Genomic DNA, 144,179 nt, shown 5'->3' with positions numbered 1-144,179 from the left:
CAAGCTTATCAAAACCAACTCAAATGAAGCTATAATAAGAAAGTATGAGGTTGTCATTTTGAGGTCAGTGATATAGTCCTGAAAATGAACTACAAGACTTAGCAACATAGAGAAAAACTAGGCAAATTTGAACCAAATTGGGAAGGACTTCATATAGTCACTACAACATTTGGGTCTGGGGTATATTAGCTTGCAACTTTGAAGGGTGAACCACTGCCCTTGTCCATTAACAACATGCATCTTTGCAAGTACTATTCTTGATTCTGTTTAAAAGTCCTAAGGAAAAAAAAAAAAAAGGCAAAAATTCTTGGAAAAGGAAAAGAAAAAAGTGAAAAAAGTGATGAAAAAATAGATGCCTTGATGAAAACTTGGCAAATAAGCATTTTGGCATGAAAATTTGAGTCAAGAGAAAAATTTCGTCCAAAAATGAAAACCTGACAAACAAGTGGTTTGGGCAAGTACCATGGTGAAAACTTGGCAAATAGGTGCCATGTGTAATTAGTTGTTGCTCCTCCATCTATAAGGATTCCATCTAGGTTTTCCCACTTTTTTGTCATTCCATGATCATATCCTTCATATTTCATGACACCCTTGATCCTTGATCATGACCCACAAATTGGCTAATGTCCATTGTTATCTTACCTAGGCATCACCAGTCTGTACATACTCTATCGTTGGCCTTTGTACATAGTCTATGTCTTGTCTAGGGGCATATTACCTACATTTTGTATGAGTTTGAACTTGAACTAGGGGCATAGCCCTAAGCACTTTTTATCCATTGGACTTATCACATATTGGATCAGAGCTAACACTTGTGTATGCTTTTATGATCCTGAAAAAAATCTTAAAAATTTAAATAAGATCCTGAAAAAAATCCTAAAAAATTTAAATATAATCCTGAAAAATCATAAAAATTCAAATATGATCCTAAAAAATCCTAAAAATTCAAATATGATCCTGGAAAAATTCATAAAAATGATAAAATGTCTTGAACAAATTTATAAAAATCATAAAATGTACTAAAAAAATTCATTAAAAAAATCATAAAATGTCGTGAAAAAATTCACTAAAAATTATATAATATCATGAACAAATTCATAAAAATAATAAAACATCTTGAAATAATCATTAAAAATCATAAAATGCCTTGAACAAATCCTAAAAATCATATAACATCTTGAAGTAAATCCTAAAAATTGTAAAATGTCTTGAAGAAATGAGTCACACAAAAACATCAAATATCCTAAAAAAACCCTAAAAATCACGAAAACCACCAAAAATTTGTAATAAACCTTGTATATACTCATTGTGGATTACCACTCCTTTTGCATAAACATTTGCACTTTCACAGACTGAAACTCAAAGCCCTGCACTTTCAAGACAATCACACTATCTAAGCAATGTGAACCAACAATCAATCCAAAGTGTCATTATGAACCTATCAACTGAATGCACAAACATAACTATCACATGATCAAACTATTAAAGACTATCTAAAGACCTAAAACACTAAAAGGAAAGTAATAATGGGAAAGAATAGCTGTTGGCTCACGCTATTTAGTGAGTGATTTATTCTTGCTTTGTTTTTCTTTGATCATGTTCCTAAGCCACTCGATGATATAAACTGATCTATGAGAGTGGTCAGGATGGTTCATGGTCATCTTTTATTTTCTATCTATTAAAATGTACCTTTGAGAGTCTGGGGCATGCATATATGCCTTAGAAAGGACAAGGCCATTTTCTGTCTACATTGTGCTTGTTTACGCAAAAGGTTTGCATTTTTGCTCTGGCCCTTTATGCCATGATGCGTTGCATTCCATTTTCCATATCAAAATAAAGCTCCTCTGACATATAGTGCACTTTCTAAAAGAAAAATTCTTCACACCATACTAACTATTCCTCCTCTCATCTCCTCTATCTTTTGCATGTCCTTCATCCACCACCTTGGTCTCATACTCTGATACATCAAAAGCATTGTTATCCTACATTCCTGCATATGTCAAAAGTCTAGAAAAACCCAAAGAAATATATATATATATATATATATGCATAAAACATGGTATTCATATCATTTTACATTTCATTTGCATTCATTCCATATTATTTTACAACTCATTAGACATTCATTCATGAGAAAAGCATAAGGAAAAAATAAAGATGTTGCTTCCTAAGCATAACATGTGATAAATCAATGCATGATGTCATCATATTGAAGTCCACATAGAAAAGCATAAATGCATCCATATAAAACATATGCATAATCCATCTCATATTGTCATCATAATATAGTTGCATCTCATAAATGTCTCACAAAACTATTAGAGTACATGACCATGGTTTACATCAATACTAATTGCCCGTAGGCATGAACCATGAAAGAGCATAACAAAAAACCAAAAAGCAAAATAGAGAAGCCCATTTGTACATGAGCATATCTGTGTTAACCTATGCTATCCCTAGCCTTGCTGCCTCTATCCAACCTTAAGGATGATCCCTCTACTATTTGTGGTGGCCTCATCGGTCCCATCACCCCTACACTGCTTTGTGTGCTCTATGTCTATTGTGAGTGAGATCTTGGTGCACAAAAGCTATCTACGCTTTGCCCTAGTAGAACTACCATCTCATACTAATCCTTCTAGTTTTGTGTCTCCATATGTTCCCTAGTCATCATCGTAGCCATGTCTTAGAATTTTGAATCTCTGATGTTGCTAATGAACTCCTGTGACTCCTGCACTGCCTCTCTACTCTGCGCATTGTGGCATCCCTCCTTGCCATAGCCTAATCTCTCTCTGCTATCACTACTTCCCTCTCTCCTATCACTACATCCCTCTTTGCTACAACCCAATCTAACTAACTCTAGAGAGCTTTGATCACCTCCATAAGATCCAGCTAGCTAGGTCTTGCCTGTATCAGTACTAGTGTCCCCCCTGTGTAATCCACTGGATCCCCCTCAACATTCATCATAGCTACATGCACACCTATTTCATCCTCATCACCCCCTTATCATCATCATCCCCACCCTCCTCATGATCACCCCCATCCTCTCCCTCACCACCATCCCCATCACCACCTCCCTCCTCATAATCATCCCCACCATCTGCATCATCATCTCCCTCCTCATCCTCCTCGTAATCCTCTACATCTGCACCCTCATCATCATACCCTACATCATCATCCCCTACCTCAACATCATCATCTCCATCCTCCCCCTCCTCCTCATCATCATCCCCATCTCCTCCCTCCTCCTCATCATCCTTATCTCCTCCCTCGTCATCATTTTCCTTATCTCCTCCCTCCTCCTCATCTCCCTCATCCTCCTCCCCATCCCCCTACTCACCTTGCTTTGGCTATGGTCTCACATGTGGTACTAACACTACTAGATTTGGTAGTGGCCTCAGATGGAAAACCATCTATCATATGCCACTATCGTGCCTACATCCACCACATCCGTTGCTGCTCCCCATACCCTTAGCTATAACTCCTTTAGCTATATGTAAGCCACCTGTGTCTTGATAGGTGCTCCCCACTCTCGGACCTCTGCTCTAGACTGTGCAAATAATGCTAGACTCTTTGACACCTCATGTATCTCTCCAAACTATCTACATACCCAGTTTGATAGATACATCTCTATCACTAGGTGACCAATCACTATGTGCCCTATGAGATAACACTCCTATCTATAGTATGGTAGGTGGATCTCATCATTGTTCCACCCAGGAAAATATCTATTAGGTCTCTAGATAAAATGTGTCATGTTATCTAATTGATGCTAGAAGAACTGTGTGTACCTTAGTGGTCCTCGTACTAGTATGCCTCTATAACTATATGAATATGCCATGTCCTCCACTAGCTCCCTCTCTATGAGTGGTCTGAATACTGTAATGTGCTCATATACCAAAATCTATAATAGTGTACCCCTAGTACTAAATGTAAGCCCACCTCTATATGCTACCTAATGTAGATAATAGTACAAAATCCCAAACATGCATGGTCCCTAGGCAAACATAGTCCCATCCATGATCATCCTCTCTAGCACCTGACCCCATCCAATAGGTAACCCATGTCCATGCCTATTAGGTATCAATAGTCCACCCACTACCCAGTAGATCACGACTATTAGTTGCTCATGGCGTGCCACTAGTAGATCCCATCCAATCTCATAATCATGGATGCCTAACTCTGCATCTCCACATCAGAACAATTGGTGTAATGCTGCTCGCCCAGTAGTCAGTTCATACATAGCTAACTCTCCATGAATTAGAATCCCAAGAATGTGCCACACATCCTCCAAGGTCATAGTAGCCTCCCCCATTGGTAGGAACAAACTAGTCTCTGAATGCCATCTCTCTGTCAGTGTTGTCAGTAGGGCTCTGTTCCCTCCCACCTCTGACATAAATGTGATATGATACATACCAAGTCTTACCAAGATCTCTTACTCACTAATATAAATTTGATGACATAACATTAGTATTTAAGGCCTATTTCCTCTTATCCACAATAGGGGTAGATCCTCTTGGATAACCATATAGCCTATGTCAACCTTCTATGGCTTTGTATCCAGTTTAACCTACTTTTGACCCAAGTTTGACCTAGTTTTACTTTAGTTTGACTTTTCTAAGAATTTTTAACTAAGTTGATTAATGTTTTGAACTCTTTCTAGGGTTTTGAACATGTCTACCAAGTTTCAAGTCATTTTGAGCTCATTTGCATCATTTTGATGTGCTGCCTATTCATTTGTCAACTTTTTCCTCCATTTGAGATAGGTTTGACTAATTCTGACTTTTTTTGATCATGTTGGGCTAATTTGACCTATGTTTTCAAATCTTCCTAGGGTTTTGAACATGTGGTCCAAGTTTCAGGTTGTTTCGAGTCTGTTTGCACTCTTTCGGGCCTTTGCATCGCTCTTTGTCAGCATCTAACTAGGGTTTGACCTACATCTACCCTAAGTTTGACCAAATATAACCAATTTTACCACCTTTGACTGAGTCATAACCCTTTTCTAACATCATCCTATGGTCTTGCTAGTGTACCCAAAGTTTTGGGTCGATCTAGGCTCATCTGGACCCTGTTCGGAGCCCCTAAACATCCTAGGGTGCACTTGGTCATGCCAAGTGCACTCAATTTGCACTTGGGCATGCCAAGTGCACTCAATGTGCACTTGGGCATTCCAAGTGCACCCACTACATAGTTGGCTATGTTTTGGGTGTATTTGGGGCATTTTGATGCCCTAAACTTGCCTTAGGACCCCATTTGACCCTTGTTTGACTCCCGACTGATCTCCTAAATGCATCAAATGTATAGAAAAGAATAAAAGCAAAAAGATAGCCTTGATGTACTCCCTAGAGGTCCTACATCTTCTCATCATTGGTAGGTATGCACTCATTCATCACGATATTGCTCCCTGGGTAACCAGTCCATTATGTTTTCTCTAGAGCTCTTTTCTACCAAATGTGAGGGTGAAAATGACTTTCAAACCCTCTCCAAGCCCTTTTGTAGTCCATTTTTGCCTAGATGGATGTGCAAGAAGCCCTTTCTATGTTGGTCATGATGCCTTTTTACACTCCAAAGCCCATAACTTTCACATTTTAGCTCCAATATATGATCCATCAATTGCTATCATTTTGCCTTCTTGTTGTCGATGAAATTGACCTATTATATCCCCATATTGGTCAATTTCTCAAGGGGGAACCAATATATACCACCATTATTGGGGCATTCTTTTATGACTTTTTTGTCAGTGTTCTTTGACACAATGCTCTAAATCACATTGTATCAAAGAGGGGAAAAATGTAGACGCTCAAAAATGGTTCACGTCTGTAGTTTCATCACATTTTCATACTAACTCATCCCATTTTTTCATTCCACTAATTCTAATCTTTTGGCCAACTTGATTATATCTCAACAGTGTCTTTAATCATTTGTATCCTCTTTCACATCAATTGTAGATCATTTCAAAACCATTTCAACATCATCAAAAATCATATCAAATCAACTCGAAATCATATCAAATCAACATAGAATCACCCCAAACCTACCCAGAATCACCCAAAATCAACCATAATCAACCCAAAACACATCAAACATCCCAAATAAATCATCATTTGTCCAATCTTAGGCATTATTGTGGCTTTTAGTGGCTCAAAAACCTATCAATCTACCAAACCTATCAATTTGACCTTAGTACTGCCATGGTTCTCAGTGCTAGGTCAAACTGTCATTCTTGTCATTCAATCATTGACATTGTTGGGTCCCTCATTGTTAGATCATGACATCATCAAACCATTTTTAGAAACATTGACAATGTCTGTTGATGTTGTTATGATCAACCATATCAATCAATCTTGATCATGTAGCATTTATGATATCAGTTAAATGTTACGTGTCCTTAATTCATGTCATGTGTCCTTGGCATGTTATCAATTATAATCACTCATTCAATTTGACCATGGCTTTGGTCTACCCATCATCATCCTAGCCGATCCACTTCTCATCAAAGGATACCGTTGCACTTATTTAATCAAATTGGCCAATCATCTACTAATTTTCTCTATAGGATTAAATAACCCATGATTTAATCCTATGTCATTTCACCATTTATTCTTCCTAACTAACCTTTTCAATTAATTGATATTTTATTAATTAATTGATTCATCTTCTCAAACTATGGGAATTCACAATTTCCTAAGTCCCATTTTCCACTCATAATTTCCAAATTTCTAATTTCTATTTGTGTGGATATATGGATTTTTAATTCAGATATTACATATAATATTGACACAATCTTGACATCATCATGACACGTGGACATCTTACATCATAGATTCTATCCTTACACTTGGCTAAGAATTTTCATAATCCATATATTCTTATTCCCCTACGCATATCTATATTTGGCTTCCATTGTCATAGATTCTTGGCTTTAAGTGGGTTTGAGCTGTTACATGACGTGTCATAGATCCTTTTCCATTTTTAGCCATGTTTGACTTCCAAGCATCATACAATCCTACATTTGGCATCTTGTGTCATATGTGTCATGTATTCTCAAAGGAATTTTTGGTTGTCACATATCCAAGGTGACAAGTCCAATGCTCTCATCTTGCATGTTGATTATAAATTGAGCATTCTTCCTCTCATTTCTAGTCCTTCAAGTCTCGTAGTCCTTCAAGTCCCTTGGTCTTTTGGTCTCTCAAGCTTAAAATAAATTCTTCTAGTGTTCTCATATCATTATCATTATCATAGACTTTTGCTTCCTAATTGTGTGCATTATAGGAAATTGGAGCTACATCAAATGGAGAAGAAAGAAGGACATGGGGCCTACAATTGAAAGAGGGGGTTTTAACTTTATGTTGCTTTCTTTTTTTATTTGTCTTTCATGGTAGACTAGAGGGTATCAATGTATGTTTATTGAGTTTGTGATTTGCTTATAGTATGTTAGATATTAGCCCATTTTCTAGTCCCATAGGGACTATACCATGTATTAGGATTTCCATGGGCCAAAGTAGAGAAAGTTTTGGAAATTACTTGGTCAAGTTCCAATTAGTTGATCATTGGAGAGTTCCTACATATGGACATGAAGATGAATAACATAAATAGGATCATGAAATGGTGAGAAGACAAATAGAACCAATAAATAGAGCTTGATGGGTTCTCTAGGGGAGAAGAGGGAGAGCTAGTGCACTAAGGGGTCATGGTGGAAGATGAGAATCATGGGGATGATCATAAAGTAGTGAAGAAAGGGGTCAAGATATGAGCCAAGAGGTCATGGGTGATGACATCTTCCCATCTACCACATGGGTGTGCTAAATCCTTTATTTTTTTACAACTTTTTCTAGTTCTTAGGTGTCATCTATTGAATCCAAAATATCTTTTTTCTAGTCTATATGAGCATTGGTGCTCCTTGGGGTTGAATATGGTGGTAATGTTTATATTCAAAATAGGTTATATGTCCATACATCATGTTGGTGATTTGAAACATCACAGTTTCAAATTACCTTGATGAGAACAAAATACATCTAGGGGTAGCTACTTTCCATCTACAACATATCCTTTCAAACATTGGGCCAACTATAAGGATAGACACTTCTTCTACTTTAGGCTCTACAAAACCTAGGTGGGAAAACCTATTAGATTCTTCATATGGTACCAGTATTCAAAGCATAGATTGAATCTAAAAAAAGTATATTAAACCCGTATATCTTCCATAAACAAAGTAGATTAAACCTATATATCTTCCATACTTATGAAAATATCATAGACATGAAATAGCTAATGACATGACCTAAGACATTGATAAGCTAAGTGAGGATTCCTTTTTAGTTCCTTCAACATTAAAGGGAAAATATATTTGAATAATGATGTTGGTTTAAGAAAAATCAAGACTTGAACAACATAACACTTTGATCCTATAGTTGATCAATGCCTTACCTATTGCACAATCACACAAACCCCTAACACACATCCCTGAAAGTCATTGACACATCCGATACATCAAGAATTCCTGATCTATCTATTCACCTTATGAAATAGACATCTATATCTTTCTAAATCTCATACTTGAGTGATCCCTTCATGAGATCCACAATCCTATGATGATAAACTAAGCACTTACATGACTCCTTGAGTCATAAGCAAAATAAATCAACATATACAACCTATAACTAATTGCAACTAAGTTTCATCTTTTTTTTTTACGAAACAAAAATGATCATAAACAACATGAATGGGAACCAAGATATCAAAATGAAGATTAACTTGCTGCTACATTTTTATTCATTTCTTTGAAACAAATATAGTAAGATGCATGAAATTGAAACATATAAATGCCTAATACATCATAACTATATGTATTCTTATCACTTGCTATTCATTACAAGAGAAATGCTGAAGAGAAATGGTATCATAACCATGAGAAAATTTCTCTAGAACTGGAACCTTGGTCTCACAATAGTGAGAAAAATCTCAATATTGGAACCTCTATAATGGATGAGAAAGAGAGAGATATAGGAAAGGAATGTAATCCTAGATTTGATCTGAAAGTGACATGTGTCCACTTGAATCTTCATTCCTTGCTATTGTAAAGCATCTCTCATCTTTCTATAACTGAAATATAATATGATTTTCATCATTTTCCTATAACAAACTTGGAAATATCTCTTCTAAATGATGAAAACCCTTGTTTTACCAAAATATTTGAAATGCATCTAAAATGCTGATAATCCATCCACTAAACTGACTTGGAAGTGACAAAATTTTCCCCTAACTACATTCATACTACCTTTGATGCTCATCTAGTTCACCACTTCATTAGAAATCAAATCTGAACTACCTTAACTAAATGAAATTGAAAAATGGGTATTAACACAAAACATTGCATAACTTGAACTAGTGGCTTCTTATGCAAAAAAAAAAATCCCAAAAATGGAAAATTTTCTTTCTCTCAGTTTCAACAATATATAATAGTCATATATTCTCTTATCAGAAATGCCCAGAATATCATTTTGAAATTTAGGTCCCTAGACTGGCCTCAAGTTTTCATATGCCTTTAATCTTTATGCAAAAATTTAAATATATTGTAAGGGTAAAACTTTAGGATATAATCCCCTTGATTAAAAAACTTCTTGCACGTCAAAAACAAAAAATAATAAAAATATCATTATTTTCTTAATTTTGATTTTTTTTCCTCTATTTATGCAATTTGGGTCAACCTACTTTGACCACTTGTGCCATGTGGTAACATACCATTGGTCAAGGTCTACCATGTCACATTCCACTTGGGCACCATGTGACACCCTCTGATTTGTCCATTGGTCAATTGACATGTTGCCACATGTGACTATTCCATTGGCCCTTCCAACTACATGGTCACTGCCACATCATCCTCTGTCTGACACTCGCCACATCACTGCCACATGACATCTTGTGATTGGCCAAGAACCTACACCTGCCATGTCAACACTAATAGGGGCCCACTACCACATGTCAGCTAGGTACTTTCTCACATGCAAAGTAAGAAACTGCCATGTTGCATGTGGGAATGCACCTTTGCAACACATTTCCTACTGTGCCACATTGGCACCTTGATTGTCGTGCCAAATTTAGAACCCTCCATGTCAACATCTAACATCATCATCATTGTTCAAAATATACTCTATCACCATCTAGCCATGGACCCCACCATGTGAGCTACTCTAGGCTTACAAAAGCCAAGTGTCTTGTTAGACATTTAACTAGATTACATTGAAGTATTTAAACATCAATAAAGGCCTCCACCCAAAAAAATTGGGATAATGGAAGTGCCTATTTCCTTTTAAAATCTTGTGACCCCTCCTCAATGTCATGCATAATTTACCACATTCATTCACACAATGTAATCCATATGATGCTTTACTAGAATTCTCATCTTGGCATATTTATTCAAAATCTCATAATAGTTATCCATTATTGGCTTGAGATCTTTCAATTCATTTTGATCAGCATAACACACATCATAGACATTAGGCATTTGGGGATATCAGTTTCTTTTAGACAATCAGCAAAGGCTTGATCTTTCTGTAGCATTCACTAGTTCTTGACTGGATAGGGACTGGTGTAGCATACTCTTTTAATGCCTCCCCTCTTTATCACATGCTCCTTCTTGCCATAGATCTCAATTCTCCCTTCATTGAAAAGACGTTAAATCTGCAAACCTCAGAGAGAATGTTAAATGGTTTTTTTTATTCGCATCCAATTTGTGTAGGCACTTCCTATGTGAGTCAAGGAAAGCTCTCAAACTAAAGCATCAATTAAATCATTTTCTCTTATGCCTGGCTTGTCTCACAAATCTCCCACAACATGTTTTGGAAATTTTAATTATTTAAAATTTTATTTAGTCGATGTTGATCCCCTTTTTCTCTTGGTCAATTTGACCTGGTTTCTATAAGCTACGTGAGCTTGAAACATAGCAACGACTCTATTTTTTTTAATGGCGAGGGAAGGTTGTGGGTAGTAATAGCCACCAAAAGACCTTCAATCACACCTTGCAATTGCTTTCAACATGGTTTTATTTATGTTTCTACCTCCTCATTCAATTTCCAAATCCACCGTTAAAACCAAGCACCATTTATTGGAGGACATTCAATGGTATTGTTGATACTCTCAATGGTACTGAAGGACATTCAAGATAGTCCATTGTTTCTTGGATCAAAATTGCATCTAGTGCCAGGATATGGTGTTGATGTGTATATGGTTTTTTCCTAATGATAGCAAATACTCCTCTGCCCCAACCATTCTCTAGATTACCTTCTTCTAAAGAGCACACAACATTTTATCAAAGGTGTTAGGATAAACCACGAACAGAAATAAAAATTACATGCAAATATAACCAATAATAGAAAATAATAGATCACACAGAAATGAACACAAGGCACCAAGATTTAACGTGGTTCACCCAATCCCTAGGCTACTTCCACCAAACAACAAGTCTGATCTTATTACAATCCAGTGATTACAACCTGATTACAATCTATAATCCCTTACAGCTCAATACCGCCGCAAGAACCAATTTTGCATCACAACATAATGAAAAATACCCAACCCTAAAACCCTTTTATACAAGTATTAAACCGCTTTAGGGTTATAACATGTCGGCCATAATTAGCCATAACTTTAGTGGCGAATCTACGAATGGTGAATAGTACCAAAATGATTGGTGAATAGTACCATTTTTTTTTTTTTTTCAGGGCGATGCCCCGAACGCCACTAATTATGAAGTATGTACGGTACTTTCTTGATCAGTCACCACAATCTAACAATCTCCCACTTGGGGACTGATCAGGCTCCACACTAAACAACAATCTCCCACTTAGAGACTGATCTTATAGCAATACCAATACCACATGGGGCTCCCATTGGATCAAACCACCCTGGACTCTGCTGTTCTTTTATTCATGTTCAGTCTAAAAGACCAAATGAAGTTGAAGAAGAGTTTAGCTTCTCCCTTGTTACAACCTTTGTCAACATATCTACTAGATTTTCATTAGTATGTATCTTCTCTAGCTTTAACTGTCCATCCTCCAAAACTAACTAAATGAAATGGTACCACAACTGTATGTGTTTGGTCTTAGAATGCAGAGCTGAATTCTTAGCAAGATGAATGGCACTCTGACTATCTATGAACAAATAATTATCCTTCTGAGGATGTCCCAATTCTTCCAAGAAGAACTAAAGCCATATCATCTCCTTGGCTACCTTTGTAGCAGAAACATACTCTACCTCTGTAGTGGATAGAACATTAATCTTTTTGTAACCTAGAAACCTAGCTCATAGCTGCCCCACCAACAGTAAAGACATAACCTTTAGTACTCTGCCTGGTATCAATATCCCCTATGAAATTTGAGTCAACATAGCCTTGTAAATCAGTAGTAGAGCCCCCAAAGGGTAAACACTTATTGGATGTTCCCCTCAAATATCAAAGAATCCACTTGACAACATTCCAATGCTCAAATCCTGTATGACTCATATACCTACTAATGACTCCTACTACATGTACAATATCTGGCCTAGTGCATACCATAGCATACATCAAGCTTCTTACAGCTGAAGCATAGGGTACCTTGGACATCTTATACTCCTCTTCCCATGTCTTGGGACACATCTCCTTAGTCAATTTCAAATGACTAGGTAAAGGTGTGTTGACAACTTTAGCATTCTCCATAGAGAAATGTTGCAACACCTTCTCAACATAATCAGCTTGAGATAGTGTCAATGTTCTATTCTTCCTATCTCTGCAAATCTTCATACCAAAAATTTGTTTTGCTGCCCCCAAATCTTTCATAGCAAATGCATGTGCTAACTGGCATTTGAGCCCCTTAATATGATCCATGTTAGACACAGCTACAAGCATATCATCAACATATAGACATAAAATAATGTAGCTATCATCATCCAACCTCTTAAAATAAACACAATAATCTGAATGACACCTATTATAGCCATGCTCATGCATAAACCTGTCAAATTTTAGATACCATTGCCGAGGTGCTTGCTTCAAGCCATATAAACTTTTCTTTAATTTGCACACTAAGTTCTCCTTACCTTTGACCTCAAATCCCTGTTGCTGGGCCATATATATTTCTTCATCCAAATTACCATGAAGAAAGGCTATTTTAACATCCAACTACTCTAAATGCAAATCTTCAGTAGCCACAAGACTTAAAACAATACAGATAGAAGTCATTTTAACAACAGGAGAAAATATCTCATCAAAATCAATTCCCTTTTTCTGTGCAAATCCTTTTACAACTAACTTGGCCTTAAATCTTTTCTTACCTCCTTCCTCTTCATTCAACCTATAAACCCACTTATTCTGTAAAGCCTTTTTACCTGCAGGCAACTTGCATAGATCCCATGTCTTATTATGTAGCAAAGAGTCCATTTCATCTTTCATTGCAAACTCCCACTGAATCTTAGTATCCACCTACATAGCTTCATCATAACTTTCAGGTTCACCAGCATTAGTAAGTAAAATAGAATACAAAGAGGGAGAAAATCTTTGTGGAGGTCTAATTTTGCCTCGTTGACCATTTAACATTCACTGGTGTGTGTGGTATTTGTTGTTGCAGTTATTGCACATCATGAGGAATGGCTGGAACATCAGATTTTGGAGTATCATCCAATACTACATAATCATCTTCTTTCTTCTCATGTTGCTACAACAGATCTTTGTACAACACTTTCTCATTGAATATGACATCCCGACTTCTAACAATTTTAAGATTTTCAAAATCCCAAAACCTATAACCAAATTCATTAATGCCATATCCAACAAAGGCACATTTCTTTGATTTAGCTTCTAGCTTGGTTCTATTTTCAGAGTCTATATGAGCAAAAGCTTCACAATCGAAGGTCTTGAGAAAAGAATAACTCACCTTCTTACCAGTCCATGCTTCCTCTGGAATACCACATCCCAAAGGAGTAGAGGGACCTCTATTAATCAAATATACTGCAGTATTGACAACTTCCGCCCACATGTGTAAGGGCAACCCAACATGCAACCTCATGCTCCTTGCGCGCTCCATTATAGTCCCATTCATGCATTCAGCCACTCCATTTTCCTATGGAGTCCTTGGAACAATTTTCTATCTACGAATACCATTAGTGGAGCAATAATCTTCAAATTCATGACTGCAGTACTCACCACCATTATCAGATCTGAGACATTTTAATTTCTTACCAGTCTCATTTTCAACCAAGCATTTCCATTTCTTAAAAGTTTGAAATACATCATATTTTTGTCTAAGGAAATAAACCCATACTTTTCTAGTTGCGTCATCAATAAATGTAACATAATAATGAGAGCCACCAAGGGAAGATACCTGAGCTGGTCCCAATACATCTGTATGCACAAGCTCTAATTTCTCCTTTTTGTTTTCCTTCCCAGTCTTTACAAAACTCACTCTCTTTTGTTTTCCATACACACAACTTTCACAGAAATCCATATTAACACATTTAAGACCTGGTAAAACTTTCTTTGAATGAAGTACTTTCATACCTTTCTCACTCATGTGCCCAAGTCTGTTATGCCATAGCGCTGTATCAGAATCTACAACAACTATTTGTTCTTCCTCCTCAACAACAACAATTGTTCATGAACATTCATTTTTCTCTGAAACAATCAAAGTAGTAGGAACAATATGACCTATACAAAGATATAAGGTGCCTACTTTCACACCTTTTGCTACTACAAGGAAACCTTTTGAAACCTTCCAATTTTTATCATTAAAAGTAACTATACAACCCTCATCACCGAGTTTCCCAGCTGAAATTAAATTTCTACTCAGCCTTGGAACACGTCTTACCTCATGTAGTAGCCAATGATTCCCATTCTGCAACTTAATCTTAATTTTTCCCTTTCCAACAATCTGACAGGGTTCATTATCCTCCAAATAAACAAGCCCAAAATCTCCTTGAACATAATCAATGAAATAACCTCTATGAGGTGTAGCATGAAATGAAGCACCAGAATCTAAAACCCATGAATCATCAACACTCTCTAAAGACAGAAGCAAAGCATCCTCTTCGGATTTGTTACTTACCACATTTGCCTCCTTGTCTCCATCTGGTTTATCTCCTTCATTTTTCTTTTGATTCCAGCAATCTTTCTTTTTGTGCCCTGGTTTCCCATAGTACCAGCAATCATTTGGTCCTCTCAATTGAGACCTCCTCCCCTTTGACTTTCTTCTTGATTTCCCACGATTTCCAGAGTTACTTCCTCTTTTAGTCGTTCTGCCCCTGCTTTGTGCATTCAAAGCACTTCCTGATGTAGATCCACCTAAGGATTTCCTATGAGTTTCCTCACTCAAAAAAACATCGATCACATCATCATATTTTAGGGTACTAGATCCAGGAACAGAATTACTTACCGCCATTACCAAGCCATTCCAATTTTCAGGCAAAGAACACAAAATCAAGAGAGCCCTAATTTCTTCATCAAAATTGATACCCACAGAAGCTAACTGACTAGTAATAGTATTAAACTCATTTAAATGATCTGCAATAGATCCACCTTCTTCCATTTTCATATTAAATAAATGCTTCATGAGAAATACCTTGTTTGAAGCGAAGGGCTTTTCATACAGTGTCGCTAGTGTTTTCATCAAATCTTCTGTCATCTTTGCTTTTGTAATATTAAATGCCACTGATGGTGCCAAGCATAACCGAATGCTTCCGAGTGCCTTTCTATCCAAAAGATCCCATTCAGCCTCTGACATAGTTCCCTGATTCTTGGCTTTGCCTTCCAACGGCTTCCATAAATCTTTCTGATATAGATAGTCTTCCATTTGCATCTTCCATAACTGGAAATTCTGCCCATTAAACCTGTCAACCCTCGGCTTACCCTCATCTACCATTGCTTCCACTCAATCATGAGACTCCCACTTAACCATGAGACTTTCCTGCAGAGGATAACTGAAAGACAACCTCACATTAATACCACTTGTTAGGATAAACCACAGACATAAATAAAAACTACATGCAAATATAACCAATAACAGAAAATAATAGATCAAACAGAAATGAACACAAGGCACCAAGATTTAACGTGGTTCACCCAATCCCTGGGCTATGTCCACCAAAAAACAAGTTTGATCTTATTACAATCCAGTGATTACAACCTGATTAAAATCCGTAATCCCTTATAGCTCAATACCGTCGCAAGAACCAATTTCGCATCACAACATAATAAAAAATACCCAACCCTAAAACCCTTTTATACAAGTATTAAACCACTTTAGGGTTATAACATGTCAGCCATAATTAGCCATAACTTTAGTGGCAAATCTACGAATGGAAAATAGTACCAAAACAATTGGTGAATAGTACCAATTTTTTTTTCGGGGTGATAACCTGATCCCCACTAATTATGAAGTATGTACAATACTTTCCTGATTAGTCACCACAATCTAACAAAAGGTGTTTCTAATAACAATTTCACATAGCTATGATCTATTTTCTCCACTAAAAATTGATGTGTGATCCCCCTCTTTGAAAAAAAAATAGTGTATTTAAATTTAATTTTCTTTTTCTTGACCAAAAATTGTGCTCACAATCACCTTAGATTTGAAATTTTTCTCACATTTTCCCATGACATGTTGGATTTTTCATAAATGGAAATTAGGCATTAAAATTGTTCATGAAACACTTGTTTCATGAAATCAATGATCCATAACCATGACCTCATAAAAAGTTGAACCTATTGTTTTGGCATGCTAGTGGAAAGTGGGAGCAATCCAATTGTTTTCTTGTATTTTCATCCTAAGCATTCTTTCAAAATATTACCAACACCATCTAACCACGTGGGTTGTCTCATGAATAGTTAAAACAATCTCATTTGTTTCCCATTGGTTCTTCGAGTGTGGATTTTGTAAAGGAGATAAAAACATAGATCTCACTTCCTTGGTCAATGTGTGCTGACATGGATGCATAAAAGTTTCCTCTATGTCTCCACCTTTCTTAGCAACTTGATGCAAATAGTTAAGCCCCATAGTGGGTCTGACTAATTTATTCTTATTTTTTGTTTTGTTTTCAAAAAATTGATCTTTTGAACTATTCCAACAAAACACCTGGTACTAATTGAAATTGATTTGCATCACTAATTCATCCTTTAAAACTCATTTTTAACATTTCCTACAACTTGTCGATTTCATGCCAAGGGGTCCTTTGACTGGCTTTAAAAACTGACCAAAATAGTTGATTGAGCTCTAAAATCAAACAAACTAATTCTTTGTTCCATGTTCTCTTACCCTGTTAGATCTCATCTCATGAAGACATTTGGGTCAAAAGATATTGACCATCAAATTTGCCTTCTCAGAATTTCCTGCAAGTAAACATGTCAAAAACCACAGAACGCGTTCAGATTTGGCTTTGAAAATAGGTCAAATTGACACTTGGGGGGCATGAAAACTAGGGTGCTAGTTCACTATCATGAGAAGAGTATTGGGCTCATGATGAATAACTGGGTGAATATGCTAGCGGTCAAATTGGACTACTTGGATTTGCAGAACATGGAATAGTGGCAAAAAAGCATATTTCACAAATGGAATGGACCTGGGAAAGTGTGCAGACGGATTCGTCAAGACTTGAAAATTGGTACATGTAAATATTTTAGATTAGAACACAAAGGTACAATCCATTTGATCTCACCTATCATGGGTTCAGAGTTATGACATCTCAAATAGGGGTACTGATAGTCTACACTTTATGACACTAGTAAAACTTTACAAATTGCAAATGGAATTGTGTTTGAAAATTGATCAATTGCATTTGTCATAAGATCAAATTAGAAACATAACAAGTATCTAACCTCTAAAATGCAATGCAAAAGGAATTTTCTCATTTTGGTCAACTGGGTCAAATTTATAGTAGGTCAAACAGGGCCTCCAAGAATTCTAAATAATTTACATTAGCACAACAACAATAAACAACCAACTTTGAGAGATTCAAAACCTTGACAAAATATGTCAAAATGACTTGAAATATGAAACATAGTTTCTTTGATATACATAGTAAATATTCCCAAAGTGGCAAGTCATGAAACATTACTGGGTGTGAGATATTCAATTGCAAACTAGGCTTCCTGTTGCTGTTTAACACTTGGCAAAAATGTAGATTTGGGCATTGCTCAAAACGAAACTTCATAGAATGACTCAAAATGGAAATTTATCTTCATGGAACACATGGATATGTTGAATGCAAGGTGTTAGAAACATTAAACACCTCTTAGTCCTCAAAAGGATAACTAGGTTTACATGCATTAAATGCATTTTAAAGGCTCAAAAGCTTGGAATGGTACTCAAATTGGGATGGTGATTTTGAGTCCCAATAGATAGGATAAGATTAGATTTTGTATTACAATTTTATCTCTAGTATAAGATAAGTGAAGAAATCTAAAAGGATGTGAAGCACTAGTATGGAGAGTCATGGGCTTGATAGTTTCTAAAATAACCAATGTTGTAAAATTTATATTTATAAGATTAATAAAATATAAATTTGTCAAGCAAAAGAAATAAAGAACATGGAAGACAAAATGCCTCAAGTCTAGTGATATTATAGATTCCTTAAATTTGATTATGTGAATTTATTAAATTTGTGTCCCTATTTGTTCTTCTAAGCCTAATAGTCTTAATCTTAATATTTTAAATAATTAATATCATTCATTTTTCTAATTTTGACAATTAATTACATTTCCCTTTATTCTTCTAAAAGTTTAATTGAGTTTTAATCAATTAAGTAATTCTAACTATTCTTCCTAAAGTTTAACTATTCTTAATTAATTATATTCAACCCTATCCTAATATCTTGTTCCCTCTAATTTTGATTGGTTAATTAATTTCATTAATTTTAAAGCTCATTAATATTCGTTCCAATTTAAATTCATCATTTCCCACATGTGATTATTTCATCTAATTTTCAATCCCTCTATGTACACATATATAACATGCACATGCCATTTCCTCACTCTCAACTTCAAACATGACTAAATATTTTATTTGGAGCTCATATATGTAGGAGATGGTAATTTTGTTGGAATATTCAAATGGGAAGAGTACTTTTGAGAGGGGGGGTGAATCAGAGGTAATGCATTTTATCCATTAAAACTTTTAACTGAAAGTAAATTGCATGCATGTAAACATATTAAATAAGTGTAAAGTAAACACATGCAAGTAAACACATAACACCAGAATTTGGTAACCCAGAAACCCTTCAGGAATAAGAAGGTAAAACTGGGGTGGGGATGATACCCACAAAATCACTGCAACAATAATTGTTTGACCACTTTTGATGGTCTGCCCTGTGAAAGGCCTACCTTGTTAAAGGCTTTACATTGTGTCAATAGTGACTTGGCTAAAGGATTTACAAACACTTTACATGAAGTGTCACCTTGTTAAAGGATTTAATCATCTCTTCAAAGGATCTACAAAATAGTTGTTAAGCTAACCTATCATCATAGGATTTTCACTATTTAATACAATTGCTAGAGGGTATTAGGAATCTTTGACCTGATTGCTTACAATCTTCAATTGCTAGTTTCAGGCACTTGATCTACTCATTCTGATGTGATCCTTGCTTGATCTGATATCTATTCATATCCCTTTCTTTGTTTTGATTAACTAGATGTGTAATTGTTGCTCAATTCACTAAGTCTTTGATGCCCCCGCTACTTGTCCTGTTCTACAATTTTGCTATCTGCTTAGCAACTTCTTTAACTTCTATTAAGCAACATAAAATCATGGGGTCTAAGCCTTCTTATAAAGACTTTGTAGACTTAGGGTTAGGTATGGGTCTACGATCTATATTGAATCTTTAATTCCCACTCATTCCTTGTACTTTTCTCATTGGTTGCATGCCTTCTTCATTTTTCTAATTGGCTGCATGCTAATTTCACAGGAAATATAAAAGATTCATTCTTATCCTTATTATCCTTTAAAATCCTTCTATGTTAGCTTAAAAAATGGTTTACATCTAATTTTTTTAAGGCACAAACTCATATGCTGATTCTGAGTTACTCGACACATATTGGACTACTGATGCTCAGCACATGTTTGATCCTGGTTTGCTCAGTACCTATTACATTCTATCTTGCTCGACACATGCATAGTTCTAGCTTACTTGGCACATGAAGTATTCTAACTTTCTTGGCATCAACTATGACTCGACCCTTATATATTACTTGGCACCTATATAATTCTTGGCACCTGAAGTCACTTGGCACCTAATGGAATTCTGGCTTAGCATGTATAGTGTACTCAGCTTCAATGTAGAAAGTGGTTAAGTGTGTTGACACTCAAATGTCAAAACTAAACTGAGACCAAAAATCTCCCCCTTTGACATGAGTGTCAAAAACACTTAACTAAACATTATTAATCTGTCCTTATGAGTACCCTATCCAATCTGCTTTGCATATGTACAAAATTCCAAAAACTTGTTCAAAATTTTATAAGAAATAATATACCTTGAAATTCTTATAACTCCCCCTAATTTGATTGTACCATTTCATTCTTGCAACCAATTTTTTTGTGTTGATGTACCTAATATTCTTTGCCTTTGCCCTATTTCTATTTCATGTACCAGCTTACTGAGCTATTTTGTCTATTCTGACTGAACTTACAGGTTTTATTCATATCTCTCAATCTCCCCCAAAACATTATTTCTCCCCCATTCTATTTACACATTAAGTCTTGTCTCCCCCTTAGTCATATCTTCCTTATTATTATTTCTCCCTCTAAACATTATATCTATCTCCCCCTTTTTGATACTTATGTCAAAGGGTTCTAAGGAGTAATACCATATTTAGCCAAAAATGTGTTGTTTACCTCCATTATCATTTTTAGAGCTGCATCCCAATTTTCCAAAGCAATTTCAAGTGACTTATGTTGGATGGCAGTCTCTATAGAAAGATGTACAAGTCCATCTAATGTAGAAAGATTAGGATCTTTCTTTAAAACAATTTCAGCATAGACTTGTTCCTTGTGGAGGACCTCCAAATGTGGGGTAATGGAGGACTGAATTTGCATCAATTTAGCCTTTATATTGGCCTCTTCACTTGTTAGTGTATCTAATTCTCTTTGAGTGTGAAGTGATTGGGCAAAATGCTTCTCACTTTGAACTGGATCTCTTGGTAATTGCATGCTAGAAATCTTTAGATTTCTCTCCAAGCTCATTATCCTTTGGCACATCTCTTGTGTGAAATTGGAAAAATCACACAACTTTTTGTACAATGAGAAAATATTCTCAAGTACAATTTTGACATTTTCAATCTGCTTTGCCAATTCAACTTGTGCAAGTGCTATGGTACTAGATATTTTCTCATTCACCTTTCCTTGAAACTTCCTTTCAGACCACTCCATAAGTTTAACATTTGTATCCTAGTCTTCACTTGTCACTTGGTCAATAATATCTGACAATTGTTCCATTATGGGCTTTGACTCATTTGGTGGCATCCATAAAGATGTCCTTAATCTCATGTAATGCTTGCTTATGTTTATACTCTTTTTTGAGTATTTCTTGTCTTCACCTTCTATTTAATACATCTTGCATCTTTCTAATCTGCTCCATGGTGATAGTATTTGAGTCATAAGCAGGTATGACTATGTCTTCATCTAACTCAGGGTCTCCATAGTGAAGTACCCTGGTCACCTTTGTAGAAGTCGAGCTTGGTGTGGAGATTTGCAAAGGTATGAATTCAGTGCTCAACTTCTAAAGAGTTTTTGTTGGAGTGCCTATTTTTGGTAACTCTACCAATGTCTAAATAGTGGCCTGCTCCTCTTCCTTTGATGTATCCACCTTCTCATAAGACTTCCCTTCCTCTACACTTAGCTTTTGAATGGTATCACCTGCTGCTATGGAAATTATTGGAGATGGTGGTGGAAGCATTCAAATTTGAGTGCTAGTAGCTGTATAGATGAAAGGTAGTTCTTGTGGTTTCACCTTGTCTCTTTTTGGTTCTACTACTACCTTCTATAAAATCATCTACACTCACTAATATAAGATTTGTGCATAATTGTGGCTATAGAGTATATTGGTGAAGGATCTTGGAGAGATCCTCTGTAGTTAGGGGATTGATGGTCTGAGAAAAAGTGTCAAGAACATCCTTGATAGTTATTGTGTCTGCAAGTGTGATGGTTACATGAGGAGGGCTAGGGGGTGGCATTTGTGTGTCTTGCACACTCTGTTCCTCTTTCTGCTATTGCTCAGCTATTGCCATGTCTTCTCCCTTTTGTGTCTCTTCCTCCTCACCTTTTTCTTTATCTTCTTCCTCTTTCTTTTCTTCTTCTCCTTTCTTTTCATCATCTCCTTTAGCTATTGCTTCCCCCTTCTTCTCTTCTTCTTTCTTCTCTTCCACTTTCTTTTCCTCTATCTTCCCCTTGGTGCTGGTCTCTACCTTATTTGCTTCTTCATCCTTGTCATCAGTTATCTTGTAGATTGTCTTCCACAACTGTGTGGACTTATTCACTATATCTTTAATCTTATTTTGTAGGATGCTAAAGGCTTTGTATTTAGGTGCAAATTTTCCCCCATGTTTCTTATTATCCTTTGTTAGTTGACCTCTTGTTAGGTTAGGAATCACTTGTGCTAAGGTAGATTCTCTAATCTCCTTTTCCATTTTTAGACAATGATGCCATTTGTTTTCAATTATCTCATATAATTCCCTAGGCATGGTATTGTCTAGCTCTAGAGGTGTATTCTTAAATTTAACCATCATGGCATATACATATTCTTCTATTTAATTTTGCTCTTCTCTACTTAGCCTATTGAAATCAAGGCTTTTCAAATCATTCAAATTTATATTCTTAATATTTTCACAAATCTTATCTATGACAGATTTGGGAGGATGGCTTACCACTCTGAATTGGCTGATATCCTCTGATTTTGTTCTTTCCTCATCATCAATGTCTAGCTGTGCTACATACTTTCTTCTTTTCTTTGGCAATTCATCTATTTGTTTAGTGGCCTTTTTCTTCTCTTTTTTTCCCTCTTTGGCCTTTTGTGAAGATGCCCTTGTGGTAGTCCTTGTTACTGGTGCCTTTGGTTTGGATTGTGCAGGTTTGGTTACCTTCTTGGGTTTGGGTTGAGCTAGAGGCTGAGTTTTAGCCTTTCTCTTCTTTTTCTCATCTTGTGTAGGTGATTCCTTGGATTCTTCTTCCTTGAAACCTCCCTCCTTATCTTCTGCTAAGCCTTGGGTTAACTCCACAGGATCTTTCCCTTGCTATTATTCTTCTTCTTCATTCTTATCTTCTTCTTCTTCTTCCTCTTCAACACCTACTCCCCCTTCAATATCTGCACCAAATTTTTTCTTTATTTTCTTCACTAATTTATCCTTCTTCTTTAGGGTGGAGGTTGTTTTAAGTTCCATATCAACCTTGGAATGCACAACATCATAAGTTCCAAAGTGAGGAGCCTCATAATCAATCTCTTTTGCAAGAAATGCTATGGTTGCTACTGAGGCTTCATCCACATCAAGTTCATAATCTAATGGCCTTAGCCATCTCACCCTTGGAATTGTTGCCTAGATATAGGTATAGTCAATGTCATTCAAAAAGCATATGTCATTGATATGTTTTTCCACTAAGGAAACTGGTATTCTAACCCTTTGCTTCATGGATTTCTTAAAATCCTTAAAATAGCTTGTTATTTGGGCCTCAAAATTATCATCCATGTGATCTATGTACTCATTTATTTGTGTGATTGCAATTTTGTTTGGGTTCTAATTCACCTTTCCAATTGATGGAAACTCTTCCAAGACATAAAAGAATATGCACACAAGAACTGAACCAAACTTGCATTGAGCACCTTTTGACCTTCTTATTGCTCCTAGGTTTTCATTTATCTGCTATAACATCAGCTCTTCTAGATCATATGTATGATCTTTCTTTACAATCTTATATGCTACATCAATAGCAATGCATGGTACACTATTTAATCTACTAGATTGGTAAAATTTGTGAGATATTACTCTTAGTGCAAAATCTAGAAGGGGATCTATTTCAGTATCAATTTTCATACCCCTCTTATTCCACTTAGCCCTTGTATTCCTTTCAATAACTTCTTTTGAATGAAATCTTAGGGTTTTAGGCCAATCTAGGGTTGGGAAACCCATAACCCTATGTACTATCCTCTTGGTAATCTTCACTGGTCTTGTTTCCAACCACAAGCATCCATTGTGAATTCTGTTGAGAAAAAAATGTATCCATTCTATTTTGAAACCTATGGGATAAACTAGGGCATTGGTCAAACCCTTCTTCTCTACAATCTAGAACTTGTCCTTTAGAATTTTGTTCTCACATAGTTTGTCATAGGCTTGGAATATCTCAAGATCACCTACTACTCCTATCTTGCAATTGTAACACTTTATCACATCTTGTACCATGAAAAATTTTGTGGGAACAATGGACAACGCACTGGCAGGGTCATTTTTATAGGTGACTTTAGGGATTGGCCTAAACTTGGGTTGCTTGACCTCCTTACTGACTAGCTAGACCTCATGACTTTCCTTTCCTTTGGGGTTCCTTGAACTAGAAGCCATTATACCAAACTAGGGTTTAAATATATTAAAACTTTAATACTGTGTAGCTCGACTCTTGATATTAGATCGATGAAAATGATGTTGAATCGCTATTGAAATTGATGCAAATGGCTTCAAGGTTGCTATATGATCACTTTTTCACTCTTCTCATCTTTTCTCTATGTTTGAATGGCGTAAAAATGATCAAAATTTGACCTTACACCTTTCAAAACCTAGCCTTAAATGCTTAGTGCATATAGCTATAAACTTGGCACTTGAAGGTTTCAACATGACTTGGCTTCCATTGGATTTCGTTCACTTAGCTTCCACTAGATTTCCACTTTACTCAGCTTCCATTGACATTTCTCAACTTGGTATCAACCATCATCTCGGTCGCTACTAGCTACCTGGCATCCACTATAGCTTTACTTGACATCTAAGGACAACTCAATAGTATTTGGAAAAACTTCAAATTTTGACTTGGCATCTTTGCTCATGCTGATTTCTTCTTTGTAGTACTTCTTTGTCTTGGGACTGATGCATGATATAACTATATATATTAGTCCCATACACCTATCATGCTTAGTTGGATGAGGATTGATCACTTGGCCTCTTGGGTGAAGTGATCCCTCCATTTGATGTGCTGCACTCATCTTTCTTCTTCCAAGTCTTGTTCATTTGCCCTCTCATTTTTTCAACATCTACCTTCTCTTTTCCTTTGTTGACTTCTGACTTGGGTGCTTTTGACTTTGTTGGGCAATTCCTATTGATGTAAACAGTCTTCAAGCAATTGAAACATGTAGTTTGGCTTAACCACCCACTATAGTTCCCTCTGAAATGTGTCCTTATGCAATTCTCAGGAATGTGTCCATATTCTTGATAGTAGTGACAACTATACCTAGTGTTGTAGTCCCAATTGTAGTGATGTGCATGGTTATTTCTCCTTGCAGGTTGATTGGGTCTCCACATAGGCTTTGATCTACACTCAAAAGCTTTATGTCCATATTTCTTGTAGTTGTAGCAGTGACCCTCAAATCTTGGTGTTTTGATGGTCCTAGTCCTACATTCATGTGCTTGATGTCCTTATTTTTTGTATTTGTGACAAAAGCTTGCATTTTTAGGCTTATCATGCTGATTGCCATCCTTGCTCCTACATGCATTAGAGGTATGTCCCTTTTTACCACAGAAATGACAAGTAGGTTTAGTGTTCTTACCTTTGTTACTCCTTTCTTCTACAGTCTTGGATGATTCTCCTTGTTCAATGCTGGTGTAACCAAGTCCTGAAGTATCATTATTGGCCCTAGGTGATTTTAGTGATTGATCAAAGTACTTGATAGCCTCATTGGGTTTGTTGAAGCTTTCCGCTATCTCCTTCTCTCTCCTTAATTCATTCTACAAATATTCATTTTGTATTCTCAAGGTGGAGATCTCAATTTCCTTCATGTTTAGCTCATGATGAGCATTCATCATCTGGCTTAAGATGTCAAGCTACATGTTTGAGATTCTTTCAAACTCAATTGTCTTCTCCTCTAGTCTATTGGTAAAATTTCTCATGTCATCTTCTATCATAGCCTTGTCTTCAATGAATCTTTTCTTCTATTCAGTCACTTCACAGAGCATTATGGCTTGTGATTCTTGTTCAAGCTTGAGTATTTTGATTTCTTCTACTTGAGTTCTATTCTTCTCCATCAATTCTACTATTGCTGCATCAAATTCCTTGGAATCTCCATTGGAAAACACTTGTGTGGTATCAATCTCCTTCTAGTGTATGTCATTTTTAGCTATGGCTATATCCTTCCTTCTTTTCAAGGACTTTCTTAATTCCTCTATGGCTTCCTCCAATTTGTGTAGAGCAAGATGCACATCAATCACTTGATTGTCTATGATCTTCCCAAGTTTGAAGACTTCCATCTTCAGATCTTTTCTCTAAGTTGTTAGGCTTGTCCTTGTGAGAACCTTTTCTCTAATACCAATTGTTGGAATATTCAAATGGGAAGAGTACTTTTGGGGGGGGGGGGTGTTTGAATCATAAGTAATGCATTTTATTCATTAAATTTTTTAACTAAAAGCAAACTGCATGCATGTAAAGATATTAAATAAATGTAAAGTAAACACATAACACCAGAATTTGGTAACCCTAAAACCCTCCAGGAATAAGAAGGTAAAATTGGGGTGGGGATGATAACCACAAAATCACTGTAGCAATAATTGTTTGACCACTTCTGATGGTTTGCCTTGTGAAAGGCCTGCCCTGTTAAAGGCTTTACACTGTGTCAATAATGACCTGGCTAAATGATTTACAAATACTTTACATGAAGTGTCACCCTATTAAAGGATTTAGTCACCTCTTCAAAGGATCTACAAAATAGCTATTAAGCTAACCTATCATCATAGGATTTTCACTATCTAATACAATTTCTAGAGAGTATTAGGAATATTTGACCTGATTGCTTACAATCTTCAATTGCTAGTTTCAAGAACTTGATCTACTCATTCTAATGTGATCCTTGCTTGATCTAATATTTTTTCATATCCCTTGCTTTTTTCTAATCAACTGGATGTGTAATTTTTGCTCAATTCGCTAAGTCTCTGATGCCCCTGCTGCTTGCCCTATTCTGCAATTTTGCTATTTGCTTAGCAACTTCCTTAACTTCTATTAAGCAACATAAAATCATGGGGTCTAAGCCTTCTTATAAAGACTTCATAGACTTAGGGTTAGGTATGGATCTATGATCCATATTGAATCGTTAATTCCCACTCATACCTTGCACTTTTCTCATTGGTTGCATGCCTTCTTCATTTTTCTAATTGGCTACATGCTAATTTTGTAGGAAATATAAAAGATTCATTCTTATCCTTATTATCCTTCAAAATAATTCTATGTTGGATCAAAAAATGGTTTACATCTAAGTTTGTGAAGGCACAAACTCATATGCTGATTTTGAGTTACTCGACACATACTAGACTACTAATGCTTGGCACATGTTTGATCCTAGTTTGCTCAACACCTATTACATTCTATCTTGCTTGGCACATGCATAGTTCTGGCTTACTTGGCACATGAAGCATTATGACTTGCTCAACATCAACTGTGACTCGACACCTATATATTACTTTGCACCTATATAATGCTCAACACTTGAAGTCATTCGGCACCTAATGGAATTCTAGCTCGGTATGTATAGTGTACTCGACTTCAATGTTGAAAGTGGTTAAGTGTGTTTACACTAAAATGTCAAAACCAAACTGAGATCAAAAAATTTCCCTCCTAGCCACCCTATTCTCCTCTTTTCTCAAATTTTCATATTTCCTCAATTACACCTCTTCCACTTTTTTGTTCTTGTTTCTACTTTTCATTCTCATTGTCAGCCAAGGTTATTGAGACATGTGTGAGAAAACCTCTCCTCAAGTGTTCTTCCTAATTCCTTACCACATGTCATGTATACCATGAATTGAATCCAACTCATCCCCTCACATTTATTTTTAGGCCCTCGTAATTCTTTTAATCTCAACTGTTCATACCACCTCTTTGAATTCTATGAATCAAATCATTCTCCCTTCATAAATCATCCACTTTAATATTGTATTCATTAAGACAAGAGCACTCTAAAACTATCACATTATTATGTTTATTTGAGAGTGTTAGATACTCCCTTAAACATTCCAAATCAAAAAAAAATGGAGAAGGGTATTTCCATCTAGCTCATCAAGTGTGTGGGGTCATATGAGAAATTTTGATTGAATAGTATGTTTCTTTCTTATTTTTGAGGTCATATTCCATCATATACATTTTGATACACTCAATGAGACTCACACCCTTTTGTTAAAATACCAAAAAAGTGTAGATTGTGTTTTAGTCACATATAAATTCTAGACTTGCACATGTGTTTATGATTCACTGCATGCACTAACTGGCATATTGGGTTGCACATTAGTGCTTCCATTTTAGTCAAACTGACACTTGTTTCTTGTATATTTAGTGTTTATTTTGATTAGGTGCTAAATCACAACTTTTTGTACTTTTTATAGTGTTATGGTTCCATGACTTGTAGGTTTTTGTAGGCTGAATAGGTTTATAGGTTGCTAGAACTATTCTTTTTTCACACTTTATGATTTAGTGCTTATGCTTGCAAATAGGCTCCTAGATTGATATGTGCCTGCTCTTGCACTCTAATGCCATTTCCTATAATAGGTTAATATTTCTTTGGGTAAGGATTTTTCTCTTAATTTTTTGACTATTATTAGATTATTTTATTTACTACTTTTCTATTTCCCAATAGCCTATTTTGTAGTTCTAACTATTTTTTTGGCAAAAAAAAAGCCTTTTGTTAATTGTTTTTCATAGCCACTAGTCATCACTGTCTACTAAATAGACACATAGTTTGTTCACTTCTAGAGACTCACAAATGCACATCTAAATCTATTTTCTTTCATTTTCATTACTTTACTTCTACATTTCGTAGTTTGATAATTTAAAAATTCATAAAAAATAGAAAATACTAGGAAGTTAGAAAAATTCTAGACATAGTTTCTTTCATTTTTTGCAATTTTTTCTATATATCGATGCCTACACCTAAAATGGTTATTTTTCATGTAGAAAACTTGTATTGTCTCAAATTATTGTAGGTACTTACAATTTTGTGAGAGGTCAAAACTTGAAACTACCAACTACACGGTTTTGTATATTTGTTTGACAAAGCTTTATTGTTCTACTAGTTTAGTTGTATTAAATTGTAGTATTTAGAAATTAACTTGTATGTTAACATATTTTTCCTTTAAAAGGAATTCTAAAGAAAAACTCCAAATGCTCACACATAAGAACAAATGCTGCAACAATTGGAAAGGTTATCATGGAGTTGACAACTTTCCTCTAAAATGAGTGGTACAATTCCCTCTTAGAAGGGTATTCAATGAATTAATTGCCAATTATGTCTTTAACTAGAAGACACAAAGGAAATTGACATTCATTCATCAATATAAAATGAATGTGATTACAAATTTAAAGGTTTCATAGAAAAAACAAATAATGATCAATAGACCACTTGCTTAGTCTTCCCAATTAAATCAAAGGAAGATGAAGTAGTTCAATTTACAAAAAATTGATGTGCAAGACCAACGGATTTATATTACAATCATATACTGACATAATAATATCCAAAAAAAAAAAAATGAACTAACCAACTGATTAATTTCAATCATAGAAACAAACGTCCAAACCTACATATCTGATATATAAACTTCTATTTATTTTTAAATAGATAATATGAATGATCACAAGATCATTTTTATCCTTGCCCTCAAAAACCAAGTTTTCCAAATAAAAATATATAAATTAAATTCCTTTTCCCTTGTAGCCAAGAGACTTTTGACAAGAAGAAGAATTGAAGAAACCTTTTCAATAGACTTTTTCTTTTCTTTTATAGACACTTTTCTGCCTCCCCTTGCTAGCATGAAATATTTTAAAAAATGAAGCAATAGAATACTCTTTCACAAAGCCTTGAATGTATGATATGGACATTGACACACTATTCAAATTAAGTTAGACTAATTATTGACAGGGCTTGTGATTGATTTATAAATCTTCACCAAATTGTGCTTTCTATGATCCTCTAAAATGCATGTCATATGTTTTGCACCTTCAAATATTATTAGAAATTATAATTATTTTTTTGATAAACCATGTCTCTATGGTACTTCCTAGTTTTTGACATGTGTGCAGCCAATTTGGAGGTCTCAATCATTATTCAGTGATCAGCTAGTTCCATCAAAATATCAAATTTCTCTTCTCTAATAATGGCAATGAACTTCTCCTCATTTGTTTCACAAACATCAAGAGATTAGTGTTCTAATTTGGTGCACAAATTGTCAATTTGGGTAATAACATTTCGGGTTAGAGCCTACTAATCTTTACTTCAAACCTTGTTAAAAGGTGCATTTATACTAATGCATTTTGATGGAGTCTAATTAGTATTATCAACTCCTACATTCTCCAACTCTATAGGTGACACCATCTTCTTACATATTATCAATTTGATATTTTATAGGTTGGTCACACCTTTCATGTTCTCAACCTAAAACAGATGACAACATTTGAATTTTTGGTGTCATCCACTAGATTGTGTCTTAGACCATGATCAGAGAGATCTACCAATTTAATACACTACCAACATTTTGAAACTTAAACCACTTAAATTGTACTTTTGTACTTGAACTTGTAAACACTTAGTAAAATTCTTAATTAGATCCTCATCCATTTTTATCTCTAAATAAGTATAGTGCCTAATAACTTTCTTATCTTGAGGATCACATTTAGCTAATTCATATTGTTTGGATTAATTAGCTTAGAAATTAGATCTCCTAAGTTAACTACTTCCAAATTATATCCCTATCTTATTTTTCTCAGAAACTTGTTTATCCCAAGTAGGAGAAGATATAATCATAAATCAATCCATATCAAAGTATATAATTTTTCCAATATGATTTTGACCTTCTTATCTACAATAAAAAGTAAAAGTTTCAAAATTCAATCCAATCTAATCCAATCCAATGTAGACACCACTAAAAATTTAAAAAATTATACTTTTTCTCCTAGTGCAATGTCTTAGGTTCATGTCTAAGTCTCCAAACAATCATTATCCATAATTTAATGTCTGATTCCTCCAAATCATATTATCCCTAATATTAGTGATTCATATATTCATAATCATCCTAGACACACATTAGCTAAGCATACATCCAATAATAACCTCATTCAACACCAACCTTAAGATCACCCTAATCATACACCATCCTTCATTTATTCAAATTGTATACCCTTGTGGCACATTCAACATAAACCTAATTAACTTTATCCAATCTTAGCCAACCAACATATATAAAGTACCAACCCAAAATTAATATACACCTACATTAATTGTAATATTCCAAACCAACCTTGAAATTAACAAATCAAACAAAACCAATTCATATTTCCTCATCCAACCAAACCTAAACTAAGTGTCAAACTTGCATGGTATACACAAGGTTACAACTAAGATCACACAAACCATCAAACACACAAGTAAGCACCCTTTTGAGATGACCAATAACCAACCACTAACATCTTAAGTGGAAGTAGCTCTGATAGATTATATTGAATTATCAACTAGGTTGTCAATTTTTTGACAAGATCCCTACAATCAAGAAATGACGGAGTCATAAATCTTAATAGAGACACCATCCATTTAGACCTCATCCAAAATAAGGCTATATATTCTTTAAGGGTTTTGATACGTCACAAATTACCCATAATTCCTTCAAGGAAGGAAAATCCACTCTACACCCTAGAACTGCACAAAATATGATCGAGCAACTTCTCAACCCCATCTCTTCCAACATAACACATACAACCACATTATATGAAGACATGGATAACATGAACAACTTTGTACATACTAATCAACAACATAAAAATAATACATCCAACATGAACACAAATACCTTATCCTACCAATACATAGCTCCTCTATATTCTTTACATACATTCACCATTTATATATTCCCTACACAAAAAATAATCTAGTCAACAACAACACCACAATATCACAATGCACCCAATCTAAACACACCCAACAATGACCAAGACTTATAAGTTGTGAAAAATATGTTTTATGCCTTATAACCCAAGGCTCTAAATAAGAGATTTATGTTTGAGGAAATATATCCATACCCCTTTGACAAATATGCCACAATAGTGTCAATTCTTACAAATATTGAAATGCCTAAATTTGACAAATAAAGGAAAAGGTTGCCCCATAGCACAATTAAAGAAATTTATATAGTATTCCAAGATTTTTTATATAATGATGTTTATATAAAGAGACACTTTAGTGAAATATTAAGTATCCTCATATTATCAAGGTTTACAAATCTTTGACATGGGTCAATATCCACATCAAACAAATTACTAGAAAAAAAATACCAAGCATCATTCTTATAATATTCATAGAACATCTCTTCTTAAATTGTGCATTACCAAAAATGAAGTGGAGAAATTATTTCTTAATTCCTCCAACATTAGAGACACCTTTATAGTAGACTCCCTTGGATAATACATAAATCAAATTCACTTACTAAATTTATTTAAATCTTGGTCTAATCATTGTCCTTCCAACTAAAAATGTTGTGTATAGAAGAATTTGACAATTTCATAAATAAGGGGACATCTATAGAACAAGACCTCAAAAAATATTATACAAAAAATACTAAATGCTTTATAATCAAGTGGGAAACCTGCATTTTGGACTAAAAACAAACATGTTGTAAATGATGGTGTAACTGATACAAAACATATCCAAACTATTCCAATATCATCCAACTAACCTAGTTGATCTAATCAAGCACAACACCATCAAAGTTTTAATCAAAAACCTTTTACATCCCATGTGGAAAACTAGGATGAAACAATAAACCAAGACATGAGTACACACCTCTTTCTAAATACATCAACACCATTTTATAAACTCTTCCAACAAAACTTGATGACTTATCTAGTAACCAATTGCTTTATGATGAAGATCAACCTAAGCCCACATGGTACAAATATAATGATTATTGTGTATACCATGGAATTAAAGGGAACATAGTAAGAACATGCATGAAACTAAAAAACTATATTCAAGACCTTATCAATAGAGGTGATATGAGAGTGGAAGAGCATATTCTTTTTTCATCGAATACATGACTTAAGATTTACAATGATCCACTTCCTAAGAATAGAAAACATAAAACCTCATGATATCATGTCATCATATCATATTATTACACCAATATATTATCCATAGTTAAAAAAACTTGTTGTTTGCATTGAAGAATTCAATTCCCAAATTAACACCATTATCATCAAAAGTGCTAATTATAATGTCACCAACCAAAGGGGAAGGCTTATAATCCAAGGATCATAGTATTTTTCTTCCCCCTCCACTAAACTTGCACCATTAAATAACATCTTCGATCACCTACAAAAAACTCTTGTACAAATTTATATATTTGAGCTCCTCAAATGTTCCATTATATAAAGAAACCCTTAAAAAGGTACCCTTTGAGCCTTGCATTATAGTCAACATAAATACTTCACAATCCTAAAACATGATTGTAACCAAGTCCTAACCTTCAAATGAGTTGTACCTAAAAATTAAGCACCTACCATTTTCCCCCAACCTTCTATAAAACTCTTAGCACCTTCTCCAAGGCATATGCCACCAATGGTGTCATGTTCCTAAGTCTTGGGACCTAAATTTGGCTTGAGGCTTGATGTTGAGGCTTTAGCAAGATATTTATTTTGTGGTCAACTTTCCTAGCTTTTTGTTAGAAATGTTCATAATACTTGAGAGTGGGTGGGGGGTGAATCAACTACTCAAGATCCATAAGTACCATTTGAACAATTAAACACCAAAACATTCACTGTTATTCTTATCTTGTTGTTGCTTGGTCTCCAACATACTGATAAAAAAAATTACTATCCTAATAATAATATACTTTGTTGAATGTAAATTTTATCAAATGTAAAACATATAAGACATCCAACAAAAATTTGACATGTAAAAATCCAATTTGGGAGAAACCACCAACAACATGTCACCACTTTTTCACTCTTTTGAAGTGAGCTCTATTAGGAGCCAACCATGTTAAAGGTTACAATACATACTATTAAATTTGATCATGTTAGAGGATTCAATCACCCTGTTAGGAGTGATCTTGTTAGAGGACTTTGGTCATTCCATTTAGAATGTTAGCTTGCTAAAGGATTTATATACTATTATGTCCTTAAAATGACTATTAGGTCAACCTTTTTAAAAAGGATTTTTATACAAACTATTTACAATGATTAGAAGGAAAAAAATAGGGTTTTGATCTATATGATTACAACTCACTTTTGTAGGTTTAGATCACTATTTGGTTCATGTGCTGATCCACTGATAAGCTCCCCATTTTCATCTCTATTCCTTAGCTCTCTTGGTATCTCTTCAAGTGGTCATCCCCCTTCACATTAAAACTTAAGAATTCTATTTAGATTCACTTATTAACATCAACAACATATGAGTAAGAAATTCCTTTTGCTCCGTCCTTACACTCACACTTGTGCTCACCCTGGTTTGTTTCTATTTTCTTTGTGCATACTCTCTTTTCTTCTCCACACTCTCTTATATTTTGGATCAATACATCCTTAAATAGGTAATTATTTCTTTTCCATTTTACATGATCACCTTAGGTCTTATGGTTTAAGATCTGGTTCATCAGATTCATTGTATTTTTTTATCTTCCTTCTTTTCTAGAAACTTCTCATTCATCAATTTGATCATAGATATAATACCTAATCTTTTCCTTGAATTTAATCATCCAACTCATAAATATTATCTTCAATACAATTTATGTATCCCAATAAATCAATTGAGTTGACTGGAAATCACAATTCCTCAAAACATATACAAAATATTGTCACTCGATAATTACTAAGTTCTGACACTCGATCATCACTTAATCATTTAGTCATTGTAGAACTCTTTGGCTCGACATCAACTAACTTTTTTGGTTGATAGTTATTCTTGGTCAATACTAAATTTTCTTGACACTTGTTATGGCTTGGTTGACACTAACATCACTCGACATTCATCAAGCTTTTTTTCTATTGCTTGTCTTAGCTTTACATTCTTAATATAAACAATCACTTTATCTTATCAAGGTCTAACTAATCAAATTTCCATTTTAGCTTCCTTTTCATAAGTCAAAATTTCCTCTAGGTGCTATTGTTATGAGTAATCTCTCAAATCCTCTTCATCCATCAAATAGATATAACATTTAGATTAGGTAGCAATATGTCTTATCAATAGATTTGACATCAATGAAAAAATAACAATTTTTCCAATTGCAAGTTTCCAACCATCTCCCTCTTTGGAATTGATGGAAATACCTCAATATTGTAACATCTGAATGTATCTTGAAATTCATATCTTTACAAAAATCTCCCTCTTTGTTGCCATACAATCCAAAAGGCAATATTCTTAAATATCTCTCCCTCTTTTGTAGGCTTGAATATCTTTTTGATGCAGACAAGAGGAAGGAATATCTAGGGCCAAACGCTCACCTAGTTATCCAAACTACCTTGCAAGAGTTAAGACAACAAAAAAAACACAAGGAACAACACCAAGGAGAGAGAGAACAAGAATATCTTTATTGTTTCTTCAAATATTCAGTATACATGCCCAACTGTCAGGCCTTCTAGGTTACGACCAATTACAAATAGATTCAAATCCAAACAACCAACTTCAAGTTCACATCCTCTACTCCATCCTCTAAGTTCTAACTAACTCCCTAAACACAAACCTATAACTCTTTAAATAATTGCCAAAATGGCTTACAGAAGATTCTAGAACATAGAAGGCCACAAGTTGGCTCAAAATAGATATTAACTACCTATACCAAAATTAAATGCAAGCCAAGTCAACCTAAACTAGAACTAGACATAGACAACTTGACAAATGAAGACTCCCAAAAAATTGGCACTCGACACTCACATGAGCTTGACATCCAAAGGAATTACTCGACAACAACCACAAACTTGGCATCTTCAAATGCTCGGCAACCAAATAAAATCACTCGGTAACCAAAGGTACTTAACATCCAAAGGAATTCACTTGGCAACCAAAGGAACTTTGCAGCAACTAAGAATGACTTAGCATCCAAAGAGTTCACTCAGTAACCATAGGAATTTTATTTGGCATCAATTGAATGCTTGACATCCACTAAGAACTCGGAAACCAATGGTAGAAAGAACAAAAGTGTAGGATTACAAGGAAACCCAAGATGCTCTTGCATCAAAAAACCAGGGTTGGAGAAAATGATTCTCTTGAATCATGTAGGTTTCACAATCTAAGATGAATCCAACTTAGATTGAGAAATCCATGTAGCATCTTCAATTGGTCTATTCTTCCATTTCACCAAATACTCATAGTAATCTTTTCCTCTTGTACTCTTACCAACTCTCTGATCCAAAGTCTATTCAAGTTCTTCAAACTACTTCTTAGGATAATCATCAGTCACAACCATTTCATCACCTAACTCATGATACTTGTATAAATCAGCAATATTGAATATAGGAGATATATCCATGTCATCAAGTAACTCAACTTCATATGCATTACCACTGTCAAACTTCTTCAAGATCTTACAAGGTCTAAATTTCTTCATCTTCAGCTTACTGTATGTACCAAAAAGAAATTTACCTTTCTTCAAATGAACCATTACCTCATCACCAACTTGAAAAATCATGGTGTCTTCTAAACTAATTAGCATTCTCATTATACTTTTGATTACTTTGTTCCAACCTCAACTTCACTTCCTTATGAAAAGGCTCCATAAAATTAGCAAACTCTTCTCCTACAACACTTCTCTTTTCTTCACCAACAACATCTCTCAAGTTTGATACTCCTCTAAGATGAATTCTAGTAACAATCTCAAAAGGTGTCTTCCCTATAATCCTATTCATAGACTTATTATATGCAAATTCAGTTTGTGCTAATACCATCTCCCAATTACTTGGCTTATTCCCAACCAAACATCTCAGCAAGTTACCCAAGCTTCTATTCACAACCTCTATCTATCCATCTGTCTGTGGATGGAATGTAGAACTAAACTTCAGCTCAGTACCCATCTTCTTCCATAAAGTCTTTCAAAAATAGCCAACAAACTTACTATCTCTGTTAGAAATAATGCTTCTTGGTAATCCATGCAATCTCACAATATCTTTAAAGAAAAGTTCAACAACATGCTTAGCATTTGATGTCTTCTTACATGGTATGGAATGAGCCATCTTAGAAAATTTTTCCACTATAACAAATATGGAATCAAAACTTTTCACTATCTTAGGCAATCCAAGAACAAAATCCATACTGATGTTAGTCCAAGTTTTCTCAGGAATAGTAATAGGTGTATATGAACCAATATTTTGACTCACTCCTTTTGCAACTTGAAAAACTTCATAACTCTTTAAAATTTTTTGAACATCCTTATACATTTGTGGCCAATAATACTTCTCTTTCAGCAAAATTAATGTCTTATCAATCCCAAAATGTCCAGCCAATCCACCACTATGCTTTTCCTTAATCAGATTCAATCTCATAGAACTTCTAGGAATACACAACTGAATACCTTTGAACAACATACCTTCTTGAATGAAATATTCATCATACTTACTTATGTGATCTATCAGATTTGGTGCTCTACACTCTCTCCATGCCTCAGAAAATTAGGATCAACATCATACAACTCTTTCATTTTATCAAAACCAAGAACTTCAACCTTCATTTCAATCAACAAAGAATGTCTTCTATTCAATGCATCAACAATTCTATTAGTAACTCTACTCTTATGCTTAATAACAAATGTAAAACTCTGCAAGTACTCAACCAACTTCATATGTCTCTAATTCAATTTATGTTGACTTCCCAAGTATTGTAAAGCTTTATGGTTAGTATACAACACAAACTCCTTAGGAATCAAATAATGTCTCCACTTTTTCAATGCTTGGACAATGGCATAAAATTCTTGATCATACACAAAATACTTCCTTTTAGCATCATTCAACTTTTCACTAAAGAAAGCAACATGCTTACGTTCTTGACTCAATACAGCTCCTATTGCACTACCACTAGCATCACATTCAACTTGAAATACCTTATTGAAATTAGATAAAGCCAATACAGACAACTCAACAACCTTTTATTTCAAAGTCTCAAAATTGTTATCAGCTCCATGTGTCCACTTGAATTCCTTTTTGTCTCCTCTCATTGTCTCAGTCATAGCATTACAAAAAATATTGAAATTCCTTATAAACTTTCTATAAAAACTAGCCAAACCATGAAATGATCTTACCTCACCCACATTCTTAGGTGTAGGCCGTTCCAAAATTTCTTTAACCTTGTCACGATCCATCTTCAAACCCTTAGCTAAAATCACAAATCCAAAATACATAATCTCCTTGTGCATAAAAGAACAATTTTTCAAATTAATCAACAAATTTTCCTCTTTCAACCTCTACAATACTTGTTTAATATGCTCAAGATGTTCTTCCTTAGTCCTCCTAAATATTAGAATATCATTCAAATAAATAATCACAAACTTACCCAAAAATCTTTTCAAAACTTCATTCATCAAATTCATGAAAGTACTAAGTGCATTAGTCAAACTAAAAGGCATACCCAACCATTCATACAAACCATCTTTTGTCTTGAAAGTAGTCTTGCATTCATCACCTTCTCTATTTCTAATTTTATGATAGCCACTCTTCAAATAAATCTTGGTAAAATACTTTTCTCCACTCAAACAATCCATTATGTCATCCATCCTTGGCAAAGGAAACCTATATTTCACTGTGATTTTGTTAATAGCTCTGGAATTAGTACACATTCTCCATTCTCCATTCTTTTTAGGTGCTAATATAGAAGGTACAACCCATGGACTCAAGCTTTCTCTGATCAAACCTTTCTGCAACAAATCATGCACTTGTCTATTAAGCTCTTCATTCTCTGTAGGTGTCAATCTATATGGTGCTTTGTTTGGAAAACTAGCTCTAGGAATTAGATCCATACAATGAATTATGCTTCTTACTAGAGGTAAACCATTAGGAATATCATCAGCAATAATGTCTTTATACTCATTCAACAATTCTGTAATTTCTACTAGTACTTAGCTATCACTATCTATTGTCACTTGGTCATTACTAGCTTTTGCTGCTCGACCATTGCTACCAACACTCAGTCCTATAGGAACTATGGAAAAATATACTTGATTCCTTTTCATTTCCTTTTCAAATTTTTTCCCATTAACCATGCAAATTTTTACAACAATAAAATTAACCTCATCTGGATTTTCAATTAAAGGTAGCAATGTTTGTTTCTTCCCATTTACCCAAAGAGTATATTGATTCAATCTTCTGTCATGTATAGAATATCTATCATATTGCCAAGGTCTACCCAACAAAATATGACATCAATCCATGGGCATAATATCACACAAAACTTCATCAAAGTAATGTCCAATTTTGAAATTCACAAGGCATTGCTCACTTACCAATATCTTATGCTCATCTTTGATCCATGAAACATGATAAGGTTTGGGATGTTTTAACCTCTACAATTGCAACTTTGTAACCAGCTCTTCTGATGCTAGATTTGTAGAACTTCCACTGTCAATGATCACTTTGTAGCATTTTCTAGCCATCTTACATCTTGTCTTGAAAAGACTTCTCCTTAATATAGGTTCCCCATCACTTCCCTTATTACATAAAGTTCTTGTCACCATTAAATTTCCACTAGCCTTAGGTCCACTTTGTTAACCCTCATCATCTCCTTGAATCAAAATTTTTTTGTTACCTTGTCCACTTTCAGAGGATCTGCATTCAAAAGATCTATGTCCCTCTTTACCACATCTGAAACAATTTCCATGAAATCCACCTCTAGAATAGGAATTACCTCTTCCTTGGTAAGAACTAGTGCCTCCTTAGTAAGAATTACCACCTTTCCACTTAGTCTTGCCTTTGTCATCATTTTTCCTTTTAGTTTTTCCTTTATCCTGCATAGAATTGTCAGATCTACCACTTTCTCCATAAGATCTACCTCTGCCTCTCTGGAATCTACCACCTTTTCCTCTTTGTCTTTGTTCATGGCTTTTTGTCAAGATCTCCTCAACTTTCAAGGCATATTGATATGCTTCTTCAATACTTTCCAACTTCGCAAAACTTATTTCATCTTGAATTCCAAATCTCAATCCATTAATGTACCTTGCAATTTTCTCAACATCATCATCTACATGTCCAGATCTAATATCCAATCTATAGGATTCCTTAGTATATTCTTTCACAGTCATGTATCTTTGTCTCAAATTTTGCATCTTTTTAAACAAGCTAACTTGGTAATCAACAGGAAGGAATTTTTTCTTTACCTTGTTCACCATCTTTGGCCAAGTTTTGATCTTCTCTTTTCCTCTCCTTTGTCTATCAATTTGTAAGTGCTCCCACCATAGTGATGCATGAACTTTTAACTTAGTAACTACAATCTTCACCTTCCTATTATCGGGAGTGTTTTCATACTCAAAGAACTTCTCCATATATGAGATCCAATCCAACACAACATTGGTGTCCAATTTTCCATCATAAGGAACAACATACACATTAGACTTTGAATTCACTCTAGACAATACTCTCAACAATCCAGCTTCATCTTGGTCTTCTTTAGGTTCTTGATTAAGGTTTGGTGCTACTTCTTTATCATCACTTACATCATCAAGATGTGCTCCTCTCCTCTAGGCTATCTCTACAACATCTAATCTAGGTGTAATTTTTCTCAATGTATTCAATATTGCATTATTAGCATTATTTCCTCTACGATGAACCATCTTTATAAACCAGGTTCCTACAAGATTGTAACCCTCTGCAAGTTATAGGTCAAATCTGTAGATCTGCCACCCTACAAACAAATCCAAATTAGGGATGTACATGATACAATCTCCACAAGGATGAACCTAAAGGTCTGATACCACCTAATGCAGGCAAGAGGAAGGAATATCTAGGGCCAAAGGCTCATCAAGCTATCCAAACCACCCTGCAAGAGTTAACACAACGAAAGCAACACAAGGAACAACACCAAGGAGAGAGATAACTTTAATATCTTTCTTGTTTCTTCAAATATTCAGCATACATGCCCAATTGTAAGGCCTTCTGGGTTATGGTCAATTACAAATAGATTTAAATCCAGACAACCAACTTCATGTTCGCATCCTCTACTCCATCCTCTAAGTTCTAACTAACTCCCTGGATACAAACCTAGAACTCTTTAAATACTTGCCAAAATGTCTTATAAAAGATTCTAGAACATAGAAGGCCACAAGTTGGCTCAAAATAGATATTAACTACCCATACCAAAATTAAATGCAAGTCAAGTCAACCCAAACTGAAACTAGATACAGATAACTCAACAAATGAAAACTCCTAAAAAAATGGCACTCGACACCCACACAAGTTCAACATCCAAAGAAATCACTCAACAACAACCACAAACTTGGCATCCTCCAACACTCAACAACCAAAGAAAATCACTCAGTAACCAAAGGCACTCGACAACCAAAGGATTCACCCAACATCCAAAGGAATTCACTTGATAACCAAAGGAACTCAGCAGCAACTAAGAATGACTTGGCATCCAAAGAGTTCACTTAGAAACCACAAGAATTTGACTCGACATCAAATGAATGCTTGACATCCACTAAGAACTTGGTAGCCACTAGTAGAAAGAACAAAAATACAAGATTACAAGGAAACCCATGATGCTCCTACATCAATTTTCCTCTTTTTTTATTTTGTATATCTCTCCCTCTTTGAGAACAATGCCAAAGACACTTAGCATTCCTACCTTCAATAAATTCATACATATGAATTATGCAAATATTTGCATGTCTAGATGAATTATCTCTCATCTATCTATGACTGATCTATTATGTTACCTTTGATTTTCTACCTTAGGCATCTCCTAAGGTAGAGTTGTTTGCATCAACATGTAGGATATTCGAATTAACACATTTGATGTAGTACACCTCTTCTCCTTAAGTAGCTTTACTTATGGGAATCACCCCTAGTTTGCCTCTAAGATATTCATGAGGATCTTTAGGTAAGAATTTAGTGAATATGTGAGCAATTTGTTCTTTGGTGTGTACATATTCTAACTTCACTTCTTTTTTTTGAACTAGTTCCCTCAAGTAGTGATACTTGATAGCAATGTGCTTTATTTTTGTGTGCATCACTAGATTCTTTTAAATGTTAATAGCACTTGTGTTATCACAATAGATAACCATTGAATATGTAATCTCTTCTTTCAATCTTTTTAGTAACTACTTGATCCACATAATGTTTGATCAATTCACAATACAATTTTGTTTTTTTATTGTCCATGGAACTAATATATTTCCTATAAAGAATGCACCTCCACTAGTACTTTTCCTATCATCAATATTTCCTGCATAATCAGAGTCAATGAACATCACTTCTTTTGTAATATAATCCATAGTCTTTTGTACCTTTCAGATATCTCAATATCCTTTTCCCCACCATCATGTAATTTTCCTCAGGATTTGTAGAAAATCTAGCAACTATCCCAACTACCAAGGCAATATCAAGTCTACTATGAACAACATATTATAATTTTCCAATCATGGATCTATATAATGTTTAGTTCACATTAGTAGATTCATCATTCTAAGATAACTTATGTCATGTAGATATAGGTATAATCACTGGTCTTGAATCTTCCATTCCAAATTCTTTTAGTATCTCCTTGATGTATTTTGATTGAGTAATGAAAATACCAAACTTCATTTGATATACTTGCAATCCAACAAAAAATTTGATTTCACCAAACATAGACATTTCAAATTCCTTCTTCATTTCATCAAAAAATGATTTTCAAAGTGCCTCTTTTCCTCCAAATATAATATCATCAACAAATATTTTAGATAGCAATAATTCATTGTTCTTTCCAGTCTTCAATATAGATTGATATTGTCATTTGTCCTTTCAAAACCAATTTTCATCAAATAATTATGTAGTCTTTCATACTATGCTCTTGGGGCTTGTTTCAATCCATAAAGACCATTTTTTAGTTTACATATGATATATTGCTTGTTTGGATCTAAAATCCTTCAGGTTGTTCAATGTACACTTCTTCCTCAAGTATATCATTCAAAAATATATATTTGACATCCATTTGATATACCTTGAAATTCTTGTAGGCTGAATACAAAAGCAACATGAGAAAAAGTTTCTCCATATTCAACTCCTTCTTCTTAAGCATATCCCTTGCATACCAGTGTTGCCTTGTTCCTTGTAACTTCACCATTTTCATTGAGTTTTTTTCTTGAAAACCCACTTTATTCCAATAATATTTTTGTCTTTAGGTCTTGGTACTAAGGTCCAAGTATTTTTCTTCTCAATCTATTCAATTTGCTCATTCATTGCCTAAATCCAATCTTCATTGTCTAGAGCATCCTTTACTTATTTAGGTTCAAATTCACAAAGTAAACAAGTATCATCTTTGAGTCTTTTCCTTTTCATAACACTTGATTCAATATCACCAATGATTTGTTTAAGTTTTTGATGTCTTCTTACAAATTTGGCTAGCACATGTGGTTTCCTTCTTTGTTCTTCAACAAGCTCATCTTGAAACATAATTTCGAGCTCATTTTCCCTTACTTGTTCAGGTTCTAGTCCAATTTATGAATGCTTGGTGTTTTCTTTTTGATGATCAACATTTCCTATCTACGACTCAACATCTTTAGTCAGTTGCTCAACACCCACTATCTATTGCTTGATAATTTGTTATTGCATTTCATCATTTCCTGTCTGTTGGGAAACTACAACTTGGTTTGCTTGACCATTTGCAGTTCTGGGAACATTATCATCCACATAGATGAATGCATTGTAATATTTAGGTAATTCTTTGCATGAAATGTCACTTCTTTCTGTAAACTCATCAACTTTCACATTTTCACTTTCCACAACCTTTTCAGTGTTAGAACTTAAACACTTGTAAGCTTTACTCTTGGTGGAATATCTTAGGAATTTACCTTCATCACTCTTTGCATCAAGTTTTACATTCCTATTATCTTTGAGTATATAGCATTTACTTCCAAATATTTTGAAATATTTCACATTAGGAGCATATCCATACCATAGTTAAAAAGGTATAGCATATGTACCTTTCTTGGCTTGTACTCTATTTAGGGTATAAACATTAGTACTAACAACTTCTCTCCAATACTTCTTTGGTACACTCTTCTCCAATATCATCAATGTTCTTGCACAATCCATTATTGATCTATTTCCCCTTTCAACTATCCCATTTTGACAAGGGGTCCTTGGTGCTAACATCTATCTTTTGATTCCTCTATCATTGCATAATGCATTGAATTCATTAGAAATGAATTCACCACCTCTATCAGATCTCAAACACTTTAGACTCTTCCCTGTTTCTTTTTCAACTCTAGCTAAATACCACTTAAATAACTAAACACATTAGATTTATCTTTAAGAAATATTATAGTCATCATCCTAGAATAGTCATCAACAAATAGAATGAAATACATATCTCCATAGTAACTTTTAACATCAATAGGTCCACATAACTCCAAAATATCACTAGAAGTCTATGTTTTGCTTTTGAAACTAGACTTGGTCATTTTTCCCAATTGACATTGTTTACACATAACATTATCAAGCTTTTTCAATTTAATCAACCCTCTTACTTTTTTCATTTTACTAATGTTTATCAGATTTTCAAAATTCACATGACAACTTCTTATGCAAACAAACATGTCTCATTAGATAAATCTAGATAGAACAAGTTACCTTTTGTCTAACCAGAAATTCCAATCATCTTACCAACAACATCGTATATGTTGGCCTTTCTGAGGTAGAATTCAACTCTGTAACCTAATTTGTTCAACTGTGAAACACTCAACAGATTATAGTTAAGTCCTTCAACCCAGTAAACATTGTCACATTTGATTTTCTCAGTCAATTGAACAATCCCTTTTACCTTTTGCAACACATGGAATATCATTTCCAAATTTAACACATCTACCTTTGTATAGACCAATATCTTCAAATTTTTCTCTATCTCTAGTCATATTATTGGAGCATCCACTATCAATTATCCATGTGTCACTTTTGTTCACATATGAGATTAATGCAATTTTATCATCGTCATCAAAATCTTCTTTCATAGCAACATAGATGAAAAATTCATCATCATTACTTTTAGATTCATTGTTATTTTCTTCTTCAATAATATAAGAATAAGTCTTACCTTTTTCATACTTGTTTCTTTTTTAGTCTTGATCATCTCTTCTTCCTTTATACTTGTTTTTCTCTTTTTCATCCTTATCCTCTCCACTAGGACACCTTCCAAGGTCAAAGTGTTACCCAATGTGCATCTCAGTTCTTGAATAGAAGACATTCTAATGGAATATATAGGGAGTAAAGTTCTCAATACCTTGCTTATCATTGTTTCATCTTTAATTTCTCCATTTGTACCACGAATGACATTAACAACTTCTTTGAATCTTGTGTAGTATTGTACTATTTCCTCACCTTCCACTAGTACAAAAACAACAATAAGTAACTAAAAAAACCACTAAAACTTGTATGTGTGTGTGTATGTGTGACTAAACTTAGTCACGTGACTAATAGTAGTTAATATCCAGTCATTTATAACACTACTAAATTTACTACTAAACAATTTTAGTCACTAATTTTGATCATTGATTTAGTGGCATATTTAGTAGTGTATATAGTAGTATATTCAGTAATTCATTTAGTAGTTGATTTAATCATGTGGCTAGTTACATATTTAGTATTTTATTTAATCACATATTTAGTTGTATATTTGATAGTTGATTTATTCACATATTTAGTAGTATATTTAGTAGCATATTTAACCATATATTTGGTCACATATTTAGTATATTTAGTCACATCTTTAGTGGTATATTTAGTAGCATATGTAGTGGTATATTTTGATCAAATATCTAGTAGCATTGGGGCACGATAGAATCAAACCACCATCTATCTGATTGTAAAGCAGGAGCTCTTCGATTGATCTAGCACCCTTTAAAGAATGATCATATAGTGTGTAACTTTCTACATTGTCTTGGTTCTTATCTTTTTAGTTAATCTCAATCATTCATTTAGTGAATTATACCTAGTTTGAAGTTTATCTAGTTCCTTATATGTGTAAAGAAGGGAAACACCCACCTATAGAAATGCTTGAAATAAGTAATTATCACTTTATTCAAAAGATGTTTTGTGTCCTAACTGGCCATGTTTGTATACCTTAATTGGGAAAATGTTCACTTGGAAAAGTACCCTCTTCTATTGCTTCCTTTTTTGCATTTAAAGCATTTAATACTTTTCCTTTATTGTCCCCAACTTCTACCTCATTAGCTCCACCAATATACAAGAAAAAAATTAGCTATGATAAATAACATTAACTTCTTGTTATTCTTGTATTAAAATGTGCTTGACTATAAAATTTTAAAAAAATGAATTGACTGAAAACCTCTTAAGGGATAAAAAAACTTGAAAAGTTAAGGTTAAAACATTAAGAAAAATAAATTATTAAAAAAAAAAGGTTAATTCAAAACCTCAAGAACAACAACTCCTCATGATAATTTTCCCAACCTCTCATGATATATTTCTTTGTCATAATGTGATGTGCTTGCTTTATTATTAGTCTAAATTTACTTGTCATGATGATTAATAGATTAATAAAATAAATGAATAAATTAGCCATGCTGTTAAGCTCATTATGGTTTGAAAAAGTAGTGACAAACAGTTAGTCATTATCTAGCAAAGAAAAGTGCAAGCCGAGTGCATAGTGTATGCCAAGCAATAGCCTCTAGACAATACATGTCGAATACTAGTATGTGTTGACTAGTCAAAGTATACTGAGCCACTTAGGTGTCGAGAAAATAGGAGCTGAAAAAACTATGTTTGCTAAGTGATTCAGGTATCGAGCAAGAGTGAGTGTCAAGCCATTTAGAAACTGAGTATCAATATATAGAGCGCAGTGAAGATTGAGCATCAGAGTCTATTGATGCTGAGTGACTAGTCTTTGACACAGATGTTTGTTATGGCACAAACTTCTATGTAAACAATTTTTGGCTGACATGAACATGAATTTTTGATATTAAGGAATAAGGATCAAGTAATATTATGAATCCCTATACAAATACATGCAGACAATCACATTAAGGGAAGAGTTAGGTTTACCTTCTCCTTGGAGGATTTCTAGGTAACCAAAACCTCATGTGTTGATTTACATTATGCTTTTGATGTGATACATGGTTATTTATTTTAGTTTACATTTTCAAGTTATGAGATGGATGTATGGTGAAATTTTTTTAGAGGTAAACGTTTTAAGTGTTGATTCACCCCCCTCTCAAAATGTACTTTCCCATTTTTATCTCCAACAATTTTTATCAGAGCTATGTTCTTTAGAAATGAAATTTTGATAACTTTGGAGGTAAGATCTTGAAGATGTAAGTCTACAAACTAGGAAAGACTATTGAGAACCAAAAGATTGAAATATAGCTTTCCCTACATCAACTCAAGGAGCCAAGAGATGAAATAAAACAATCATTGAAGAAAAGAAAGGAACTATCCATTCAACAAAATGATACTCAATATAAAAAAGAAGACACTACTAGATTATTTGAGGACAAACAATCAAATGAATTTGATGTAGCAATTGCAGATATGATGGAAAAGAACAATGCCCTAAATGAAGAAGTTAGGAATCTAAAAAAAGAACAAGAAACTTAGTCAGTATTGTTATGTGAACAACTAAACTGAAAAAGAAAACTAAATAAGATAGAGTCATGATTGAAGAATACAAAATACTACTAGCTAATAGACTTTAAGAGAAGTCATTAGATGTATAAAAGTTATGAAGCATTCAATTGGATATGATGAATCAACCGATGATTGCAAATCAAAAATTGAATAGGAAAAACATTGAGATTACAACTTTGAAAAACATAGAATACCCTACTACAGAATGAATTGAAGATAGAAAAAGAAAAGCTTAACAAGCCTAGTGAAGCCATAAAGTATTTTGGAAAATTGATGGAAGCAACAAGATCAAACAATGCCACTACTAGATCGGGATATTATACTAATGAGAAAGGAGATTCATCTAGAAGTGGTAAAAAAAGGAACAATAAAGGAAAGTATAACAAATCCACTTGTCATCACTATAGAAAATTGGGCCACATAATAAATATCTACAATAGCAACACTAGAAATCAAAGCCCTAAGTAGAAATTCAAGGGAGATTGCCATAACTGCAAGAAGCAAGGACATTAGGCACATGAATGTAGGAAAAAGAACATCAAAACTCAAAGATTTGAAGGATACTATTACAACTATTAGAAGTATGGACACAAGGGATATGAATGCAGATCCAAACCCAAGTGGACATCAAACAAGAAAACTAAGGCACATCATCATGGGAATTATTATGATTGGGATTACAATACAAGGTACATTTGTCATTATTGTGGTGAGTATGGTTGTGTTGCTATAAATTTCATTTAGACACATTTTAGAGGTAATTACAACATATGGTTGAATGAGATTGTATGCTTTAGTTATCTTAAGACCGATCATGTAAGTAGAAACTATCCAACTTGGTCACTTGCACTGAGCAATGAATTCACCAAAGGAAAAGGAAAAGTAGATGTTGAAAAGAAAAAAATGCAAATGAATAAGACATGGAAAAAGAAGGAATATTGCAGCACATCAAGTCCAGATGAGGTCATTTTATCTAATGGATCAAGTGATCACATCACCCCCAACTAGGAAATCAAAGGTATGTGTGGAAATAACATCTGAAATGATATATTTTGCATCATTTCCAATTATTAAAGTAATAAAAAGGATCTATCAAAATGTATTAAGATGCAATGAAGTGATAAGAACAAAGATATATTCTATTGTTATGTTATATTTTGTGTTGTTGCTAAGTATTGAAGTATTGCAGTAAGTGTCAAGTAATGAGGTACTGTAGTAACTTCCAAGCTAGCTATTATAGCTGAGTGAATTGAAAAACCTTTAGCAACCAAGATTATAGGTATAAATGTAATAAGAATTAATTGCAAGGTTTAATACTCAAATTTTTGAGTCATTTTCATTTACCAGAGATTGAAGAGTACAAAGATGAATTGAGAAATAGATTCCAACAATTGCATACCAGATTCAACTACTACATGATATTTTACATCAATTTGAAAGGTATTTCACTTGTGCTAAGTTATACTATTTCACATTTTGCAAACCCTAGCGAGTGAAATATGGCAGCAAGTTCATCATTGGGAGTATGAAAGGAAGGTAAAGAGGTTACCAACATGTACAATTGATTAGTAATGATGTTTGACAACTACTATTTCACACTATTTCAGAGATTGCATATGAAGGAGATCCATCTGGTGCATTATCGACTATTTTGACTAAGGTTTTAATGATTTAGGATGTAAGATATTGTTACACATGCAAGGTTAGAGAAGTTGGCGATTTAGAAATTAGAGAGACTTATCAAAAGTTATATGAGAATGACGTTTTGAAAGAAGAAAACAAAACTATAGAGTGAAAAGGGTTAACACATGCCCTAGATTTTCTACAAATTTTCAAAATAGAATGGATAAAGATCTATTGATCAAATACATGAAAATAAACAATGGTTGGAGAATGGACCTATCATAAAATCAAAGAGGATTATTCATAGAGTGACAAGGTATCCTACTTGAAGACATTGGGAAGCGATGCAAAAGAAGTAATTAAGAAAAATAATGGAGTCATATGGAACAAGAGAGGAATGTCAATTGATATAATTAAAGACCCTATTATTGCATTCATAGTGAGAGTGATTGCACATAGATTCTACTAGATGAGCTGACTCAATAGTGTGTTGTGCATTGCCATTGACCTAGGTTACAAGATCATCAAGAAAGATCATTCCTATAACCTAGCCTAGCTACAACTTCAACAACTATTAGAAAACCTAGAAGCTATCAAAAAGGAAAAGAGTTCTTCTTGTAAGTTTGATTCACTCATTATTTGTATGTCCTTTTATGTGCAAAACACATTTCCTACATTTGGAAATGTAGTATAGAAGTCTAGTAAATCTGTTACCCAATAGATAGGTGAATGCATTGAGTAATTAGGAGAAAATTTTGATTCAGTTATGACTAGTTATTTTGAAGCTGATTCCAAAAAAACAATGAAGCATAGGTCAAGAATTCATGTATCTCTAGTGGAGCAACATTATAATGATGTTTATTTCCTAGTAGATGCAAACTATACCTATGTTTAGGCATCTATTCCAAGGGTTAGATGGTTGAGACCATTACCATATGAGATAAATGTTGACGAGGCTTCAACAACCATAAATCCATTATTGATAGAAGATATTGACAAGAACATTGCATCCTTTGGGAATTATAACGAAGCCAAATCAAGAATAGCTATAAACTTGTAGACTACCACCATCATTAGAAAGAAGAAAAAGATGGTGAAGAAATTGAAAGAAAAGTTTGGTGAAGGAGAAGATGAAGTAGAAGAAGATGAAGAAGATGAAGGTCAAGGAGATTTACAGCTTACACAAGGACAAGGAGAAGATTAAGCTTCTGAGGGTGAAGAGGAAGCTAAGCAAGAACTAAAGAAAATTGAAAAGAAGAGGAAGGCACAACAAAGAAAGTTAAGAAACCAAAGAAAGTGGCAAAGAAGGAACAAAAAAAGGCACCTAAACCTTTGAAAAGGTCAAGCACACGGGCTACCACTGTACAAGCTAAGGAAGCCCAATCAACAAAAGGTAAAAAGAAAATTGATATAGTAGAGCCGAGCATGCCTACTAAGAGATTGAAAATAATTTTGAAACTTTAGGATGCATTAGATGAGGAAAGGACATAATCAAATGAAAATAGTCCATTCAAAGTGGTAAGCCACAATCCTTCATCTAATATTGAAAATGTATGTGATAATATAAAGAGTAATGTAGATTTGCCAGGTTTTCAACATGTTAATTTTGGTAAGTTAGACAATGGAGATAAGCACAATATTGAAGAAGATATTTTTGATATTATGGTTAATTTCAAAACCACTCCATTAGAGATTGCTAACTCATTTACCCAAAAGCTTATATGAAATAGTTGAGCAAAAAAGGAAGTTCAGTATGGAGACTGAAAAACAAATCAAGGGGCCTACTTTAGCTCAAGTTATGCCTGAATTTGATAAGAAATAGATCAAAAAGGTTGTAAAGAAACACAAACGGAGATTTTATCCTAAATAAAGAGCCTTTCATATTTTGAGAAGTAAAGTTGAAGAGGTAGTAACCTAGAGAAAATTATTTTGGAAAACAATCTATGAGTTGACCACACAATCAATGCAAACAATGGAAGAGAAGAAAGGAATACAGGTAGAGAAGAATGAAACTAAATAGGTTGAGACTTCTTAGGATGACATAGTTAAGGAAGATGCACAAGATGCATAGGATGTCAATGTTCTGACCACTAGTCCTACACATGGTGAGAAAGAGAGTCAATAGAACTTAGTGACCATTGAGGACATACCTAATCACTCTACACAAAATGTAAATCCATTGAGTGAGGAATATTTGAAGACTCTACAATAGGAATCCATCAATACTGCTTTTCCATGCACAAATCTTGTATTAGTAAGGATTAACGAGTCTCAAAAGGCTAAGATTACATCCATTGAGTCACAATAGTGAGACACATCTATTGTGCCCCCACATGTTGTAGAAGTTAAAGAGAATGAAACCCATGACCAAATAATAGATCAAAGTGTAACCCTGGAACAACAAGATGATCTTAATCAAGCACCATTTTAAATGCGTACTATTGTCATTGAGATGAAGGAGAAGGAGTCAAATACATCAGCTATATCATAGTCGAGCCTACAAAGCTTAGGGTTGCTAGCATTTGTCATAATTGACAATAAGGGAAATGAAGAGAAAGAGGACAAGGAAGTAATTCCTACACTCACCTCACTGAAACCCATTGAAGATTAGATAGAGGTTGAACAAGAGGAAGAGGATAAGATGACTGCCGAGACATAGGAACAAGTAGCCATACAGACACTGGTCACTACAAATCCTCGCAATAGCCAAATTCTTCAAAGTCTAAGTAATTAAAATACACCATTGTAGATATTAAGGCTGAGTACAAACATGCCTAAGAGTGGTGAGATTACATCATTTGAGGATGTGAGTTTAGATGAGGTGATTTTTCTACCCCAGTTTGATCCAACAACGATCACACTTGAAGAAATGGTTGTTCTTCAAGAGGCTCTTCAAAGGAAATCAAGGCATAAAATATTGAAAATAGAGCATAAGCAAAAATAGGTTCTACATGATGTTAGAGATATTTTTGTAGATGCTTTTGATATTTTAGATTTATTTTCCAATAAGCCTATCTTAGAGCAACTTGTACATATAGTTCATAAGATTAAGGATGAAGATATAGTGAAAAATGTAAAGCTATTGGACTAGTCTGAAAGGAAATTTCACACTAAGGTTATGGACAAGATGTATAGTGCCATTGTACTAAGATAAGTTGATTTATCAATTGAGATGGAGAGTGTGAAGATAGTTTTGGATAACATTTTCTCTCTATATAGGAAATTATGTGATGTTGATATCTTTACCAAAGAGACTCAATAGTCAATTGACCAGCTGTAAGGAGATTTACAATTAATAGGTACTACATTGAGGCAATCTCCTGGCACTAGTCAAGTTCATTTTTAGAGATTAGTGCTGACACAAAGTGGGTAAAAGCAGAAACCTGTGTCACCTTTTATAAAGGAAAGTGATATCAGAATTTAAACTCTTCAACTTTAACGACATAAAAGAGGCATTTTTGTTTAGAATTTGAAGATGATGTAAACTAATGAAATGTGTAAGTTGGATGAAGTTTATGTCTGTAATTGTTTTTAAAAAAATTGAGTGAAAATTTTATTTATTTTTGAATTTTTAAAGTCTATTTTTTAATTTTTTAAAAATGCTAAAAATATAGAGTTTTTTCCTGTCAAACAAATATATGAAAATGATCACATTTTGGTCTGATTATGAAATATGTTAGAGTTGACATGTGTACCTAGTGCACCAAAAAAGAAAAATTGAAATTTGGCTAATATTTTTCAAGTTGTAATTGGTCAAAGTCAAAGTTATCATAAATTGACAGTTTTTTTTTCTGCAGTCAAACTTTTTCCATCAAATATACATCTTTTTAAAAAAAAATTACATATCCTTGAAGAAGACTCTCTCCTCTAGTGTAGCATTAAAAAATAATAATTTTTGAAGATGATTTACTATTTTATTTCTATTTTTGAATAGACATCTTCTTGAATCTTCAAATACCTACTTGTAATATTTTCAAATTATAACATATTATCCATAATAAATAAAATAAAAATGATATGATCATAATCTTGACTCCAAGACCTATAGAAGTGTATTTTTAGTTTTTTTAAAAAATTCATTTTAGTAGGTCAAATTGGCCTTCAAATTGAGTTGTTTACAAAAGTTCTTATTTTTGCTTGTGTGGCTGCCACTTAGGATGCCACATAGACAGTTATCGTCGAAACCCTTATGGATGAAATGGTTCTGGCCAAAACTATTTCAGCCATAACCCTATCAGCCTATCAAACCACTTGTAGTGAAAATGATAGCCAAAAAAGTCAAAAAGTGATTTTCGCATTTATATAAAGCATCAGGGTTATGACCGAAACCCTTTACCTATATGGCCATAACGCTTCTAGATATCACAAAGGGTGACATAGATTTGTGCTTTTACCCAAGTAGGCTTGTCAAGTTGCAAGAAAAAGGATGCAAATATCAGATTGACTTTGATCAGCATCCAGTCCATGTTGACTTTGCACATAGAAGTTTTTCAGAAGGAACTAGCCTTTGCAGAAACATTGTTGAAGAAAGATTCTCATATTTGTACACAAGAAGGTCTAGTAGATATGGCAACAAATCTAGAAATACAAATTCAATCTTTAGATGTAGCCAGTAACAATTGGGATTTCACTTTGGGAATCATAATAGAACTTCATAAGCCATTTTTGGAAAAATACACTATCAGTGTACCACCCAAATGATATTAGTGTCAAAAAAGGGGGATTTTGGAGATTTTGTAAATTTTGAAGAAATTGTTACTAGGTAGATATCTACTTAGAAGGAGTTATAGAAACAAAATAGAGCATTTAATCAAGGGGAGTAATAAGGTATGGGAGATAACAACATTTTTGCAAATTTTGAGATTTTGTATAAAAGTCAAAGAGAGATGATATATTGTTTGACTTATGCATAAAATAAGATTGCATGTGCCATAACAAAGTGTTTTTGCCACTCATATCGAAGGGGGAGATTGTTAATCTCATTGTGGTTTTGATGAAGTAGTGACGAAACACTTAGTCATTATCTAGCAAAGTATAGTGCAAACCAAGTACATCGTGTATGTTGAGCATAAGCCTCCATACAATACATGCCAAGTAATATGATAGTCAATACTGAGTAGTCAGAGTGTGCCGCGTCACTTAGGTGCTGAGCAAACAGAAGGAGCCAAGCAAATAGTGTGTGCCAAGTGATTCAGGTGGTGAGCTAGAGTGAGTATCAAGCCATTCAGAGGTTGAGTATCAATATATAGAGCATAGTGAAGGTTGAGCATTAGAGTCTATTGATGTTGAGTTACCAATCTTTGACATAGATGTTTTTATGGTACAAACTTCTATGTAAACCATATTTGGCTAACATGAACATGAATTTTTGATATTAAGGAATAAGTATCCACTCATATTACAAATCCCTATGTAAGTACATGTAGCCAATCATATTAAGGAAAGAGTTAGGTGGCAATAATGATCAACCACAACCATTAATTTTAACTTGGCCCATCTCCATAATGCCTACTTAAAGAGGTAAACTCTAAGGGGGAGTATAAATGTACAAGGAGAGGAATACTAAGAGCATATAGAGCATTTAATGGTGTAAATTATGGCTAAGTTATGGAACTACAATGCAAAATCCATTTGGGAAGAACACAGATAAACATTGAAAGGATAGAGAAGAAAGATCTAATCAGGATGATCAAGAGATAACCAATAAACAAGAGATTTGACATCAAGCAACAAGGTGCCAACTGAAGGATCAGGTGTTGAATCACTTTAATAGGTGACACAGAGTAAATCTTTTAATAGAGTAGTCCTAATAGGCTTTTGTAAATATCCTAACAGAGTGCTTACTTAGTTGTGAGTTTAAATCCTTCAATAAAGGTGAGACCTAATAGTCTTGTGAGACTTTAAGAGGGAAGATCATAGATTATGATAAAATTTTTGTAGCCATAATAGGCCACACTTTACAACTACAGTACTGAGGATTTGTAGGTGTCATCCCCACCCAAGTTTTACCTTCTCCTTGGAGGGTTTCTGGGTAACCAAAATCTTATGTGTTATGTGTTGATTTACATTATGCTTTAGACATAATACATGGTTACTTATTTTAGTTTACACATTAAGTAATGAGATGGATGTATGGTGAAATGTTTTAGAGGTAAAAGTTTTAAGCATTGATTCACCCCCCCTCTTAGAACTTACTTTCCCATTGTTATTTCCAACACATGGAGGAAGTGTCTAAAACCTAAAGAAAACCATACATCTCCAAGACAACCTAGAAATACTCTTTGATCATTCAAGACAATAGAGGAACCTCTTATCCCTATCCATAGAGCACAAAAATGGCAGGACTTTCCAAAATAGATATTTGGAAGAAAGGGACATGATATTTTGTGTTGATAGGTTGAAAGTCCTTGGAACATTCTATACTTTGGCTAAATACTGGAGTGAATTAGTGTTCTTAGCTAATTGCACCTCACCTTCATTTATTTTTCATAAATACAAATACTAAAAATATCCCCGACTCAAAAATCACTTTTAAATACGAAATCAACAAGTATATAAATTACAAGATATTATTTACTAAATAAATAAATAAAATCCCAAAACACAAATTTACCATATCCAACAACATCATTTTTTGTACTTGCAACTTTCTTCATGAGACTTTCATGTACATTTTTAAATTTGTAACTGATCTTGATACTTTTTTTTATAGTATTGTCATCATTTGTAATCTTTAGAGCTCCATATCTTTTTTCAAGAACCAAAATCCAACCCTTTATAAATCAAAAAATACATAAGAAATACAACACAATACTTAGCATGGATACTTCCAATCTAATCCTACTAAACAACACCACTAGTATTAAATCACGATAAGTTTCAATCATAGATTAACTTAGATCCTATTATCACTTGCATGGAATTTGAAAGTTTTTCCAGTTGTTATAATATTGCAGACTAGGATTCAACCTCAAATTCAATCTCTTTTGTAGCATAATTTCTTCTCTAGTTGAGCTTGCTGGCACCCTAATAATGTGGATCATAAATACCATTAGAATGAGAAATGAACTTTGAAGTACACCTTATAAAATTTTAAAGGCTTTCAAGAATCATACACTTATTAAGTTATTCATTTTCTAAAATCTAGATATTGGCAAAGTCTTCATGATTTATAATATCAAATATGTCTTTTTTTAATCCTTATATAGCTAAAGTTTAAAAATAGAGACCACATTGCAATCTTCTTAATTTTTCTTCAATATTCTTTGAATAAAACTAAGGATAAGTCACCTATTTGTAGCCTCTCTTCCTCCTAAAAAAGAAGAATGAATATTAAAATGTAGGTGAATAAATAAAATAAATCTATATGGTCATGAAAAGAATAATTGAGTGAGAATGATTTGCATCTAGAAAGTTCCTACAGTAGCACTGAACTTAGTTACTATCTTTGCACCACATGAAGGACAATAAGCCAAAGTGAAGTGAAGTTGAACAAGCATGAGAAGTAGAATAAAGAAAGAATAAACTACAAACATTATATAGTATAAATTGACCTATTTACAAGAGAAGCAAAGACTCTTCATAGATCCAACAATTCTGCATAAAGAGTGACTTTAGAATTAGGCATCAATTAAAGAAAATTAAATGCAGCATAAGGGTAGTGATTTAGGCAAAAGACTGATATATTATTTCCAACTAACATAATGTAAATAATATTATCATTGTAGTCTATTACAAGATAAAGATTGTAATAAAAAGCACTGATATTTGAATGTAAGAAACAAAAGTGCAATTCACAAAATATTTAGTTAGCAAATTGACATGGATTTTTCAACTAAGTCATCTTGAATAAATTCATGGTGATTACCAATTATGAGGTAGTGACTACCAGTGGATAAAAATAATAAAAGAATAATGATTAATTATTCAGCCTGCAAGTGGAAGGGAAGAAAGTTAAAATGGACAAAAGATAGACCCTTTTCACAAAGGCAATTATAAAACCTAACATGGAAAGTTTCATTAACATCCTAGCGGGGAGTAACACAATATTCACCACTAAGCAACTAGATAGGATATTTGAGATGAGTGAAGGAATAATTTTCCTCTTTCACCAACTATTGATCCTCTCTGCAATCTTCTATATTATCTACCTTTATATAGGGAGCTACCCCCTTAGGTAGTGATTTTCCATACAAAAAATAATAATGAAAATGGTTAGCAAAGCAAAAGTAATCAAGATTCAATTTATTTAGAAAGAAAACGGGATTAACAACAAGAAAATGACCATGATAAAAGGAATAAACATGAGAAAGGTGCAACTTAACAAAGTAAAAAGAATATTCTATGTATGGAATCACCTAAACCAATGATTAAGATTGAAGTGATTACTCCAAGAGAGCTAAATAGAGATTAAAATAAGTGTGAGAAATAGTGGTGTGAGTTCAAAGACTATCAAGAATACTATTGAAAGTAAGATAGTAGATCCAATGAAGACAAGATATAGAAGAATATTGCAGATTCATGAAGGCTAGTATGGATAGATTTATGAGGAGCATATAGAAGAATATATAGATTTGCAATGAATATACAAAAGACTATTGCAAAACTATAAAGGATTATATGGACAAATAATGACAAGTTTTTGAGAAGATATAGGAAATATATGTTATATATCATATTCTAGAAGAGCAGAATAATGAGGAGGATTTCATGCAGAAATAAAGAAGAATTTGGAGCAGCGTCATGAAGCATATTTAAGAAAAATTTGTGAGAAATAATATGACAACTTTATAAATGTTTGAGTAGATTGTAATCGGTTTTGTGGCATATTATTGTCACCATAATAACAATTTAAGAAGACAATTTTCAGAAGAAAAAGTTAACCATCATCTATTGTAGGAACAACATTAATAAGGTGGAAAGTTGAATAATGAGTTAGTTCTTCTAACCCAATGAGGGGTTGGTATCCCTAAAAGAATGAGTGGTTGGTACCTCTAAAATAACAAGAGACTGGTGCCTCTAGTGGGCAAGTGCTCACAAATAGAATGAGTGATTGGTACCTCTAGTGAGGAAAAGTCTCAAGAAATGAATGAGGTGTTGGTGGCTCTAGTAAGTTGAGCATACCAACTTCATAAATTTTATATAAAATCCTTAATCTACTGTGGTTTTCTACCATTGGTGTTTCCACTTATATCTCATGCCCCGTCAGTGTTACATGATACTTAGATTTCATGTGAGTAAATATGCAACAAAACAAATGCTTTGATATAAAGTTATATGCTTATGAAAAAGTAAAGTTTGTTGTTAAATTGATTCACTGTCCCACCTCCAAAAAATAGCCTCAGTAAAACTATGTTCCCATCACAACTAATACAAATATATTGAAAAAGAATAAACTTTTAGATAATGTTTTCCCAAAGGAGGCTAGAGTTGGCCATATATCATGGGTATAATAGTTTCATTGGAAGATAAATCCAAAAGCTTCAACAAATCACCTACAACATTGGCAAAAAATAATAATTTATCAATAAAAAGATTTTAAGAAGTACAAAGAGAAAGTCATCATTTATTAGTCATAAGGGAATTCTTATATTTATTCATAAATAAGACTATCTACATTTATAAATTGTTCCTAATCTCAAGCTTCATTTTCCACATAATCTGCATATAGCAATACTTGTCATATAACATCAAACTCAAGTCTTTAAATAATAATTTATTTAGAAAAAAATTAATTAATTTAGCCTTGCTTTTGGGTTGGAAGGATCGCAATTTTCTCTACAATTGAAGATATGTATCTCAGTGACACTTACCGAGCCTCTACAACATGCCATCCACAATCTTAGGATTTGTAGAAAATATTGACTCTAGAATATGGTGTCCATGACTAGCACCCCCTCCAATTGTTGTTGATTGCTTTGGATCTGACACAGAGATACAAATAGACAAAGAATACACCAGGGAAGATGTTAATTGTAAATCTTCTAAAGCATGGTGAAAAAGCCTTCCCACAAAGCTGCACATCAATATAAATATGTCAAAGATAGTTCCAATAAATATAAAAGGTAATTTAAATAGTAAAAAAATCCATGTTTTAGTTCACACCTTGGGCTAGAAAGCTTTGTAGCAAGAGTAGAAGCCGATGACTGAGTTATAGCACAAAGTGTCTCTATTGCATTTGTGTGTACCTCAGGAGGGCTCTACTTAACAAAAAAGAAACAACCTAAATTAGTAATCTTGATCAGGATCCCAAAGACCCAAATGTACTTTCTACCTGGAGACAAAAAATGAGAACTCTAGAATAGTGAGAGTTGTTCAACATATTTACAGGTGAACTCAATTTGTCTACAATCAAGTCAAGAAAGTATGTATAAGCTAGCCATTGCATGGCACCAATGTAGCTTGTAAACATATGATCATCTACTTTAGCTAATCAAATTAACACCTTCATTAAAAAATACATAGTTAGAGAAATAGTTTTAGAGTTCAAGAAAAACTTAATTTTTGACTTATTTACACTTTTGTGTACCTATACAAAACATTAAATGAAATCCTTTAATTTTTCTTTAAGGGATATTCCTTCAGTTGTTCGCATAAAGTCTTAGCAATAGAATCCTCTAAAGAAAAGCTGGATTAAATTAAACTTTGACTTTGTAGTAAGGGATTTGAAAGGATTGTATTAGTGGTTAAGAATTTATTGGAGGGAACAAAGAATGAAGCTAGAGCCTGACCCCAAGCTATTCTTCTAGCCATCAACATGACTAGGAAGTTCAATTGGAAGAAACTCCATTTGGAGGGCGACTGTCTGCTAACATTTAACACAATTACTAAAATTAGTCTTGTTCATGCTAATATTATGTGTGATGACAGGGTATAGAAGTTCATTGGATATTTGAGGTATGCCTAGTATGTGAAGATGGAGGTATGATCTACTTAGATATAAAAATAGGTTATACATTATAAACTAGGATCATGATCAAGATCTTCTTTTGAGAAATCACATTGTTTGATGTTATTATTATCATTTATTATTATTTATTATTGTTGATTGTTGATTGCTTCTAGGGGTTTGTAATTAGTACTACTAGAGATTTGTAGGGAAAGTAGGTGATATATACATTATGCATGTAGATAGCGTGTGGTTTAGGGTCAATTTCATGGAATGGGCATGTGGATCAGGGTTGCTGTGGCCTCACAATGCACACCCCATTTGAAGTCACAAAATGGGGACCCCCTAGTTTCAAAATTCCCTATGAGGCATCTAGTCTCAAGCCTCAGTCATTTTGGATCCTCCCTGGGGTCTAGGTCAAACCTTAGTCTCTGAGAAAGAATGATCATGTAGTCAAAGATAAGCAAAAATCAAGGATAGACTTCATAGTGCATGAAGTGCGCACATGCACACTTATGCACATGCACACATGCACATGTGTGCCAAGTGCACACAAGCACACTTCAACCAACTCTAGGGATGCACACATGTGCATCCTCAGAGGTGCGCACCTTTGGATGTGCTCACCCATAGAGGTGCGCATAAGGCTTTCCCCCCCTCTTTGCACAAATGTGCTAATGTGCATGTGTGCAGTTGCGCACATGTCTACCATGTGCACCTATTCAATGTGCACATGTGTGCTAGTGCATGACTGCATACTTAAACACTTAAGAGGAAAATAAGGTGCACACTAGTGCACCCTGAATAGGTGTGCTAGTGTGCAAATTGGCTACTTGGGGGGGGAATTTCACTTTTTGGGTAGTCTGAATAGTTTTGACACAATTTTTTGTTAGTCTAAGTCCTGTGCAGTCCTCTTTTGGGTCTTTCAGCATAAGATGACTAATGTTTGCTTCTTTGTGTAGATAAAATGGCATCCTCATCATCTATAGCACAAAAAATATCCATGGTATTGCATGTGCATTTTCAAAACAGGCACCTTGGGATCATTAAGAAGGGAAAATTAAGCAAACTATAGTGCTCCAAGACCTTGTCTAGGGAAAACATAGAAACCATTTTCAAAATTGAGAACTTCGAATTTTTTGGTGAATTAAGCACCATGCACAATTCCTTGAAGGTGTGCAGGTGCGTATGTGCACAGGTGTGCAATTTGAAGACTTTGTGAATGAATTATCTCTAGAAGGTGTGCAAGTGTGCATGGTACATGGGTGCACATTATAATTTTGAGATATGCATAAGTTGAAGGACTCTAGAATGTACACATGTGTGAAGGTGTGCAGGTGCACAATTTTACAAGTTTTGAAGAGAAATGTACATAGGTGTGAAAATAGGTCCAAATCATAAAAATGATCAAAATAAGTACACAAGAGTGATCTAAAACTCTATTTGAGAAAAACCTAGAAACCATTTTCAAAACTGAGAACTTTGGTGTTTTGGTGAATTGGGCACCTTGCACAATTCCCTGAAGGTGCGCAAGTGCACAATTTGAAGATTTGGTGAATGAATTGTCTCTAAATGTGCACAAGTGTGCATATCTAAAATATCTAGAGGCTCTTTGAGGTCTTGAAAATTACCATGGCTTCCTTTTCTTTTGCAACAGCTAAGATCACACTCAAACCCATGATTTTCAAGTTCTAGGGAATTCCCAAGAAGTCACACTTCATGATTTCCATAGGGAAGTGAGGGAAAAGTATAAAGATTTAGATTTATTAACTCCTCAATAAATCACCTCTTCTATCCAAATTTTCAAAGGGAAACATCCACACATGATTTTGGTATAAAGGGGAAGAAAACCCAGATGCTAGAAATCAAGTTTTGACACTTAGAAGATTTTTGGGATTTTTGGACCTGTCATCAAGGTGTGTAGGTGCACTTTTCTCAGAGGTGCACCAACGGTTTTCAAGAAGAAGTAGCCATCAATAGTTAACTACTAGATATTATTTTAGAGCATTCCATGTATCAGAAACATATTTTGATGACAGTTCAAGTCCTAGAGACACCTAAAGAAGGTCAAGCTTCAATTTTTAGAGCTCCCAAAGGCTCCCAAATCATCTCATGGATTCTATCTTCTTATCTTCTCATTATTTTATTTTTTTAATTCATGTAAAGGCTCATGCACCCATTAATTAGTATAAATAAGGGTGGAGACCTACTTAGCACCATTTAGGGAGTCAGTTTGTATGTAATTAGTTTTAATTTATTGATTTTTTACCATGAGTTTGCATTAGAAGAGCTCTCACCCATAACACAAAAGGAGGAGAGGATTTATTTTAAATACGTGGATGAAATATGTACTCTAGGCCATTATTTTGATGCAATAATATATGCTATTGGTGCTCTTATTTTGAGTGTAGTTATTCTTGCCAGAGTGTGTTATTTTTGTGAATACATATTCATGAATAATAATGGAGCCAATCATTTTATTGCGTTGTTATGATTGTGCAACCTTTTAGTTCTGGTATTTGTCTCATGTTAATGAGTTTTGTTGATGTAATGAATTTGAGAAAAGATCACATATTGTTCTTTCATAGCTTCTTTTCTTGCATGGGCTTACTTTTTGTGGCCTTGAGATTTGATGAAACACGAAACATCTTTCAGTTATTATTGAGTTCCCATCAATGATTACATCAGTGGAGTTGAGGAAGCATTGCTCCTAATTTCATTGGTTTCCTACCTGATCTTTTTGATGATTTAATTTGTAGACATGTTGTTACTATGGGATTTGAAAAAGTATGAGCCCCAAAAGAATATATTCTTTGAGAAAAAGAATTCTGCACATGCTGAACTTGAGGACAATATGGCTAGTGAGGTTAAGGCCATGAAGAAGAGGATGTCACTTTTATCCAATGAACTCATCAGAATAAAGTTGAACTCCTCAAGAAACCAAGGCAATTATCCAAGACAACTTGTTGCCCAAAATAATTATTCTCAAAATCAAAGCAGGAATTATGGCCCCTATGATAACATCAAAAATGAGAATAATGGTATTACAAGTATGGCTCCAAGTGAAAATGGATATGGGTACAATGATGTTTCAAATCAGTCTTCCCAAATCATGGAGCACCAACCTTTGTAGTTTAGTGCAATGGTGTTTGAATCATATGAAAAATCTATAGGAGGACAAAATGATGAAGATGATCAAGAGTAGTTTGTGTTCCCATTCAATGAAGAGAAAGAGCATGGACAATCTAGGATACATGTTTATTGCAACAATAATAAGAACACACAAAGTTTGAAAAGTAGTGAGGAATATCAAATGTATGATGTCTCTCTATGGTTACATCCTACTCCTGTAGATATGTAGGTATGTAATACTCCAATTCATTATGAGGCTTCAACCAACATTAGCCCAATAGTCCAAAAGGAATTACATGTAAAGGATGAGGTTTTGAAAGGTTTTATGGATAACATAACAAGAAATTTGAAGTATCTTGGAGAAGATCAAAATCCAAGCATCCTTTTTATTCCTAACTATTGTCACCTCCATCAAATGATTCATTGAGAGTTGGAATGTTCTAGTTTCCAATATGTAGTATCTAATGTGTTAGCGCAAATAGATCAGCCTGTTGAAATTGTCAAAAGTAATGAAATTGTCTCAAGTTTTGATGTTGCAATAAGTGTGGATATCCCAATAAATTTTGAGGGTGAAATTTTTTTTGAAGTGCCAAAAGTCTATGGAGTTGCAAAAATTCTCAAAGTTGCAAAAGATAATGGAAATTCAAAATATTCTAAGGTGGCTAATATTTTTGAATTGGGAAGTCATCAAGATGAAGATACCAATTCTTTCTACTATGCTATTGATTCCCCATTGGATAAAGATAAGATGCCTCCCTCAAAACAAGATATGTCATTAGATGAGATGGATAGAATGCTTAATTTTGTCTCAAGCTTGACTAAGGAAATGCTAATTTGTGGGTATTCTACACATATATCAGACCGTGCAATAACTGAGTCATGTATAATCCATCCATTTGGGTTCCATTTAGAAGAAAGTTTTCCTAATTTCTTGTTAGCTTGGGAGATCACAATGGAGGGTAAGTATGATTTTGAACATTCTTCTTTTGGATATGAGAGATAAAACACCTTGATTAATGATATTAATCAATCCTATAATTTGAAAGGCATATGATTGAGTTTTCTATTCCCAAGGATCCTAAAGGTGACAATTCATGTTTTAAGGCTAATGATGGTGATAATAAGGACCATAAACACAATGTTCTATCTTTTGGATCTTGTTTTGATAGCTATATTACATCATCAATGCTATTATTTCCATGTGCACCTAGAGTTGTGTACCATGAGATAAGACCACGAAAAAGGGGAAATTATAATGTGTAAGTGTACCCTATAGGGGGGGACTTGCTAGATCAAGTGATATCTTTCCATTATACCTCTCAATTTGATGATTTTCAATTTGAATATGATGCTAAAGGTATTAGAACTTGTTTGTGGATTAATCATGGCCATGGAGAGTTGCCACAACTTTTGATTTTGTATGATTTGTACTTAGACTTTGAACCAAGATTGCCCAAATTTTATTTTTTTGAGTTCAAAGACAAGTCAACATTTTTTAGAACTATATGGGTTGGGTTATTACTATTGCACATAATGAGAAATATACTTACAACCACCCCACATTCTTATTATTCAAGATTTTTTTTTTGCATATATGTTTTTTAATTTTTAATTTTTTTTTTTTGTCTTTTTAGTTAACTATTAGGTTTCTTTGTGTCTAGTCTATTTGTTTGGGTTTTTACCATCTTTTTGTTTTGTTTTTTTAAAGTCTTTGAGTTAGGGAGTGAGTGTGTTTTGTTGGGGCTGTTCCCAACATGTGGTCCATCCTAACTAGTCTAGGCCTTAGGAAAGAGTTATTTCTTTGTCAAATCATTTAGATAATTTTTGTCTTGTACCAACTGAAAATAGGTGTTTCTTATAGTTGTAGAGGACTTCTAGTCTTAAAATAAAAATCATAGATTGATAGCTCTCAACACTTTACAAATTAAAATTTTTATTATCTAGGTGTTTTTAGAATCTAGGTTGACAGTAGCAAGGGATAATTGAAAACTTGTTGGTTCAGATAAAGGGTCTCTTCAAAGAACTGCTAAGATTGCTATTTGGCATGAGAGTTTCCTAAAAGTTCATCAAAAGTGGAACACAAGAGTTATCAACTAAAGAATAGATATGGAAAACAACACCAATGCCTTGGTCACATAGTTTAAGCATAGTCAGGGTAGAAAAGAAATAAAACAAGAATCACAAAGGTGTTAGATATAAAGATTACAGACCATTGTAAAAGTTAATCAAATATATAGGGATATGCACTCTAAAATGGCTATCTTATTCTATGAAAACATTCCAAGGAATAATCAAGTGGAAACATGTGATTTCTACAAAGAAAGTTAAAGAAGATTACCAAATACTCAAAAGGAAAGAATTGATACTCGCTAAGAGCCCTCAAAATAGATTCTCTCATCTGGTTAGATAGTGATGCATAAACAGGTTTATTAGGATTCTTGATGAATGGAACAATTGAGCTAAAGATTTTCTCCAAGTTGCTAGATACTAATGATAGACTACACCTCGAGATGTCAAAGAAAATTGATACACTAAACACACACTGAGCCATAAAATTTGAGATTATGAGGTTTCGACTTCCAAAGGACTTGAAAATTGCTTGAAATATTTAAAATCTAGTTGTCACTTAACAATTTTAGAAGAATGCTTGCTGATGAAGAAATACCTCTGTCATTTCTTCCCTTTTGTTGGGGCTATTTGTTGTGGCCTCAAATGCATGCCCCATTTTGAGTCACAAAATGGGGACCCTCTAGTTTCAAAATTTTGTATGAGGCATCTAGTCTAAAGTATCAATCATTTTTGACCCTCCCCAACGTCTAGGTCAAACCCCATTCTCTGACTAGGAAGGATTGAGTAGTCAGAGAGAAGCAAAAATCAAGGATAGACTTCATAGTGCATGAAGTGTGCATATGCACACATGCGCATGTGTGCCAAGTACACACAAGCACACTTCACCACACTCTAGGGATACACACATGCGTATGTGTGTCAAGTGCACACAAGCACACTTCACTCAACTCTAGGGATGTGCACATGCACATGTGCATACCCTCAAAGGTGTGCACAAGACTTCCCCCCTCTTTGCACAAACACATTGATGCGGATGTGTGCAGTTGCACACATGCACATCATACACAACTATTCAAGGAGTGCATGTACACTAGTGTGCTAGTGTGCACTTAGCCACTTAAGAGGCAAAAAAGGTGTGCACTAGCGCAACCTGCACAAGTGCGCTAGGTTTGCTAGTGTGCAAAACTAGCTATTGGGGGGAAATTTCACTTTTTTAGTAGTCTGACTAGTTTTGACTCAATTTTTGTCAATCTAAGTCTTGTGGAGTCCTTGTTTGGGTCTTTAAGCATAAGATGACTAATGTTTTCTTCTTTGTGTAGATAAAATAGCATCCTCATTATCCATAGCACAAAAAATATCCGCATTTTCAAAATAGGCACCTTGGGATTTCAGATAGAAGAAGCAGAAGGAGTTCAAGTCTATGAAAATGTTGGGCTATAAAGAGGGTATAAATAATCAAAAAGGGAAAATTAAGTACACTAGAGTGCTCCCAGACCTGGTTTGAGAAAAATCCAAAAATCATTTTCAAAACTAAGAACTTTGATTTTTTTGGTAAATTGAGCACCTTGCACAATTTCCTAAAGGTGCACATGTGCGCAATTTGAAGATTTGGTGAATGAATTTTCTTTAAAAGGTACATAGGTGTGCAAGGTGCATGGGTGCGCATTATAATTTTTAGATATGCATAAGTTGAAGGACTCTAGAAGGTGCACATGTTAAGGTGTGCAGGTGCACAATTTTACAAGTTTTGAATAGAAATGTACATAGGTGTACAAATAGGCCTAAATCATAAAAATGATCAAAATAAGTACACAAGAGTGATCTAAAACCCCATTTGAGAAAAGCTTAGAAACCATTTTCAAAACTGAGAACTTTAGATTTTTGGTGAATTGAGCACCTTGCACAATTCCCTAAAGGTGCACAGGTGTGCAATTTGAAGATTTGATGAATGAATTATCTCTAAAGGTGAAAAAGTGTGCATATTTAAAACATCTAGAGGCCCTCTAAGGTCTTGAACATTACCATGGCTTCCTTTTCTTCGGTGGTAGCTAAGATCACACTCAAACCCATGACTTTCAAGTTCCAAGGAATTACCAAGAAGTCACACTTCATGATTTCCATAGGGAAGTGAGGGAAACATATGAATATTTAGACTTATTATATCCTCAATAAATCACCTTTTCTATCCAAAATTTCAAAGGGAAACATCCACACATGATTTTGGTATAAAAGGGAAGAAAACCCAGATGCTAGAAATCAAGTTTTGACACTTAGATTTTTTTTGGGATTTTTGGGTCTTGTCACCAAGGTGCACATGTGTTTCTTTTCTCAAAGATGCACTGATAGTTAATTGCCAGTTTATATTTTAGAGCATTCCATGCATCAAAAACACATTTTGATGACAATTCAACTCCCAGAGACACCTAAAGAAGGCCGAGATTCCATTTTTAGAGCTCCCAAAGACTCCTAGATCATCTCATGTCTTCTATATTCTAATCTTCTCATTATTTTATTGTTTGAAGTTATGTAAAGGCTCATGCACCCATAAATTGAAATAAACAAGGGTGGAGACCTACTTAGCACCATTTAGAGAGTCATTTTATATGTAATTAGCTTTATTTTATTATCTTTTTAGAATTAGTTTGCATTAGAAGAGCTCTCACCCCTAACACAAAGGAGGAGAGGATTTATTTTAAATACATGGATGTAGTATGTACTCTAGGCCATTATTTTGATGCAATAATATATGTTATTGGTGCTCTCATTCTGAGTGTAGTTATTCTTGCTAGAGTGTTTTATTTTTGTGAATGCATGTTCATGAATAATAATTGAGCCAATGGTTTTATTGCATTTTATGATTGTGCAACCTTTTAATTATGGTGTTTTCCTTGTGTTAAAAAAATCTATTGACATAATGAATTGGAGAAAAGATCACTTATTGTTCTTTCATATTGTCTTGTCTCTCATGAGCACACTTTCCATGGCCTTGCAATTTGATGAAACGTGAAACATCTTTCAGTTATTATTGAGTTGCCATCAACGATTACATCAGTGGAGTTGAGGAATCACTACTCCTAATTTCATTGGTTTTGTTTTTGATCTTTTTGATGATTTAATTTGTAGATGTGTTATTACCATGGTTTATGTCTATTAGGAATTTCCCTTTCAAGTTATTTTCTTTAATCTCTTGTTACCTTATCTTTGTTATTTTCTTTGCTAACACTTGGTTAAAATAGGAATTCATATAGTTACATTGATAAATTAAATTAATTATAAAACAAAAAATACAAAAAATATATTTGTTTTGTGGTTAACCATTCAAACAAAAAAAGATCAAACAGATTATCCAGCATTGTTCAGAACTAGGAAAGGCCTCCTCATTAACATACACATTTATCTTCAATTTAGCAGATTTTAGTAGGTCACAAGATTGCTTGGAACCTTGGTATTGAGCCTCAATTAGCTTTTCAAGAGAGGAGTTCGAAAGAATTCCTATCATTCAATGTCATACAAAATGATAGCTCAACAAGGGTCAATGCCATAGAATGGGCATGTTGTATAGACAGGTCAGGGGGTTGCATTTATGTTGCAACTTAGTGTTGACAAAAAGTCATCTTGAAAAGATTGGTCCCAATTGTGTTGCTCAAATGTGACAAGGGTTACAATGTTCTTAGGGCACAATTGATGGTGTTATTTGCACAAATTTTGGTGGTTTCAAGGGGTAGACATACTATTTTTAGACAGATTTTCTTGAAGCTTGTATATCAATCTAGTTTATGAAGTATTTTCTAGTTTTATTTTGGATCTTTGGCTGATTGTATGATTTTCTTTCTTCGGGATCATTTTGTAAAGGTTTATTACATAGAAAAGGAATATTTCAAATTTTCTCCATTCTCCAAAATCACATACTTTTGATGAAAGTCTTCCTTAATAGTTTGTCATAGTTTACTTCCTAGGCTAAAGGTTATTATATTCTATTGCTTGACATGTTTTACAAGAAATAAATGAAACATCATTGCTAATGATACTTACCAATAGTTACAGATGGAAAATCACATAGCTAAGTCCAATGATAAGTTCACAACTATAACTTCCCTAATAGCACAACCTCAATCATTCCCAACACACTTCACTAATTTACAATAAATTGTGAAACATGTTCAATATATGTTCATGCTTAGGATTTATCAACTTGAAATCCAATTCACTATAATTTTTGATGTGATTTTTTCAAAATAAAAGGATATCTAGATCTAACAATATGACATAGTATAGAGGAACCTATTTTTTCAATAGAGGTTGTATTTTGAATGTTGTGGACTTAATAGAGGAAAGAGGAAAATAATAAAGTCAACATTGACATCTCTCATGAAATGAGACCCTAGATTATTGATAAGGTAAGGTTTTAAGGGCAGTTAAATGTGTTCTAGAAAAAAAAAAAGAGGAAAAATACTTGCACGGGCATAGATTTTTTCTATGCCACATCATTATAATGACAAGTATTTCTTCCTTGCCAACTATGTGTATACCACTTGATGTTCTTTGAAGGATTTCAGTTTCTTTTCTATCAAGTTTTGTAATTGTTTCAAATTTCTCTTTTCATAAATAGATGAGGAATTTCCTATAGCTTGTGTGTTCACTTTATTTGTGCCCTCATCATTTAGTAGACATACTATAAAGAAGAGTAGAGTGTGTTGTGTGTCTACAGATAAACATCGTCAAATGTAGTTGGATTGACTTTAAATTATTTCTTTTCAAAAGATCATAAAGATTATTTTAGGAAGTTTTACCATTCTTGGTCTTAATGTGGGGGAAGATTTAAAATATAAGTTAAAATTCAGATTGGTTCATGTTCTCCTCAATTAAATTAGCTTCCTTATACTCCAGCTTGGAGCATTTTTCATGAATCTTGCTAAGAGGTCAAAGGGATTTCATGGATATTGTTGTTGAACCCTTTGTAACTTGGTTTTTAGTGAGGGTTTGAATATTTCTTGATTTGTAGCAATTTAAATTCTATTAAACTTGAGTAGAATGGAGTACACATGTGTATCTTTAATTTGTTTATGATTTGGGATGAAATAATTTGATTAGTTGCACATAAATGGATGCCTTGACATACTTTTACTTATGAATTTCTTGGTTTGGACTGGTATAGTTCATTTTTTAACCCTAAGGATCAATTTTTTGGAAAATATATGATACTAAATTTTCAAAAAGGATAAGGATAGGGCACCTGAGCTTTGTAACATGCAATGAAGGAGGAATCTCATGGAGTTTCAAGACTGATCACAAGTATGAAGTGAGTTAATTATCAATTATCAACAATTTATCAAAAATTTATTCACGATTTCAATTGGAAATGGATAGTATAAGTTGAAGAAGATATAGTATTGATGATGAATTGTTTTAGACATGCATTGTTTATTGTTCATAATCAACAAATACTAATCTATGGGTCTGATTAAAGTCTTAAGAACTTAGAGAAGCATCTTATTGTCATTAGTAAATTGGAACAATAATAAAATATTATTCATTGTATTGGTATTCTTATGAAGGATGAATTTAGTCCTTTTAATAGAAGAGTAATAAAGATGAGTCCTTTGATATATGTAATAGGTTTTTCTTTTAAGATTTATGAGTGATCAAAGAATGTTAGAGAAGGTGAAAATCATGTTTACAAGGTGTATTAAGCCCAATGGGTCATTCAATTGGGGTGTTGAGGTGCCTTCAACAAAGTCTACTAAGATTATGATCCAAGCATCCTTTAGGAGTTGGTATGAAGGAGTGAACAAGTGAGCATTAAGATCTTGTCTTGAGAAGATAGTGGACAATCTAAGATCAATATACTTTAAAGGTTAGGAATCCTAGCCTCATCTGGATGCAATTTTAGTTTTACAAACCATTTTACTAATTCATTGTGAATATTGATGTTTCAAGTTGATGAGATACATGCAAAAATAAATAGTAATTGAGTAAACTTAGTGATTCAAAACTAATTTCCTCTAGAGAAACCCTTTAAGGTGGATATTGTTACAAAATGATTAAGCATGTTGACAAGCTCTCAAGGTGTTTAAAAATAGTGATATAGTACAAAAAAGTAGAAACATTAATGAAAATAGTGATATACATACAAAAAATTAGAAAGATGAACATACCTCATAGAATGAATGGATAAGTTCTTGTCTTGGTGCATGTAACTGCTACTCCAAATAATAGTTTGATAACATTACTGCATCCCATTCTTGGATATCAAACATTTCTAGACATGTAAGGTTTTAATCTGTATTAGAAATGTCGACTTTCTTTACATTGATAGATATTAGAAACATCACTTTTGCATTTCCTAACATCTGTAAAGAAAATTTGAATGTAACATATGGATATGTTTGATCTCAAAGTGTTGTAGAATAATAGAAATGCATGGATTGTTATGGGCACAACTATCAACCAACTCTAATAATAAATCTAATGATATAGTCTAAGTATTTTTACGCTAAAAATTGAACATTTTAAAACTTGAAATTGTAACTTTACAAGATATTGAACTTAGAATTGTGTCAAAAATAAATATTTGTTATATCTTTGACAAATATAGTAGGAACAAAAAAAAGTAATGACATATGCAATAACTTGACCCTGGTTCATTACATTGCACACATTTTTATTCAATGATATGAGAAAAATGATCAAATAAATTCTATCTATGCTTAAGGAAACAACTACTACTGGGAAATATTGATAACACGCCAAACTTCACCAATTAGAAAGGCGTCTATTGGCAACACATTTATTTTCATAAGCTTCAACTCAAATCAAGCATTTATAATAGTTATTGATTGACTACATAGATTTGTACTACGTCTAGGTAAAATAATAAATGCATAGGTGTTAATAGTATCAAAAGTTTCTTAATTAGAAAAATTCTGTAGTTCTTCACATTGAACAAAGAAGTAATCTAGAAAATATCAAAGTACAAGGGTACCACAAACTTATCATAGATTAAACAAAAAATAAAAAAATAAAGGCTAGAAATTACAGTGACCTTATCTAGCCAAATTTCTTTAGCTATTTTCTTCACGTCCTTAGCTGTGCTAGGGTAGGAGTGTACAAAGGTGATGGAGGGGGTATAACCTTAAATTATGATTTCTACTTTATAGAGAAACTATTATGGGTCTACTTACATGTTGTAGAAGAAGAATCCAAATTAGTTGATGAAGGATGCACTATCTGTGTTTGACATTAAGGTGATAAAAATATTTGTTTTTTAACCACACAACTTGTTTACATGAGTTATATTTTGGTTCATTGCATTCAAAATTAATATGGCCAACTAAAATTTTTTCCTGTGCCAGAAAGAAATGCTCTTATAATATATCACTGGCTTCCATGTTCTATCATTAACCTTAAGCCATATTTTGTTTGGAAGCCCTCTACCTAATCTAGCTCCACCTAGATTCTAGGAAAGGAAGTCCATTTTATTTTAGATTCAATTTAAAAGATCTACCTAAAATGTTATTGTTGTGGTATTTACAACACATGCCCCATTCCTCACTAGGAATGGCGACCTCCTACCTTTTTTTGACTCCTGGACACATAGTTCGGGAGTCAGAAAAGAGAAAATTTAGTTTATAAGTTGCGTCAAAAATTTGAAGAAAAAAATAAAATAAAAAAGGTTGAAAAAATCACAAAAAAAAAGAAAATAGTTAAAACACCCAAAAAAAAAACAAAAAAAAAACCTCACCTCACTGTGCATGTGCATTGAAGCACGACACACTTTATGTTTGCGCATAAGGAAGAGAGGGCTATAAAACCCTCCCCCACTCTTGTTTATTTTCATTTTTCAAGGGAGGTCAAAGGAGGGAGAGTTGAGTTTCTACTACACCCTCCCCCCCTTTTTTTGTTTCTTTCATGCACTAGGCACCGCTCACATTGTGCGCACAGGCACTGTGGCTCGCGCCTTGGCATTAGGCACCGCCATGCACATCGTACATGCAAGTGCTACTCCCCATGCCTTGGCCATAGGTGCTGTATGTGCTATGCAAGTGGGCACTACGGCTTGCACCTGGGTACTGGACGCCACTACTCGTGCTGCGCGTGCGGGTACTGCAGCCCACACTCAGGTGCTGGGTGCCACTGCTCATGCCACATGGGTGAGCATTGCAGCCCATGTTGGGCATTGCTGCAGCCTGCACCACATGCCACTTGTGTGTGCATGCATGTCTATGGCTTGTGCCGCATGTCGCTTGCACGTGGTGCATGTTTGCATCCTGCGCACACCTCGACGTGTGTACCCACACCGGTCACACTTGCATTGTTATTGCATTTTTATTTTTTAAATAAGTTTACAAATATATATATATATATATATATATATATATATATATATATATATATATATATATATAAATAAATAAAAATATATAATAATAATAATAATAAAAGTTCCCCAAGGGAGGACATCTTTTTTTATGTTGTTTTCCGTTATCTAGTAATTGATTGTGTTTTCTTTTTCTCATGATGCACAGGTAACATAATCAAATGGTGTCCACATCTAGATCAGCAACAAAATCAGTTGTTTACAAGTTCCAAGGTGTAACCCAAGAATCATGATTACATGATGAGTATGCTAAGATCAAAGATACTCACCTTGGACACACAGACTTAGGAGAATTCTTGAGAGTATGCAACAATCTAACACAAAGGTCAACCTTGGTGTCCACATTGATTCGATCTACATTAGTGAATGAAGTGTCACATCCTATGTTGATACAGTCAGCTGAGTTGATCATGACCCTATCTCAACATTTTGTTACTAATGAGAGGGTCATTAAGAGCATCATCGAAGAAGTGGTCTTAGATTTGCAACCTGACAACATTGAGAGAGTTTTTCATCTGCCTAGAGCCAATTAGTGAATGCAGTGTCACATCCTATGTCGATATAGTCAGTTGAGTTGATCATGACCCTATCTCGGCATTTTGTTCCTAATGAGAGGGTCATTAAGAGCATCACCAGAGAAGTGGTCTTAGATTTGCAACTTGACAACACCAAGAGAGTTTTTCATCTACCTAGAGCCAATTAGCTCATTAGACTTTCCTATGAAGCAGCTGAAAGTTGGTATAAAGATCATCACCAATATAATATATTCCTTGTACTCCATTGAGAAGCCACCTCAAGGAAACACAATCAACAAAGTGGATATGACACAGAGATACATGAAGGATGACATGGGATACTCTATTATTCTCCTAAATAGAGTCATGGGCTTGCCTGTAGTAGGTTATCTTGCTCCATTCATGGTCAACTTCATTGAGACCATTAGACATGTGAAGATACCACTCGATTGGGCCACTACACTTAGTAAAAATTTGTGTGAGTAGCTGAGGATAGTAAAGGACAAGAACAAGTTCTATATGACTTCTTATGTGGTGTACCTACTTGCAGCAAGGGAAACAAGCTATCCTAGGTTATACAAGAAAGGCAGTATGCAGGAACCCAATTCTTGGCCATACATAGTCTATCCTTAGTTGGTGAAGAATAAGCTCTCACCATAGAGCAAAGAGTATAGGATTGTAAATGATGCCTTCATCTTTGCCATCATCCGATTAATAGAGGGGGACTATGGGAAGAGATTGTTCGAGGAAGCCAAGGCACATATCATGACTCTCAGAGCATATTTCATTTAGTTTAGGACATTTACATACATTCAGGTAGGTGGTGCATCTATCAATCCAAAGAAACTCCCAAGGTACCCAAGTGACAAGTTGGTCCTAATGGAAATATCTTGACAGATTGAGTCAACTTATGAGAGGATCAAAAGACAACATAGACCTTGTTGGGATTCACCTTTTGTAGTAGGAGCATATTAGGTGAAGAGAAAGTAGGATAACCTAACTTTCGAGTGGGAATGGGAGAACTACCCTCTTGAAGAGTATAATTCTCCTCGGCCATTCTTTGACAATGTTGGTAAAGTGGAAAACCTAATAGGAAAGGAGTTCTATCATGAGGATGTCATTGAAGATCATTGGATGAATGCCACAAATGACTATGATGTCTACATCAGAGACTATTGTAGGATGACTTTGTATCTAGTAGAAAAGGCTTTCCATTTGACCATCCCTGATGAGATAAGGATACAGGACTCCAACAAACTACTGGATCCCCTATTCAATATAGATAAAGATGGTGAGAGACCCATTTTCAATGCAAAAGTTGATAGAGAGGAAGGAGATAATATTAATCATCGAGTGAGACATGTCATTCGAATGACAAAGAGTTGGATTAAGAAACCCTTGCCACTTTATCCAATTCCTGATACTATGATCTTCCATGCAAATGCTTTCCCAAAAAGGGGTAAGGGAAGGAAATTCGCAGTTCCTATCTTTGCACTCTAGTCTCCCATTAGGCCAGAGATAGTCTACTAGCTTGACCACCCAGTGGGATATTATCACCCTTCAGTGAGAAAGGGAAAGAGGAAGAGAACCTCTCCTTAGAGGATTCATATATAATAGGTTACAAAACATGTGTCTTCTTGGTAGCATGAATAGAGCTCACAAGAATCCCAAGGTATTGGAGGCTCTCAAATCTAGGATGAACCTTAGTTACCTCGTATTTTGCTAAGCCAACCTAAAGAGGGAGAAATTCTAGAGACCTCTATTCCTCCTATGCAAGAAGAGTTTGATTCTCTTGCGGTTTTGAAGAGACAAAATAGGATCAAGGTTAGGATGAAAAAGTGGCAAAGATTCAGTAAGAGATTAGTGCCTAATCCATTTGTTCTCAAAACCATTTTGAAAGAAGAAACAAATGAGGAAGAAATAGAATCAGATGAGGAGGAGGAACAAGTGCCTCTATAAAGGAAAACTCAGTTGGAAAAAGCCATAGAATTGGAGAGAAGAAAGAGTGCCATGAATACCCCACCACCCACCCAAGTAAAACTTATAGAACTCTCTTCTTAGGAGGATGAAGTGCATCGATGGGTGAATGAGAAAAGGGAGCAAGGTGAAGATTTTCTCTCCATCCTAGATTTTGATTTCATGCCTGCAGGTATGGAGTTAGTTGGGGATAAGATCAGAGGCACCCCTACAAGTGAACTCCAATAGAAAGACTAGATGCAGATGCCACTAGAGACACAAGGACCTCATATTACTCCTCCATCTCCACCACAAGTCATGATGGTAGATAAGGGTTCAATAACTCCTCCACCTCCAAGTTTAGAAGAGGAACATGTTCAAAAGGAATCATCATTACAAGAGTAACCAAAGCCAAGGGTTACTGATAAGCCATCAAAAGAGGCACAGATAAAAGAATTGTACAACAACCTTCTTAGGAAGTTGAGGATCAGACTATAGGATCTACAGAGACCAAGACTATAGAAGAAGAGTCCTCACAGTAGGATACTCTGAACAAGATAGATAAAGGGAAGGAGGTAGTTGAACATACCCTTTCATCATCTAGAGCCAAGGTTGTAGAGAGACATATCCCAAGATGGTTTCAGAAGGAAATAATGAGAAGTGCCAAGCATCAGTTCTGTGCTTCAGAGGATGACATTTGTGATATTGCAAAAATCTTGAACAATCCTAAGTCTCCATTACATGATGTAATTCCATTTGCGTTCGTTACTTCCATTTGGAACCAGGACTTATTTGCACAAGTGGCTCACCCTCGTGAAGGTATAGATGTAGAAGCTATTAGTCTTGAGGACTATGAAGTGAAATATATTGTGTTGGGTAAGCCTACATGGGATACATCTCAATAGATGATGACTATGGGAGTCTAAGAGGTCCTTAGGCACATGGAATAGGATAAGATTGAAATCAGAACACTTCATAAGAAAGTTGAGATCCTAAAGGGATATCCAGGAAAAGTTATTGGTCCTCTTGATCCTGAACGCCCCAAGGAAACTTTGAATACCATTCTTAGAGAAGGGGAAGGTGTACAACTTAATCCATTTTTGAAAGTTTGTCAGGAATGGCAGGAAAACCTTGAGGATAAAGGTTTTACTATAATCATAGGAAGTTTGAAGTTGCTGCATGCTACATAAGAGAATGTGGATAAGATTGTGGCAATTTTGAGGTAGGACTACAATATCATGGATGAGGTATAGGCATGGAGAAAAGACTTGCAAACTCTACAAGCCATGAAAGGGCAAAGGTACCACATTCTACTTGATGTATTTACTAGAGAAGAGTTAGACATGATAGATGATTGGATAGAGAAGATTTCCAATGGAAATAAAGTGATGGAAACATTACATGATGAGATACATAGGTTCAAGGACCAAGCTTAAGAGCAAATTTTGGAAGCAAAAAAGTTGTATAGTGATGCATGCTTGGACATCTTTGAGGATGAAGAATGAGAAAGGCTGTTGCTAGTTGAAGTAGTAGTGGAGAATTTCAAAAATACTTTAGAGGAAGCATCTAGTAATGAAAACATCAGACAAGCCTATAGGACAGAGGAAGCATTGTTAGAGTTGGATACCAAACTTGGAGATTTTGCAAAGACTCGAACTGAGGTGGACAACAATAGATAAATGGTCAAGGACAAGTATGAGGCTTTAGATCTTCTAGATGTTTCTAAGATTACTAAGATGATAGAGAAATTCAATTGCAAACATCCAAACATAGTTTTGGGATGAAGATGAATAAAACCCAAATGCCAGAATTTCAATTTTGACATATTAAAATTTTGAGATTTTGACCCAATCAAGGTCCGTAGCTCTGCATGTCCACAGCTCCACAATTCAAAGATGCATCGATAGTTGACTACCAATTCCAAAAATAGCATTTTCCATGCATTAAGAACGTGTTTTGATGGCAAATTAACTCTGACACATGCTTAGGGAAGGGCTAGCTTCTATTTTTGGTGTCTCTATGAACTTCCACTTTGACTAATGGCTTCCTCCTATTTTATCTCTCATGCTTTCATTGTTTTTGACATGTAAAGGGCTCATGCATCCAATTAATGAATAAAATATGGATGAAGTCCCTCTAAGCACCAGTTAGATTATTAGTTTGTATATATTTAGTTTGTTTTAATAATTTAAAAAGTATTTTATTGCATGAAGATATCTCTCACTCTCAACACAAATTGAGGAGATGATTTCTTATAAATACCCCATTGTAAAATGTAACAAAGACTACCACTACTATGCAATAAAATTATGCTTTTAGTGCTCGCATTTGGAGTGTATTTATTCTTGCCTGAATGTGTCATTGTTTTGTGAATTTTATTCATGCGATTGTGATTAAGCCAAAGGTTTATTGTATTATTTTTGGTTGTGTGATCTTTTAGTTTTGGTGTTTGCTACAGATATATGAATTTGGCTGATGTAATGAGCTTGAGAAGAGATCACCTAATTATGTCTACATAGTTTTTTATCTCACATGAGCACACTTTATGTGGCCTTGCGATTTGATGAAGAGTGAAACATGATTCAATTTGTTAAAGATTCTCACCAACGATTGCATCAGTGGATTCTAGGAAGCGTTGCTCCTATTTTCATTAGTTTCTTATCAATTTCTTTGAAGGTTTAACTCACAACGTGTTATTTTTTGTAGCTTATGTCCATTTAGAAATTTCAATTTCATGTTATTTTATTTCAGTTTCATTATTTGCTTTACTAACCCCTTGTTAGAATAGGACCTTAGAGTAGCTACATTGTTAGAGTTGCATTCATTGAAAAATAGAAAAATATTGTTCTGTTGGTGTGATGTTTTGAGACAAAGAACATATTTACTTTGATTTTGAGACAAAAGAGTTTTAGATTCAGCAAAGGCCTCCTTGTGAACACTCACATTTATCTTCTACTCAGTGGATTTTGGTACATCGCAAGACAAATATTGAACCTTGGAGTGGGTCCTTAAAAAGATTCACTTTTCAAGAGAGGAATTAGGCAATGGAGTCCTACCATTGACCTCATGCAAAATGAATGCCCAATAGGAGTGGCATTAGGAGGGCCTAAAGCAAAGAACATACTCCTGAAAATGAAGAAAATTTGACAAAGTTTTAGAATTTTTTTGCACCCTTGCAATAAACTACATTCTGTACAAGTGTAGAAAATACTTCAAAAATTTTCAAAAATTTAGGTATGCAGATCCACAGGTCCTCAGATCTACAAGTTTACAAATCCATAAAACTCTATGGTGCACAAAATTTAGAACTGTGAGAAAGTGTGATTCTGCATAGTTGCACTTCTCTCCAAAATTTGATTCAAGTTGGAGGATATTGATCCAAAATCCCCATTTTAGTGAACATTAAGGTCTACCCCAAGTACACATAAATTTATCGAGCTTACCCACTTCTGTAAACCACATAGTGACAAGGAAACATCCTGAGTTCAACCACTCCCTTTTGAACTTTCATCATTTTCTTCAACTCCACCTCCACTCCAACCACCTGATGAACCACCATATACTCTGATAGCTACTCCCCAAAAACCACTGTTAGGTCCACCAAATCCTCCCATGTCCTTTTTTGCAAACACTATAGACTAACCAATAAACTTGAGAGGTGCACTCCATGACCTCCCAAAGAATCTTGAGAAGTTTTGCCCAAGATTCATCTATGGTGAAACACGAACTATCGAAGATCATGTCAATGTTTTCAAAGAAAATTGCAACCAAAAGCAAGTGGCTAATGAGGATGTGGTTCTTCATCTATTTCCCTACTCTTTGGTGGAAATTGCCTTCAATTGGTACATCAATTTGCCACCCGGATGCATTGGAGATTGAGATACATTCAAAAAATTGTTTTTGGAACAATAAAAAACATTCATCAATCCAACTATGATACATCAAAAATTCATATCAATCAAAAGGGACCCAGCTGAGATAGTGTCATGCTTCAACCATCGCTTTCATATGACATACCACAAGTTGGAAACACCATACACAATACTAGTTGAAGCCACCATTTAGATTTATTTGAATGCTATGGACCCTCTTACTGCAATCTTTCTAAGAAGACTTACTTCAGAAAATATTGACACATTGGACAAAGTCTTTGTAGAAGAGATCATGTTCATGAAGCAAGCTAATCCTAATGGAGGAGGAATGATGCTTCCAACACAAGTAGTCCCTATGATGCCAACATACCCAATGGGAGCCCACACCGTGCCTAGCTAGTTCATACATATGAACTCGGTTCCATTGCAATAGGCACCCACTCCACAAACTCAAGTGATAACATATCCAGGGTATGAGCCCCCAAAAACAGGTTTCTTTAAACAGAAAGCAATGGTTCCTATTGATGTAGATAAAAATCTTCTTTCAAAAGTTGGTCAAATGAAGAAGACCATGTCAAAAATGAACAATGAGCTGATACATGTTAGATTGTCACAAGGAAAAAATAACAACTTCCAAAGAAATAATGTTGGCCCCTACAACAATAATTTTGGTTAGAATTACAATAGGAACTTCAACAATAATAGTAACAAAAATGCAAGAAACAATGGTGGAGGAAACAATTTCAATCCTCCTGATTGCAACAATGGCTTCCAAGGGAAAAACTGACAATGGAACAATCAACCAAATAATGGAAGCATTCCTGTTGATAATAACAACAACAACATTCAATATGCTAATATCAATCAATATGATGATAGCCAAAATGTGCCTAGCAATGATGGTTTTTACTACAATGGTAATTAAGAGGTGAATAAAAACTCACAAGTGAATGAAAATCCTCCTCCTATTCAATTCAATGTGATGCTATTGGAATCTTATGATTCTACACAGAATACACAAGTGGAACAACAAGCGAGGAATTTTCATTCCTGTTTAGCCAAGAACCAGATCTTCAACATGGCGAGATGTTTGCCTTTCGAAATGACAATCAAAATACATACAATCTCAGAAATAGAAAGGATCCCTTAATGGATGGGATCCCTCCAGGTCTGCAACCAACTCTGCCTGATCCTAGAGCAAGTAATAATCCACCACCAATGAGACTAGTGTAGGGAGGACAATAGGATCAGAATCAAGTTAATGTACTAAAAATACTAAAGAATCCTGCTTGGTCCACTGAAAAGTACAACGCAATAGAAGATCTAAAGAAAACTAAAGCAAATATGTCCATGTTTGACATGTTACAAAATTTTCCACAATAAAGAGAAAAGCTCATGAAGACATTGGATAATACAAAGGTTTCCAAAAATACAAATGTTGTCCCTCAAAAGATGGTGTTACTACAAGTAAATGCTTCAGAAGTGATGCCCACTATGTTCAAAGACAAAGTTGAGGTACCCCCATTTTTTGCTAAGCATAAGGATATATGGGAAGAATCTTCACAATTGCCTCATTGATTCAGGAGCTTCATGTAATGTAATGCCATTATCAATAGCCCAAAGGCTAGGAGTTAGTCCTCAACCCTCTAATCGAGTGGTGATACAATTGGATAAAATAGAGGTAAAAGTCATTGGGGTATTGAAAGATGTGTGGATACAGTTGACAGTTGATCCTTATATCCAGGATGTTATTGACATACATCTGGTTGATATCCCAAAGACATATGGATTAATGTTAAGTAGAGAATGGACAAAATGTTTAACGGGATGGTTTTCTACAAACTTCACTTAATTGTGGTTACCATGGAAAGGATTGAAAAATCAAATCAAGATAGATGTTGAACCCAAATTGAAAACAATGATCATAGATTACAATGCCCTGAATGAGATAGCATTCTTATAGTCAGATTTGGGTTCATACAAAGTGATGGTATTGGATATGGTTCCAAACAATACACCTCAAGATCAAAATGAAGAACCTAAGGTGCCAATACCCAAAAGTGAAATCGTGATGCATTTCATAGACACTATTGCGACTAATTTACAATGTTTAGGAGAAGAAGCTGATCCCAACATCCTCCTCCTTCCAATATTTTTTCATTTACACAAAGTTAGTCATTTTGAATTTGAATTTTCATCTTGTCAAGAAGCAGTTGCAAAGGTATTGACCCACATGATGGAAAACAAGGATACAAAGACCTCAATAGATGAACTCACTGAATGTCAAAATTAAGTGAATTCATCCAATTTTGTTGAAAGGATTGAAGAAGAAAGTGAAGATCTAAATGTATCATATAGTGATACCTCTATAGATGTTGGAGGTTTGTCTTCTCCTCCTCTAGGGATGATCAAAGTCCAAAGAAGAAGATGATATGTGAAAGGTAAAGGATGGACTTTAGTAGTCATTCATCCTGAACTTAAAGTTGAGGAAATCAAAGAGCTGATAGGGGAAATTCAAGATAAATAAGAAAAACACACACTTCCTCTATCTATAGGTTATGAAGGGGACTCATCAAGTCCTACACAAGGAAAGTTACAATGGGTTCCTAAGAAACAATCGTTCAAGGCTCAAGTGAAAGAGAAATTAAGGACGAATAAGCATAAAGTTGAAAAACCCAAGATAAATACAATTTGGACACTTTGCCTCAATGGTTCTAGGTGCAAGATGGGAGCTAGTGTAGGTATCAAATTAATCAACCCAAAAGGCAGGTCTTTCTATGTCGTGTATCGGTTGTAGTTTAGATGCACTAACAATGGTGCAAAATACAAAGCATTGATTTGAGGACTTCTCTTTGTACTCAAAAAAGGAGTCACAACTCTTAAAATCGAGGGGGATTCCCAATTGGTCATATGAAAATTAAAATCCATATATTCTTGGAATGATAAAATATTACTTGCTTATAGGAAAAGAGTATGCGACATATTGGATGACTTTGAGGCCTTAAACATCAAATCCATTCCAAGGAGAAAGAACATGGTAGTGGATGCTCTTGCCATCTCAGCTAGTGCACTGCAACGAGTTGAAAGAACCAAGTTGAAAAGATTTTAAATAGAATTGGTTGCCATTCCCTCCATTCCTGATAATATCACCAACTTTCAGGTCTTTTAGGATGATCAACATATACTCGAGTTTATTATGTGTAGTCACCATTTTTAGGGACAAGAGATTGATGATACGCCTGATGAAAAGCCTAAAAATGATGAGTGTGGGGATGAAGATGAAATACTTAATTTGAAAACCAACACCATTCCAAAAGGAATGGTTGAACTTGAACACATCTTTGATTGTGATGAGTTGGCACTCAATAGAAAGGAAACTCAAGAAAAGGGAATCAAAGAATATGATTCGTACAATTTGGGTACTAACAAAGAACTAAAAATGGTACAAATATGAAAAGGAGGACATGCTCAAATTACTCATCGAGTATAAGGATGTCATTTCCTAGAGCTATGAAGAGTTGAAGACTTATGATGTTAAGATTATCACACATGACATCTCACTGAAACCCAATGCAAAGCCATTCTGACAAAGACAAAGACCGGTAAATCCTCTTATTGAACCTTTGATCATGAAGGAAGTAAAAAAGTTACTGGATACTAAGATCATATTCCCTATCTACCATTCAACATTAGTGGCCAATTTGGTTCCTGTACAGAAGAAGACAAGAGATATTTTTCTTTGTGTTGACTTTCATAACTTGAATCTAGCATCTCAGAAGGATAACTATCCTCTACCCTCACTAGACCAGGTATTGAAAATTGTTTAATCTTAAAAAATGATGTCATTCTTGGATGGTTACTCAGGATATAATTAGGTGATGGTTGATGAAGAATATAGGCTAAAGATAGCTTTCACAACTAAGTGGGGAACTTTTTCTTATAGAAGGATGCCTTTTGGATTGATTAATGCAGGAGCTACGTTTCAATGAGCAATGGATGAAGCTTTCAAAGGATTGATAAATAGGTGTATAGTCATCTATATGGATGACTTGACTATCTTTTCAAAAGATTGAAGTACCCATATTGCTGACCTAAGGTAGGTATTCAATAGATGTCGTAAATATGACATATCCCTCAATCCCAAGAAATGTTCATTCAGTGTTACTAAAGGAAAGCTCTTGGGACATGTCATTTTTGAAGCTGGAATCTCCATTGATCCGAATAGAGTTGAATCTATTTTGAAGTTAGCACCTCCACATAGTCAGAAGGAATTGAAGTCTTTCTTCGGAAAGATAAACTTTGTATGAAAATTCATAAGTGGATTTTTAGAGATAGTTCGTCCTCTCAATGATTTACTCAAAAAGGGGGCTAAGATAGAATGGGTACCAAAAATAAAGAATTTTTTTGAAGATATTAAGGTTGCCATTTCCACAGTCCTAATTTTGGTAAGTCTAGATTACGAGTTTCCTTTCAAGATCTATTCCTTTTCTTTTGAACACTCTTGCACAGGGATCCTGACACAAAAAATAGAGAAGGAAGATGAGAGACAAATTTCTTTTATGAGTTGTCCTTCAAAGAATGTAGAATTGAAATATTCAAGCCTTGATAAATAGTCCTTTGTGTTGATAAAGGTAGTAAAGAAGTTCCATCACTACATACTCAGAATTAAGGTGTATGCAATTGTACCTGATCCAACAGTAAAGACACTTTTGATGTAGAATGAACTTGGTGAAAGAAGAGGAAAGTGGATGGCCATACTTCAAGAATTTGATCTTGAAATTCAATCTATGAGATTAGTCAAAGGTCAAGGGCTATAAAAAATGATAGCTGATAACCAAGATACAAATGAAAAGGAATTCAAGTTTGATGATGAAACAAATGAAGATGATCAAAAGAAGATGGTTGTATCACAAGTTGATATCAAGCAAGGTGTGGTGATAGAAGTGTGGTAACAAGACATTTTTTATTATCTCTTACAAGACCAATACCCCAAATGGATGAATAGTTCACAACGTAGGGTACTTAAGATGAAATGTGAGTCTTACATGTCACTTGATAACAAGTTGTATAAAAGAAACTATGAAGGGATCTATTTGAAATGCTTAGGATGTGAAGAAGCTAAGGATATCTTGGAACATTTCCATGACAATTATGGTACAAGACATGGTTTAGCAGAAGCAACAACTCACATGATTCTAAGATCAGGTTACTTTTGGCCATCGATATTCAAGGATACTTTTAAGCACGTGCATTCTTGTCATATATGCCAAACCAATGCTAATAAAGAGAGGCACCCAGCAATGCCATTACAATCAATGTACAAGGTGTGCCCCTTCACAAAATGGGGACTGGATTTCATAGGTCCAATCAATCCACTGTCATCAACTAGACATACATTCATCCTTACAGCTATGGAATATTATACATGATGGACAGAGGCAGAGACATTCAAAAATTGCACTGCTAAGGTGGTGACCGACTTTCTAGAAGAACACATTGTTACCAAATTTGGAATGCCATTCACCTTTGTGTGTGATAACGGGTCCACATTTGCATCCACATTCTTGACCCAATGGGAATTTGAAAACAAAGTCATCATCAAGTTTCCTTCAAATTACTACCTGCAAGGAAATGGGGTAGTGGAATCTACAAATAAGAACTTGATCACAGTAATAAAATGATTGTTGAAGGATAATCTTAGGGATTGGCATACACAACTGAAATATGCCTTGTGGACTGATTGAGTGAGAGTCAAAAATGCTTTGGGAACTTCTCTGTATTTTCTTGTTTACTAACAAGAACCAGTATTCCCACTCAATCTTAGAATTCCAATTTTGAAATTCATGAGTGGGTATGCTGAGGATGCTAATAAAGTTCAAATTAGATTGACGAATCTCCTAGAAATGGATGAGAAACAAACAACTGCATTAGAGCACATGGCTAAACATCAAGTAGTTGTAAAAAGATGGTTTGACAAGAGGGCCATGATCAAATCATTCAAGATTTCTGACCTTGTTCTACTCTGGGATAAGGTGAAAGAAAAGTTGGGTAGTCATACCAAGTTTCAACACTTGTAGACAGACCCTTATTAAATCAGAAATTTTTTAGGAGAAAACACTTTTAGGCTTAGTTCCTTACAAGGGGAATTTCTTCCCTTGCCAGTAAATGGGTAGTTTCTCAAACATTATTTTGAAGCCTAAAAAAAAAACAAAAAAAAAAAAAAAATTAGTTAGATTTTATTTCTACATTTAGCTTAGATTTTCATTCCTGTAAGTGTGTTTATTTTTGCAAGAGTGTTTGTTTTCATGTTGTGTGTTTGCTTTTAGTTGTGTGTTTCTTTTTTAAAGTTGCATCAGTCCTGGGGGGTAAGGTGTACTTGAGATTTTCTCTCAAGACTTCACTAACCACTTCTTGGTCCTAATTTTAGGAAGAGGTATTTCTTTGTCAAAACATTTAGACGACTATGTGTCTTATACCAACCAAGCAGTAGATATTTCTTGTGGAAATATGGGACTGTCAATTTGGAAATCAGAGGCCTAGATCACCAAGTTCTCAACACTTTGAAAATTTAACATTTTGATCATTTTAGGTGTTATTAAATTTAAAGTTGAAGATAAAAAAAAATGATCCGAACTCTGACTAGTTCAGACAGGAGGGGTCTTCTCGAAGGGTTACTGAAGATCATTGCTTGGCGTGAGAGTTTTCAAAGAATTCTAAAAGAGGAAAGCAAGGGATGTTCATAAGAGATCGAATCCAAGAAATGAAATTGATGTTTTGACTATATATTCTAAGTGTAGTTAGGATATAGAATTAAAAAGGAAAAAAAAAGGAAGAAAAGATAGTGTTAAGTTTGAAGGATTCAAAGATCTGAAATGGCTAAAGATACATTGCAAAACAAAGTTTCTTGTATTCAAAAGTATTATTTCATCAAAAGTAACATGTTGAATGACATGGAGGAATTATGAAAAAGGCCAAAAATTAAAAGAACGTGGCATCTTGCCAAGAGCCCTCGAACTAATTCTCTTATCTACTCAAGTAATTGATTGATAAAAGCCTTCATGGAGATTTTGAATGAATGAGCTGGAAGGAGTGGAAGATTGTCTCGAGTTGTCAAAAAACTTTGATTGATTGCATCCTGACATGTCAAAGGGAACGAATAAATAATGCATAAACATAGCTTGAAGGTTTCAACTTCTAAGATTTTGATTGCAAAGTCATCCGAAATATGCTCGAGGTGTTTGAAGTTTGATTGGTGTTTCACACATGTCGAACAGATGTTTGTTGATGAAGAAATGCCTTGGTCATTTCTTCCTTTTTTCAAGGCTATTTTTTGTGGTATTTGTACCACACGCCCAATTCTTCACTAGGAATGGGGACCCCCTACCTTTTTTCAACTCCTAGACTCACAGTTTGGGAGTTGGAAAAGAGAAAATTTAGTTTATAAGTTACATCAAAAATTTGAAAAAATAAATAAAAAAAGTTGAGAAAATCACAAAAAAAATGAAAATAGTTAAAACACCCAAAAAAAAAACCTCACCTCACCCATGTGTGCACGTGCATCGAGGAACGAAACACTTTATGTTTGCGCATAAGGTAGAGAGAGCTATAAAACCCTCCCCCCCTTTTTTATTTTCATTTTGCAAGGGATGTAAAAACTCACCCTCCCCTACCTTTTTTTCTTTCTTTCATGGACTAGGTACTGCTCATGTTGTGCGTGACTTTTTCTTGTAAAAAAAAATATATCTAATAAAAAAAAAGTTTCACAAGGGGGGACTTTTTTTAATGTTGTTTTCTGTTATCTAGTAAATGATTGTGTTTTCTTTTTCTCGTGATGCATAGGTAACATAATCAAATGGAATCCACATCCGGATCAACAATGAAACCAATTGTTTACAAGTTCCAAGGTGTAACCCCAAAATCAAGATTACATGATGAGTATGCTAAGATTAAAGATACTGACCTTGGACACACAAACTTAGGAGAATTCCCGAGAGTATGCAACTATCTGACACAAAGGTCAACCTTGGTGTCCACATTGATCTGATCTAGATTAGTGAATTCAGTGTCACATCATGTGTCGATACAGTCAGCTGAGTTGATCATGACCCTATCTCAACATTTTGTTCCTAATGAGAGGGTAGTTAAGAGCATCATCGGAGAAGTGGTCTTAGATTTGTGACTTGACAACATTGAGAGAGTTTTTCATTTGCATAGAGCTGATCAGTTCATCAGACTTTCCTATGAAGTAGCTGAAAGATGGTATAAAGATCATCACCAAGAAGCCATCAACATCATACATTCCTTCTACTTCATTGAGAAGCCACCTCGGGGAAAGACAATTAGCAAAGTGGATATGATACAGGGACACATGAAGGATGACATTGAATACTCTATTATTCTCCTAAGCAGAGTCATAGGATTGCCTATAGTAGGTTATCTTACTCCATTCATGGTCAAATTCATTGAGACCATCAAACATGCAAAGATACCACTCGATTGGGCCACTACACTTAGTGAAAATTTGTGTGAGCAGCTGAGGATAGTAAAGGACAAGAAGAAGTTCTAATGACTTTGTATGTGGTGTACCTATTATAGCAAGGGCAATAAGCTATCCTGAGTTATACAAGAAAGATAGTATGTAGGACCCTAATGCTTGGCCATACATAGTCTATCCTTAGTTGGTGAAGAAGAAGCTCTTGCCACAAAGAAAAGAATACAGGATTGTAAATGATGCCTTCATTTTTGCCATCATTTGATTCATAGAGGGGGACTATGGGAAGATATTTTTCAAAGAAGCCAAGGAATAGATCATGACTCTTGGAGCATATTTCATCCACTTCAGGAAATTTACATACATTCGGGTAGGTGGTGCATCTATCAATCCAAAGAAACTCCCAAGTTACCCAAGTGACAAGTTGGTCCTAATGGAAATATCTTGGTAGATTGAGTCAACTTATGAGAGGATCAAAAGACAATGAAGACCTTGTTGGGATTGGCCTTTTGTACTAGGAGCATATTAGGTGAAGAGAAAGTAGGATATCCCAAATTTTGAGTGGGAATGGGAAAAATACCCTCTTGAAGAGTATAATTCTCCTTGGCCATTCTTTGGCAATGTTGGTAAAGTGGAAAACCTGGTAGGAAAGGAGTTCTATCATAAGGATGCCATTGAAGATCATTGGATGAACACTACAAATGACTAGGATGTTTGCATCAGAGACTATTGTAGGATGACTTTGTATCTAGTAGAAAAGGCTCTCCATTTGACCATCCCTAATGAGATTAGGCTACAAGACTCCCAGGAACTATTGGATCCCCCATTCAATATAGATAAAGTTGGTGAGAGACCCATTTTGAATGCAGAAGTTGATAGAGAGGAAGGTGATGATATTAATCAATGAGTGAGACATGTCATTCGAATGAAAAAGAGTTGGATTAAGAAACCATTTCCACTTAATCCAATTCTTGATACTATAATCTTTCATGCACATGCTCTCCCAGAAAGGGGTAAGGGAAGGAAAGTCACAGTTCCTATCTTTGCACTCTAGTCTCCTATTAGGCCAGAGATAGTCTATCAACTTGATCGCCTAGCAGGATATTTTCACCCTTTAGAGAGAAAGGGAAAGAGGAAGAGAACCTCTCCTAAGAGGATTCAGATAGAACAGGTTATAAAACATGTGTCTTCTTGGTAGCATGAATAGAGCTCACAAGAATCCCAAGGTATTGGAGCCTCTCAAATCTAGGATGAACCTCAGTTACCTCCTATTTTTCTAAGCCAACCTGAAGAGGGAGAAATTATAGAGACCTCTATTCCTCCTGTGCAAGAAGAGTTTGCTTCTCCTGTGGTTCCAAAGAGACAGAAGAGGATCAAGCTTAGGATGAACAAGAGGAAAAGAGTCGGTAAGAGATTAGAGCCTAATCCATCTGTTCCCGAAATCATTCTAGAAGAAGAAAAATAATCAGATGAGGAGGAGGAACAAGTGCCTCTACAAAGGAGAACTCAGTTGGAAAAAGCCACAGAATTGGAGAGAAGGAAGAGTGCCACGAATACCCTGCCACCTACCCAAGTAGAACCTATAGAACTCTCTACTTTAGAGGATGAAGTGTAGCGATGGGTGAATGAGCAAAGGGAGCAAGGTGAAGATGTTCTCTCCATCCTAGATTTTGATTTCATGCTTGTGGGTATGGCATTAGTAGGGGATAAGATTAGAAACACCCCTATAGGAGAAATCCAATAGTAAGACTTGATGCAAATGCCACTAGAGACACAAGGACCTCATATTACTCCTCCATCTCCACCGCAGGTCACGATGGTAGATAAGGGTTCAGTAACTCCTCCATATCTAAGTTTAGAAGAGGAATATGTTCAAAAGGAACCATCATTACAAGAGCAACCAGAGCCAAGGGTTACTTATGAGCCATCAAAAGAGACATAGATAGTAGAATGTGTGCAACAACCTTCTCAAGAAGTTGAGGATCAAACTACAAGATCTATAGAGATCGAGACTATAAAAGAAGAGTCCTCACAATAGGATACTCTAAAAAAGAGTGATAAAGGGAAGGAGGTAGTTGAACATACCCCTTCATCATCTAGAGCTAAGGTTGTAGAGAGACATATCCCAAGATGGTTTTAGAAGGAAATAATGAGAAGTGCCAAGCATCAGTTCTATGTTTTAGAGGATGACATTTATGATATTGCAAAAATCTTGAACAAGCTTGAGTCTCTAATACATGATGCAATGCCATTTGCATTTGTTACTTCCATATAGAACCAAGACTTATTTGCACAAGTGGCTCACCCTCCTTAAGGTACAAATGCAGAAGCTGTTAGTCTTGAGGACTATGAAGTGAAATATATTATGTTGGGAAAACCTACATGGGATACATCTCAATAGATGATGACTATGGGAGTCAAAGAGGCTCTCAGGCACATGGGATAGGATAAGATTGAAATCAAAACACTTCATAGGCAAGTTGAGATCCTAAAGGGACATCTAGCCAAAGTTATTGGTCCTCTTGATCCTAAATGCCCTGAGGAAACTTTGAATACCATTCTTAGAGAAGGGGAAGGTGTATGGCTTAATCCATTTTTGAAAGCTTGTCAGGAATGGTGGGGCAACCTTGAGGATAAAAGTGTTACTATAATCACAGGAAGTTTGAAATTGTTGCATGCTACACAAGAGAATATGGATAAGATCATGGCAATTTTAAGGTAGGACTTCAGTATCATGGATGAGGTACAGGCATGGAGCAAAGATTTTCAAACTCTACAAGCCATAAAAGGCCAAAGGTATCACATTTTGATTGATGTATATACTAGAGAAGAGTTAGAAATGATAGATGATTAGATAGAGAAGATTGCCGATGGAAATAAAGTGATGGAAATTTCATGATGAGATACATAGGCTCAATGACCAAGCCTGAGAGCAAATTTTGGAAGCAAAAAAGTTGTACAGTGATGCATGCTTGGACATCTTTGAGGATGAAGAACAAGAAAGGCTATTGCCAGTTGAAGTAGTAGTGGAGAATTTCAAGAAGACTTTAGAGGAAGCATCTAGTGATGAAGACTTTAGACAAGCCTTCAGGATAGAGGAAGCACTGTTAGAGTTGGACACCAAACTCAGAGATTTTGTAGAGACTTGAATTGAGGTTGACAACTATAGATAGAAGGTCAAGGATAAGTATGAGGATTTAGATCTTCCAGATGCTGCTAAGATTACTGAGATGATAGATAAATTCAAGGGCAAACATCCAAACATAGTTTTGGGTTGAAGATAAACAAAACCCAGATGCCAGAATTTTAATTTTGACACTTAGTAAAATTTTGAGATTTTGACCCAGTCAAGGTCTATAGGTCTGCAGGTTTGGAGGTCTACAATTTAGAGGAGCATCGACAGTTGATTGCTAGTTCAAAAAATAGCACTTTCCATGCATTGAGAATGTGTTTTAATGGCAAGTTAGCTCTGACACATGCCTAGCAAAGGGCTAGCTTCTATTTTTGGTGTCTCCATGCACTTCCACTTTGACTGATGGCTTCCTCCTACTTTCTCTCTCATGCTTTCATTTTTCTTGACATGTAAAGGGCTCATGCATCCAATTAATGAATAAAATATGGATGGAGTCCCTCTAAGCACTAGTTAGATTGTTAGTTTGTATATATTTAGTTTGTTTTAATATTTTAAAAAGAATTTTATTGCATGAAGATATCTCTCACTCTCAACAGAAATTGAGGAGATGATTTCTTATAAATAACACATAGTAAAATGTAACAAAGGCTGCCTTTATTATGCAATAAAATTATGCTTTTGGTGCTCGCATTTGGAGTGTAGTTATTCTTGCCTGAATGTGTCATTGTTTTGTGAATTTTATTTATGAGATTGTGATTAAGTCAAAGGTTTATTGCGTTGTTTCTGGTTGTGCAATCTTTTAGTTTTGGTGTTTGCTATAGATATATGAATTTGGCTAACGTAATGAGCTTGAGAAGAGATCACCCAATTATGTCTACATAGCTTTTTGTCTTGCATGAGCACACTTTCTATGGCCTTGCAATTTGATGAAGAGTTAAACATCATATTATTTGTTAAAGATTCTCACCGATGATTGCATCAATGGATTCTAGGAAGTGCTGCTCCTGTTTTCATTAGTTTCTTACCAATTTCTTCGAAGGTTTAACTTGTAGCGTGTTGTGTTATGTAGCTTATATTCATTTAAGAATTTCAATTTCATGTTATTTGCTTTCAGTTTCATTATTTTCTTGACTAACCCCTTGTTAGAATAGGACCTCATAGTAGTTGCATTGTTAGAGTTGCATTCATTGAAAATTAGAAAAATAGAAAAATATTGTTCTTTTGGTGTGATATTTTGAGATAGTGAACATGTTTACTTTGATTCAGAGACAAAAGAGTTTTAGAAGTAGCAAAGGCCTCCTTGTGAACACTCACATTTATCTTCTATTGAGCAGATTTTCATATGTTGGAAGACAAATAGTGAACCTTGGAGTGGGTCCTTAAAAAGATTTACTTTTCAAGAGAAGAATTACGAAATGGATTCCTACCGTTGAACTCATGCAAAATGAATGCCCAACAGTTACCCATACCTTAGACTTGGAGCAACCATGAATCCAAAATTGTATAGATATATGGCAATATTTCCCATACTCACAAATGATTGAAATGAATCAATGATTGGGTTGAAACCTAGAAACAAAGTTTTAATTGACCATGTTCTAGAATTTAAGATCTATCTTCTACATGAGAAATTTTGAGTACTTTGGTTAATTCTAGTTATACCTATGATTTTAGAACACCAAGATGTGGTTATTCATGGATGTAAATAATCAAACTAGACAATAGATTACCAACTCATGTATTAATTCTGTTTTGGAAAATTTATCCTCATATTACACCTCCTCTTGTAATGATAAGATATGATGCATCCTCATTCAAGGAACTATGTGTGTTTTCTACATATGCAAACCCAAATGCTCCTTTACTACATTCATTGAAGCTTTAGAGATACCTCATCTGCAAACAATTGTTTATCATTTACAAGTTGTTGCCTACTCAACTTCAAAACACTTAGACCATCTCTGGATGAATCAACCACCCCCTGATTGTCAGGTGTTTCTGAAACTAGAGGGACTTTGAAATTTTTCATAGAGGATTCTATTTTTGGTGTATTAGTATGCATGCCCCAAACTATAGATGACTTCATTTTCTGAACTTGGGATTTCCCCATGCAAAAAATTTCTAGCAAGTGTAACACTAGTGCTTGGGTACATCGAGATGAGTTTTTAGGACGGGGGGATGAATGGACTCATATTTAAGATGCTAGGGGCATGGTGGGGAGGTGGTAGTGGGGGTAAGGGGTGAGCGTAGTGGCGGGAGGGGGTGTTGTATACAATACATATAGAACTTGGAATCAAGGTTTTTTTTAGTGGCTAATATTTGCTAATTGGCTAATTTCCGGAAATTCTGGCTAATAATTTAGTTCTTAAAAATATTTAAAATTGCAACATTTCTATTAAATTTAGTTATAAAACATATTTAAATATTTAAATATTTTCCAACTAATAATAGAAATTATTTTAATTTTTTAAATTAATGTAAGATTCGCCAATATTTTTATCTCTTTTTTGAGGGGGGCTGCTTAAAGTTTACCTTGCTTGAAATGCTAGTTATGAAATTATGTTTTAGTATAACATACCAAATTGAAATACTTGAACATAGAAAAATTACAACATGAACTAGAACCATGAACATTCAACATAGTAACATAGTACATACTGAATAGTGAGATTCAAAAATTTAAATTCAAATAAAAATTCAAGTACCTATCCTAGTGACAATGTGATTGCAAAATAGTGGAGATTAATACTTCAAGAACTCAGTGAGGGGACATCTCAGGGATAGGTACTTCGAGGTTTTTGTTGCGGGGGGGTGGTGGTAGTCCTTGGGTTTCACTATTTTGAGCTATATACTTTGCTAGATTTGATTCATCAAGGTTTGCAAATGCATGAGCCTAGAGAACACATTTTGAAAACCTCCTTTCCAATGATAGTCTGATGGTGCATACTTTATCAGTGATAACAATTTAGATTTTTTCTACCCATTCCAAAATTTGAGTCAAATTATTGACATTAACTATCTACTCATGAGAATTAGGGATCAACAATTTTTTTAAACCTAAATGAATTTCTTTAGGCTACTTGAGCTTGGCTAGTCCTATATTTTAGTAGTGTTTGGGCATTTTATTTAGAAAATTCCTTGCATCATAAACACCTTTTCTACTCTTTACAAATACTTTGATGAGACCATGTGCTTGCTAACACTACAAATGCCTATTACATTTGCCTTTATTACTTATCTATTCTTATTTAATGTCATTTAATAAGGTTATCACTTATTTGTTGGTTTCCTTACATGATAACATTTCTTTTATTCTATGGATATGAAATTTTCAAGGTTTTCTTTACAAACGCAACTAATTGGTTAAGTATTATGCACCTTGCTAGTTTTCCTTGCTAACATGTCTCTATTTTTCTATGGATGATTACTTTTTAATGCAACCAAATATAGACAAGTAATATATTATGTATCAAAATCTATTACGCCTTTTATTTTTTTGACTTCATGACATTTTTCTACTAAACACTTGCTTTTGATGATAGATATTTGAGGAGCGAGAAGAATATAAATTGTTTGTATTCAAGATAAAGTCTAAGTATAGGAGATAAGAGTATGATGGTGATTCTTAATCACATTAAATCTGGTGTACAATTATTTAATTGAATTTGTAAATTATATTTCCCATGATATAGTGCTTTGTGCTAGATGTATTTCTTGAATTCACTTTTTGCATTCATCCTTTTCTTTCTTTTGTTGAGTTTCTCAACTGTTATTTGGCCTGGCCAGTTTCTCATTGATTATGATCTTCAGAACATAGTTACATGGTTTACATTAAATGCTAAATTCTATCCCTTGAAAAATCATGGTGCACATTTTATGTGCTCATGTTGACCATAGTGAATTTTTTTTCCTTTTAATGCTACATGATAAGTAAATTAGTTAACTCAAAATTAATTTGAATGATATTCATTATAAAGTGATTGCTTACTTAAAGTTTTTTGTATTTCCTTTTCTTTTATTGACATGAAAATATTTTCAACCTAGATTTAGTGGTGTGTAACATCTGTTTCTACAAGGAATAGGTATCAATATGTTACTTTTGGTGGTTTGATAACAAAGGTTGACAAAATTTGGTGATAAAATTGTATGATGTCAAATGCAGAGTTACTTCAAACATGTGGAGAATTGGAAATGTGTCCATAGGTATTATTTTACTCTAGAAAGATAAGACTAACTTATGCCTATATGAAAATATAATATCATGGAAAAATGAATAAACTCTTTCCTTTTTGGCTCATGGTGCATGTCCTATCAACTCTATCAACCATAGTTGATGTTTCTATTTTGTAGTTCACTATTTATTTTGTCTATTATATATATTTCTTTCTTTTTCTCTTCAGGATCCTAAATGAGTCGCAAGGTGCCACGTCAAGATGAGTAGATAACTATTTCTTGACACTAGGATATGACCTTAATCCCCTAAATTTATCATTTCCATACATATCCATATGGGCTATGGTAGGCTAAAAAAATCTCCACCACACCCAAAACCGTCCCACTAACTATTTACAACTACCATTTCTTTTCATTATGCATTCAAACATTAGTATCAACTGCACATTCAAAATTTATTATTCTTTTAAATGGAATAGACTCCTCAGTTCATTAAAAAAAAGCCAAAACCTCTAAATTAAACTACTATCGCCCATGAATCTGCGACCTTCATCCTCACCTTTTAACCCTAAGGTGGATAACTATGAAGGAATGACATCTTTGGGTTAATTTTTAGGTATATGAATCAACATCAATTTAATTTATCAATGTTTTGTTAATATTTTGATTGAGATGATGTTCAAAAGAGCCTCAACTAAGCTTCAATACAATGGCTCTCATATGGCCCCAAAAATGACTGCCTTATATTCATTCATTTAGCTTTCCAAGAGAAATCCAACATGACAATAAATTTGATATTTCATTAAGATATCATCTCCCCTTCTAGGAAATATCATATTGTTGAAGACAACATTAAATTATGGAAGAGATATCTTAGAAGGCCACCATCACTTTATCTACAGGCCAAATCAAGCTCTATGGAAATCATATTTTAAATTATGTTCCTTGTTTTTCCACATGGCATACTACAGACTTATATTTAGGCCTCTTTGGAGTTAACACATCAGATTAAAAAAAATGTGTCTTCACTTTTAAATAACCCAAGGTTGAGGCTCATTTACGACCCAAGGTACTCTAGATAACATGTGTGGGATTTTAACATGTTAAATTAGACAATATTATATCATGAAGATACATTGACAAGCTCACAAGTTCTTTATATTAAGTAAGCATTCCAAATTAGAGATGACCTTGTTAAATATTGTAACAAAGTAAAAAGGCTCTTCTTGAACTCGGTTAAAAAAACCAGCAAGGGAAGTATGCAAGGAGATGAGTACAGATTGGAAAAGAGATGGTTGTAAAGTCCAAAATTCAATATGAGTAGAGTATATGTTAAATTTCAAGTTTGAAAATAAAGCATAGAGAATTGGTATATTAGTAATTTTAAGTATCAAAAACTAATTATGTTTATGCATTTTTTTCAAGTGTTTTATGTATTGAGTTTTTTGGACAATCTCTTAGTTCTAAGGTGGGTGACTATGTTGATCATTTCCAAGTAAATATTAATGGAAACATTGACTATTTGATTATTTTTCATGTTATTCCAAATAACTTCCACAAATTGCAAACTACAAATATTAAGATTTTTAATAGACCTCAATCAAATAGTTGAAAAGCCAAAAAAGATGTTGCAAATATCAAGGAAAGCTCTTAAAATTGTGACCTTATTTCAATTCTTTGCAACAATCATATCATGCTTGAATGCAATTGATAGGTTGAGATCAAATAGATAAAAAAAGAATGTATAAATTACTGATCTAAAAAAATTGAAATATCTTATGTTGAATTTACCTGTCCATGATATTTTGTCTAAAATAAATCACCACGAACCTAAGTTCTCTATTGTTGTAGTAAAAAAAATTAAGATGGGGTGTTGTTGTACAATAACAACATATGAAAATCATTAATAGATACATATTTTATCTTTCACCCCAAAAATGAGAATTAAATTTAGGTACATATATACATGATCTGAATGACAAAAAAAATTGAGACAAAAATAACATATACATATTTTGTTAAGTTCAAATATTCACATAAATACATGTTTAAGGTAGTTTTGATGCCTAATTTAGGATTTAAAAAAAACAAAGGGCATGTTCATACATATTCTACACATTTAAAATGATGAGGATTACAAGCACACATGATCATATATATCTATATTTTGGATGATTCCAATTTCTTCAACAGTATTATTTTCATACTTGTTGCACAAAAGGGAAACTAGAGCTTCTGTTGAATAATTGTAACATCTATCCAATGCTTCATAATTTTGATCAAAGATTAATGCATGTGTCCACACATGGTCATCCATTCCTTGGCTTTCTATCTAAACATTTATTATACCTTTCCCAATCTAAATATAGCCATAAAAAAACACAAGTTAGTGGAAGAAAATCAAGAACTCCTGATATTACAGGGGATTAAATAGAACTTAGGGAAAAGATCCCTTTGTTTGGGTGAAGAGGAATAAAAAATAGGAAAATCATGTTAGCATGAATGTTGATGATATTACTTTGGGGGAGTATCCTAAGCATTGGAAAGTATTGACATGTTACATTCATGACTATTTTTGTCATTGATGTCAACATAACAACAAGTCTATGAATATTGCCAGAGTAGTATATAGAGATTGTAGTTGTACATACAAGGTGTTTCTTGTCATGTGATGTGAGGTCATGGATGTGTTCTATAATATGTCCTAATGATGTGGTTCAGTGCAAAAAGTATAAGTCAAAGATGTACATAAGTTGTACCTGATTATAGAGAGCACTACAGAGACAGCATTAGGAAAGTAGTTTGTGATGGTTGTTCAATATCTTTCATCTGAGATGTAATGAGAAGATGTGCAATCAAGAAGTGACAAAGGATAGTTTTTTGGTTACATCAAGTGTGCAAGACCTAGTATCACACGTGTGAAGTTTTGTATAGACCGTAAGTTGATTGTTTTTGGTAAATGCATGTAAGTGATCCAAGGGATTATTGGATGTGAGTTTTGTGATTTGGTTTGAAGATTAGAAGGAGCAGAGGTCTGATTGATAGGAGAAAGGAAGAGGAAGGAAGTGTATTTCAATTCTATTATTTTTCAAGGAATAATACAAAGATCATTTGGATAGTGGGTTTATTGGTCTTAACCTTGAAGCTTCTTTGGTAGTGGGTCTAGCTGTCTTCCACAACTCTTAACAGGGTTGGCACAACTCATAACAAGGTTGTAATCTCCTAATAGGGATTCAAAGTCTCCTAACATGGAGTAATATGTACTGAATGTATTCATAGAATCCTAATAGGGTCCATCCTCTAACAAGGAATATTTATTTTAGTACATCATCTTGTGGGTACTATCCCCACTAGGATTTTGCCTCTAATTAAGGGTTTCCCTAGTTAACATATCTAGTGTTATTGTGTATGAGTATCTTGTTGTGGTTTCTAATTATATTGTGTATATTGTGTATGAGTATCTTTTTGTAGTTTCTGTTTAAGGTTAATAAGTGTGATAATAGTTGGATAACTAATTCACCCCCACCTCTCGGTTATATTGGTGCCCTATATATTCCAACAAAGCATCACTTGTAAAAAAAAAGTGGTAATTATTTCCACATTACTGTGATTCCTTTGAGGTTTATAAATTAATCAATGGATTTTATTTTGTGGTTAATGATTGTTTCTACCAATTCTGGTATAAGCTACCATCAAGGAAGAATGTTGTTGCTACTAAGAAAATAGAGGTGACATAGGCAGAAGTTATCCAAGAAGATAGAATATCAAAGAGTCCCTTCTTGTTTGGAAGGAAAAACTTGTAATTGTTGACCACTCCAAGACAACCAACCTAATTAGACAAAACTAAGAATGATGGGCTTAACCTCACCCCATAGTGAGCTGCTCATTGTGTTGCAATCTATAAAAAGTAAATAAAAGCAGTCATCTGTGAGAGTCTTCATGAAAATGTATACATATCTTGAAGGCCAAGAAGAAATACATGTAGATATATACATCCTCATATGATATACAAATCTAATCTCATGGGTGGTTATGGTTTCAATAACAACTTTTGTTTAAACTTAGTTATAGTTTTTCAATAAATTCAAGTTTGAAGTGGTAAAGTCAGATACATTTGTATTAATGTCAAGATGATGGTAACACTATGGAAGCTTGTTACAAAATATTTTCAAAGATCTATGGAATAACATTATTTGGCCCATTTACTACAAAGATATTCTTCAGGCTTAATGGCTTCTTAAAAAAAAATTTCCTTGAAGTCAATGTGACTCCATTATATCAAAATAAAAAAATTTACAATTTTCAAATAGTTTCATTTGCATGCTTCCTTCCATAAAAGTCATGCCATAAATCAAGAATGAATTTCAACCATTTAGAAGTAACCAATTCTCTTGAGCTTTTATTTACCTAAGGAGATCTATAGAATACAACTCAATTTTTCTTGGACAATAGAGCCTTAGTTTTCTTGTCAATGAAAGAACAAGACTAGTAGGTTTTTAATTGAAATAAACTCAAAATTTAATAACTACCCTCAAATCTAGATCAAAAGTGATCCTATTTCCATCCAAGTTTTCAACTTCCTAAAAGGAGGAATATTTATGTTGATGAAAGGAGATACCAATGTATATATGTATATTTTTTAGCCTCGACAATTTAGATTACAAGATATGTAACTGATAAAAAAGTGAAATTAAAAGAGAATTCTCCCATCATATAAGGGTGGAAGGTAGAGTATGCAACACTTGAAAATATTATCTTCTTTATTAATGAGATTTTTTTTTTGGTTTCATTTGTTATTTTTATTATCCATTTGTTTATCACCTTTTCCCTGGTCAACCTATAACCCTTGGCCTTCCCTCGATCCATGTGCTGCCGACCCCCCTTCTCCCCCTTATATAATTAGATCTGCAACTAGACTATCTTTCTTTCTCCTTGCTGCCTTTCATCTCAATGATGGATCATAGAGTTTGATCCAAAAAATTGATGCAAATATTAAATACACAATCAAATCCAAAATAATTAGCATCAAAACAATATCTCATAAGAAGGTCCAAGAAAACAAAAAAGAAAAGTATTTCAAGATTTGCATTTCATTAGATTGAAAATTATTTGTAAATAAGCCTGTAAATATACTTCAAGAAAACGTAACACTTTTTGAAATACCTACAAAAACAAGTCAAATATAGTTGAGAGTCCTAGGAAAGAGAGAAACATAAAACTCTTATCATTTTATACCCAATCAGTAGAGTTTCTTGCACCATATTTGTTTGTGCATTTCTTATGAATTCTTTCAAAGAATGGAGTGTCCTCTATCAAAAAATGGTTTTGTGCAACTAGAATCTCAATCCAAAAAACATGCATTTGGCTTTAGAATTTTGTCCAATCATATTTAGGTTGCTTTTTCTATGATTACTTCCCTAACCATCACCTATAATTGATTTAGATTTGGTCTATAGATTCCTGCAAGAGACTTAGGCATAGAAATAACAATCTAGTTGTGAAAAATTAGACCATGTGTCAATATTATTGTTGCTTGAGTCTAATATACAATTATTTAATTCTTTGTAGTTGTATTTAGAGCTCTTCATAAGATAGAAAAGTTGAATTGGGAAACCTACTACTAAAGTCTTTGAATATACAGGTTATGTCTTGCTCAATTTTATATTTTCATGTTGAATTGTGTAATTGAAATTTATTCTCACTAGGGTGGGAATCAATCATATCCACAATATGATGGTGAATAGATTTATAAGAAATTGTTGAAAAATATGCTCAATATTCTTAGCTACACAAGGTTAGATATATGCTAAGGGAATAAGTTGCAAATCAACTGCCAGAAAACATAATGATGCTGAAATTTGGATCTTCTCACTCAAAACATAAAGATGATTCTTAGATTGATGCATCAAAATGCCGCATGCAAAGAAGCCAAATGAAAAGTCATATCAAACTCAATTGTTAGCTAACATGTTTTCAAACTTACTATACCTTTGAAGACCATTTTTTTCTATAGAAGGTCATATAAAAAAGAGGTGTAGAAAAAATTTGACAGAAGTTTGGTACCAGATTAATTAGCCAAAAAAAAGATAACTAAAATGAAACATTCTTACACTGATCAAATCAATTTTTTTTACACTACAGTAGAAATTTATGAAACATGCTAATGCATTTTCAAATAATGCTCCTAGTAACATACCTCAAAAACTATGACAATGGTGACAAAGCCACCAAAAAGAGGCAAAACATTGGCAATGTAGTCCTCAAAAGTAGCATCTAGCTTTACAAAGAATCCACTCATAATAATAGTTTTCCCAAAATTTGTAACACCAAGAAGTGTGTTGAAATGAAGAATATTGATGAAACTTATCATGGAACAATCATTATTTTGTCATTGATGTCAAACTTACCACTTGTTGCTGAGACAATTTCTTACATTACTCTGAATGCTATCATTTGATTGATTGATGAAGAGGATTTGAAAAGAAAGGATAACAAGAGAAACTAGAGAAAGGTTGAGTTATAAGGTGTATAAAAGGAGCACTAAGACCAAGAAATATATTGATGATATAGTGTATTATTTATCTACTTAAGGTTATAATGAAAGGATACTTGAGAAAAGACTATAAGATGGATAAGAAAAGAAATGTGTCTACCAAGCATGACCGAGCAAATAGTGGAAGCCCAACAAGCCAGTGTAGGTTGAGCAGAAAGTTAGTTGAAGTCAAGTAGTAAGTTCAGTATATGTGTTGAGAAAAGAGAAACCTAGTATAAAGAAATCTTAGTATGTGTTGAGTGTCAAAAGATGGTAGTAGCGATTGAGTAAAATTTAGTATATGCCAAGAAACTTAGTGTTGACTGAGCATCAGAAGACAATGTTTGCTAAGAAAATGACATGTTATTGCCTAGTGCTAGTAAAATGAGTTTGATCAAAAATTTGATGAATCTAAGTTGACAAAGTTAATTTCTTGAATTGTGTGAAGCATGTGGAAGATAAGTATGATGCGTTGGTGGCAAAAATTCAAGATAAACAATTTTGAGATGAATTCAAAGAGGATTGTAAGGGAAGTTTCTAGGAGGAACAAAATGGAAAGATGGGAAGATTCAATGAATCTGACCTAACCCTAAAATGGATGATTTTGGTTAAGTGGAAAAAGATCTAAATTCTCTATATAAGGAGATAATAGGCCATAAGCAATTTTTCATAGTGCAAACCTAAGAAAGACAAGAAGTCTAGCGTGTTGCTTCATATGGTGGTCGAATGAAAGAGTCTATAGTTGGCATACAAAGAAAGAAGGTTTAAGGAGATGAAGGCTTGAAGGGTGAACAAGCTATTATAGATGAAGAGGATGAATGCCAAGTAGAATAGAGGACTGAATGTGAGATCTGTAATTTGCAAGTGAGTTGTTTATATTTTGAGATCAAGTCTTGTTGTTATTTTCTAACAACTATATTAGTTTGGATAAATCCTTTAGACTAAGGTTGACCTAACAGTCATGAGTAAATCCTTTAATAGGGTGACATTCTAATGGAATTTTCTAAAGTACTCTAACAAGGCTCATTGATGTGGTGATAGAGAGAGCCATTGTAGAGAGAATCCATGTAGAAATGGTTTTGCTATAGTCCCAAGAGGATCTTAGAAGGGAGTTTGATCATCTAAGAAAAACCAATAGGGGTGAGAAGACTTTAGACTAGCATCTGGATAGGCTCTCAGATGTGATTGGGACTACTAAAATGTCAATAACATGATGAAGAGAATCCCACCTTTTGAAGTTAAAACTAGAGCTCTTGATCAAATGGTGAAGGACATGCAAAAAAAAATTGTATTTTGGACAAAAAAGTTGAGGGCACTGAGAATGTTTTGAAAAATATTGTTGATTAGAGTTGTTCCATCTTGAAAGACATTGCTGAAAATATCAAGATCCTATTGGATAAAGTGGCATAGGGGAGAAAGAACTAAGGCACAAAGGAGATCAAGGATGATCATGGCCCCAACAAACACACAAGGGAAAACTTGAAGAAGACAGAGGTCATGGATGATAAAGAGATCAATGAGATGAGGGCTTCTGTTGTGAACATGAACATTTTGGCTGATCAAGCTGCTGACCTATTGAAGACTTTATAGCTATCTTGTTGTTGTCTTTCTACTATTTTTCTGCTGTCTTTATTTTCTTCCTATTATTTTAGGGATTTCTATTTTGGCTTATTTATCTTTTTGGTGCTAATGGACAGTTTCTCTAGGACTATTATTGTTACTTTTCTTTTCTATTTGTAAAATGTTTTGGGTCCTTTAAAAACCTATTTTCACTGAATGAAAAGAAGGCTCACTCCTAATAGGGTGATTGAAATCCTTTAATCAAGTTCACATTTAACAATGTGCATTGTAACCTTTAATAGGTTTGACATCTCACAGAGCTCACTTTAGAGTAAAAATTGGTAACATGTTATTGGTGGTTTTTCCCAAATTGGATTTCCATGTAAAATCCTTCTGTCAAAATGTGTGAATGATTTTGTGGTATTTCATGTTTACATTTCTGCAAAGTTATTTTGACCTAGGACAACAATATGAAAAAGTTTAAGATATTAAATGATCAATGCATGCATAAGTATAAGTTGAAGTACTAAAAAGTTTTATTTGTATATTTGGACTTTGGATAATTGATTCACCCCCCCACCCCCTCTCAATTATTCTAAATATTCAAATAATTAGTATCAGAGCACCAACTACTTGTGAAGGAAATTTTTTGAAGGTACTTAAAGCTAAAGATCAAGACCTATAGAAAGGAGGTGCCCAAATTAAACAAGGAAAACTTTCTTGCATGGAAATTTTGATGAAGCTACATCTAGGAGGACTTGGAAATTATGCATAGTCAACTATCACCATTAAACATGTTGATGCAACTGGACTGCTGAACAATTGAAACAAAAGAAGGAACACAATCAGGAAATGTTGGAGATTGCATCTTCCCTAAGCTATTCAAATTTTGATGACATCAAAGGATGTGATTTTGGTAAGAATATGTGGTATGCACTATAGAAGGTCTATAGAGGAGACACGAATGTACTAAGAGCCAAAGTTGAATGTCTTAGAGGAAAGTTTGATGAAATGAGAATGTAAGAAGGTGAAACTTGTTGGTTAATAGTTTGTTCTCCTATTAGATTTTATAATCTTGACTCTTTGATACCCAATGCTTGGAGATAAAAAAGGATGTTTACCAATAAATGGGTTAGTGTATGTATTCCATTACTGCCCTTTGAATTGTTTACGTAAAATTCCCTATGATTTGCAATAATAAGCAATGAATATGTTTTATGAGATTAGAAGTCTTGACATTATAAGCTCTTAACTTGAGAGAAGTAAAGGATAACCAAATTGTTTGTAGACACAAAAAATTCAAGCAAGATGATTTTGAATAACCTATCACACTCAATGGAATGACTATAGTAAACTATTTTGATATTTTTGACTCTTCTATTCTAAATGTAGATTAACCATCTCTATGCAAAAAGGTGAAGAGAAGAAGAAACACACATAAATGGGAAAATGGAATTAATTTGACTATTAGGCTTGGATGAAATAGAATTCAACAAGTCACCAATAGATTCATACACATATATTCCTCAATTCCCAATGAAACTATCTAACATGATATGAAACTAGTAAGAGAGGAAACATAACCATTTATGAAGAAAGTAAATGGAATTACCTTCACTGTAATCACCAAAATGAAATGGAATCCATATGATTATCACAAAATCACTTATGATTGTCTTTCAACTCTTAATGCATAACTAATCTATGCATGGACAATCAAACATGACAAGAAAATAGGGTAAGTGGAATCACAGACCAATTCAAAATCAAGTTTTCTGACCCCTTTCATTATCAAATGAGGTTACATTTATAGTTCTCTATCATTTCTTAACTCTGGAAAAGCAACAATCACATAAAAATAAGAATAAAATATGAAATTATCCAATCTATATCATGATATGAACATGTGGTATCTCTTCTATTGATGATTCTAAATCTATGATATTCCTGAAAACACATTATGATTGTTCATCTTTATGCAATCTCAAAAAATCCTGTAGAAAATTATTTATTCTTAATTTTTTATTGTTTCATGCCAAATCCATATATTTCATATTCCAAAAGTCACTGTATCTTTGAACTCTGATCTTCAATCTTAAATTAATGATCACAATTATGACCTTCCTTCATAAATTCCCCCGTGGGTCTACCATTCCACATGTCTCATTGTCACTTCCCCACATTGTGTAAACCTCGAGCATCTTTGAAAAGTGAGAAAGCAATATCTATAGATCTTGTAAGATCTAATGGTTCATGAAAAACACTGTAACTTCATTGTTTAATTTGTTAAATGGATCCATTTTCCAACTAGGCACCTTATGTACCTCAAGGTAGACAGATGGCATTACTTCATTGAGTAGTGACTTTGACATTAGACTACCCTACTCTGTGGCACTTCATGTAATATAATGGGCCCCTTAGGACACATGTTGAATTGTCACTTTCTTGCATTATGTAAACTTCATGCATCTTTAAAAAGTAGGAAAGTAACATCCGTAGATCTTCTTTGATCTAATAGTCCATATTATGTCACTCAATTACTATGCATGATTTAAACAAGGTCCCACCTCAATTTGGTCCCCCAGACAAGTGTTAGCTTGTCACTATTTCACATTGGTTATTCCTTGTGCAACTTTGAAAAGCAACAAAGTGATGGACTTCGATCTCGTAAGATTCAACGGTTGAATGCATTATCCTTTTTTTTTTGATATTTGAATGGGACCCAATTGACAAGTAAGCATTTGACTTTCAATTGGCCAATAACATGCATTCTTTCATTAAATTGACTTTTCAACTTGGTGATGTGGACAATCGTACATGTTTTGATTTGTTGATTTAATTTCAAATTTTGGTCTTCGCCACCTTTGACCATGTTCTTCGCCATTTATGTGTTCTTGAGTGCTCACTCTATGTAAGATTTGTCTGTTCTTGTTTCTAACTTATTCTCATGATTTTCATATCATCTTTAAGCTTCATTCTTCGATGTTCTCTACTGCATTTTCTTTATATATGTTTGTGATTTCTTCATTCTACCTGCATTATGTCTTTAATGGAACACTTGACCATAGAATTAGGGTTTCTCATAGATTTTTAGGAATTCTTTCATGAAGAACTACTTCTCAACATGAATCTTTGCATTCAACATCATTAAGAAAATATGAATTGACAAAATATCCAAACTTTCTTCTCATCAGGATAATGCATAACAAACCTACCAAACCCTACTCACCTAGCTTTGGACTGATGCATTTCTCACATGATTTCCCACATTAGGTTAGCTTGAAGGAATTATGAGAAGAAAGATCATCCTATAGGAAATATAGACTCATAATCAAGACATTGACACTTGATTTAACTCAAAACCCTTGAGCAAAAATATAGGCTGAAACTTGGGCAACAAGACTATAGTCCAGTATTGTGCAAGAATCAAAGATGTTGTTAATGCAATTCAAGGATATGATGGACAAATTAAAGATGAGACTATGATCAAAAAAGTATTCAGAACCTTGTTTCCTATCTATGCTATTAGAGTCTCTACTATACAAGAACTGAGGTGTACTCCTAGTAGTAATCTAACCCTTGAAGGACTGGTTGGTAGACTCATTACTTTTGAACTTCAAAATTTTCATAATTTCAAATATGAGAATGTTGAATCTTTTTTTCAAATCTAAGCTGAAACTAAAAGAACCAAAAAATAAGAAAAAGAAAAAGGTCAAACATGTTGCTAGTGACAGTGATATAGATGATGAAGAGCCAGAAGAATTGGAAGCACTATTGGCTAGGAAATTTCATAGAGGCAAAGGGAAATACAAAGTTAAGTTACCCATCATATGTTTTAATTGTAATGAGGTTGGTCATATTGTAGCAAGATGTCCTAAAAAGTCAAACAACAAGAATGAAGACAAATACATAGGTAGAAAAGATGACAATAACAAAGGCTATAAGGATAAGGGAAAGAAAGCTTGTTACATTGCTGAAGAAGAATCCAATGATGAATCTGATGATCATGATGATAAAGTTGTTTATGTTTCTATGAAAGATGATTTTGATGAAGATGAGACAATTGCATTGATATCTTATGAGAACAAAAGTGACAGATGGATCATTGATGGTGGATTTTTACATTACATAACTGGAGACAAAAGTAATTTCATTACCCTTGAGTATTACAATGGAAATAGTGTTAGATTTGGTAATGATGCACCCTATTTGATAAAAGGAAAAGGATCAATAAGATTTACAAACAAGATCATGTGTGAAAATGCTTACTATGTGGAAAGACTTAACTATAATCTATTGAGTGTGTCACAATTGAATAGTTCAGGATGCAAAGTTGAATTTGATAATAAAAAGGCTAAGATCTATGACACTGATGGGAAACTAATTGGAAGTGGAGATCAGACTAGAGGTAATCTATTCTATCTTGACATGAATGATGCTACTTGTCTTGTTGTACAATTTGATGATGTGTGGCTATGGAAAAAAAGGTTATGTCATGTAAATTTTGACAATTTGGTTAGTATCAGTAAGATGAAAAGAGTCAAAGGTTTGCCAAAAATAAAGAAACTTGATAGTGTGATTTGCAAACAATGTTAGTTAGGTAAGATGAAAAAGTCTAGTTTTGAAAGTAACACTCATACTTCAAAAGAAATTCTAGAATTAGTTCATATTTATTTATGTGGACCAATTGATGTGCAAAGCTACAAAGATGACAAGTACATTATCATATTTGTTGATGATTACTCTAGAATGATGACAATAATGTTTTTAAGAGAGAAATCTTATGCTTTTAAAATATCTAAGTGGTATTTGGAAAGAGTTGAAAAGGAAACTGGTAAAAGCTTGAAATGTATGAGATCTAATAGAGGTGGAGAGTTTACATCAAATGAGTTCAATTCTTTTTGCGATCATAGAGGAATTAAAAGAAAAACTTTTGCACCTAGGACCCCTCCACAAAATGGGGTTTCTCAAAGGAGGAACAAATATGTAATGTATTGTGCTAGAACACTGATGATGGAAAAGAATGTTACTTTTAAATATTGTAGAGAAGTTTTTAGTACATCTATCTATACCTTGAACTGAGTACAAATCAAGAAAGGTACAATTTCCACACCTTTTGAATTATGGTATGGATACTCACCCAATGTCAAATATTTTAAGGTATTTGGAAGCAAGTGTTACATTCTTAAAGACAAGAAAAATTGTAAACTTGATATTAAAAGTGAAGAAGGTATATTCCTAGGTTATTCCATAAGAAGTAAAGCTTATAAGTGTTTAAATACTAACAATAACAAAATTGTGGAAAGTGCAATTGTAAAGTTTGATGAATATGTAAAAGTGCATGAAGATGAACCAAAGAAGGAACCTAAAAATTGTAGAACCTTTATGTACTACTATGAAGACATGTTTGATAATGCTAATAATTCTACAAACAAAGTTGCTAATCAACAAAAATTAGTGACTTTTGAGTCACATACAATGGATGTCGAGTTGTATTTAGGAGCCAAGTTGCAATAAAAAGATGAGGTACATTCTGATACTAAGATTAGCATACATGAAAGGAATATTGGGTTACTTGATAGATAAGTGCACAATGAATCCAAAATTGAACTTCATTAAAGACCCATCATTGAAAGGAGAAATGAGCCAAGGTTGTCAAAGTATGTTAGAAGACATCATATTGCTAAAACAATATTGGAGATAAAGAAGATTGACCAATGACAAGGAATAGGTTGATAAATGACACATGTTTGTTAAGCATGGATGAACCTAAATTAGTGAAGGATGCATTAGAAAATGAAGACTAGAATCAAACCATGAAAGAGAAAATTGATTAGATTGAGAAGAACAAGACCTGGACACTAGTACCCAGACCAAAGAACAAGAATGTTATTGGAACCAAGTGGGTGTACATAAATAATTCAGATGAGAATGGTGAAGTTATAAAGAACAAGGCAAGATTAATTTACAAAGGATATGCACAAGAAGAGGGAATTGACTATGGAGAGACATTTTTTTTAGTTGCAAGATTGGGAGTAAGAACTCTATTTTCTTACTCTTCTTACAAAGAATTTAAAGTTTATCAAATGGATGTTAAGTCATCATTTATTAATGGCATACTAGAAGAGGAGGCTTATGTTGAACAACCTGTAGGATTTTTTGATCCAAACAAGAAGAACATGGTGTGTAGATTGCAGAAAGATTTATATAGTTTGAAGCAAGCTCCTAGAGCATGGTATAAAAGATTGCACAACTATCTTGTGAAGATTGATTTAAAGAAGATTGATGACAACAAAAATTTGGACTTGAAGATAGAAGGAGGTAAAGGAATTTTACTAGCTAGAATATTTGTTGATGATATCCTATTTGAAGGAAAAAATGAATTGTGTTAGATATTTGCAAATGAAATGATGAAAGAATTTGAGATGTCTATGTTTGGAGAAATAAAGTTCTTTGTTGGATTACAAGTATATCAGATGAAATATTTTATTTACATCACTCAGTCCAAACAAGTGAAGGAAATATTGAAAACTTTTTGTATGGAAGATTCAAAAATAGTTAGTGCTCTTATGGTGATAGGACATAAACTATCCAAAACTAATGATTCTGCTAAAGTAAATAAAAAATTGTACATGTCTATGATTGGCAAACTGCAATATGTAGTTCATAATAGACTTGATATTTCACTAGCTATTGGGATTGTTGCAAGATTTTTTACAAATCCTAAGGAGAATCACTTTATGGCTATTAAAAGGATTATGAGATACTTGAAAGGGACATAAGACTATGGTCTATACTTGAATTGAGAGCCTATACACATGCACATTGGGCTAGAAACATTGATGATAGGAAAAGTACAAGTGGTGGAGAATTTTTCTTAGGAAAAATATTAGTCTCCTGGACTAGCAAGAAACAAAATTGCATTTCATAATCTACTGCTAAAGCTAAATATATGGTTGTTGTAGTGAATCACACAAATGTAGTATGGATCAAACAGTTACTCAAAGGAATGAAGGATGAAGTCATTGAGCTTGTCATACTCTACTGTGACAATACAAGTGTTATAAATATATCTAAGAATCATGTGATGTGCACAAAGAAAAAGCACATTGCAATCAAGTATCATTACTTGAGAGAATTGGTTTAAGGCAAAGAAGTGAAAATGGAATATGTGAATACAAAAGAACATATAACTAATATATTCACAAAGGCTTTACCTAAGGATGCACATGAATATCTTAGAGGTAAACTAGGCATGATACTCCTATCCAAAGCTACTTAAAAAGTAAAGAATAGTGCCTTGCATTATCTGAGTTGAATGGAATACTTTACAAGTTGATGCAGTAGATCTTACTTTAGGACCTACTTGAAGTAAAGGAGCTGAAACATAAGATTTAAATTCACATGCAAGGTGACAGAGGGAGAACTTGACTTGATTATACCTACATGTATACATGTCAAGTCTTTGGCATTGTTTTCAAAGAGGGAGATATCAGAGAAATCAAGGAGATATTAGAGAAATCAGGGAGATATCAGAGAGTTTAGATCAGAGAAGGAAGGATAAATAATTTTAAAGAGGGACAAGACCAAATGAGGGAGAAATTTGAGGAAGAGATTAGAGTATATAGAGGTAGGTGCACATATTGATAGAGGGAGAGATTTCAATAAAAGGCATTAAATTCCTTTTAGGTATTGTTATTGGTATTGGTTTTCCATAAACGACAAAGAGAGAGATTCTTTCAGAAAAGAATATTGTTGAAATGAAGAAGATTGATGAAACCTATCATGGAACAATCATTATTTTATCACTAATGTCAAACCTGCTACTTCTTGGTGAGACAATTTCTTACTTTGGTCTGAATGCTATCATTTGATTGATTGTTGAAGAGGATTTGAAAATAAAGGATAACAAGAGAACCTAGAGAAAGGTTGATTTATATTGTGTATAAAAGGAGCACTAAGACCAAGCAAGACATTGATGATATAGTGTATTGTTCATCTACTTCAAGCTATAATGAAAGGATACTTGAGAAAAGACTAGAAGAAAACTAAGCAAAGAAATGTGTCTGCTAATCTTGACCGAGCAAATAGTGGAAGCTGAGAAAATCAGTGCAGACCAAGCATAAAGTTGGTTGAAGTTGAGCAATAAGTTCAATATGTGATGAGCAAATAGAAATCTAGTAGGTGTTGAGTAAATAAATATTAGTATGTGCCGAGCATTAGAAGATGGTAGTAGAGACCGAGTGAAACTTAGTATATGTTGAGCAACCCAATGTTGACTTAGCATCAGAAGACAATGTTTGCCAAGCAAACAACATGTTATTGTTGAATGCCAAGAAAATGAGTTTGATCAAAGATTTAACAAATCTGAGCCAACAAAGTTCATTTCTTAAATGGTGTGAGGTGTGTAGAATATAAGTATGATGAACTAGTGGCATAGAATTCAAGATAAACTATTTTGAGACAAATTCAAAGAGGATTGTAAGGGAGGTTCTAGGAGGAACAAAATGGAAAGATGGGAAGATTCAATGAAACTGACCTAATCCTAAAATGGACGATTATGATTAAGTAGAAAAAGATATAAATGCTCTATATTAGGAGATAATAGGCCAGAGGCAATTTGTCATAGTGCAAACCTAAGAAAGATAAGAAGTCCATGGCATTGCTTCATATGGTGGCTAAATGAAAGAGTCTATAGTTGGCATACCAAGCAAGAAGGCTTAAGGAGATGAAGGCTCAAAGGGTGAACACACTATTAGAGATGAAAAGGATGAATGCCAAGAAAAATGGAGGACTGAATGTGAGATCTATAATCTGCAAGTGAGTTGTTATTATTATCAGATCAAGTCCTGTTGTTACTTTCTAACAACTGTATCAGTCTAGATAAATTCTTTGGACTAAGGTTAACCTGATAGTCATGAGTAAATCCTTTAATAGGGTGACATTATAATGGAATTTTCTAAAGTCCTCTAATAAGGCTCACTCCTAATAGGGTGATTAAATTCCTTAAATCAAGTTCACATTTAATAGTGTACATTGTAACCTTTAACATGGTTGGCTCCTCATAGGGCTCACTTTAGAAGAGTAAAAATTGGTAGCATGTTACTAGTGGTTTTTCCCAAATTGGATTTCCATGTAAAATCCTTGTGTCAAAATGTGTGAATTATTTTTTGGTATTTCATGTTTACATTTCTCCAAAGTTATTTTGACCTAGGACAACAATATGCAAAAACTTAAGATATTTATTGATCAATGCATGCATAAGTATAAGTTGAAGTATTGAAAAGTTTTATTTGTACATTTAGACCTTGGATAACTTATTCACACCGCACACCCACCACCCCCCCCCCCCCCCCCCTCTTCTTAGTTATAATAACATTTCAATAAAGTATTGCACTAATATAACCCCAAGGAGTATTGAGTATTCAGTTTTGTGTACTCAAATTGGAAATATAATTATGATTTTGGTTACACCAAGCATAGCTGAACATAAGAACAATTATCATTGTAGTTTTAAATGTCAGGATTAAGGAATTACTTATCAGCTTCAACACAATATTTAGACTACATCCTCTTTTATAAATCTAAAAATTAAAAGAAGTGAAACTAAGTTCTTAAACTCAATGCATATTCTTTACATCTAAATGTATCTCTACCATAGAGTGTGTTCAAGAAACTAGTGCCATATGACCACTTTACTAGGAAATAAAAGTACTCCTCAGTTGTAACCAATGATTCAACTATTAATAAGGTTTCATGAATAGCAATAGGTGTTGTAGAGAAAATAAAAGAGGCCCATAGATTAAAGGGAGAGTTAAGAGAAAACATAGATACATAAACATGTATATGAATGCATGTAGAGATGCACAAAGTGAGAATCTTAGAAGATAGTGCTTCATTGAGGCTTCTCATGGAAGATTGTATATGGGAAGTGTAATGCCCCACCAAGGGATCCAAAGAATTAACCTAAAGTTTCACTAAGTTTGGTAGCATTTTTTTTTTTGAACATGAAAGTTAACCATCTACATCATACACATGATAATGGAAGCAATAACAACAATTCAAGTGAAAGTAAACATAAACATACATAATAGGTTACATTCTTTAAGGATCCCTTAACGTTGAATTACATCTAAATCAACTAATATTAATGATTCCATCTAACACTACATCCACATAAAATAATAATGAAAAGTCCAATGTCCATACATCACATTTCTGAATGCTCAATCATCCACTGTACATGCCACAAGGTATTAAAGGCTTAAAAGAATATATATCTGTGAAAATAAAGTTTATCATCATCCTTATTTTGGTCCATGATGTAATAAAGTAAATGTAACCACATGTCATACATGATACATCATCATCACAAACATAACTAAGTGAACGGTTCCTCCCAACCATAAATAACATCATTAGACCATCGTGGGCCCTAGCCATCCCTCCGTGCATAACATTCCAAATCACTGAAGAAATCATCGATATTAACATAGTAGGAATGTCACTCCTAAATCATACTACATCATATGCAGAAATAAATCTAACATGCAAACTGAAGCATAAGATAACATCATCTAACATATGCAAATCATTAATGTAAGGATACGTGTCCACCATCATAATCCATGAACAGAATGAAAATAGATACCAACAAGGAATGCATTAGCCACAGTGTCTCAAGCAGATCTCAAATGGTAAGAGTGAAAAAGCACTACCACCTGACCACGTGGAACCTAAATGGTCCACTCCCACCGTGCTGAGGAGATAATCTCAAGTCCCAAATAGGTTATCAAATCACATAACACAAATACAGTCCAGGAATCCTAAAAGTATACTAACTCAAAGGTTCCAAAACAAATTGACATCTAATCCCAAAGGCCCACAAAGACATGTAGGAAACCTACTATGCAAGCAGGAAAGTTTCATCACATGGATCATGCTAGAGTTATCTTGGTAGTCTCCAAATAGACCTCGGCTTCCTAGTGATCCCTATGTAGCCACTAGTATCCTCTCATATAGATGAGGCATACTACAGAATGCAAGGTCACAACCAAGCATTCTCTCTACTCCCATCCTAATTTGTACTAGCACTCAAGGTATGGGTGAGAACAAACAATTATCTTATTAGGTTCATTAAGTCAATATTTAGGTGTAATGTTTTCACTTATTAAAACAACTTACAATGAGTTACCCTGGCAGACTCTTAGGGCCCTGGCCCCCATTGCAAGCCACTTCCCAACACTACAAGTAGATAACCTACCCTAAGCTCATGGAATCATAAATCAAAAAATCTCCACAGTCCTATACAAGAAACTAGAAAAATACCAAAAGATAATCCACAATAAGAGCATCAAATCTCCATGAGCAACTGAAAAGCATCCATAGATAATCATGAACACAATAGTTCTCTATTGGCAACTAAAGGTATTACTGATAATCATAATAATCATTGGTTCTTAACAAGCAACCAAAAAGTATCTCAAAGAAATAATACTGATCAAAGACTCCAAAAATGGTTGAGTCAAAACATGTCACAACATGATATTATCAAGAATAAATCAACACTTCAGTTCCATCATGGCGACTGGAAAGTAGTCCAAGGATAATTGATTGATGACTCAAAAATGGTTAAGTTGAGTGTCTCAGATACATATGACTCAGCTTCACTCAAGAAGACTGATGAGCAATAACAATAAGTAAATACAAACATCTCATAAAGCATACCATCACATTACCATGGTTGGGTTTATAAAGAATCAAGATCAAAAGACATCATCATGACATCACAATCATAACCCTCGAGCCTCTGGTAGACGTCTTATAACTGGTCAACAACTAGTCAACCCAAAAACTCCAAAACATATAGCACGGAGAAAACACAAAATACAAGCACATGTTTGGGTTTGTTTAAAATTGCATAATTGAATTAAGTGTGGAGGTCTCAGTTTCCATTTCGGATTTAAAAATCAAGTAAGGGAATGTTTACACGTTTCTCTCAAACCCATGTGTTTCTTTTGATAGATGAAAGTTTTCCTCCTTAGCTCTTTTCTTAAAAAAAATTCTCTAAAATGTTTTAAGAATATTCTACTTAATCACTATATTAATAAACGATTCCTCTTTTAAAAGATCAATTTCCTCCAAATTACTTTAGAAAGAATTATCTATTTAAATCGTTTATCATTTGCAACTAAAAATATCCTCGCATTCTATTAACCATCCCCATATCTCTTAAATTCTAATTTATTTTAATGTTTAACTATAAGTACATCTTTATTTGATGTCTTATTAAATAAATAAAATATCATTAACAACTTATATAAAAATTAATAATTATAAACTATTATATATATATAATTAATAAAACTAATAATTAATAATAATAATAATAAAAATATATAATATATAATATTTAATAATATTATATATGAAAATCGAAATATAAAAAAACAATTTCATAAAACATACATTGTAATCGTTAAAAAAAAAAACATGACACATCAAATAAAATTGCTGCCGTGCAAGTGGTACCCTACTGTCGTAGGGCCTGCGATGATAGCAGTACATGGTACCGCCTATCATCGCAGTACCTACGACAGCAGGTACTCTACGATTGCAGAGTGTGTGGGCACGGGTATAATCCCTCCACAGTGTTTAATATCACTTTTTTTTATAACATTTTTTTTTATAAAACATTTTTTATACTATGCAATTCGAATTTTTAAATATTGTTTTTCCATTGTGATAATAAAACATCATTTTTCTTTATATATATATGTATATATATATGTATATATATATGTATATATATATATACATATATATATACATATATATGTATATATATATGTATATATATATGTATATATATATATATATATATATATTTACCTATATTTATGTATATATATATATGTATATATATGTATGTATATGTATGTATATGTATGTATATATATGTATGTATATATGTATGTATATATATATATACATATATATACATACATATATACATACATATATATACATACATATACATACATATACATACATATATATACATACATATACATACATATACATATATATACATATACATATATATACATATATATACATATACATATATATACATATATATACATATACATATATATACATATATATACATATACATATATATACATACATATATATACATACATACATACATACATGTATGCAAATTTGTAACATATATGTTGATTTTAAAATAAAACATATATATAATCTTTAAACAAGAAGGGCTTTCCAATTAAGAAATATTTTTCCTATAATGGTCATCCTTCAGACTTGCCTAATTGATCCTTCTAATAAGTTTGACCATAAGCATTTGAAAACCCTAGCCCCATAGTTTTCTCAGATCTACGCATATGAAATTTTTCTAATTTAGAATTTAACTACCCATTACAAAATTCAACAACCAAGATATTCAACATATGAAAATCCTTAGAAAGCATTCAGGAGACACGATGAAGACAGGAAGTGCAAGAAGTGAAATTTCATATGAAAAATTTACAAGTGTCTACCTGGACACTGATGCTAATTCACTTCTCCTTAGAATTCGTAGAGCAAGCTCCTTCCTTCTCCAATGTTCTCAAGTCCTCCAACATGCTCCCTAAGCTTCTAAGAGTGCCTAAATATAAAGAACTCTTAGGAAGACCTAGAATGTCTCTAGAAACAACCAAAAGATGAGATAAGCATTGACAACTAAGCACGAGCTTTTTCCAACCTTCTAGATGAGTCATAAGGTTGTAGACACCATGTGCTTAATTTGTGCGCTAACTCCTATGTTGTAGACATATGTGCATTCAAGAGGTGCATTTACTCCTAGGTAGACTTATAACTTTTATTTTAATTCTTTTATCTTTTCTATTGTTATTATTTTATTATTATTTTAATTTCTTTTATTTAATTCTTTTTCTCAATTAATTCCCATTTAATTAATTAAAATCAAAATAGCAAAAGATCATGATATTATTTTAATTCTTCCAAAATAATTAAATTATTAATTAAATCTTTTAATTTTAGACTTAATTAATAAAATATTATCTAAAGACCACCAAGATAAAATATGAAAACCCATCATAGAACAATCCATGCAAAATCAGTCTAAAGGGTTAAAATCATGAATTATGTTATCCGACACATTTGAAAGGTAAAATATCTCAGATACTTGTCTTACCTCTCTAGGCCAAAAGGTTTAAGGGTTTAGGATTTGGACTTGAGAATTTATCTCCCCTCTCTTACCATTGAGATAGTGCGATAGGGTATCCTCATCCTGGCAATTCAGGGAAGTCGATACCCAATACCTACAACCTACATAAAATTCATGCATGTACATAAAATATATATATATATGCTAAGCTAAACAAGTAATGGCAGGAAGTGGTGCATTATGTAGATCTTGACTAGCAGGTGACTACGACTCCCTTCCTTAACCACATCAGAAATGCCATACAATAAGAGAACAAACACGCACATCATACACATGCAAGTATGGGGTAAGTATCCATAAGAAAACACATGTGATAATAACCATCTAATATAATCATCATCAATAACTGAAAGAAATGTAATAATCATCATGCATCCATGAAATGTAGAGTCTAAGTAATCTCATCACATATAAACTGAATCCATAGCACAATATCTGATAATCTCAAAACAATGCAACTAACCATCAACATAAAACTAGTCTAACATAGTCTAGCAATAATAGCAACAATGTGTCCAAAAAAATGTAAACGAGGGCAGGCACTACATCCACCCCCCCCTTGGATTAGGCTTACTCTTGGAAGCCTACAAAAAAGTAGGGATATAACTCCCATAATCTAGCTGCATCCTCCCATATAGCTAAAGAATCATCAGTAGGGTCCAATTGGACCCTTACTTGCTCTATGGTTCAACCCCTGAGGGTCAACTCCCGTTGCTCTAGAATACGAACCAGCTCCAAAGCCAGCTGCCTATCCTCTACCTACAATGCATTCCAATCAAGAACATGTACAAAATCAGGGATATATTGCCTGAGTACTAAAACATGGAAAATATCATGAATGCGAGCTAGGCTGGGTGGTAAAGCAAGGTGATAGGAAACTAGACCGATCCTCTCAAGAATCTCAAATGGTCCCACAAAGCGAGGTGCTAGCTTTCAACTCTTTCTATATCAGATCAGACTCTTTCATGGATGCACTCTCAAAAAAACCTTGTCTCCCACAACAAACTACTTATCTATCCTATGTTATCCTTTTTCGTAGTCAAGTGCTCACAGATATGCACTACCTGTTACTCCATATCACAAAGTATCTCAGGACCCAACAAGATGCAATCCTCAAGACTACCCCAACTCAAGGGTGTATGAAAAAGACATCCATATAAAGCCTGAAATGGTGCCATGCTAATAGAACTGTGATACCCGTTGTTGTAGGCAAACTCCACTAGATAAAGATAGTCCTCCCAATGTGTCTATCTATCCATCACATACATCCTTAAAATGTCTTCCAAAACTTGATTCACCCTCTCTATCTGACCATCTATCTGTAGGTGATATGTCGAACTAAAATTCAATTGTGCTCCAAGCTCATGTTGTAGCGATGTCCATAATACAGATGTGAATACAAGGTCCCTATCAGAAATGATCTTTCAGGGAATACCATGTAGTCTCACAATGTCATGCATGAAGACATTAGCTATAGAAGTTGCCATGTAGGAAGACCTAATTGGTGAAAAATGTGCCACCTTAGTCAACCGATCAATGATGACCATGATAGCATCATGACAACAAACAGTCATAGGTAATCCTACTACGAAGTCCATAGAGATGATGTCCAACTTCCATGAAGGAATGAGATTTGGTTGCAAAAGTCCTACTAGGTGTTGGTGTTATGCCTTAACTCTCTAACAATCAAGACACCTAGCCACATAATTTGCAATGTCACGCTTCATCCTAGACCAATAGAACAAATGCCACAAATTAGCATGCATTTTCTTGACACCTAGATGTGCTGAGTAGGGTGCATGATGGGCTTTTTCTAGAATCAAGGTGCGAAGCTCATCCAGTAATGGCGCATAAATCCTTCCTAAAAATCTCAAAATACCATCTAACTCTCAAACATACCCTACAAACTTACCCTCCAAAGGTCTTCCTGAATCTATCTCTCTACACACCTCCTAATACCAAGAATTTGTAGGAAGTGCCTAAAGAATCTTACTCCTCAAATCAACACTAAGAGTCATAGATGATATCACATGTCTCCTATGACTCAAAGCATCTGCCACCACATTCTCCTTTCCTTGAATGTACTTTACTTCAAAGTCATACTCACATAAGAATTCCATCCATCGCCTTTGGAGAGCATTCAAATTAGGCTAAGTGAAAATGTACTGAAGACTACGATGATCACTATGTAGCTCGAATCTGTGCCCCAACAAGAAATGTCTCCACCTTGTCAAAGCATGAACTACTACTACTAACTCCAGATCATGTGTAGGATAATTTAGCTTGTGATCCTTGTGTTAGGATAAACCATGGACAGAAATAAAAAACTACATGCAAATATAACCAATAAAAAAAATAATAGATCACACAGAAATGAACAGAAGGCACCAAGATTTAACGTGGTTCACCCAATCCCCGGGCTATGTCCACCAAATAGCAAGCCAATCTTAGTACAATCCAGTGACTACAACCTAATTACAATCCATAATCCCTTACAACTCAATACCGCCGCAAGAATCAATTTCACATCACAACATAATAAAAAATACCTAACCCTAAACCCTTTTATGCAAGTATTTTATTCATTTTAGGGTTACAACATGTCGGCCATATGTCGGCCATAATATGTTGGCTACCATGTCAGCCATATGTCAGCCATAATATGTTAGCTACCATGTCGGCCACGGCCCAAAATTTTTTTTCGGGGCGATGCCTTGAACTCCACTATTTATGAAGTATGTACAGTACTTTCCTGATCAGTCACCATAATCTAACAATCTCCCACTTGGGGACTAATTAGGCTCCACATGAAACAACAATCTCCCACTTGGATACTGATCCTATACCAATACCACTACCACATGGGGCTCCCACTGGATCAAACCACCCTGGACTCTGCTGTTCTTGTATTCATGGTTAGTCTAAAAGAGCAACTGAAGCTGAAGAGGAGTTTAGCTTCTCCCTTGTTACAACCTTTGTCAACATATCTGCTGGATTTTCATTGGTATGTATCTTCTCTAGCTTTAACTACCCATCCTCCAAAATTGACCGAATGAAATGGTACCACAACTATATGTGTTTGGTCTTAGAATGCACAGCTGAATTCTTAGCAAGATGAATGGCACTCTGACTATCTGTGAACAAATAATTATCCTTCTAAGGATGTCCTAATTCTTCCAAGAAGAACTGAAGCCATATCATCTCCTTGGCTGCCTCTGTAGCAACAACATACTCTGCCTCTGTAGTGGATAGAGCATTAATCTTTTGTAACCTAGAAACCCAGCTCACAGCTACCCCACCAACAGTAAAGACATAACCTATAGTACTCCGCTTGGTATCAATATCTCCTTCCAAATATGAGTCAACATAGCTCTGTAAATCAGTAGTAGAGCCCCCAAAGTGTAAACACTTATTGGATGTTCCTATCAAATATTGAAGAATCCACTTAACAACATTCCAATGCTCAAATCCTGGATGACTCATATACCTACTAACGACTCCCACTGTATGTACAATATCTGGCCTAGTGCATACCATAGCATACATTGAAGCATAGGGTACCTTGGACATCTTATCCTCCTCTTCCTGTGTCTTGGGACACATCTCCTTAGTCAATTTCAAATGACCAGGTAAAGGTGTGCTGACAGATTTAGCATTCTCCATAGAGAAACTTTGCAACACCTTCTCAACATAATCAGCCTGAGATAGCGTCAAGGTTCTGTTCTTCCTATCTCTACAAATCTTCATACCAAGGATTTGTTTTTCTGCCCCCAAATCCTTCATAGAAAATGTATGTGCTAACTGGCATTTTTGCCCCTTAATATGATCCATGTTAGACCCAGCTACAAGCATATCATCAACATATAAACATAAAATAATGTAGCTATCATCATCCAACCTCTTAAAATAAACACAGTAATATGAATGACACCTGTTATATCCATGCTCATGCATAAAACTGTCAAATTTTAGATACCATTGCCGAGGTGGTTGCTTCAAGCCATATAAACTTTTCTTCAATTTGCACACTAAGTTCTCCTTACCTTTGACCTCAAAACCCTGTGGCTGAAGCATATATATTTCTTCATCCAAATCACCATGAAGAAAGGCTATTTTAAAATCCATCTTCTCTAAATGCAAATCTTCAGTAGCCACAAGACTTAAAACAGTACGGATAGAAGTCATTTTAACAACAGGAGAAAATATCTCATCAAAATCAATTCCTTTTTTTTGTGCAAATCCTTTTACAACTAACTTGGACTTAAATCTTTTCTTACATCCTTCCTCTTCTTTCGACCTATAAACCTACTTATTCTGTAAAGCCTTTTTACCTACAGGCAACTTTCACAAATCCCATGTCTTATTTTTCAGCAAAGAGTCCATTTCATCTTTCATTGCAGACTCCCACTGAATCTTAGTATCCACCTGCACAGCTTCATCATAACTTTTAGGTTCACCAGCATCAGTAAGTAAAATAGAATACAAAGAGGGAGAAAACCTTTGTGGAGGTCTAATTTGCCTCATTGATTGTCTAACATTTACTGGTGTGTGTGGTATTTGTTGTTGTAGTTGTTGCACATCATGAGGAATGGCTGGAACATCAAATTTTGGAGTATCATCCAACACTACATAATCATCTTATTTCTTCTCATGTTGCTGCAACAGATCTTTGTACAACACTTTCTCATTGAATATGACATCCCGACTTCTAACAATTTTAAGATTTTCAAAATCCCAAAGCCTATAACCAAATTCATTAATGCCATATCCAACAAAGACACATTTCTTTGATTTAGCTTCTAGCTTGGTTCTATTTTCAAAGTCTATATGAGCAAAAGCTTCACAACCAAAGGTCTTGAGAAAAGAATAACTCACCTTCTCACATGTGTAAGGGTAACCTAGCATGCAACCTCATGCTCCTTGTGCGCTCCATTATAGTCCTGTTCATGCGTTCAGCCACTCCATTTTTCTGTGGAGTCCTTGGAACAATTTTCTATCTATGAATACCATTAGTGGAGCAATAATCTTCAAATTCATGACTGCAATACTCACCACCATTATCAGATCTGAGACATTTTAATTTCTTACCAGTCTCATTTTCAACCAAGCATTTCCATTTCTTAAAAGTTTGAAATACATCATATTTTTGTCTAAGGAAATAAACCCATACTTTTCTAGTTGCCTCATCAATAAATGTAACATAATAATGAGATCCACCAAGGGAAGATACCTGAGCTGGTCCCCATACATCTGTATGCACAAGCTCTAATTTCTCATTTTTGTTTTCCTTCCCTATCTTTACAAAACTCACTCTCTTTTGTTTTCCATGCACACAACTTTCATAGAAATCCATATTCACACATTTTAGACCTGGTAAAACTTTCTTTGAATGAAGTACTTTCATACCTTTCTCACTCATGTGCCCAAGTCTATTCTGCCACAGCGCTGTATCAAAATCTACAATAACTATTTGTTCTCCCTGCTCAACTGCAGCAATTGTTCCTAAACATTCAATTTTCTTTGAAACAATCAAAGTAGAAGGAACAATATGACCTGTACAAAGATATAAGGTGCCTACTTTCACACCTTTTGCTACTACAAGGGAACCTTTTGAAACCTTCCAATTTTTATAATTAAAAGTAACTACACAACCCTCATCACTGAGTTGCCCGACTGAAATTAAATTTCTACTCAGCCTTGGAACATGTCTTACCTCATGTAGTAGCCAATGATTCCCATTCTGTAACTTAATCTTAATTTTTCCCTTTCCAACAATCTAACAAGGTTCATTATCCCCCAAATAAACAAGCCCAAAATCCCCTTGGACATAATCAATGAAATAACCTCTATGAGGTGTAGCATGAAATGAAGCACCAGAATCTAAAACCCATGAATCATCAACACTCTCTAAAGACAAAAGCAAAGCATCCTCTTCGAATTTGTTACTTACCACATTTTTCTCCTTGTCTCCATCTAATTTATCTCCTTCATTTTTCTTTTGATTCCAGAAATCTTTCTTTTTTTTCCCTAGTTTCCCACAGTACTAGCAATCATTTGGTCCCCTCAATTGAGACCTCTTCCCCTTTGACTTTCCTCTTGATTTCCCACGATTTCTAGAGTTTTTTCCTCTCTCAGTTGTTCTGCCCCTGCTTTGTGCATTCAAAGCACTTCCTAATGTAGATCCACCTAAGGATTTTCTACGAGTTTCCTCACTTAAAATAACACCGATCACGTCATCATATTTTAGGGTACTAGATCTAGGAATAGAATTATTCACCGCCATTACCAAGCCATTCTAGCTTTCAGGCAAAGAACACAAAATCAAGAGAGCCCTAATTTCTTCATCAAAATTGATACCCATAGAAGATAGCTAACTAGTAATAGTATTAAACTCATTTAAATGATCTGCAATAGATTCACCTTCTTCCATTTTCATATTAAATAAATGCTTCATGATAAATGCCTTGTTTGATGCAGAGGGCTTTTCATACAGTGTTGCTAGGGTTTTCATCAAATCTTCTGTCATCTTTTCTTTTGTAATATTAAATGCCATCGATGGTGCCAAGCATAAACAAATGCTTCGAGTGCCTTTCTATCCAAAAGATCCCATTCAGCCTCTGACATAGTTCCCTGATTCTTGGCTTTGCCTTCCAACGGCTTCCAGAAATCCTTCTGATATAGATAGTCTTCCATTTGCATCTTCCATAACTAGAAGTTCTGCCCATTAAACCTATCAACCCTTAGCTTACCCTCATCTACCATCGCTCCCACTCAATCGTGAGACTCCCACTTAACCATGAGACTTTCCTGCAGAGGATAACTGAAAGACAACCTTGCTTTGATACCACTTGTTAGGATAAACCACGGACATAAATAAAAAACTACATGCAAATATAACCAATAACAAAAATAATAGATCACATAGAAATGAATAGAAGGCACCAAGATTTAACATGGTTCACCTAATCCTTGGGCTACGTCCACCAAACAACAAGTCTAATCTTATTACAATCCAGTGATTACAACCTGATTACAATCCGTAATCCCTTACAGCTCAATACCGCCGCAAGAACCAATTTTGTATCACAACATAATAAAAAATACCTAACCCTGAACCCTTTTATACAACTATTTTATTCATTTTAGGGTTACAACATGTCCACCATATGTTGGCCATAATATGTTGGCTATCATAACGACCACGACCCAAAAAAAAATTTTGGGGCGATGCCCCAAACCCCACTATTTATGAAGTATGTACAGTACTTTCCTAATTAGTCAGCATAATCTAACACCTTGAGCTTGCATGATTCATATGCAATCACTTATCCATTCTACATCAAAACTACTCCAATTCCTTCCAGGGAGGCATCTGGACACACCATGAAATCATCTTTCAGATCAGGTATTGCTAAGATTGGTGCACTGGTCAAAAGCTCCTTGAGCTTTCGAAATGCTTCCTCACATTTTTCCATCCATATAAACTTCTTTCCTTTCCTCTAAAGGGAAGTGATAGGATGCATTATTCTAGAGAAGTTTTGGACAAATCTGCGATAATAACTAGCTAGACCCATGAAACTATGAATCTCTGACACATTAGTCAGTGTAGGCCAATCTACTATTGCCTGAATCTTTGTAGGGTCTACAAAAATACCATCACCTAAAATGACAAGCCCTAAATACTAAATCTCTAATTTGAAGAATTCACACTTAGCCGCATTGGCATAGATTTGATTATCTCTTAAACACTGCAAAAACATTCACAGATGTTCCTCATGCTCCTTCTGAGACTTAAAATATATCAATATATCATCAAGAAACACAAGTACAAACTTGTCAAGATAAGATCAAAATACCCATTCATCAAACTCATGAAAATTGATGGAGCATTAATCAGCCCAAAAGGTACCACTATGAACTCATAGTGCCCATAGTGAGTTGGAAAGGTGGTCTTATGAATGTCAGCTTCCTTAATGCAAAGCTGGTGGTATCCTGACTTAAGGTCAATCTTGGAGAATACTATAGCTCCCTTGATTTGATCAAATAAGTCATCAATCCTAGGTAGAGGATACCTGTTCTTTATCGTCACCTTATTCAACTATCTGTAATCAATACAAAGGCGCAAGGAACCATCTTTCTTTTTCACAAAGAGCACTAGAGCTCCCCATGGTGACATAGTAGGTAGAGTGCTCCCTTTGGCCAAAAGTTCCTCTAGCTAAAGATGCAACTCACCCAATTCCTATGTAGTCATATGATAAGGAGCTTTATAGATAGGTTTTGCTCCTGGAATAAGGTCGATGCTGAAGTCGATGTCCCTTTTCAAAGGCATGCCTGGAATCTTACTTGGAAAAACATCTACATACTCCTACAAAATTAGATGATCTGGAGTCTTCCTCATAGGATCTTCCTCATCAAAATCATTTACCATGACTGCAAATATCTAACATCCCTTACGAAAAATCTACTTCAATTGCATAGCAGAAATCATCCATAGAGATATAGGCCTTGGTATCCCAACAATCTTCACATCATTCCCTTGGTCATCCTGACACAATATAATCTTCTTCCTATAGTCTATACTAACTCTATGAGATCCAAGCCAGTCCATACCCAGAACCACATCATAGGAATCAAGAGGTATAACCCGAAGGTCAACTACAGTATCAAATCCTCCTATGATAAGCTCACACTTAAGAACCATGGAATCTATGGAGACCTTAATGCCTGAGGCTAGTTCCACTTGCCAACCATGATCTTGCTTCACTGCATCCAGCTTACACTTAGCAACTAAAGATGCAGAAATAAATGAATTTGTAGCACTTGAATCAAACAAAACTGAAAGAGGTTTACCTCAAATAGCTCCTATGGTTTCAACCACTATTCCCTGATGATCTACTTGACAGTGATCTACTATTGCAAACATGCTATGAGCTCTACCTGCATCCTCAACTATAGGCTCAAATGCTGTTGGCCTAGGGCTTGAATACTGAGGTGCTCGCTATGGACAATAAGATACAAAATGTCCAACTTTCCCACATGTAAAACATCTTTTATTTCTACTAGATCCTCTCCCCATAGGTAGTGGATTTGACTGCTGACAGCTATTTCGGCTAACAAAAGACTAACTGCTCTGAGTTGGTTAAGGGGGCTGATTTCATTTATTGCACTAAGCATTGTGGTTGTTCTTGGAGTTAGAACTTTGACCACCACCTTGAGCCTGAGAGTTTGACCCCTTCTACTGCTATGTCTGTTGAGACTACTGCTAATATTGTTTCCCCTTAGAAAAAGGAGGCTTCCTATTTCCACTTGAGTTGTAGTTGCCTTTAGATCCTGATGTTGCAGGCACTCCCACAAAACCTCCCTGACCGAGGTTGACACTTTTTTCTACAAGGATGGCTCATCATACCACATCCTTGAGGGTTTTTGGCTTAAATACCTTGACACCCCCAATTATATGATTTTTCAAACCTCTAATAAAGTGTTGTGTCAACTGAGCTGAGTTGTCACTGAATCCTGAAAAGGACATGAGCTCGTAGATTTTGCACTCATACTCTATCATAGTCATAGAATACTGCCTGATGTTATGGAACTCATCTTCCCTTTGCTGCTTCCATTCCTCTGGTAGGAATCACTCATAGAAACTCTCTAAGAATAGCTCCCAAGTGACACTGTTCATATCAATGCCCAACTTTTTTTCCTCAATATTCCACCAAGTGGCCCCAAAATTCTCCAAGTTGGTAATGGCGAATCTTGCCTTAACATTACTATCAAAGTCCTCCATAGCAAAGATCCTGTCAAGGGCAATACGTCACTATGCAGCCACATAACCAAAACCTTGCTCGTTAAAGGGCTTGACCTTGGATCTTGAAAGGTCCTTCATCTAAGTGGATATAATGGATCTCTGACAATCCCTCTAAGGGCTCCTATACCTAGGTCTATGCTCTTATTCTGTATATGTGCTCCATGCTAATCCTAAATAGGGGGTAGGTGATCAAGGATGGTCCGCATCATTTGTCTCAAGTTAACCTTCTCAGATTCAACTTGGTCAACTTTATAACTCTCTTCTTGCTGCTCACTAGCATGCTCTCCTCTACTCTCTTCATGAGTAGGCCCTCCATGGATAGACTCATGGACACTAATAGCTCTGCCACATCCATGGCCCCTTCCGCAACCTTTACCACAGCCTCTAACAGAAGACCTAGTCCCAGATACCATCCTACAACAATATCCAAGATATGAAATACTATTACAACCAAAAGAAACATGTTCTACAAAAGACTAAGTTCAATTTCAGTTTTACCTATGTTTAGGTTTAAATAAAATTTTTAGTTTTCAAAGCTAAGTGTTGCATATGTGAGTAACAGTTTTAGGTTCTATTTTAGTTCACCTAGTTTCAAGTTTGAAAGAGATACACATAATAGTTCAAAGTCCTAGTTTTGTTTCAAAATACCTAGAGCTCCCAATGTAGAAACTCAGGCTCTAATAGGAAGTGAGCCACATTCTTTAAAAATTTTTTATCCATGATACATCTTGAAAATAAATGATAAATGGTGTGACAAATGTTCACAACAAGATTGAACTCTCAAAATGCAAAGCTTGATTTGTGATTTCGCAAACCAGGGTCATAGTGAATACATGAGAAGCACAAACTAAGAGAAGTATAAGAAATGCATGTATAGATAGAAAGTGGAAGAAAAAATTGAGTCAAACAAATAGTTGACTAGAAGCCAAAAGAATATTTCTAAACTAATCAACACAAGAATGTGCCTACATAGAATGCAAAATTAAGCAAGAGATGAGAAATGGGTTGCACACAAACTCTTCTAAAAAATGGTGACCAAAAGGATAATAGTAAAAGGATATAGAACATTCTTAAATATACTCAAAACAACAAATAAGATGTGTGTGTTTGTATTAGTACATTAGTGTCCTGATTTAGCACCCAGTGCAAGTTAAATCTCTTAGCCTTATTGACATATAAGATCTATCAGTACAAGTTGTCAAATTGCACACTCAACAGTTATGTAGTTTGAAAAGTAGTTAAAGTTGTTGTGAAATGATGTAAAAGGACCTTGACAGGGCACATGGAGTGTTATCCTAGTGTGGACAAAATATTTTGTAATAAAAACTAGATTGTGACACATTTTTGCAATTATTTGACTATTATAACAAAATATGTGATAATAAGTAATGTTGTTTTAATATGAACTTTTTTGTAGGAGATAGAATAGTGAATCAAAATCCATTTGAGACCATTCTTATTCATTTTCACATTGCATTTTGGAAGATATGGAAATGTATCTATAGACAGCCAAAATCCCTTACTAGGATAAACAATGAACATAAGAAAAACCATCTCTTATTCTAATTGGTGGAACTCCATATAACCTTTTTTATTATAGGTAAAATGAGTTATTTCCATATTTTATGGCTATAGACATGAGGGGAGTTGTTTAGGGGTGAAGCGATGATGCCCTAGGCTAATTTTCAATGATTTTCTCATCTATTTTAATAGTATTGGAGCAAAATGTGAAGCCCTATCATGGGTCACAGAGGAGATACACCCAATTTTTCAAAACCTTAATCAACAATAGTTTGCAATAAGAATCCTCCATGATTCTATTTTTGGTGTAGGGAGACAAATCCCAATGATGCAGGAGCACCCTGAAAAAGTGATAGGATCTTGATCATGTGATAGGAACATGATAAATCAGGGCCATAGATGGAGTGAAATGAAGGACTCATAGGTTATACAATTGGGAATGACCTTGAAGGTCCTAAGGTATTGTAATTGGGTCATTAGTACCCTCTAGTGTAATAAAATGCAAAAAAAATGCTAAAGTTGTAATACTTTCCCATATAGGCAACATGGGGCCTAAAAGGCTAAATGTGGGGGATTAAGGGACTAGTGGTTGAAATAGGTTGACAAGTTCATGAAAAGGAATGTTGAATATGATTTAATCAATATAAATAATAAGAGATGTTTAGTTTCCAAATTTGATGTTTAGTTGTGCCTAAAATCAATGATTTGATTGAAGTAAAAATGTCTGGTTCGAAAGATGCAAACCTCTGTGTACAGGTCTATTGAAGTGGATAGCAAGGAGGTATAGTTTTTCTCATTTATTTTCTGAGTTATGTTTAATTGATTGGAGGAGTATAACATGTATGAGTAGAGTCTAGAGAGCCTTATAAAGTCTAAGGAAATATTTGGTAGATGTATGAAAGAGTAGGGATGGATGGGACACAAAATTAGAGAGTTGATTAAGTAATTGATTTGTCAAAATGTATGTTGACTATCATATGATAGAGTTACAATGGTAGGAACTTTTGTCTACTATGAATCATAAATAGAAATGTGAAAGAGTGAGTCTAAATGGTATCAATCTCTTCTAATGGTTTAGAATACAAATGGTGATCCACACTTTGATGATATTGATAGAATACTATCCTAATATTGAAAAAAATGGACAGAGAGCACATGATTACATTGAGAAAAGAGAGAAAAATGTTAAGAGGTTTATCATCAAGGGTTTTTTGCTAGTAAGGAGTCCATATAGTCTTTTAATGTTTCATGGCATTATCCATATGTGGTTTCAAACTTTGGGCATAAAGGTTCGTTGTGAACTACCTTTAAGCATAATAGTCATAGTCATGATTAACATCTCTGTCCCATATTCTTTCTTCATTATCTTATGACTATTTTAGGAGTTGTAAATGTGCATACAATAAACATGTTTCTATCATTATTACTTACCCATGTTGAAAGGTAAATGGTGTCTTCCTAGTGACCTACAACCATCCCACTATCAAAGGGGAATACTCCCAATCATAATAAGGATAAATATAGGAGCTAGATGTGCCTTGATTGGAGGAAAGGTTTCTATATTGAATAGGATCATGGAGCTTTCTTTTTATCATATATTCAATCTTCTAGTATTTTTGGTAGTTGTCTCATGAAGGTTTGGATCTCCATTGAAGCGAATTACTCATAAAAGTTTTCTACTTGTTGAGATCCCTTCCACTCATTTCCCTAAATAATGCTAATTGATGAATCTGGTTCCATTACCTTGGTTTCATAATGGTATGCTATATTGCAACACCCTGAGTTATTTGATTTGGAACCAAAATAGAAGGTTGACTAAAAAGCTTACCTCTTTAGGACTTATCTCCCATCCACCACTAGGAGTACCAAATCATTGTGTGTGATCCAAAAAAATGCCCTAGTCATTAATATTCCTTAACATACATTCTTTCAGATAGATTGAAAAAGAGAAAAAAGGACCTATGCTATAATAAGAAATTATCTACACTTGTTCATCTATTTGGATAGAGAAAAGAGAACTTGTTCACTACCCAATGACTCAAAGATGGATAGTAAGTAGAACATTAAGATTTTCTTTTTGTAAATTAGAAAATACATTTAGATCAGAAGCACCAGGAAAAACTACAATATGCCCTTGTTAGCGAATAACTTGATTAACCCAAAGCACAACAGATTTGAGCAAAGACCCAATTCAAAAATAATTTTATTAAATAAATAGTGTAATCTTTTACTGAAATATTCTATTTTCAAACACAAAACAAAAATAACCAACTATCCGCATAGATTCATCTTTGATCAATAGGAAAAAGTATCTGTAGAGGGTATTTAGATTCCTACCTCAAAACACTTGAAATCTAGATAATATCTTGTTCTAGCAAAATTCCCACTTCTTAGAAAGTGTTTGGTGCAAAAATCCCACTACCAAATCCTCCTAACTCACTACATTCCTCATCCTAACATCATTCTTGCCATCCTCAGGCAAAAGTTGCACCTCTGGTAGTTCATCCCTCTCAGGAAGAAACTGCAACCTAAGTGAGGGTCATTCTAGGGAATGAATGACTACTAGATGCTATAAAAAATGACATCTTAATTTTATTTCATATTTTGTACTCATTAACTAGGCATCACTTCATTTCCCCCTTTGTTGTTGATGATTATTGGAGGGAAAAATGAGAAAACAAAATGATTTTGTTCTACCCACCAAATGAAGATCAAGAGGTTTATTGTTTTTTATTTTAATGTCTTTGAATATATTTTTTAATTTGGTTTTTTATTTCAAAATATGAACACAAGGTTTGTGCTTGTAATTACCAATAAAAAATTCAAAGTCTTTTGGAGGTAATTTTTTTAAATTTATTTTTTTGTATGGAAATCAAGCTCAAAAAAGAATAGAACTAACAAATCATGGTCCAACCTCTTATTCATAATTATAGGATGTCTAAATATTTAATTTGGAGTCTAGGTAAGTATTTTTATAGAAGTAAAATGTCACACTTCTTAAGATATTGTGAACTAGCAATTGTACCTAGGTATGGAATGTAATGTTAAATAGGCATGAAAGGTTGATTAGTAGGACATTTAGTAAATGATGTTATTAAATATATTTTAGAAAAAATAAAATTTACATTTATATAGTTTTAACAATTAGTATAAATTAGTAATTCTTTTGATTATGAAAATTGGAATAAATAATTGAGAATCTAAATGATTAATAACAATAGAAGAGGATTAAATTAACCAAAATATTATCAATCTATTTATTTATTGATATACATTTTGAAGAAAAACTAAATCACTTTGTAATATTGATTGAAGAGCCCAAAATGGTCAATAAAATTCCTGAGCCATTTAACAAAGCATCTTGTAACTCAAAAGATGCAAAGTGAAACCACTTAGTATGAGAAAAAGAAAGCCCGCGGGTCATGAATGAGTTATAAAAAATAAAATAAACCTGATCCATTAATAAATAAATGTTATAAAAATTGAAGAGAGAAAGTATAAATGACTAATTATCCAGTCACCTATTTAGTCAAAAACGGGTTCGTACTTCTGGAATTTGATTGTGTTATAAGTTTTCTAGACCCGCTTTTCTAGACCCTCTGACTTTTAATTTTGTCAAGCGTGGCCTCAATTTTGCTCTTGCCCCCCTTGAGGTTCCGCATGTGGATTTCTTAGTGGAGATTGAGAGTGCCATCCGTTCGCTCCCCCATGATGTTGCTAATGAAATTCGGCAGGACTGTGCGGTTACACTTAGACATGCTAAACCTCCTAAGCGTAACACCTCTAAGAGAGAATCCACGGCCTTCAACAATTTTTTGAAAAATAACGATGTTATACTTTTCAAAGCGGACAAAGGCAATGCTACTATCATTATGAATAGGCATGACTACCTTGCTAAAATGACAGACCTTCTCTCTGATTCTTGCAGCTACAAACCCCTCTCTTTCAACTCGTGCTCTAAGATTTCCAAGAATGTCAAGAAGGCCATTTCCTCCTCTTCTTTTGATGATGTCACTAAGAAGAGGCTTTTACCGTCCAAAGAGTTAACCCCTCGCATCTATGGTGTCCCCAAGATTCACAAAACTAGCATTCCCCTTAGACCCATCGTGGACACCAGAGGTTCTCCCACTTACCATCTTGCCGCCCATCTTACCAAGCTTATCTCTCCACTTCTTGGCCATTCCAACTCCTTCATCAAGGATTCCTCCCACTTTGTTAGCTTCATCAAAGAGTCCAAACTAGATGAGAATGACATCTTGGTTAGCTTTGATGTGGTCTCCCTCTTCACGAAGGTTCCTATTCTGGACGTCATTGGTATTGTGGAAAGGAAAACTAATGTTGAGATCGCTAATCTGGTTGATCTTTGTTTAAGGTCCACCTTCTTCTCCTTCCAAGGGACTATCTTTGAACAAGTAGATGGGGTCGCAATGGGCTCCCCACTCTCCCCGGTTATTGCTAACCTTTATATGGAGCACTTTGAAGAGCTGGCCCTCCACTCTTTCCCCCTCAAGCCTAAATGGTGGAAGCGATACGTTGATGATACCAATGTTTGCTGACCCCATGGTATTGATAAACTAGAAGAGTTTCACATTCATCTTAACAACATCTCTCCTAGCATTGCTTTTACCAAAGAGCTTGAATCCAACAATCAATTGCCCTTCCTTGATATTTTACTCATTAAGAAACCAGATGGCTCTCTGGGACATCGGGTGTTTCGGAAGGCCACGCACACCGATCTGTACCTTCATGCTTCTTCTCACCACCATCCGAGTCAAAAAGTTGGCATGCTTAAGACCTTAGCCTTAAGAGCCCTCAGGATTTGTGATGATGACCACTTAAATTCGGAGTTGACCCACCTCCGCCAAGTCTTTAGATTAAATGGGTACTCCCACAAACAAATCTCTAGGGCCTTTGTCCGTGCTCGCTCTTTCTTTTTTTCCCTCTCTGCTCCCTGACCCAACCCCTCTCCGCCTCCCGCTTTTGTGTCGCTTCCCTTTATAGATGGGGTCTTCCAGAAGCTTGCCAAGATTCTGAGCAGAAAAGGCCTACGCGTGGCTTTCAAACCTTGGTTTAGGCTCAAGAATCGTACCCCCGCTCTCAAAGATACCAGAGATGTTTTTTCAGCATCAGGAGTCTACAAAGTTTCTTGCTCTTGCGAGATTCCGTATATTGGTGAAACTGGTCGCTCTTTCAGCACTAGAATCAAGGAGCATAGTGCCGACATTAAACACGACAGGGTTCATCAGTCTGCTTTAGCAGAGCACTCGTCAGCCACTAAGCACCACATTTGTTTAGAAGATGCCCAAATCGTATCCAAGGAGGACAACTATTTTAAAAGGAAGCTCAAAGAAGCTATAATTATCAACAGTCACCCTGTCAACCTCAACAGAGATGATGGGTGGACCTTAAACCCTTCGTGGATTCCTATGCTGACTAAAGACCAACGAACTTGATCCTTTGGTGTTCTGAGCCCGTCGGTCTCCCCTCGCCTCCTTGCTCCTAGTTTCTCCCTAGTTGGTGGCCTGTTTGAGGTTGGTGATTGCTCTCTTCCTTTTCTTCTTTTCTCCTTCCTTTCGCTGTGTTGTCGGTATCTTTAGGACGCTCCCATCTTTGGTTCCTTTGTTCCCTCTTACTTTATGGTGGTCCCCGTGGTTCTTTTTTTTTTTTTTTTTTGATCCTTCCTTTTTTTAAATATTTTGTTTCTCATTCTTAGTTCGTTCTTATTGTTGTTTATTATTTGGTCTATTTTGGTTTTATGTTCATTTATTTTTATTTCTATTTTTGTTGTTATTTTCAATTAGTGTTATTATTATTATTCTCATTTTGTGAGCGCTTTCATTGTTATTTATCATTTGTTTGTTTGTTTTTTATTTTTGTTTTTATTTTATTTTATTTTTTATTTTTTATTTTTTTATTTTTTATTTTTATTTTTTATTTTTCTAATTCATTTATTTATTCTTTATTATTTTTTCTCCCCCTCAATCCGCGTGTTTCCCCCCACCTCCTCTCCTTCCTCTTGTTATATCTTTGTGTTTTCTCCAGTCTGCTGCTTATTATTATTGTTCTCTTGCTCTTCATCCTGATGATGGATCACTGTGTGTGATCCAAAACGTTGATGCAAAAAACTTATAACAAAATCAAATTCCAGAAGTACGAACCAGTTTTTACTAATGGATTGTGGAAATCAAATGACACTCACCTATTTAGTCATTTATTTGGTAGTGTATTTAGTCACTTGCATTTCAATATCTAATTATTAGTGAATAATTATCTAGTCACTAATTTAGTCATTTATTTGGTAGTTTATTTAGTCATTTCTATTTGGTTGATCTTATGATTTTACTTGGTGATCAAATTAGTCAATTATTTGGTCAACTATGTTTGTAAATTGCAAAGAAATAGTGGAATGTGATCAATTTTAGTCATGTGACTAAAAATTATAGTCACAGAGTCACAAATTTTCCAAAATGTACTAATGTAATGAAATGTTGAAAGGAAACAAGTTCACAATACAACATTCAACAATAGGTTAGAAATTATACATGAACTTGAAAGAATAAAAAAGAAATAATCCATACAAAGCAATACAGTGCACAAGATATCAAACTAGCAAGATAAGAGCTAAGATTTTTATTCATGAAAGGTAGAAAAGGAAATACAGTTTCAGAGCATAAAGCTATTGCAAGTGAAACATAGGAGAACCTAGAAAATATTTACAAACTTTCCCTTTATATATCAAACATAACTTAGATATTTACATGAAGTTCTAACCTCAACAATGGTGGAGTTAAATATTATAGAGAATAAATAAATGAATATCAGAAAGAAACTTGATCTTTGAAGAAACTTGTTATTGAAAGTAATAAGAAAGCCAAAAATGAATGCACCCATCCATAGGAGGATAAATCAAAAAGATTTGATTCTTGCAAGCAATAAATAGGCATGGAGATGCATTGGTGTCATACAAACAAGGCCCAAAAAGTCATTTTGCATTAAAGAGTCAACCTTGAAAACATGTTAGGGTTGCAAAAAATCAAATCAAGCCACTATCAAAATGTCAAGATGGGATAACACAAAGTTTAATGCATCTATCTACACCTGTAGAGTTGACCCATTGACCTTCACCAATCTACAAGCAAAAAATATATTTATGAAATGGGAAAGAGAAATGGCCATTGATCATTAAAAAGGATGCATGTCATTAACCTTGATAAATGTGACATTGGCATGGGCCCACAACACCTTGTGGTATAGAAAACCCTCAAAAAATTCTAACATGACACAAATCCCCATAAAAAATAGCAAAATAGAGCATGGTAAGGGATAACATGAAAGTTGACCTCCCACCATGTGGCACAATTTTAGGCCTTAATGCCTTGAGAAAATGTTGCATTACCATAACTCACTGGAATGGAGACATGCGGTAGAGAAAACATGGGAGCACAAAAAGTTAATTCCCACCATGTGGTCCCAACTCTGTCAACAATCGAAAGATGCCTAACATGAAAGTTGGGACATGTGACAATAATGTGGGCATTGGAGCATGAAGGAGAGTGAAAATACCACCACTTCACCAAAATTATGACTCATGGAAACAATGTGGGAAGGGTTAACAATCACCTATCTGTGTAACTACTAGTTTTTTCTTGGACCATACAAAATTTTCCCTTTAGTGGCAAGCAATTTTTGATATAAAATAAAATACATACAATTAAGACTCCATACTTTTGTGATTTCTTATTGTCTCTTTTTATTCTCTTCATTTTCTCTAGTACTTGTATTATAACTATCTCAAATAGGTCATAGATTATATCATTCTTTACAATTTGGTAAGTCATGTGAATAACATTTCTTGGGATGTTATTTGTTCTTGATGACTAGTAAACTTTGTATACAATCACCATTGAAGCAAAAGGAACTTCTACATCTTCTATGTGATCAATAGACATGGATCTCCCATCATATCTTGACTTAGTTAGGTTAGTTACCAAACAGGTTAGGATTTTCTTATTGTACACTCTATAATCACCTAAAAGTGTTCATCTATACTATTAGCCCCCTTCTTAGCATTTTGGCTAAATTAATTAATCATTTACCTAGACCAAATTGCTAAAAATCAATTAATTTGATTATAACATATAGTTTGACTATACTATCCTAAGTTCATTATTTGAATAAATAAAGAACATGTCCCCTTTTAATTAAATAAAAGACCCCATTCTTCTAACCCACTCAATGTGCACACATAAAGTCCTTTTTCTATTTTGCAACTTAAAAGAAAAAGATTTTTGTCTCACATTCAAAGTCAACTCTTTTCTTATTGGTTGACTTCCTCTTGCACATGGATCATGCCAAATTTAACTTGTATCCTTGATCCTTCATCCCTCAATCTTGATCTCCAACATCCTTATGTCTTTAAAATAAAGAGTTCTCCCCTTCTCAAAGGATCCACACTCTTGAGTGTTGTTATGCTATAGTTTTGTCAATCGAATCCTTGAGAGCTTGTGGAGAACTTCTATTTCCTTGTCTGATTCTATCATCCATGGCATTCTAGTTTAGTTTCATGTAGTTTAGCTTCTATTTTGCAATAATCTAGATCACATAGTATAACTAGATTGGTTTTGTAATACCCTCATTTGCTTAATCTAGTTGTATTTGTGCATCTCATTCTAGTGTAGATCATATTTGCATTGCATGTTTGAGGAATCTCATTCTTGCTCTTGTCTCAAAGAACCTCTCATTGCATGGTTTACTAGCAAGAATGTGTCTCTAAGGATCAACTAAGAGCCCATTACATGCCTAAAACACACTTCTTGCACTCCATGGATAGGGAGCTCTAAGCCAACATTCAAGCATTCCAATCTCATGGAATCACTTGGATAGAAGAGTTTAGAGTGTGACACAATCTTAGTGTAGACACTCCTCTCCTTGTTCTCAAAAACCTTTTACTCTATGAATGATTTTCTTTAACAACTTCTATGGTTTATCAAATCACATGAACTAACCATGGACTCAACTAAGTATGAATCTTATTTGGACCAGTCAAGATGAAACTTGGTCAGAATATCCACCACATAGGTTAAACCTTTCATTTGTAGATGCCTACATTCATCCTTCAACACTCTATTTAAACACATCTTCTTGTAATATTTCTTGATCATTTCATGTCCCAATTCTTCAATCTTGCTTTGGATATTTTCTTGAACATCCTCTAGCATTGATACTCCCAATGGTAGAACAGAAAATACATCATAGATGTCCACTTCAAACTTTCTATCCACTTGGGTGTAAATTGGTTGAGATTCTTCCTTATTGTTGATCAAAGCAAGTTTTTCAACATTCTTTTCCATTATTCTTTTAATTTAGATGATCAAAAAATTGAACTAATATCTTGTTAGACTAGTTAGCACTCACGATAACATGATAGCAATTTGTCTTCATAAATATCAATACCTATCTCAATTAATCATTTGATGATGCTTAATGTTTCTCTTGAATACACAATCAAAAGTAAAAGGTGTGAAATGAATCACTCTTGCACTATTTATCATCATGAAATAGATGTTATAGTCACCAATCATTTAAATAGTACCTTTACCAATGGTAGGAATAGTTTCTTTGTCATCGCTTAACGAATACTTATTGGTTAGTACTTTTTCAATAGTTATGATTGGTTACAATTGAATGTTTGTTATGAATTCTTTTGAGCATTCAATAAGTGCTAGAAAAATTTCCCAAAGTCTTTTCAAAACTCAATACAACATGCCTTTGCATCATATCTTGCAACTTTATCATTTCATCATAATTATGGAGATTGCTACATAAGTTTCCTTTGTGTGTTCCCCCTAAGCAAGTATTGTGCTTAGTTTACAGATGAATTTACTATACTAGAATTCAATGATTTTCTCCAGATGACTTTACCTATTCTATTTTCTCTTCCTTCTTCATCCAAGTATTCTTCATTTAATTTATGATGTCACCAAGACTTACAATATTCTTCATTTTTCTTAGCTGTGACTTGTTTGATGAGTGGCTCTTGAACTTGCAATCTTTTGCAGTATGCCCAATCTTATTGCATTGAAAATATAATAAAGGTAGATGATTTCAAGAGTTATCTCCATGTGCTATAAACTTTCAATTCTCTATTTAATGTCCATATTTTCCACATATCAAGCATGTGGGATTGAACATTTGTTCCCTTCTTTAGGAATTCACTAGTTGAATTGATGATCTAGGTGTCTTAGAAGTATATTCAATGACTTTAGGTTTAGATCTACATTCATATGTAGTTTGTTCATACTTATAAAAATTATAGCAATGACCCTGAAATAAATTGGACTTATTGATAGGTTTGTTGCAACACACATTTGTAGTATGACATATCTTTCCACAATTGAAACAAGTGAGTTTGTTTAATCTTTTACCTAGATTATTTACAGTCCATTTTGTGTTGTGTTGACACTTCTTGGATTCACCTTTAGATGTTTCACTAATTAGGTCTTATTCTTGGCCTTTGTAACCAAGACCAATTGTATCATTATGTTTTTTCCAATTCTTCAGTTACTCATCAAGATTTTGCAATCTTGAGCTGCATTTCTTCAAATTCTCATTTGCATCCCTCTCATTTTGTAGTTCTTTCCTCAATTTCTCAATTTCTTCTTTTAGCCTCTGATTCTCAGTTACAATCTCCTAATTTTCCAAATTCTTTCCATGAAGATGTTCACACATAATAGAATTCTCCTAGGATATACTAAACTGTTGTTCATCCTTTTCAAGTAATGCATTCTTAACATTTCTTTTGGCATCTTCTACAACTTTCTTATCTTCCTCAACAACTCTTTTTTCTTCAAGATCTTCACGCATTCTAACTAATGGAATTCCATTTTTCTTTTCAATTTGATCACTTTGTTCTTGATATTTTAATTATTTTCCATCAACTCTATAGTTACTTCTCTAGATTCTTCAGACTAGCATCTTCAGATAGTTGTTTGATATAGTCTTGACTTTCATTCTACCTGTTAGTAAGTTCCCTTCTGACAACTATGGAATTTCTCAACTTTTCTTGTAGATTTTAAATCATCTCATTATCTCTTTCAATGTCTTTTCATACATATAACTTACCATCATTATGGATCATTACCTCAAGATGTTAGTCTTACCACTAATTCATTGATCTTGTTGTGCCATTCCTTGCTTATCAGATCTAATTAGTTCTCTAATTTTCTATCACTGCACAATGCACTTATTCATTGGTCATAATTTCTCAATCACTCTACTAATTCCAAATCTCATTTCTTCTCTTCTTGTTTCACCACTTTTTTTTCATTATTTTCCTTATTTTTTTCCTTCTTTATTACCACTCTATCATGCCCAAACTTGGGAAAAAATACACCAACAATTTTTTTTGAAACAAGGTTTTTGGATTAAGGTAAAAAAAGAGGTTTTGAAGGGACTTGAAACCCTATACAACCAATCAAAGAGAAATATTACATCAAGTCCCAATACAAAACAATGTGTTGATAAAAGTAGTCTAACACCATAAAAAAAACACTGCATGAATGGTAACACAATAAAACCAATAGTCCATAGCCAACAAGAAGCCAACATACAAGTCATAATCAAAGAAAGGAATAAGCATCCCCTAAAGCTAGCATCTGACTTCAAATAAAAGATGAAAAACCCTTACTTTATTATCTATAGACAATAGAGGATTATCAATCATCCCAAACCCATCACATCTAGGAGCAACACAAATTTTTTATGATTGATAATAGTGGCCCCATCCATATCCACACTAAGAGTTGGATCATAAAATCTCCATTGGAAATTTGCAACCTGTAACTCCCACAAAATTCTTCCAAAGAGCCAAAGACCAACAAATATCTCCACCTCAAAAGAAGATGTGTCCACCTTAATAGGAGAAGACCACCAGGATCTAGGAAGAAACTACCCTTTCCCCACTTGGAAAAGAAGGTTGCGAAAAGAAACATATCGAGCAACTAGTATCATCAAAGTGGGAGAACCAACACCATTCCACTAGTTGAAAGTCACTATCAAACCAAGAGTAGGAAGTAGGAGGAGAAAAGTATCCCTAAGATCATCAAAGTTCCTTAGCCAAAAGAAGCTACCAACAAGCATCCCACCACACACCAAATGTTGAGACCTGATCAAGACAATCAACCAATGAGAGATCATCAATCTAAAAGTTTCTACAAATCACACCAACAATGGTCACCACCTCAATAGGAGAAATAAGTTTGAAACTAGAAGCACACGTCTTAAGACGCTCTTTCATGGTAGGAGGTAGGAACCAAAAGTGATGAATAAGAGAGGAGGGCATGAAATCATCAAAGCCCCTTGATGAAATAAAATAAGAACCCTCCATCAAGTCCACCAGCCAAATAAAGTAAATACCCCACCATAAAGAAATAAAAAGAAAATTAGCCCTCCTCTACCTAGGAAAAAAGTTCCTGAAGGTACTAAAGAAGAGAGATGGGATGAAAATAATAAATTCCCCTAGAAAAAAATATTTAGCACCATCAAACCCCTCACCAAACCCAACAAGGAGCCAAAAACCCACACAATGAGGTGCTTTAAATAAATATGTCTTTCTAAAGAGGTAACAACACAATAAGAGCTTCGAAAACTAGAGAGAAACAAGGTATAATAGGAATAAGATCATCAAAGACTCCAAATTGAAGAATCTCAAAACCTTCCATACACCAAACTCCAACCATGAAGCATTCATCCAAGAAGAAGGCAACCCTCAAGACTATGAGCCATCATATTTTGAGAACAATAGTAACTAAAGAAAGAGAGAAAGAAGGAGGGCATGAAATCTTTAGGGTCCCCTAACAACAAAAAATCATAACTCTCACTCTTCCAAGCTCTAACAAACAACAAATTGTTGGAATAAAAATAGGAAAGATAAACTTCTGAGAGGGGGGGCGAATCAATAGTTTAAAATTTGACCAATAAAATTTTCATCACACATCCATCTCATGCATTCAATAAGTAAAATGAAATAACATGTAAAGCATGTACATCTAAATCATGTAAACAAGTAAAAAGTCACACATGTATGACACTAGATATGATTACCTAGAAACCCTCCAATGAGAAGGTAAAACTGGGGTGGAGATGACACCCACAAATCTTCACTACTACAGTAATAAAGTGTAACCAATGAAGGTTACAATGTTTTGATCATTTAACATGATCTAACTTGTGAAAGGTTTGCCCTGTTAAAGGCTTACAAAGACTGTTAGGTCTCACCTTGTTAAAGGACTTCAACATGTTGTTAGAAGTGTGCCTCGCTAAAGGACTTTAACTCACAATTAAGTAAGTACATTGTTAGAGGATTTCAAGATAGCCTATTAGGACTACTCTATTAAGAGATTTAATTGATTCACTTGCTAGAATGATTCAAAAATGATCTTGTAGTTAGCACTTGATTACTTGATGGTAAATCACCTCTAAATTGATGTATTCTTGATCCTTCTTGATCATATGTCTCTTTGTTGTATGCTCTTCTCTTCCTCTATTTTCCTTTAATTGATTTTGTAATGCAATATTAGATCATAACTCCTTAGCCACCATGAATGCTCTATTTATGCACACAAAATTATCTCTTCACTCCTTTATACACCTTAGAAAGTTTAGCGTTTGCTTTCCTTAAGAAGACTTAGGTAACTTAGGGTTAGGTATGAATCATCGACTATGATTCATCCATTTTTCTACTTAAACCTTCCATTTTTTTGATTGGCTACATGTAATGCATTAGGAATTCAACTTAAGATTCATCCTTATCTCCAAAATATCATAATTCAATCTTTAAGTCAACTCAAAAATGGTTTACATAGTTGTTTGTGCCATTACAAACAACTATGATAAAACCATCTCACTTGGCATCTGAAGTCTCAGATGCTCGGCATATACTATCTTCTATATTGTGACTGAGTATCTATATTATTGGGCATGTACTGCTTGCTCAGCTCCTGAATCACTGGCATACACTATCTAGTCAGCACTTAAGTGATTCAACACATGAGTGGCTCAAAACTCACTATAGATTTGGCATGCTCTATTATATACATGTGCTTGGCATGTACTACTTGTTTGGCATGAACTAAGTAAATGACTTAAGTGTGTAGACACTCACTTGTCAAAACCAAACTAAGATCAACACAAACTCTTGACCCAAAAAGAGAGAGAATACCGCCACCATGCAAGGAGCATCAAAGGTAGCCAAAAGGAATTAGCAAGCCAAAAGTCACCACTCTAACCGCAACATCCCCAAAAAGGGCAT

General features: G+C 34.3%; 1 protein-coding gene across 1 annotated transcript; it reads left to right on the top strand.

Moving 5' to 3' along the window:
• The first annotated feature begins 73,658 nt into the window (after positions 1-73,658).
• LOC149530398 (uncharacterized) lies at positions 73,659-135,324 on the top strand. The gene is made up of 3 exons (XM_089808196.1): positions 73,659-73,981; positions 133,452-134,418; positions 134,887-135,324. The coding sequence occupies exons 1-3, from the start codon at positions 73,659-73,661 to the stop codon at positions 135,322-135,324; spliced, it is 1,728 nt and encodes a 575-aa protein (XP_089664322.1).
• Positions 135,325-144,179: the final 8,855 nt, after the last annotated feature.

Source organism: Cupressus sempervirens, chromosome 11, assembly GCF_028749045.1.
Source record: "Cupressus sempervirens isolate cs-2001-9-10 chromosome 11, ASM2874904v1, whole genome shotgun sequence".
In the NCBI taxonomy this organism is placed as follows: Eukaryota; Viridiplantae; Streptophyta; class Pinopsida; order Cupressales; family Cupressaceae; genus Cupressus; species Cupressus sempervirens.
Note: the sequence above shows the minus strand (reverse complement) of the source record. Positions and strands in the feature narration are given on the sequence as shown.

Excerpts from the sequence above, each read along its gene's own strand:
- LOC149530398 (XM_089808196.1), top strand. The coding sequence starts at position 73,659 with ATGCACATCGTACATGCAAGTGCTACTCCCCATGCCTTGGCCATAGGT. Across the intron at positions 73,982-133,451 it reads CGACGTGTGTACCCACACCG|ACCCGCTTTTCTAGACCCTC; the intron begins GTCACACTTGCA and ends TAAGTTTTCTAG. Across the intron at positions 134,419-134,886 it reads GATACGTTGATGATACCAAT|AAGCTTGCCAAGATTCTGAG; the intron begins GTTTGCTGACCC and ends GGGGTCTTCCAG.